General features: G+C 48.0%; 1 protein-coding gene across 3 annotated transcripts; it reads right to left on the reverse strand.

The window, feature by feature from the left end:
• Positions 1-6369: 6369 nt before the first annotated feature.
• On the reverse strand, positions 6370-104097 carry BICRA (BRD4 interacting chromatin remodeling complex associated protein). Of its 3 annotated transcripts, none has more exons than XM_049902507.1 (15): positions 103966-104097; positions 39145-39245; positions 36231-36276; positions 36057-36099; positions 33108-33173; positions 29380-31344; positions 28241-28417; positions 15462-16097; positions 15149-15275; positions 14739-14848; positions 13285-13346; positions 11080-11228; positions 10533-10627; positions 10217-10319; positions 6370-8275 (listed from the first exon to the last, which is right to left on the reverse strand). In XM_049902507.1, exons 3-15 carry the CDS (start codon positions 36269-36271, stop codon positions 7164-7166), a joined length of 4686 nt encoding a protein of 1561 aa, XP_049758464.1. In that variant the 5' UTR covers positions 36272-36276; positions 39145-39245; positions 103966-104097; the 3' UTR covers positions 6370-7163. The 3 variants fall into 3 exon arrangements, with proteins under 3 accessions (XP_049758464.1, XP_049758465.1, XP_049758466.1); XM_049902508.1 differs by lacking the exon at positions 103966-104097 and adding an exon at positions 40684-57584; XM_049902509.1 differs by lacking the exon at positions 39145-39245.
• Between the last annotated feature and the right edge of the window lie 26168 nt (positions 104098-130265).

Genomic DNA, 130265 nt, shown 5'->3' on the forward strand with positions numbered 1-130265 from the left:
GACCCCATAGAGATAGTTCTTCAAAAGAGCGCAGTGCTCAAGGCAGACTTTTTTTTTTTAAAACTAATTACGCTAATCTGTTGTTGGGTTTGGAAACCCTGGTGGTGTAGTGGTTAAGAGCTATGGCTGCTAACCAAAAGGTCAGGAGTTTGAATCCACCAGGTGCTCCTTGGAAAGCCTATGGGGCAGTTCTACTCTGTCTTATAGGGTCGCTATGAGTCAGAATCCACTCGACAGCAACGGGTTTGGGGTTTTTTTTGGGGGGGGGTTGTTGGGTTTAAAGATGACTTCAGGGGATATTTTTGGTTTAAGGTTTAAAGGTTATCTCAGGGTAACAGTTTTGGGAGTTCATCCAGCCACAATGGCTCCAAAAAGTCTGGATTCAGTGTGAACTGGAAATTCTGTTCTGCATTTTCTCCATTTTGATGAGGACTCTTCTTTAGAATCTTTGATCCAAACGTTCAGTAGTGGTTGCCAGGCACCAGCCAGTTCTTTTTCTTTTTTTTTCAATTGTGCTTTAGATGAAAATTTACAGAGCAATTAGTTTCTCATTAAACAATTAATTTGCATATTGTTTTGTGACATTGGTTGCCAACCCCATGACATGTCAACACTCCATTTCTCGACCTTGGGTTCCCCATTGCCAGCTTTCCTGTCCCCTCCTGCCTTCTCATCCTTGCCCCTGGGCTGGTGTGCCCACTTAGTCTCATTTTGTTTTATTGGCTTGTCTAATCTTTGGCCGGAAACCCTGGTGGCGTAGTGGTTGAGTGCTACGGGTGCTAACCAAGAGTATGGCAATCTGAATCTGCCAGGCGCTCTTTGGAAACTCTGTGGGGCAGTTCTACTCCGTCCTATAGGATTGCTATGAGTCGCAATCGACTCAACGGCAATGGGTTTTTTGTTTTAATCTTTGGCTGAAGGGCGAACCGCAGGAGTGACTTCATGACTGAGCTAAAACGGTGTTTTGGAGCCATCGTCTCCGGGTTTCTCCAGTCTCTATCAGATCAGTAAGTCTCATCTGTTTTTCTTTTTGGTGAGTTAGAATTTTGTTCTACGTTTTTCTCCAGTTTTGTCCGGGACCCTCTATTGTGATCCCTGTCAGAGCAGTTGGTGGTGGTAGCCGGACACCATCTAGCATTGCTCAACTCAGTCTGGTGGAGGCTGTGGTAGCTGTGGTCCATTAGTCCTCTGAACAAATCTTTCCCTTGTGTCTTTGGTTTTCTTTATTCTCCCTTGCTCCAGATGGGTTAGGACCAGTGGAGTATCTTAGATGGCCGCTCACAAGCTGTTAAGACCTCAGATGCTACTCACCAAAGTAGGATACAGGACATTTTCTTTATAAACTATGTTATGCCAATTGAGCTAGATGCCCCGAGATCATTGTCCCTGGCCCTCGGCCTGGTAATTCGGTTCCTCAGGGAGTTTGGATGTATCTTTGAAGCTTCCATGACCTCACCAGCCATTTCTTGTGGTCTCATTGCAAAGGATCAGTGTCTGTCTTCTAAAAATAATAATAATTTTAAAACTTAAGTGAGTTTGTGAAATTCCTCTGCTCATAACCCTCCTTGGCTCCTGTCTCATTTAAAGTAAAAGTAAAAGCATCCATTTTGCCCCTCTGCCATTATCTGACACCCTCCCCCCTAACTGACTCCTCTCTAGCCACTTAAGCCACAGCTGTTCCTCAAACACACAAACACTGTGACCCCAGGGCCTTTGCACTTGCTGTTCCTGCCGCTGTCTAGGATGTTCTCCTACTAGAAGTCTGCATGGTTCACTCCTTCGCCTCCTTTAGGTCTCTGATCAAATATCACCTCCTCAGTGAAGCCCTCCCTGATCCCCTGCCTAATGAGCATCCGCCATCTATCCCTTATCTCTGCTTTCCTTTTCTCCACAGTCCTATCACCACTCTACATATTATACATTTCTGTGTCTTAATCTTAGTGTCTGTCTTCCTCCTGAGAACAGCTGTCCCACAAGGGAAGGGATTTCTGACAGTGTTGTTCCCTGCTGAGTCCTCAAAACTCCATGCTGTTCCCTGCTGTATCCTCAGAGGCCAGCACGGTGCCAGGTCCACTGCAGGGGCTCAGTAAGTGTTTGTTGAATGAAAACCTAACATTTAATGAGCACTTCCTAGGAGCAAACCCAGGTCTAAGCATTTTACATGGATTATCCCATTGACTCCTCATAATATTCCAGAGAAGCAGGTGTTGTTATACCCACTTTACAGATGAGATAACTGAGTCCCAGAAAAGTGAATTCAGAAAACCCAGAGAGACTGTTCAGTGCTTAGTGCTTCACTTGGCCCATAGATAGATAGACAGATGGATGGATAGGTAGATAGGTAGATGACAGATTGTTAGATGGATGGATGTGGATGGATGGACAAATAGGTGGATAGGTGCATAGGCAGATAGGTAGATAGGTGATAGGTAGATAGGTAGGTAGATGGATGGGTAGCTGCCGTCGAGTCGACTCCCACTCAAAGCCACCTTATGCGCAACAGAATGAAATGTTGCCTGATCCTGTGTCATCCTCACAATTGCCAGCATGGTTCAGTCCATTGTTGCGGCTGTTGTGCTGATCCATCCCCACCAAGGGTCTCCCTCACCCTCGCTGGCCTTCTCCTTCACCAAACATGATGTCTTCCTGCAGCAACTAATTCCCCCTGATGACGTGTCCAAGGCAAGCACATCAGACAATATTCTGAAGATGGCTAGGCCTTTCTTCTTAGTTCATCTTAGTCTGGAAGCTTCACTGAAATTCGTTCAGCGTCATAACAACACGCAAGCCTCCACTGACAGATGAGTAAGAGCTGAGCTTGAGGTTCATCGACTGGGAATTGAACCTGGGTCTCCCGCATGGGAGATGAGAATTCTACCACTGAACCACTGGTGCCAGCTGTAATTAATATATTAATAAAGCAGCCCCTATGACTGTGTTGGGGAGTCCCCGGTTGGTGCAAAAGCTAAATGTGCTTGGCTGCTAATCAAAAGGTTGGAGGTTCAAGTCCACCCAGAGGTGCCTTGGAAGAAAGGCCTGGCGATTTACTTCAGAATAACCAGCCATTGAAAATCCTGTGGAGCACAGTTCTTGGCTGACACATGTAGGGTCGTCATGAGTCAGAAACGACTCTATGGCAACTGGGTGGATAACCTTGTTACAAATACTGATAACTGCATTTCAATATAATCAGTTCCCTTTGTCACCCCGCAGGCTTTATTTTAGAAGCCCCGGTGGCATAGTGGTTAAGAGCTACAGCTACTAACCAAAAGGTCAGCAGTTCAAATCTACCAGCTGCTCCTTGAAAGCCCTATGGGGGCACTTCTGTTTTATCCTACAGGATCACTAGGATTCAGAATTGACTCGATGGCAACGGTCTTGGTTTGGTTTGGTTTTAGTGGCACAATGGTTAAGCGCTCAGCTGCTAATAGGAATGTTGGCAGTTCAAATCTACCAGCTGCTCTGTAGGAGAAAGATGTGGTAGCCTGCTTCCATAAAGATGACAGCCTTGGAAACCCTATGGGGCAGTTCTATTCTGTCCTGTAGGATCGCTGTGAGTTGGAATCTACTTGACGACAATGGGTTTGGTTTTGTTTTTTTTTTTTTGAGGGGGGATTATTTTATGTATTTTAAAGACGTTATTCTAGGAAATCAAAGGCATGAAAAAGCCCCTTCTCACACTGCCCTGCCTCATTAAATAAGCTTTGAGAACGTAATAAATATGCAGTATTGTCTCTGCTTTCTGAACTGTTGAATCTGAGGTTTGTTGGGGCTTCTCTTCCAACTCCCCTCATTCTCCTGCAGCCCCAAGGGGCCCTGCTCCAAAGCACAATCTCAGGTTTTTTGTTGTGTTTTGTCTTCTAGTTTCCTCCTTCCTCATCTCTCAAAGACTGGCCGGAGAAGACAGGTAGTGAACCCAATGGTGAAGTGGATGAGGTTTGGACTGTCAGTCTTGGGTTTGAATCTTGCTCTGTGCCTTGGTGACTTGGGCTCTGAGTCAACCGCCCTGAGCCTCTCTCTTTTCCAGATGATACAGGTATGGAAAGGGGGACCCCACAGACTCTTCCTGTTATTGGATTGAATTGTGTCCCCTGCAAAATATATGTTGTAAATCCTAACCCCTAAAAATGTGTGTTGTACAAGTAATCTGACTTGGGGATAGAATTTTCTTTTGTTATGTTAATGAGACCACAATCGTTGTCTTTGGGATGATTTGATTCCAACTCAGTGATCCTATATATAGGACAGAGTAGAATTGTCCCAGGTTTCCAAGGCCATAGTCTTCACAGAAGCAGACTGCCACATCTTTCTCCCGTGGAGTAGCTGGTGGGTTCAAACTACTGACCTTTTGGTTAGCAGCCAAGTGCTTTAACCGCTGCGTCACTGGGTTCTCTAGAGTGTCTTCAGCTGATCACTTTTAAGATATAACAATAGATTAGGCACAGAAGCAAGAATCACAGAAGGGAGAAGATAGGTGCCATGTGGAGATCTCTAGGGAACGCTAGAGAAGTTGAGACAAAGATTTCCTTCAGAGCAGAGAGAGCGTTCCCCTAGAGCCAGTGCCCTGAACTGTGAGAAAATAAACTTGTGTGTTAAAGCTGCCCCCTTGTGGTATCTCTGTTACAGCAGCAGTAGGAAACTAAAACTCCCTGAGCTGCTGCTTGCATCTGGGAGCTGGTGTCTAAGAAGTTTGTAGGAGCTGAGCTCAGTTTTTGCCTCCTCCTGGAGGGGGGACTCTGATTCCCCCAGGTCTCACTTGCAAACGCCTTGCTGTTGGCCCCTTGGCTCACGGGAAGCAGGGTGTGCAGAAATAAAGAATGTAGGCTCATCCAGGATACAACAATTGGTTTCTAATTGCCTGGAGCAACAGAGGAAGGAGATAAGAGGTATCGGAAAAGGAAATGGTTTACGGGTCTATCTGCCTCCTCACTGTTCCTCAACCTTCCAGGCCTGCTCCTGCCTCAGGGCCTTTGCACAGGCTGTTCCGTCTACCGTGGCTGTTCTTCCTTCGGAGATCCCCATGGCTCTCTCATTTCAAAGGAGCTCTGGTGGCACAACAGTGAAGCACTCATCTGCTAACCAAAAGCTTGGTGGTTTGAACCCACCCAGTGGCTCCACAGGAGAAAGGGCTGGCGATCTGCTCCTGTAAAAAAAATTACAGCCTAGAAAACCTTATGGGGCGGTTCTGCTCTGTTACATGGGGTCGCTATGAGTCAGAATGGACTTGGTGGCACACAACAACCTTTGTTTCATGCATGTCTCTCTCTGCTCATGTTACCTCCTCAAAGAATCCTTCCCCTCCCACTCGGCCATGAGGGCCTTAGCGTGTAGTGGGGCAGGTTGTTCACTGCACAAGGCATCTGCTGGGTGGGCACGAGTGGCTGGGATCCAACTCATGCTCTGCTCTCTAAACTCCCCACCCAGGAGAAGGGGCACACCCAGGTGTCCTGTGGCCTAGCAGCTGCCTTGTCCATCGCTCACCCTGTTTGGCTTTTCTTCATGGGATGTGTCACTATCTGACACAGTACACATTTGTTTAGTTGTCCACTGTCTGCCATCCCCAGTAACAAGTCAGCAAGCAAGGGCAGGGACCTCTGGCTGCCATGTTCACCACTGCACCCCCCTGGGGCTATACAGGGCCTGGAGCACAACAGGGGCTGTTATGGACTGAGTTGTGTCCCCCCAAAAACAGATATGCTGAAGTGCTAATCCCTGTACCTGTGAATATGACCCTGTTTGGAAATAAGAGTCTTATCAGTTTGAGCCAACATCACTGAATTGTATATGTAGAAATTATTGAAATGGTGTGTACGTTCACAAAAAAAAAAAAAAGTGATCGGTTTGGTTAACATGAGGTCATACTGGAGGAGAGTGGGCCCAATCCTGTATGAATGATGTCCTTACAAAAGACGAGGAGACACAGGGACAGGGAGATAGAGGAAGGACGCTGTGTGACGCTGTTGCTTTAAGAAAGGTGAAAAAACACCTGGGGGCTACCAGAAGCTAGGAGAGAGGCCTGCAAGAGATTTTCCCACAAAGCCTCGGAAGGAATCAACACTGCTGACACCCCGATTTGGACTCCCAACCTCCAGACCTGAGACAATAAATTTCTGTTGTTTTAAGCCGCCCACCCCACTCTGTGGTATTTGGTTACGGTGGCCAAGGATACAAATGCAGGTGCTCAATGAATGTGTGGGATAAAGCCTCGCAGCCCCCACCCACATAGGTTTAGCCTCAACCCCAGGCTCCAAACACCCCCTCCCAAAATACCCAAAAGCAATGGGGCAGAGGGGCCAAAAATACAGTTTTAAAAAAAGGATCGGTTTTTAATTTACAAGAGTTCTAAATGTACAGAATTTTCCTTTAAAAAAATCGTTATACACAATAAATACAGTACAAAAAAATTTATCTTACAGTACTAGTTTTGTCTCCGAGATTTCAAAATCTGGCGGGGGCGGCTGGAGGCAGGAAGAACAGAGGGAAGACTGGCAGGGAGAGGAGTGGAACCCGGCTCCTGGTTTGGGCGGTGCTCAGCTATGAGTCGAGGGGTCGGAGGGCTCACACTTTCTCTCTCACTGGTGCAGACAAACAGGAAGACATGGGACGCAGCGCTGAGCAGGTGCACACACACACAGATGTGACACAGAGGCTGTGGGCCCAGCTCCCCCAGATGGGAGTTCTGTGTTGCCACCCCCCTTTCTGCACTTCCTATTACAACCTGCAGGGGCCCGCAGGAACGAGGGCGAGCTTAGCTCTGAGCGCCCTCTGGTGGCTCTGTGAAGCCACACACACCAAGACCAATACCTGCAGTGGAAACAACCAGGGTGCTCCTGTCCCCAGCAAACACCCTTCAGGTGGAGGGGCAGGGTGTGGCAGGAAGTGGAGAGAAACAGGAAATGACACACCAGGATCACCCCCTCCTTTTGTGGGGAGACATTTTACATTACAGCCCCCTCCCCGAAATCCACGCCGCCGCACCCTGCCACCACCCTGGCTGAGGCAGGAGGTGGCGGAGGCCTTTGTGACTTAATTAATAACTTAGGCAAGAAAGACTGTCAGGAATCCCCGGCATGTGTCCCCCAGGGGGCTGAGGTCAGGCAACCATGGCCCCTGGCAGCTTCTGCGTGGGGTGAGGGGACAGGGACAGGAGGTCCGGCCCGGTGTTATCTGTTCAACGTCCTGGTGCCGAGGCCGCCGTTATGACTGGAGGGCGGGTAGGCATCGGGCCTGTGGAGGGGTGCAGGGGCTGGGGCGGCGGGCGTGGTGGCTGCTGGGGCGGCATGGGGGTACGGGGGCGCGGGTGTCCGGCCGGGGGCCTGCTGGAGGTTCAGGATGCTGTCGATGGCACTCTGCAGGTGCTCCGTCAGCGTGTCATCCTGTGGGCTGTCGCTGGAGAAGCTGGCCTGGTCCACATCAGGTGACTCAGACTTGCGCCGCTTGGCAGGAGGTAGCGGGGGGACCTCCCAGCTGGGGTCCCCGCTGCCGCCACCCTGCCCAGCCCCAGCCGGGGGCTCGGGAGGTGGCCCTTTCAGCATGCGCTGGTACAGCTCGTCCTCCACCGCTGCCAGCTCACGGATGAGCCCGCTGGTGGCTTCATCCACCTTGGTGGCTGGTGGTGCCGGGCTGCTGCCCCGGGCCCGGCCTGCCCCCTCTGTGGCCCCACTGCCCAGGGCCTCCACATTCTCACGGTATGTCTTCCGCAGAGGCAGGCGGGGGCAGTGGGGTGCTGGGGCAGGTGGCTTGCGGTCAGGGGCGCCAGGTGGTGGATGGTCCATCGTGCCGTTCATCTGGCTGGTGCTGGGGGGTGGTGGTGGGGGCCGGGGTGGAGGGTCAGCTGCCTTGAGCACGGCGGGGGGCGGTGGTGGGGGCTGGTGCACGGGGTCCAGGGCTGTGTTGTGCACAACCTTGCTGAGCCCGGCCTCCTGCTTGATCTTGAGCTTGAGGCCAATGCGGCTGCGGGCTTCGTAGGTCTTGATGGGTGGGCGGTTTCGGGAGGGCATGGGGCCATCCTCATCGGCGTCCAGGGACGAGGCAGCCGAGGACGAAGAGGAAGATGAGGAGGACAAGGAGGAAGACGCCCGTGCCCAGGTCACCGAGGGGGAGCCACCAGCCCCACCGTGCCGGATCACGAGTTTGGTGGGCAGGTGCGGAGGGGGCTGGGCCGAGGCCCCGGGCACAGAGGAGGAAGGTGGACCGTGGCCCGGGAGCCGGTGACCCTCAGAAGAGGCGGCTGCAAAGGGGAGGCCGAGAGAGCGCGAGGAAGATACGTACTCATCTGCAGAGTCAGGAGACAAAGAACCCCGGGGTGAGGACAAGGATGAGCTGTGGAGAGCAGAGCTAACAGCAGCTGGTGTGCACTTAACACTTGCTGTGTACCAACCACTGGGCTAGCTCTCTACTCATCAAATTCTTATGACACACAGCTAGGCACAACCCCTTATCAGCAATTCCAAGATCCTCCAAACTCTAAAACCATATTGTCCCTATCGTGGCCACTAGCCACATGGAAGGGTGTCCCTGGGTAGTGTAAATGGCTAAGCACTCAACTAGTAGCTGAAAGGTTGGCGGTTCGATTACACCCAGAGACGCCTCTGAAGACAGGCCTGGCAATCTGCTTCCAAAAGGTCACAGCCTTGAAAACCCCATGGAACAGTTCTACCCTGCACATGTGGGGTCACCATGAGTCGGAATCGACCTGACAGCAACTAACAACAACAGCTGCATGGGGCCATTTAAATGTAAATTAAAAGTATCAAATAAAAAATTCAGTTCCTCATCACACTTGCCACAATCTAAATAAATGCTCAGTAGCCACATGTGGCTGGTGGCTCTTGTAATGGACAGCAGGTATATATACTCATCCCTGCAGAAAGTTCTATTGGACTCTGCTCTAAAAATCTAAAAAAAAAAAAGGTTTTGCATTTCACTCAATGTCAAAATCTGATCTGAAACATGTTGTTGTTGCTGCGGTGTGCCATTGAGTCAATTCTGACTCATAGAGGCCCCATGTGACAGGGCAGAACTGCCTCATAGGGTTTCTTAGGCTATAATCTTTACGGGAGCAGATCGTTAGGTCTTTTCTCTGGAGGACCTGCTGAGTGGGTTTGAACTACCAACTTTTTGGTTAACAGCTGAGCACTTAAACGTTGTGCCACCAGGGCTCCTTGATCTGAAATGACATGGTCTTGATGTATTCCATTTAGCTGAACATCCATTTCTTTCACTGCAGAAATACTGATGTGTTTGATCTGAAACTGCTCCCCTGACCCCACGTTCAATTAAAGACACAATCTAGGCACCTCATTACCCGTCTAAAATCAAAAAACTTAAAAAACACATCTGGACAAGGGTTTCAGATAAGGACTGTAAATTGGTATCATGAACCCCACTTTACAGAAAACAGAAGCACAGAAAGGTTAAGGAACTTGCCCAAGGTCACATAGCCAGTGAGTGGCAGAGCCGGCATCTGAATTCAGGTGGTCCGCCTCTGGGCCATGCCCTTAACCAGCATGCTATTCTACCTCCCCCAGCCTCAAGACTTCAGAACTGTTCACTGCCCCTCGTTTGCCACAGCCACCCCGTTTACACCAGTTTCTCCTTTAAGTATGAACGACTACTTAAAAAAAATTAAGGCCCAGTACTCAAGGACTACAGGACTGAAGGCTCGGGTTGGGGGAAGGAAAGAGGAAAAATGAACCTCCATTTAAAGGAGGCCAGGAGTTGGTCAGCATTAAACGTGGGTGAGGGCTTTCGGAATGTTCTGGAAAAACCAGCGGTTTGGAATCAACTGCACTCTCTCCTGCAGGGTGTGAGCCCCCTAAGGTGCCCAATTTAAACAGGTTCTCACTCTCAGGGTCATGTCAGTGCAGAATAGGCACCGCCTTAAATTTTGCAACCTGGTGTCTCACCTGCCTCACCCTCATCCTGGCCCTGCTCTGCCTTTCTACGCCCTGTGGGGGAAGGGAGGTGTTAGAATATTCCCGCCATCCCCGGGCCCAGGGGATAAAACGGACACACTGGGATGGAGGTAAATGAACTAAACCCTCACAGGTTTCAGAGCGGGTGGGTGAGCAGGAGAGGCCCAGCACAGCAGGAACGTGGGCTCGAGCGCCCCCTAGTGGTGGACTGAGGTAAGGCCACACACGCCCACTCCAGGCCCCGAATGGAATTCTGGGCACCCGTGGGGGTGGGGCACGTCTCCCTCCTCCCCTCTTACCGGGCTTCTCCTTGGCCAGCTGTTTATCCAAGGCAAGGGTGGTCTTCTCCTCCTGAATGAACATGCGGTCGATCATCACCATCTCCGCTGAGGGGCTGACCCTCTGAGTGGAGAGACCATAAGTGAGGAGGGGACGGGGACCGCGTGACAGGGACCCACAGCAGCAGCAGCTACAAAACTGCCCTTTTCGGGATCCAATAAGCAGTCTCCACCCCCACCCCGTCCCGAATGCCTAGATGAGTGGGAGGCCCCTCCCAGCCCAGAGGGTGCGGGGAAGGGCGGGGTCCTGGCGGGAATAGAGCGGCAGGGCCCTTACCCGCGACTCCTCCAGAAGCAGGAGGCGGTATTTGTTCAGCATGGCCTGGGTGCGTTTCAGCAGCTGCGTAGAGACCGTCTCAAACTCTTCGTCCACTGCAGGGGAAAAGAAGAGAGCCAGAGGCAGGATGTTGGAGGGGATGCAGCCCCACGTAGGCGCATGGAGCTGGCACACCGTAGCCACGGGCACTCCTGCAAGTCAACCATGCACACACAGTTGAACGTACACACAGAGCTGAGTGCACACACAGCTGAGCGTGTGTTAACATGGAGTTAAGCATGCACAGTTGAGCTCGCGCACACACGACTCAGGACATGCACACGGTTAAGTGTGCAGTGAGTTGAGGGTGCACACAGAGTTAAGCGTGCACAGAGGTGAGCTGGCACAGAGCTGAGTCCACGCACACGGCTGAGGGTGTGCACACGGCTTAGCATGTACATGCCCACCTCCACCCTCTGCTGAATACCAGCAAACACCCCGTACACCTGGGCTGGCTGCAGAGATGGGAGACCTTTGGAACCCTGTGGGAGTCCTGGGAAGACCTTACCTTTGTGGTAATCCTTGGGGGAGGGAAGGGCACCCTGGTAGACATGGTAGGGCAGGAGGCGATGCAGGGCGTCCTCGAAGGAGGGGAAGGCTGTCTTGTAGTCAGGGTGCAAGACGGAGCCTTGATGTTTGTGCAAATGCTCCAGGAAACTGGGGGTTGGGGGAAGAGACCACACACGTGTGCGCGCGCACACACACACACAGAGCCGATGGTGCGGCACGGGACAAACCCATCCCGGACCCTCAGCACTAGGCAACCATAACAGCAGCAACGAAAACAATAAAGAAAAGCTAGCACTTCTGAAGCATGTGTTTGAACAGTCTACTAAGCATGTCCGTTTTGTCTCATTGGACACCTGGTAACAACCACAAGAAGTAGGTGCTATCGTTATCCCCGTTTCACAGATGAGAAAACTGAAGCTCAGAAAAGTGCAGTCACTCCCTCCAAAGGGGGGAAAGCAAGGAAGGGGCAGAACTGGGAAACTCCAGAGTCTGAGAGCTCCTCCTTTGATGTCATACTGTCTCCCACCACCGGGGGTCAGTCTGTCCACACCCTGCCTCTGGCAGGAGGCAGAAGGGAAGAAGGGAGGGAGAGAGGGTGACGGAGGGAGATTGGTTGACTGGTAAGTCTTCTCTCACTGGGGTGTTTTTCTGCAATAGCATTTTCTGCAGTGGGTACTGTCTCTTTGTTGTGTAACTGTCCATCTCTCCTACCAGATGTGCTTGTCACCACCCTTTGCTGAAGACCAGCAGCTCCCGCACACCATGGGGGCAGAGGCAGGGTCTGTCTTGTTTAGTGCTATGTTCCCAGCAACTAGCACAGGACTGGGCACCAAGATGAGTACTTACTAAACACTTGTCGTGGAAGGAAGGCAGAAGAGCAGGAGGGAAGGCAGCTGAGCACCCGACATGTACCCATCCACTATCCAAACACCCATCTGTCCATCTATCCACTTACCCAGATGCCCATCCATCATCCACCATTCATCCATTCACCCAAACATCCATCCATCCACTCACCCAGACCCCCAACCATCCATCCAAATACCCTTCCATCAGCCAACCATCCACCCACCCATCCATCCAAACACCAATATATTTATTCACCTAACCGTCCATCCATCATCCTCCCAACACCCATCTATCCAATCAAACACCCATCCACCCAGGCACCTACCCAACAGGCCTCTATCTCTCCACCTACTTATTTTTACCCCTCAAAACATGCATCTATCCATTCACCTGGTCACCTAAACCCAAACCCATATCCACAAACACCCATCTGTATGTACATCTGCCCAATACCATTTTGTCCTCCCTCCACCCCCATCCAATAAAACTAAGTCCTGACTATGCCCCAGCCCTGTTTTAGATGCCTCTGAGGGTGCAGCAGCAACCAAGACACACCAAATACTGCCCTCTTGAAGCTGGCACCCTAGTGGGGTCACACCACTGCTCTTCACATAGTCTCCTTAGACCCTCACCTCCACCACCTTATTATCACTGCCATTACTGGCTCTTTTATTTTGTTGTTGTTGCTGAAAATACACACAGCAAAATATACACCAATTCAACCATTTCTATATATACAAGTCAGTGACACTGATTACATACTTTGAGTTGTGCAACCATTCTCACCCGCCTTTTCCAGATTATTCCTCCCCTGTTAACATAAACTCACCCCCTAAGCTTCCAATCAAAACTTTCGAGTTGCTGTTGTCAATTTGATTCCATACAGACAATTCTTTACAAGGCTCAAGGCAGACATTCTTTACTAATTAACTATTGTTTGATTTAAAAAAGACTTCAGGGGATATTTTTGGTTTAAGGTTTAAAGATTATCTCAGGGCAATAATTTTGGGGGTTCATTCAGCCTCAATGACTTCAGAAATTCTAGATTCCAAGAGAATTGGAAGTTCTGGTCTTCATTTCCCCCTCTTTTGATCAGGATTTTTCTATAAAATCTCTGATCAAAACATTCAGTAATCATCATCAGCCCATTTTCCAGAGAAGCAAACTAAGGGTCTCTGAGGGAAATAGTATTGACCCAAAGCACACAGCTAACAAGAGCTGCAGCTGGGACTGGTACGCAGACCTGTCTGACCGCACTTCTGAAGGGTGGTCCCTATGGCCCTCCCTGGCCACTGAGAAGGTGCTGGGGTGAGGGATGCACAGGACAGGGTACACTGTGGCAGGACCAACTCACCAGGCTTCCTTGCTGGGCTGAAGCGTGAGTGGTTTCTTCAGGCTGCTCAACTTGCTCTCATACTGGGGAGGAGAAAGAGGTGTTACAACAGGGAAGCTTTCCCTTGGTGCCCGGGCCCCCTTTCTCCCTGCAGCCTGGGACAAAGATGGGGAAGGGGATGACATCCCACCCAGGTGGGTCATAGCCCCAGGTGTGGGTGGGATCCTCCGCCCATCAAACCAAATCCACAGAGGAGACCTGGGCAGGGTCTGGGCTGGCAACACAGGGAGAAGAAGGGGACAAGCAGGCCTAGCCCATGGTTCCCTCCTCCTTGGTCCCTCTGTTCCCTTCCCCAGGGGTGGTCTCTTGCGTCTGCCTGACTTCTGATCTCTGATGCGTGTCCCTCTCCACCCACTGGTGGCCTGTCTTCTCCTCCGTGGTCCAACGGTGTCTGGCTCTCATTTGCACAGTCTCTCTCTCCCCACTCCAAATCTGTCTGGATTTCCCTCTCTCACCTCCAGTCTCCCCTCTTATCTCTGTTCTCTTGTCTCTGAGTCTCTCCCACCCTCTAAGGTCCTGCCCTGCTCTACTGTCCCTCTGATGGTCCCCACCCTTCTGATCCACCTCCACCTACTTCCCCTGATGTGCTCCCTTCTTCCCATTTCAGGTAGGTGGTCTCTGCCTTATCTCCCCTCTCTCTTGCCTCCCCAGTCTCCGTATGACCGCCCCTGGACCTTGCTGGACTCTCCTGTCTCTGTTGGACTCTCCAGGTCTCACCACCCCTGCCCCGGGAGGACTGTCTCACTGTCCAGAGTCTCATGCTGTCTCCTCGCTCTGGTGTCCCTGCCTGTCTGCCCTGAGCTGTCTTGTAGCTTGCCTTGCCCCTTCTCTGACTGTCTCGGTGTCTTGCTCTGCCCCATCTCACATGTCGTGGTCCTGTTGTCTTCGTGTCTCGCTGTCCGAAGGTTGCGGTCTCTCACATGCCCCCCCACTGAGACTGTCTTGGTATTTTGTCCACCACCTGGTTTTGTGTCTTCGACCCCCTCTGACAACTGTCTCTCGGTCTCTCCTGCTCCTCCTGTCTCTGTCTGCTGTACCAGAATGTCACCTGCCCCTCTCACTTCTCTCTGGCTGTGTCAGTATGTCACCTGACTTGTGTCTGATGGTTCCTGGCATTACACCTGTCCATCTTGTTGCCGTCTGGTTGTATCAGAATGTCACCTGACTTTGTCTGACTGTTGGCGGTACCTTACCTGCCTCTCCTGTCTCTGTCTGGCTGCATCAGAATACCACCTGACCTTATCCAGCAGTTCTCAGATGCTCTCTGCCCCTGCCATCTCCAACTGACTCTGCCGGTGTCTCATGTGCCTCTGTCCGACAGTCCCGGTCCCCTGCTCCTGATGGCCCCTTGTCCATCCTGGTTCCCTGAGGATGCCTCAGCCCTACCCTGGCGCCCTGCTCTGGGGACCTCTTACCTGCAGCCCAGAGGACTTCCCTGGTCCGGACGGGGCGGCCTTGGCCACACTCAGGGTCGGGATGTTGTTGGCAAAGGCTTTGCCTTCGGCAGGAAGCAGAGGAGGGAGGCCTGAGGGTGGGAAAGACAGGGCTCAGAGCTCACTGGTACGAAACCCCCCCAAAAACGTGACCCCAAAGTGCCTCTCCTTCTCTTCTTAGTTATCCGACTGTGGCGGCTGCACTGGCCCTGGAGCCCGCTTGGATCCAGGAGGCAGCCCTGCCAATGGCCTCCATCCCCCCGTCCCATGAGTTTGGGGTGACCCCTGGGCTCATGCACCCCATCACTCTGTCCCAGCCCATTCCATCTCTCAGCCCCCACCTGCCCACCTCAGGCCCCCCATCTCTCCTGTGTGGGCTACCTTTCCCCTACCTGTGGTGGCCATGGGTGCTGAGGCAGGGGCATGGCTGGGGCTGGTGAGGGGCCCCAGGCTGACGGAGGTCTGCGGGATGGCGGGGGTCCCCCCAGCCTTGTTCTGGAGAATGATTCCAGACGGCACCTGAGGAGGGGACAGGTAGTTGAGGGGTAGGGGGCACAGGCAAGGAGTGGGTGTAGTCAGGTGTACCGGGTGGGGACTGACACCAAGCCAGGAAGCAGGATGGGCTCTGGTCAGAAGGGGGCGGGGGGCAGGGTTCTGCGGAGGGTGCTTGCTGGGTGCTGGGCTGGTCCTGCCTCCTCCAATTACCTGGTGAAATCTCTCGAGAAGAGCCTTCTGCTGGGGCAGCGCCGGGAAGGGGGCGGTCACCATCTGGAAGGTCCGAGGAGGCGGTGGGGGAGGTACTGCGGGCTCAGGGACCAGGTGGAGGGTCACTGGGGGGCTGGGGGGCTTGTGTGGCCCCTGGCTAGGCGGGAACTGAAGCTGGAAGTCGGGTGGCGTGGGGGCTGGCAACCTGGCAGGGGTCTCAGAAGAGGAGGCCACAGCGGTGGAGGTGGAGGCTGGGGGCAGGTGGGGGGCTGGGGGCAGTGGCCCCTCAAGGGGCTGGGATGCGGGGCGCAGAGGGGGCTGGGGTGGGCCTGGGGCGGTGGGGGCCAGGGTACTGGCAGGCGGGGGGACGCCCAGCTGGTTCTGGATGACAAAGATGCCAGGCAGAGATGGAGGGGCTTGGGGTGGGGGGCAGGGGTGCAGGGCAGGCTCAGAGGGCGGGCGGGATAGGCTCTGGGGCTGGGAAGGTGGACGGGAGTGGGGGCGGGAGGGTGGACGGGAGGGGGGCCGAGCGGGGTGTGGAGAGGGCAAATGGGGGCTGTCCCCCAGGGGGGCTTGGTGAGGTAGTGACGGGGACGAGGAGGGGCCAGGGCCCTTCAGCGGAGCCGCTGCCGGGATCTGGGCGGGGTGGAGGGGAAGAGGGGAGGGCAGGTCAGAATCAGCACTGGCTCCCCATGCCCCAAGCTACTGGGGACCCCAGCCTCCCTTCTCTGCCACCCCGTCCTGAGAGAAAGGACCCCACCAGGCTCCACTTCCCTCCTCCCTTCCAGATTCCCCTTCACACACCTCCCCACACCTCTGCCCTATGTGTCCCCATCACAGCCCCTCCAATCTTTCTGTGCCTCCTCAACCCCTCCACCCCATCCCCCCACCTGCCCCCCACATCCATTTCCCACCTCTCTGCCTCCACCCCACCCCCCACATCTCTGCCCCAGACCATCCCCCACCTGTACCCCACCCCTCTGCCCTTCCCCCATCCCCCCTCTCCCCCCCGCCCATTCTCCCACTTGTCCCCCCATCCCATTCCCCATCTTTCTGGCCCTACCCGAATCCCATCTCTCGGCCCCCACCCCATCCTCCACCTCTCTGCTTCCACCCCATCCTAGAATTCTCTGCCCCCACCGGCTGCCAACTGTCTCCATCCCATCCCCCCCTTTCTGCTCCCACCCCACCCCACCCATCCCATCTTTCTGCCCCACCTGTCCCTTCACCTCATCCCCCACCTTTGTCTTCCACACCTCATCTCTTCTACCTCTGCCCCCCAACTTCATGCCTTCCATCTATCTGACCCCACACTTTATAATCTCACCTGTGTCTGTCCCCCTCACCCCTCCACCTGTCCCCTCACCTCAGTCCCTCCCTCACCCTCCACTCATCCCCCTGCCCCCGCATTTCTTTGCCCTCTGACCTCACCCTCTCTCCTGCCCTGTCTTTCCATCCTCCTCCCCATCCGCCCCATGAAGGCAGCCCTGTAGGGTGTGGGCAGTAGCGGGGAAGCAGCGGCAGCAGTGGCACAGTGGGGGGCCCTGCCAGCTGAGCAGGAGAAGGCAGGGGCTCAGGAGCGGCAGGGCAGCGTAGCAGCATGGGGGCGCGGAGGCCTGCAGGGCAGCGACCCAGCACCCGCCCTGCCTGAGTGTCCAGCTAACCTGAGGAAACCACGCCCAAGTGCAGACGGCATCCTGGGGTGTGGAACTACATGGCCACGGAGGCTGTGGGGACATGGTGTTCCTGGGGAGACAACTGAGGGGCAGGCCAGGCCAGGGCACATAGCCCCAAGGAGGCCTCTGGAGTCATGAGTCCCTTCTAAGTATTCCAGGGCCCCCACCTCCGAATCCCTGTGTGGCCATGTCCATGGTGTCACGTGAGCCTGCAGGTGTGCGCGTGTGCGGGCACGTGTGTGTACCAGATGCTGGCAAAGGCATGAGTTCTGTAACACATTCACACCTGGCTCAACCTCGCCTGAAGTGCCGAGCCCAGGGCCTTGCCCTTCAGGTGCTTCTCCCCCAGGGGTCACCTCCCCAAGAACCATCATCATGACATGTGATCGTGAGAGTATCAGACTTGTCTTGGACCAAATTGTATTCCCCCGAACCCCTGTACCTGCGAGCGTGACCTTGTTTGGAAATGGGGTTTCTGAAGATGTTATCAGTTAACATGAGGTCAAACGGGAGCAGAGTGGTCCTGATACCATCAGAGTGGTGTACTTATAAAAGGAGAGAACAGACACACAGACAGAATCACACGGGGGGGAAGGCGCCATGTGAAGATGCGTCTACAACCAAGGAACGCCAGCAGAAGCCTGGGGCTACCAGAAGCTGGAAGAGACAGGGAAGATCCTACCCTAGAGTGGACAGAGAGCGTGGTTCTGCCCACACCCTGAATTCAGACTCCCTGCCTCCAGAACTGTTGCAGCAACAAATTTCTGTTCTTAGAAGCCACCAAGTTTATGGTATTTTGTTATGGTAGCTCTAGGAATCTAAAAAAATTAAAGCCTTTTAAATGAATGGAAGGAAAAAATAAAAAGAGATGAAAAGAAACCTTCAGATGAAGATGTGACTAGCTGTTTTCCCACTGTGGTATTAACCAAAACCAACCAGCTGCTGTCGAGTCGTTTCAGACCCATGGCTTGGTATACAGCTGGTGCTCGCTGGTTATGTAGTTTAAAATGATTAGAAAAATAGTCACACGCTCATTTAATTTAGAAAATACAGAAAAGAACAAAGGAAAATTAACTGCCCATAATAATAAATACCTCTGTTAAAATCATTTTACAATAAATTTTTGTCTGAGAAACTAATTTGAGCTGTAAACTTTCACCTAAAGCACAATTAAAAAAAAAAATCGTTTTAAACAGCTGGTATCTTTATGCTGTCACCAAATCTACACCACAGTAACAGTTCACACCGATCCAGCACCTTCTGCCAGCCACCTGCACCGACTCATCTGGTCTCTCCATACCTCTGTGAGAACAGTGATATTATTGGGCCCATTTCACAGATAAGAAACTGAGGCTAGGGACCGGAAAGGATAGATCTGAGATCCCCACATAGGAAGAGGCAGAGCTGGGACCCAGCCCTGAGTCTGTGCCCATCATCTCCCTGCTCAATGCTGTTCAGTGACCCTGGAGCTGCTTCTCAAAGCTGACCGAGGGGCACTCAGGCTCTGGGGGCTCGGGGGACCTGCCCAAGGCCACCCAGCTTGAGACCACTCAAGGCTACCACACTCCAAAGCCAGGGCTCTTTGCTTTGAGCCTCCAAAATGGGCCAACTCATGATTTCAGAGTTACAAGTCCCTGAACGCTTCCGGCACTGCTTCCAAACTTGGCTTGAATAACTTGTAAGTTCTAGCAATTAAAAAATCAATCAATCAATCAATCTATCTATACATCCCCAAAGGTCTGCTACCTCTAAGAACTGTGGTGGTTTGTATGTGGCTGTGATGCTGAAAGCTACACCACCAGTATTTCACACACCAGCAGGGTGACCCACGGTGGATAGGTTTCAGAGGAGCTTCCAGACCAAAAGACTAGGAAGAAAGGCCTGGCGATCTGCTTCCAAAAATTATCCAATGAAAACCCTATGGATCACGATGGATTGTTCTCCGATGTAGTGCTGGAGGATGAGCCCCCTAGGTTGGAAGGCACTCAAAACACACAGTGGCCACGACAATGGACTCAAGCATGCCAACGATCGTGATGATGGCGCAGGACCGGGCAAGGGTTTGTTATGTTGTACGTGGGGTTACCATGAGTTGGAGCTGACTCAACAGCGACACAACAAGAATAGCAACGTACTGAGAGAGCGAGAAAGATAAACCACATGTAGCAAAGTGTTTACAAAATGAGGAAGTCTGGTTGGTAGGCAGCCTCCAAATGTCCCCAATGATCCCCACCTCTTGGCATTCAGTCCTCGTGAACCTGGTACCAGAACTGGGCTCTGTGACCAGCAGAATATGGCAGAAATGGTCACATGTCACTTTTGTGATTGTTGTTGTTGTTAGGTGCCACCAAGTCGATTTTAACTCATAGCGACCCTATGTGACAGAGTAGAATCGCCCCACAGGGCTTTCTAGGCTGTGATCTTTACAGGCGAAACCCTGGTGGTGTAGTGGTTAAGTGCTATGGCTGTTAACCAAGAGGTCCGCAGTTCGAATCCACCAGGTGCTCCTTGGAAATTCTATGGGGCAGTCCTACTCTGTCCTATAGGGTCGCTATGAGTCTGAGTTGACTTCATGGTTGTGGGTTTGTTTTTTGTTTAATCTTTACAGGAGCAGATTGTCAGGTCTTTCTCCTCTGGAGCCAGGGAGTGGGTTCAAACCACTAACCTTTTGGCTAATATCCAGCATTTACTGCTGCACCACCAGGACTCTCTCATCAACAGAAGACTGGTTCAATAAATTAAGGCATATCCATACAATGGAGTACGCAAGGACTAAAAGGGATGTGGGAGAGTGTACTGGCTGCCTTCTGTGGAAAGGGGGAGGGTGAGTACGCATTCATGTTATTCAGGGGATAGATGGGATCTAGGCTGGAGCCCTGGTGGCGCGGTGGTTAAGAGTTACAACTGCTGACCAAAAGGTTAGCAGTTCGAAGCCACCAGCTGCTCCTTGGAAACCCTATGGGGCAATTCTACTCTGTCCTATAGGGTTGCTATGAGTCGGAATTGACTCGATGGCAGTGGGTTTGGTTTTGTTTTTTTAGGCAAGAAGAGCGAGGCTCGAGCACTTTTTATGCATCTGTTCACACTCTATGATTTCTGAGCCATGTGAATCAATTATTTAAACTGAATGTTCAAGTTACTAAAACAATGGCTTTATATAGTTGTCTTCTTCCTGAATTGGGGTCTGAGTTGGGTCACCCTCAGCATGTTCCAGTCATACTTCTATTAACTAATCTCTTTGACACAGCAGAGCAGGCCTAACGTTTATAGAGACTGAAGCTGTGTGAATCCAGGACTTCATTACGCTAACTATACATGACTAGTAACTATATATATACCCATGGATATAGCCATTTTGTGAACTGACCACTTGCTCAAGCAGAGCATACCAGCGGCAGCCTGACCACACCAGGAGCGCCAACTGTACAACAGAAGACTTAGCTAAGGAAGGAAAAGCAGCAGGGCAAAAGGTATTTCAGTTACACATCTGCACAATACACTGCACCCTATTTAACTTCAACTGGTCCATACGAACAGTATAGGGCTATGTGCTCATTGCTCATAATCCTATGTTTTCGCTAGATTTACCTAGGTACGATATGGAGAAAGAAATCCTTCAAATTACCATTTTCACATTCATGGGTCTATCAAACAGCAGTTACCCATCTTAATGGTATAACCATAGATATCAGGTTATAAAAAAGCCTGTGGCTACCAGCCTGAGCACCCTCTTACTCTCTTTCTACTGGATCATTTGCTTTGGGGAAACCTAACCAGGAAGCATGTTGTAAGCCATCCTTTAGAGAGACCCACATGGGAGGAACTGAGGCCTCCAGCCAACAGCCACATGAGTGAGCTTGGAAGTAGATCCTCCAGCCCCAGTCAATCCTTCAGATGACTGCAGGCCCAGAAGACACCTTGACTGTAACCTCATGGGAGACCCTGAGACAGAACACCCTAGCTAAGCTTCATCCGTAGAAACTCCGTGAGATAAATTCATGTTTGTTTTTTAAGCTGCTTAATTTTTGGGCAATTTGTTACGCAGCAATAGATAATACACCTGGTTAAAAATATGGGATTAAGGGGTACTGGGTTTTTATTAAGGATGATGAGAAAATTGGAAACGGGTAGCGGCTGACAGTTGCCCCACATGGTGAACACAATCAATGTCACTGAATTGTAGGTGGAAAAACGGTTGAATTGGCAAATGCTTTGCTATATATATTACACCACACACACACACACACATACACACGGGAGTTCCTTGTACTATTCTTACAAATTTTCTACGTTTGAAGTTATTTTTAAAAAAAGTTTTAAAATACAAACAAAAAATTTTAAACCATTTTTTAAAATCTCATCCTCATTAAAAATGTAGAGAGAAAAACAAACTCAACAAAAAACATGAAATAGACCCAAAATAAAACAAAAGCATCTTTAAGCAAAAATGTCACCTTGAAGACTAAGGTGCGCCTGAACCGAGCCATGGTGTTTTCAATATCCTCAGATGCGTGCAAAAGCTAGACATTAAATACAAAGACCGAAGAAGAACTGACACCTTTGAATTATATGGGATTGGTGAAGAATATTGAATATACCATGGTCTGCTCAAAGAACGAACAAATCTGTTTTGGAAGAAGTACAGCCAGAATGCTCCTTAGAAGCAATGATGACAAGGCTACGTCTTACATACCTTGGATATGTTATCAGGAGGGATCAGTCCCTGGAGAAGGACATCATGCTTGGTAGAGTAGACAGTCAGTGGAAAAGAGGAAGACCCTCAATGATATGGATTGACACAGTGGCTGCAACAATGGGCTCAAGCATAACAACGACTGTGAGGATGGCCCAGGGCCAGGCAGTTTCATTCTGTTGTACACAGGGCCGCTTTGAGTTGGAATTGACTCAATGGCACCTAACAACTAAGTAAAAAACCAAGTCAAAAGTCAAAAGACAAACTGAGAAAAATGTGTGCAACTCATATTGCAGACAAAGAACTCACCTCTACAATATATAAAGAGTCTCTAGAAATCACTAAAAATAACAACCCAGAGGCTATGATCAGAAAGTGTACAGAATAGAAATACAACAGGCTCTAGGATTTCAAGAGATGCTCAACCTTACTTCAGGTTTTTTGGTTTTAATGTAATGTAGTGACCCTCCACAATGTAACCTAATATAATGTAACCAATCAGTTGAGGTCATACCAGTGGAGGGTGGATCCTAAATCTTCTAAATTATAAAAAGACCAGAACAGAAACACACACACTCACACACACACACACACACACAGAGACAGACACACGGGAAGAAAGACACCATGTGAGGATCAAGTACAAGCCAACGAACCAAGGATGGCCCCGAGCTAGTGATGCAGAAGAAACTGACAGGGCTGAGACCTTGACTGGGACTTTGAGCCTCCAGAACTGTGTGAAAATAAATTTCTGCTCTTTAAAGTCGACCACTTGTATGTGTATTACAGCAACAGTAGATAACTAAGCTACTACCCCTCTGTCAGTTGGTCCAACTATGGTGGCTTGCTTGTTGCTATGATGTTGAAAGCTATGCCACTGATATTTCAAAGACCAGCAGGGTCATCCATGGTGGACGGGTTTCAGTGGAGCTTCCAGGCTAACACCGTCTAGGAAGAAAGACCTGGTGATCTGCTTCTGAGAATCAGCCAGTGGAAGCCCTGTGGATCACAACAGAACACTGCCAGACGCGCTTGCTTTGGGCAAGTCATCAGGAAGGATCAGTCACTAAAGGAGGACATCGTGTTTGGTGGAGCAGAGGGCCAACAAGGGTGAGGGAGACCCTCAGTGAGACGAACTGCCGAAACAGCCACAACTGTCGATCACAAAGACGACGTGGGAGTGGACAATGTCTCGCCCTGCTGTACGTAAGGTCACCGTAAGTCAAGGGTCCACTCGACAGCAGCTAACAACTGTGGCTGTTGTCTGTAAAGGGCCATACGAGGGCAGAAGTAGTGGGCTAGGGACACAGCAACGGGGTGGGAGACTTTTCCCTCTACTTTCTGTATACTCTTTGATGATTGAACCACGTGAACATAACGCCTAATTTTTAAAAAAGGTTTTAAATGGATGGGGAAAAAAAATAAAACTAAACTAAAAGAAAACTTTATACCAAAATATTACAAGTTGCTTCTGACAGTGGAGTATGGATGATTAATTTTACTTCTTTGTTCTTTTCTGCATTTTCTAAATTCTCTAAATGAGCATGCGATTATTTTTATAATCATTCAAAAAAAAAAAAAAAAACTACTATATGAGGGGACTGTTTACCATGAAATTCCAATTGCCCCTGTGTAGATGACAAGATGGTCGGCTTCACCCACAATTAAAGGAAAGAGCAGGCAAATGACAACTTGTAGCCTGGCGAAGAGCAAGCCGTCTGGTGTTGGTAAAGCTGCTGGAGGAAGTCTTCAAGGGCACAACTTTTCTGGAAAAGTAACCAGTTTCCCACTTTCCATAAAATCTTTTGAACGCACACGCCCTCTGATCCAGCAAGTCTGTTTCGAGAAACTTCCATTTTTCTAGAAATCTACAGATATTTTCACACACATGTGCAAAGCCTGGGTACAAGAATATTTATAGGTGCATTGTTCGTTCAAGGGTCTCTGGGTGGCAAAAACAGCTTATGCTTCTCTACTAACAGAAAGGTAGGTGGTTCGAATCCACCCAGCAGTGCCATGGAAGAAAGGCCTGGTGATCTGCTTCTGAAAGGTCACGGCCAAGAAAACCCTTTGGAGCTCTGTTGCACTCTGTAACACATGGGGTTGCCATGAGTTGGCATCGACTCCACAGCAATGGGCTTTTTTTTTTTTTTTTTGCTTGTTCACAAATGACACAGGAAATCACTTTAAGTATTTGTGAATATTGTTAGCTACTGTCGTCAAGTCAGCCCCTGGCTTACGGCCACCCCATGTACAGCAGAACAAAACACTGCCCAGTCCTCTGCCATCCTGTGATTGGTTGCAGATTGGACTGTTGAGATCCACAGGGTTTTCACTAGCTGATTTTCGGAAGCAGATCGCCAGGCCTTTCCTTCTAGTCCCTTTTAGTCCAGAAGCTTTGCTGAAATCTGTTCAACATCACAGCAACATGCAAGCCTCCACTGGCAGACGGGTGGTGGCTCTACATGAGGTGCACTGGCTGGGATTCAAACCTGGGTCTCCCACATGGAAGGCGAGAATTCTACCACTGAACCACCACTGCCCCATTCATGAATAGGGGACTGCAAAAATAAGTCATGGCATGGCCATATTATCATACAGGAGAGAGGTGTTGTAAGAAGGAGGGAGGCACTCTGCATGCTGATAAGTACAGCTGCAGCCTACACCTCTGGGAGCCCTGGTAGCACAGTTAAGCACTAGGCTGCCAACCAAAAGGTTGGTGGTTTGGACCCACCCAGCAGCAATCTGTCTCCTTAAAGATTACAGCGAAGAAAACCCAAAGGGCAGTTCTACCCTATCACATGGAGTTGCTGTGAGTTGGAATCGATTTGATGGCACCCAACAACAACTACACCTCTGCTTCCAAAAAACCAGCCACTGAAAACCCTGTAGAGCACCAGTTCTACTCTGACACACCTGGGGTCGCTGTGAGTCAGAATTGATGGCAATGGGTTTAGCTTATACCAGGGAAGAGCAAACTACAGACTACAGGCCAAATCCTGTCCACCACCTGCCTGGCTTACCATTTTATATGGCCAACAAGGCCAGGAATGGTTTCTACATTTTTAAAATGATTGAAAAAATCAAAACGAGAATAATATTTTGTGACACGTGAAAACTGTATGCGTTTCAAATTTTAGTGTTCGTAAGTAAAGTTTTATTAGAACACAGCCACGCTAACCATTTGTGTATGACCTATAGCTGCTTTCCACTATAAAGCCACAAATATTTACTCTCTGGCTCTTAAATGAAAAAAGTTTGCAGGCCCCAGGCTTTTTTTACTTACACAGCATTTTCAACATTTCTGACCCTGTTCTAAGCACTTTCCATATATTAACTTTTTAAATCCTCCCAGCAACCTTGAGAAGTAGATGATATTATTGCCCTCATTTTACATGTAAGGAAACTGAGGCACAGAGAGGTCACAAAGCCTGTAAGAAGCAGAGCTGGGATTTGAACCTGAAAAGTTGGGCTCCAGGATCCATGTTCCGAACTACCACACCACACTGCCCAAGGAACAATTCTCCCAAGCAGTGGCTTTCAAACTATACATACTGACCCATCTGTAACAGCTCAAGATCATTTTAGTGGCTTGTGACCAGCATTTAAAAAGAAAAGTGAAACAAATATTGTACGAGACCACCATTATAAAAACACAGGAAAAGGTTTACACACAGAAAAAACAATCTTTGATGGTTACCAGGGAGAGGAGGGCTGGGGAAGGGAAATCACTAACTAGATAGCAGACAAGTGTTAACTTTGGTGAAAGGAAAGGCAACGCATGATGTAAGGGAAGTCAGTACAACTTGACCAAGGCAAAGTCATAGAAGCTTCCTAGACACATCCAAACACCTGGAGGGACACAGTTGCTGGGGCTGAGGGCTGGGGACCATGGTCCTGGGGGACATCTAGGTCAGTTGGCATAACATTGTTCATTAAGAAAATGTTATACATCCTAGTTTGATGAGTAGCATCTGGGGCCTTAAAAGCTTGAGAGCAGCCACCTAAGATACATCTACTGGTCGCATTCTGTTCAGAGCAAAGGAGAATGAAGAAAACCAAAGACATAGGAAAATATCAGTCCGAAGGACTCATGGACCACATGAACCACAGCCTCCACCAGCCTAAGCCCAGAAGAACTAGATGGTGCCCGGCTACCACCACCAACTGCTCTGATAGGGATCACAATAGAGGGTCCTGGACAGAGCTGAAGAAAAACATCAACAAAATTCAAATTCACACACAAAAAAAGACGAGACTTACTGGTCTGACAGAGACTGGAGGAATTTCTGAGATTATGGCCCCTGAACACCCTACTAACTCAGAACTGAAGCCACTCCTAAAGTCCTCCTTTCAACCAAAGATCAGACAGGTTTATAAAACAATAACCCACTTGTTGTGGAACCTGCTTCTTACTTCAATCAAGTATACGAGACCAAATGGGCAACACCTGCCCAAAAGCAAAGATGAGAAGGCAAGAAGGGACAGGAAAACTGGACAAATGGAGACAGGAACCTGGGGTGGAAAGGGGAAGAGAGCTCGCACATTGTGGGGACTGCAACCAATGTCACAGAACAATTTGTGTATAAATTTTGTAATGTCAACTTTCATCTAAAGCACAATAAAATTAAAAAAAGAAAAAGAAAAGTGGGACCCATACACCAGTGTTCATTGCAGCACTTTTCACAATAGCCAAAAGGTGGACACAAGTGAAACGTCCATGAACAGACAAACGGACCAACAAAACGTGGTCCATACACACAATGGAACACTTCTCAGCCAAGGGGAGAAATGAAGTCCTGACGCACACCACAACGAGGATGAACCCTGGGAACATCGTGCTGAGGGAAATCGGTCCATTGCAAAAGAGCAAATACTGTATGATCTCAGCTTATGAGAAACAGACAAACAGACACCAAAGACCATTAATGGTTACCAGCAGTGGGAGGGAGGGAAAGGTGGAGTTGTTGCTTACAGGCACGGAGTTCACGTTAATGATGGTGGAATATTTTGGAAAAGGACAGTGAGAAAGGCTGCATCACAGGAAGAACGTGTATATCTAACCTCGAACACACCCACAGTCGTGAAGATGATGCAGGGCTGGGCAACATTTCATACTGTTACATGTAAGGCCACCATGAGTTGGAGTCGACTCGACACCCATCTATCTACCTACCTACCTACCTATCTGATTTTTTCTACACATAGAAATTCTTCCATCCATGGAAGCAGCAGTCAAGAAATCAAAAGCCACATTGCATTGGGCAAATCTGCTGCAAAAGGCCTCTTTAAAGTGTTGAAAAGCAAAGATGTCGCCTTGAAGACTAAGGTGCACCTGACCCAAGCCACGGTATTTTCCATCGCGTCATATGTATGTGAAAGCTGGACAATGAATAAGGAAGACCGGAGAAGAACTGACGCCTTTGAATTGTGGTGTTGGCAAAGAACACTGAATATACCATGGACTGCCAAAAGAACAAACAAATCTGTCTTGGAAGAAGTACAAACAGAATGCTCCTTAGGAGCAAGGATGGCAAGACTATGTCTTACATACTTTTGACATGTTGTCAGGAGGGATCAGTCCCTGGAGAAGTACATCATGTTTGGTAAAGTACAGGATCAATGAAAAAGAGGAAGACACTCATAGAGATGGATTGACACAGTGGTTGCAACAATGGGCTCAAGCATAACGACGATTGTTGGCATGGCCAGGACCAGGCAGTGTTTCGTTCTGCTGTATACAGGAACCGACTCCTCAGCACCTAACAACAACAACATGCATAGAAAAGGAAGAGCCCTGGTGGTGCACCAGTTAAATGCTCAGCTGCTAATGGGAAGGTTGGTGGTTTGAACCCACCCAGCAGCTCTGTGGGAGAAAAGACCTGGTGATCTGCTCCCGTAAAGATTTCAGCCTAGAAAATCCTATGGGGCAGTTCTACCCTGTCACGTGGGGTTGCTGAGTCAGAATCGACTCCACAGCACCCAACAACATGTATGGGAAAAGAAACACAAGAAACCGCCCTGGGGAGCAAAGCCAGGAGGCTAAAAACGTTTGGAGGGGGTATCTTCAGTATATACCTTCTTGTATCTTTTGAAAAGTAAACTATCTGGATGTGTTACTTATCCAGATATCAAAGTATAATTTTAGGAAATAAGTGTCCCCTGGTGTGTTTTGTAACCTTGCCTAGAGTGTGAGCTCCCATGGGCTGGCCCTGGCCTCAAGCTCCCACATCCGTCAGGTAACACTCAAGAAATCTCTGAGGAGGGAGTGAAGTAGTACCCCTGTTCCCAAGTCAGCAAGACAGAGGAAGGCAGGGCAGCCAGAGCACAGGGAGGAGGGAGCCGGGGAGGCAGGTGTGAGGGGGCGAGGGTCGGCTGAGCTAAGGACAGAGGCTGCGGGGTGCGTCTACCTGGGGGGCCGGAGCCAGGGAGGCCTGGCTGTCGGGGCCCTGAGGGCCAAGACCAGCTCCTTTGGCGACGGGGGTGACCGGGGCTGGGTCTTGGGTGGGAGGCGGGGCGCTGACTATGACCGAGGCGGGAACGGAGAGGTGGGGGCCCTCCGCGGGGAGGGGTTGCTGGCTCCTCTCCTGCAAAGGGCACCCGCACACGGTCAGAAGGCCACCCCACACCCTCTTAGCCCCCCACAACAGCCCTGCCCCCACTGATGATGCCTGGGCTGCAGAGCAGGGGGTGGTCGGGCGGCCAAGAGGGAGGTGCCCCAAGAGGCCTAGGCTAGGATGGGCGTGCCGCTCAGAGGCCAGGGAGGCTGTGTCCCGGGCAGCGTGCTCCTCTCTGTCCATCAGTCTGTCCACCAGCCCCACCACGTCCTCAACCGCTCCTGCTCTGTCTGTCCGTGTCTTGCTAACTCTCTCCCTCTGATCCATCTCCAGTCCTCCAGCAGTGTATCAGTCAGCCACTCTCTCCTTGTGTGTCTGTCTATCGTCTGGCAGTCAGTCAGCCAGTCTTGTATGTCCGCCTGCCACTCAAGTCAGGTCCTCTACTTGTCTGTCTGTCCATTCATCCATCAGTCAGCCAGCCTCTCTTCTTGTCTTCTGCCTACCAGTCAGTCACTCTCCTTCTCCATCTGTCTGTCCATTTGTCAGTCAAGTCATTTTGTCAGCCAGTCCCTCTCCTTATCTGTGTGTCAGCCAGCCCACCTGTCAGTCTCTCTCTTTTTCTGTCTGTCTGTCTGTCAGCCAGTCTGTCAGTCTCTCTCCCCATCAGTCAGCCAGCCAGCCAAGTCTTCCATCAGCCACTCTGGCAGTTTTTCTGTCAGTCAATCAGCATCTCCCTGTCCATCAGTCTCTCTCAACCCTTGGGACATCTCTCAGGGATGCCCACATCTCCCTAACACAAAATACCCCCTTTACTGCCTCAGCTGCATCCGATTTCAGCTCCCCTGCCACCACACAGCCCACTCCCCCACCTCCCGTTGCTGCCACCTGCCAAGGCCCCCCAGCCCATCCCCACCCGTGGGCCTGGCCCCTCCTGTTATCCCTCCCCTGCCCACCCATCTCTCCCAGCCCTGCGTCATCCCCAGCCTGGTTACCTGGGGCAGGAACATCTGCATGGAGTCCTGAGTGAGGATGGCCGTGGGGGCGGCAGCAGACGGCTGCCCCAGGACGATCTTCTCGGGGCTGGACGCCAGGCCTGGGCTGGCCTGGGGGGTGGTGGCCTGAGGTGGAGCCGCGGCCTGTGGGGTTGGGGCCTGCGGGGGCTGCTGCTGCACCTGAGGCTGCTGGAGGCCCAGAGGAAGTGGCGTGCTGACGGTGGGGGCCACCTGGGGGGCTGTCTGCACTGCAAGGACGGATGCGGCCTCCCCAGGGGCGGCAGCAGGGGTGGCCGGCTGCACCAGGCCATCGGGGGTGTTGAGCATGGCCACGGCACTGGGCGGCAGGGTGACACCCTGGAGGACGGTGGTGGCAGCAGGGCCGGCAGGGGCAGGTTGGCTCTGGGTAGGCAGGCTGCCGGCGGCCAAGGACACGGGCATCTGGAAGAGTGCTGGTTGGCCCACCTGGATGGGGGCAGCTGAGAGGATGTGGGCGGCACTGTGGGCCCCAGAGTGGGGGGCCAGCACGGGGCCCAGGCTCAGGGGGCCAGCCAGGTTCTGGTTGGTGAGGATGGGATTGGCGATGAGCTGTCCGCCCGCATGGGGGGCTGCGGCTGCCAGGATCTGCCCACCCACATTGGCCGGCAGGGCGGAAAGAGGCTGGGGCAGCTGGACAGCCGACGTGCCAGGCAGCAGGAACTGGTTCTGGCCGGGCAGCATGTGCTGGGCGGGGATGACAATGCTGCTGCCTTGGTTCAGAAGGTGGACACTCATGGGCTTGCTCAAGGCCCCAGGCGGCTGGGGTGGGGCAGCCCCCGTCGTGGTGGCAGGGGGCTGCTTGAAGACATTTGCCTGCAAGGTGGGTGCTGGGAAGCCTGAAAGAACCACATTCTGGCCTGCTTTGCCTGCTGCCATGAAAGTCAGGTTCTGGGGGGCCTTGGGCTGCTGTGAGAGGCTCCCTGCCTCGCTCTGGATGGTAAGTGTGGCACCCGCTGGCGCGAAGGGCTTGGGTGTCAGCTGATAGAGCTTGGGGGGCAGCACACCAGCGGGCTTGGGCTGGATGGGCGTGGGTGTGCGGTGCAGGATCACATTGGGTGCTGGCACCAGCGGTGAAGCGCCCAGGCTGGGGGCCACCGCCAGCGGCTGCCCTGAGGGTGCCCCACCGGCTACGGCTGTGGCAGCCCCTGCCCCTCCAAACACAGAGTTCCCATTGAGTGTGGTGGCCACGGCGGCAGGCAGGTTCTTTTGGATCACCAGGCCAGCTCCCTGGGGTGAGACACCGGCTGATGCCAGGGTTACCGGCTCTGAGGGGCCAGCCGCCGAGGCCAGGTAGCCACTGACGGGCACCTGCTTGGCCAGGAGCTGGGAGGTGGGCGGGTTGAGTGCCATGACAGGCTGGCCCACCACCTGGATGGGTGCTAGGCCAAGTGTGGCTGCTGCAGCACCCCCAGGGCTGCCATTGGGTAGGCCCTGGAGGCCTGGGATGGGCTGCAGGGTCACGTTGCCCAGGCCCACGGGCTGCAGGAAGGGCTGTACGCTCAGGGCCTTGTTGACCACGTCCTGGGGTGGCACCAGGGCCTGGTGGGCCAGCACGGTGGGTGGTGCCTGCAGCCCCAGCAGGTCAGTGCCGCCTGGGAAGAGGGCCTGTGGTCCCGCAGCCACAGCAGCTGCCCCTCCCGTGCCTGCCGGGCCTGCCCCGCCGTCCGCTGGCTGTAAAGTGGGCAGTTGGAAGGGGCCCAGGTCCAGCTCGGCCTCAGCCTCGAGCGTCTGCTCAGTGATGTTGGCCTCCTGGAGACTCTGCTGGAGGATATCGCAGGGCTGGTCGGTGCCCCCGCTGCCCCCGCCACCGCCCCCTGCTGAGGGCGAGCCCAGAATGTCATCTTCTAGGAAGTCGAGGTCCACGCTGGGCGCTGGCTGGCTGGGCTCTGGGTTCAAGTGGTTGCCGGAAGCTTCTTGGACATGGAGCTGGAGGTCGGGTGGTGAGGTGGGAAGGAAAGAGCTGAGGTTAGCAAAGGGTCAGGCTGAGGTCCGGGCTGGAGTGATGGGCACTTGGGCTCTAGTGCAGCACGGTCAGATAGAACATTCTGTGTGTAAGTGGCTGGACCCAGATTTGAATCCCAACTCCACCACTAGTCAGCTGTACAACCTGGGACTAGCTTAATCTGGCCTCAGTTTCCCCATCTGTACACATCAGCAAACCAAAACCAAACCCATTGCTGCTGAGTTAGCTTCCAACTCATGGTGACCCCACGTGTTACAGAGTAGAACTGCCCTACATGGTTCTCTTGGCTGTAATCTTTACAAAAGCAGATTGCCAGGTCTTTCTTCTGCGGTGCTGCTGGGTGGGTTTGAACCATCAATCTTTTGGTTAGTGGCCAAGTGCAAACCGCTGGTGCTACCACGGCTGTTCTGTACCCATCAGTAACACGCAATTAAAATTGTTTTTTTCTTAAATAGAAATAAACCCACTGCCCTCGAGTCGATTCTGACTCATAGCAACCCTATAGGACAGAGCAGAACTGCCCCATACGGTTTCCAAGGCTGTAATCTTTACAGAAACAGACTGCCACATCTTTCTCCCATGGAGCGGTTGGTGGGTTCGAGCAGCCAACTTTTTGGTTAGCAGCTGAGTGCTTAAACACTGTGCCACCAGGGCTCCTTCATAAAGATTACAACCTAGGAAATCGTATGGGGCAGTTCTACTCTGTCATATGGGATCACTAGGAGTGAAAACTGACTTGACAGCACCTAACAACAACTGCTGAAGATGAGCTTTTTGGAGTATATTATTACACTTGTTGTGAGAATGAAACGAAAATGACTAGAAAAGGGCTGGGCAGATGAGTGTTCAATAAGTGGGAGTTATCATGATGAGGATGAAGAAGGGAGGAGGAAGGAGGGGGCAGAGAGGGTGGGGGGATGGAGAGAAGGGAGAGGAGGAAGAAGCAGTGGCAGAAGAGGGGCTAGAGGAACAGGAAGACGGACGGAGGAAGGTGACGCTATGTGGACAACTGGCATTTACTAATGGACCCAGAGTTGGGCACACAGTAAATCAAAACCAAACCTGGGGCTTTTGAGTTGATTCCAACTCATAGCGACCCTGCAGGACAGAGTAGAACTGCCCCGTAGGGTTTCCAAAGAGCGGCTGGTGGATTTGAACTGCTACCTTTTGGTTAGCAGCCAAGCTCTTAACCACTATGCAACCAGGGCCTCTCAATAAATGTTTCCTGCTCTGGCCTCTGCTTATCACCCCTGTCTTCACTTTACGGGTGGAAAATGGAGGTCTGGGCATGAGGTCCGATCTCTCTCTTCTCTCTCTCTCTCTCTCTTCTCTCTCTCTCTCTCTCACACACACACACACACACACACACACACACACACACACACACACACAGAGCCAAGCTGGAGCAGGACCCCAGCCCTGCGCTTATCTCCAGAGGAGCCTGGTAAACCTCCAAAACTGTTGTGACCCAGAGACCCAGAACCCTCACCTCCTGCTCCAAGGGGCATGTGGGGCACGGGCAGCCTCATCATGTCGGCCCCCAGAGCCTCACCCTTGCTCCCTCCGTGCAGCCTCAGTGGCCCCAGCAGCCTTGGTGCCACCTTCCCCGATGCTGCTCTCAGTGGTGGCCCCAGCCCTCTGCCATCCAAACCCAGCAGAGCAGGAGCCCAAACTCTCCCCTCTTGCTTCAGAGCCCTCCCCACCGGCCACAGCACAGCCCACTTACCCCAGGACCTTCGTAGAAGGCACTTTGGGCTTCCCCGGGGTTATCCAGGAGGTCATCACTGTCGAGCTGCAACAAGACCCGCCCACCCAAGGTCAAAGGTCAGCTGGGTAGCTGGCAAGCCAAAGCTCTAGAGCAGATATCAATTTTGGGTTTAGGAGAGGAAAAGACGAGGGGTGGGGAGGGTGTGGGATACAGGAATCTCTTCGTCTCCCAGAAGAGAGGTCCCAAAGAAAAGGGCTTGGCCACAAGCTTAAAGCCCAAGGTGTCTAGGTCTTAACCCCCGTGCCCGGAATGTGACCTCGTTTGGGGAAAAAGTGTTCTTTGGAGATGTTCTGAGTTATGTTAAAGAAATCATACCAGAGTAGTGCTAGTCCTAATCATAAAATTCTTCTGAGTGGTGTTTCATAAAATAGAAGAACAGACATGAGGCAGTATCATACACTGGGGGGGGGGGGGGGGGGGCCAGCAAGGGGACAGGATGGGACGGCATTATCAAGATACATCTACAAGCCAAGGAACGCCAAGAGACGCCTGGGGCTGCCAGAGGCTACAAGAGACAAGGAAGGATCTTCTAGAACAGACAGAGACAGATGGCCCTGCCGCCACCCTGAATTTAGACTTCCTAGCCTCCAGAAAATGGTTAAGCGCTCAGCTGCTAACCAAAAAGTCAGCAGTTCTAACCCACCAGTGGTTCCGTGGGAGAAAAGAACCAGTGATCTGCTCCCATAAAGATTACAGCCTAGGAAACCCTATGGGGCAGTTCTACTCTGTCCTATAGGGTTGCTATGAGTCACAATCGACTCAACGACACATAACAACAACAGCCTCCAGAAGTCTGAGACAATAAATTCCTGTTCTTAAAAACAACAACAACAAAAAAACAAGGTGTCCCTAACACTGAGTCCCCTAGTCTGGCCTCCGAGGACCTCCTAACATACTTGTCCTGAACTCTCGAGTCCTGACTCTATCCCTTCACCCAAGCTGTGCCTCCTGCCTTCCGCCCTGCGGCCTCTCTGGTCACACATCCTTTGGGGTCTGTCACCCATGCCACCTCCTGCCAACAACCCTCTTCTTACTAAGTCACTGCAAGTCCAGGTACAGGTCAAGTGCCTGGCCTATCCCACCATCAGGATCCCCAACATGCTGCCCTGGGCCTGTCTCTGCAAGGTGGGCACCTGCTCTGATCCGTGAGGGCACCTTCTGCACCCAGAACAGGGCCTGACAAGTGACCAATGAATGTTTGTCCACTGCTGAGGCCTCTCCAATCTCTCTCCCCATCTGGGAGATTTCTCTAGAATCCCAGACTCATATATCCAACAGCCTGTTCAACAACCCTACTTGGACATCCGGAACCTGCCCCAAATTCTTGATTGCAGAAGAGGGAACCACAATCCAAAATCCAGCAGTCATCCTAGACACCTCTTTCTTCCTCGACATCTGATCCCGGTGATTCTACCTACCAAACAGATCCCAAATTAAGGGCCTCACACCCACCCCACTGCCAGCACCGTGGTCCAGGCCACCATCATCGTATTGTGGTTGCTTTCTGTCCACAAATTATTTGATACTTGGAGCCCTGGTGGCCCAACAGTTACGCACTCGGCTGCTAACCAAGAGCTTAGAGGTTCAACCCCACCCAGCAGCTCTGTAGGAGAAAGACGTAGTAATCTGTTCCCATAAAGATTATAGCCTAGAAAACTGTATGGGGGCGGTTCTACTCTGTCACGTGGGGTCACTGTGAGATGGGATTGATTCAATGGCACCCAACAACAGTAACGGCAGCCTTTCAAGAAGTGAAGCTCAATTTCCCTCCTTTTAAGTGTGGGCTGGACTTAGGGACTTGCTTGTAATGAATACAATATGGCGGAGGTGATGGTGTGTGACCTCTAAATCTAGGTCATAAAAAGCACTGGGCTTCCTCTTTGCTCTCTCTCTCTCTCTCAGATTACTGGCTCTGGAGGAATTAGTAGCCATGTTGTGAGGACACTCAGGCAGCACTTTGGAGAGGCCCACAAGGTAAAGAACTGAGGCTCCAGCCAACAGCCATGGGAATGAGTCATTTTAGAAACACATCGTCCAACCCTGGACAAGCCTTAAGACAAATGCAGCCCTGGACAACATCTTGATCCCAACCCCACCAGAGACCTTGAGACAGAGCCACTCAGCTAAGCTGCCCCAAGATTCCTGACCCTCGGAAACTGTGAGAGATCACAAACATCGTTTTAAGCTACTAAGTGTTAGGATAATTTGTCACATAGTCATAGGTAGCTAATACAGTGCTTCATGGCTTCCCAGGTTTCCATTCTTTCCCACTTTGCTCCATTCTCCAGGGTGCAAGTTGGTTACAGCATTCTCCTGCTTAATAACTCATCTGTTTCCTGTCCTCTGTCCAGGCCTTGCATGACCTGTAATTACTGCCACTTGTCTCACCTCCTCTTAGTTTCCCCTTCAGTTTGACCCACCAGCTTTCTTTCTGTTCCTGAATGGGTCAAGCTCTTTCCTTCCTTTGTACCTGCTCTTCCCCACTTCCAAGTGTACCGTGGACACCCCCACTTTGATCCTTTGGGTCTCACCTTCAATGTCACCTCCTTAGAGTGACCCTCCCTGACCACACTAGCTGAAGAAGCCCCTGCCCCTCGTTCATTTTCTTTTAAACTTCTTTTTCTGTGCATGTGACATTATCATCATGTCTTATCATGCCCTGCAGGACACTTTCCACCACTGCCTTTATTAGTTATTGGTTTCTTTGCTTACCAAGGAGGTATATATGGTGCGAGGGCAGGGGTTTGACATCTGCTTTGTTTTGGCCATAACCCCAGGGCCTGGCTCACAGAAGGCAGGGGATCGATGTCTACTGAACTGAGGGTACATGCCTATCTCAGTCTCTCCAGCTCCCCATTCTACCAGCCCTCTACCCCAGGGAACATCTCTCCCTGCCCCAGCACTTACCTTCTCGGATCCATGTAAAAAATCATTGAGGGCCTGAGGGTCACTGAAAAAGAGAAGGGGAAGAAACACTGAGGAGGTGAGGAGTAGAAGGCAGGAGAATGACAGGGGAGGGGGAAAAGGGAGGAAGAAGAGGGTTTGTGACAGAGGCCCAAGGGTGGAGAGCCCATTACTCACCAAATCACGTCTAGTAAGCATCTCCCATCCTCATCATCCATCGCCACTGGATGGGTGGGGCCGGGAAGAGGGCGAGGGAGACAAGGTTAGATGGTGGCAGCTTGACTGGCCCCCTCCCTTCAAGGACAAGTCCCCAAGGCCAAGCCCCATTGGGGCTGGAGTTTCTGTTCCCTGGAGCCTATGGGAATAGGTGAGGGCAGGGAGCACCTCCCAAGTACCCACCCGGCTCGAACTGCCTGACCAGGGACAGCTTCCTTCCCTCTCCCTCCTCCTCCTCCCCCAAACTCCCCCATCTCTCTTTCCCCAGCACCTTATGGTGACAAGGCTTCTAACCAAGACTATCTGAGTCCTGATCATGTGCAGGCACTGTGCGAAGTGCTTCACACACATTTAATTAATTTAATCCTCACAGTATCCCGTGAGGTGGGTCCTGGCACCCCTACTTTGTAGACGGTCATTACCCGTCTCCCAGCCAGCAGAGCCAGGCCTTCTATGAGCTCTCAGAACACCAGGCGGTCCTGCTTCTCTGAACACAGGGCCTGGCTCAGAGAGAAGGTGTGTCCTACGTATGAATGGGTGAAAGAAGGAGTGAGGGGGGAGTAAAGGCAGCAAGAAGGGCCTATAGCCTAGGGTTCTCCTTGAAGATGTATGCAGTGTGGTTCGAGAAGGGTGAAGGGGAAACTGAGGCAGAAGAAAAGGAGAAGTATGCATGAGGATGGGTGCTCTGAGTAAGGGAAGTCATTGGAGGGAGGCTGACGCTCACCGTAAGACTGGGGAGGCTGTGGATGGCTAACGTCTGTCGAACGCTTGCCATGTGCCAGGCCCTGTCCTAAGTGCTTCACAAGCATTAGCTCGTTTGACCTCCATGAGGAAGAGACTATTGGTAGCCCCCCCATTTTACATATGAGGAGGTTGACATTTTATCAATCCATTCACTCTCCCTTCCTCCTTCCTTTCCACCCATCTGGCTTTCCATCCTTCCAAATCTCCAATCTGCCACCTTTTCAAGCATTCCTCCATCCTCTATCCTTCCAAACTTCCATCCATTCATCTTTCTAACCTCCAAACCTCCATCCACCCCTCCATCCTTCCAAACCTCTACCCATCCCTCCATCCTTCTAAATTTCTATCCTTCCAAGTCTCCAAACACCCATCCATCTCTTCAAACTTCCATCCATCCCTCCATCTTCCAAACATCCCTCCATCCACCCCTCCATCCTTTCAAACTTCCAAACATCCCTCCCTCCTTCCAAGCCTCCAAACATCCCTCTGTACGCCCACTTCTCACTTATTGACACCGTTAGGTTCCAAAGACCACACATACATGCACACAGTCTCTTCCTGAGCCCTGGGTTAACAAAGACCTGGCCGTTTTGTGAAAATCAGCGTTAGGCAAAGCTGAAGTGGAACCTGTCCATTAGATGGCAGCACGTCCTGTAAATGGGTCACCAGCAGCCCAGGATACCCATGAAGTCAAAAACTTAAGTGGGCCTTACATGTCCCGTCACAGCCAGTGTGTTACTCTCATTTCCCACCCTGGCATTCATTACTGCCAGACATTACGTTGTTAATGCACAAAATAGTCAAATAGTAGATATTTTACTATTGTCACAAATGCAAAATGTCGGATAAGATAGTCTAAAAGTGAGGAGTAGGTGTACTTTTAAACTTTCATCCTTCCACCCATTCTTCTAAATTTCCATTCATTCACTCATCCAAATATTCCTCTATCCCTCCAAGCCTCCATCCACCCTCCCATCATCCCAAACTTCCACGCTTCCATCCAATCATCCACCTTTCCCTTCTTCCAAACACCCAAACTGATGTATCTTTCCATCCATTCATCCCCATTGCCTCGATGTACCCTTCAGCCATCCTTCCCTCCCAGTAATGCAGACAGGATACAAGAAGAAATAACACAGGATTCTTGAATGCAGGGATTTACATACAGCCCAAGGCCATGGAGTTCTTAACTCTTTTTATTTTTTTGGTGGGGGGGGCAGAAGGGAGGTCCTAGACCTCACTGAGGATATAGTAACTGTCACGGACCCCCTCACCTCCTGAACCAGACACACATCTTAATGTGCCCTCAGGGTTCACAACCCTTCACCCCACAGCATTCTCTGATCTCTCCTAACAGTGACTTCCTAACCGCCACCTCCATCTCCCACTGTCCTCAACTGTTCTGTGGTACAACGAAGAGTGTCGGACAGGGACCTCCCAGAACTGGCAAGGGTCTTCTCTGAACAGTGCCTTGGAGAATCTGATGGCAACTAATGACCCTCTTGCTAGAAACACACATGTGGGCAAAAAATTGACTTGTGCTTTCCCGGGGTTCATGGACCCCCCCGCACCACAACACTCTTCATGGGCCCTGGGTTAACATACACGTATATCCAGAGCCTCTCACACACCTAACACTCTTCCTTTTAGCGCTGTCTGCGGGGGCTGGGGGTGATTCCCACGGAGCCCCTCCTGGCTCCTCTGAGTTCGAGAGTGTGACGACAGGCTCCCTCCTGCTCCACATCCCAGTCCCCCACCCACGCTGCCTTCTCCCCTTAGTGCCAGGTCCTTGGCCTACAAGCTCCTCCCCAGTCTGCACACAGGGTGGGGGGCGGTGGTCACACTAAGGCCCAGCCAGGGGACAAAAAGGTGAGAGGTCTGCAAAGAATCTGGAGAAAGGAGGAAAGACAAAAGGTGGGGACAAGAGCCTGCGTGCAGCTGTGTGGAGGCAGGGGAATGGCTCAATTGATCCAGGGGCCCACACTGGAGAGGCAGGAGCTAAAGGATGTGTCTGCACCAGCCTCTGCAAGGAAGAAAGGCTCCTTCCTTGTTCTGGGGTCACAGTAGCCCTGGGGAGGTGGGGTGACGGATGGCTGCCAGCCAGGAGTGGATTGGGGGTCTCCCCCATTACCTGCGCTACACACGAATCATGAAGGGAAGGAGGGTGTGTCCACTCCAGGTCTACACGGGGCCCCCGGCTGGGGACTTGGGGAGTATCCTCTTGGGGGCCAGCTGTGGATAGAGAAGGAGAGAGGCTGTGAGAGAGAAAGTCAGAGAAAAGGAGAAAGACGAAGAAAGAGAGTGGGGGTGTGGGGAGAGGAGGCTTGGTGATGGGGGATAGAAGAGAGGGAGAAAGGGTTGAAGGGATGGTGTCAAAGGGAAGAGAGCGAGGGAAGGACAAATATAAGTTTAAACAAAACAAAACACCACTATGACTCATTAGGGCGGCCCTGGTGGTGCAATGGTTAAGCACTTGGCTGCTAATCAAAAGGTCGGCACTTCAAACCCACCCAGCGGCTCCACAGGAGAAAGACCTGGAGATCTAATCCCGTAAAGATGACAGCCTAGAAAACCCTACGGGGCGGTTCTGCTCTGTCACGTCGGGTCGCTGTGAGTAGGAGTCGACTGGACTGCATTCAAAGATGCTTCCTTTATAGGCACTTCAATCTAATAAAATAATAATAACAATAAGTTGCATTGATTGCGGGTCAACTAGGCTCTGGGTGCTGGTTTAAACTGTCATTGTTGGTTGCTTTTGAGTCAGTCTTGATTCACGGCGACTCCATGGAACAAAACACTGCCTGGTCCTGTGCCATCCCCACAATCAGTTGTGGATCAGATCGCTGTGACCCATAGGGTTCTCACCAGCTCATTTTTGGATGCAGATCACCAGGCCTTTCTTCCTAGTCCCTCTTGGCCTGGAAGCTCTGCTGAAACCTGTTCAGCATCACAGCAACACAGAAGCCTCCACTGACGGGCGGGTGGCAGCTGGGCATGCAGTGCATTGGCTGAGAATTAAGTGTTCTACGCGAGACTCATTTCACCTTCTCTAAATCCCAGAGTTGGAATCGACTCGAGGGCACTGGGTTTTTTAAATCCCAGTGAGGCAGGTCCTTTTATATCCCTATTTTGGATGGAGAAACTGAGGCACAGAGAGGTTAGAATGTAGGCAAGGTCCCCACAGGTAGTAAGAGGCCATGGTGGGATTTGAGACAAGGCAGGCTAACTCCAGAGGCCCCGCCAGTAACCATTACCCCAAAGACAATCCCCTCATCAGGTTTGTTTCTTTCTTCAGAGCTGTAGCAAATATGGCAGAAATGTTAACATAAGACGAAGCTGGGTGGCAGGCATGCACATCTTTGATATTATTTTCTGAATGCTTGAAATATTTCAGATTTGAAAAAGTGATAAGGAGAGTGGCAGGGAAGAGAGAAGTGGATCAGGAGCGTGGAGCAGCTTCCCTAAGCCCCAGAAAGATCTAGAAAAATCTAGAAAACACCTGGCATAAAAACCTGGAAGATGGGGTCCCGTCCCATCTAGATTTTAAGCCGAAGATATTCACAGACAGCCCTACAAGGCAGCTTTGCGAGAGCAACCAGCTTCCCCTTCATTCTGCTTTCCCCCGCTTGGCCCTAGTTTGGGTGGGGCCCTCGCCCTGTAAAATTCCTACCAGCAGAACTGGAGGTGAACCTGGGGAGGGTCCAGAAGAAGGCTTCTCCAAATGGGCTCACGGGTGAATTCAGAGTTTGAGTGGGGAGGCCCGAAGTTCTCTATGATAATTTGCTTCTTTTTTATTGTGTTGAAAATATACACAATAAAACATTTGCCAATTCAACAGTTGCTACATGTATAATTCAGTGACACTGATTACATTCTTCATGTTGTGCAACTATTCTAGTTATTTTTTCCAAATTATTCCACCACCATTAACATAAACTCTATGTCCCTGATGCAAAGATCCCTCTCCCCCACCGGGTAACCACTAATAAACTTTGATTTCTTTATGTTTGGTTATTTCATGTAAGTGAGATCATACAGTATTTGTTCTTCTGCAACTGATTTATTTTGCTCAGCATGTTTTCAAGGTTCATCTTTGTGGCATGCATCAAGAATTAATCTGTCTTTATGGCTGAGTAGTATTTCATTGTAGGAATCCTAGTGGCACAACAGTTAAGCACTGGGCTACGAACTGAAAGGTCATTGGTTTGAACCCACCCAGCTGCTCCGTGGGAGAAAAGGCCAGGCAATCTGCTTCTGTAAAGATTCAGCCTTGGAAATCCTAGGGGCAGTTTCACCCTGTCCTATAGGGTCACTATGAGTCAGAATCGATTTGACAGCAACGCAATATTCCACTGTATGGATAGACCACATTTTGTATACCCATTCACCTGCTGATGGACATTTCCGTCGTTCCCACCTTTTGGTTACGTGAAAAGGGCTGCAGTGAACACTGTCGTAACTATGAGGGTTTTTCAGTCGTGTATTTTCATTTCAGTGATAATGTTGAAGAAATGAACGGGGAACTTTCTGGGAAGGGGAAAACGTTCTACACTGTGATAGGGGCGTGGGCTATGTGAATGCTCAAAACATAACAGCTAAGATTTGTGCATTTCAATGCATGTAAATATTGCCTTTAAAAAAAAATCTGTAAAAAATAATCATTGAGTAGGAGTGAGTGGGGCTGAGGATGAAAAGAAAGGCTGAATGTTGGTAACTCGAAGCTGGGTTGGACTCCTCTGAGACTGCCCCACATCTGGGTACCCAGGTTGGCATCTATGCCTCCCGCTGGGTTGACGCCAAGTGGTCCAGTGTGGGGTGATGGTAATGAGTACAGGTTCAGGGGTCAGTCAGAGTTGGGGGTTCAAAGCCCTACTCCCCCGCTAACTGGATGGGTGACCCTGGATAAGTGACTTTGCCTCTTGGGGCCTCAATGTTCTCATCTGTAAAATGGGCATAATCACAGTCCCTACCTCTCATATGGAGGTCAAGAGGCACTCAGAACAGAGGCTGACGTGAGGTATGCACGTAGAATATGTTGGTATGGATATTACTAGTACTGATATCATCATTTTGTGAGTATTATTAAATATCACTGGCCAATGAAGAAAGATCAGAGGTACTGAGGCCTCCGGTTTCCACGCTTGGCTCCTTTCCCCAGTCTTGTTTCCACACAGACCCACAATGATCCCCAGAACCGGCCCTGCATGTAAACAAAAGAAATCAGCCCAATTGCCATCGAGTTGATTCTGACTCATGGTGACCCCGTGTGTTACAGAGAAGAACTGCACTCCATAAGTTTTTAAGGGCTATGGTCTTTTGGAAGCAGATCGTGAGGGCTTACTTCCGAGGAATCTCTGGGTGGATTTGAACTGCCAACCTTTTGGTTAGTAGTCGAGTGCTTAACCTTTGTGCCACCCAGGGACTCCACCCTGCATCTAAACCAAAACCAAGCCTGTTTCTGTTGAGTTGATTCTGACTCATAGTGGCCTGGCCCTACAGGACAGAGTAGAACTGCCCCATAGGGTTTCTAAGGCAGTCATCTTTATGGACGCAGACTGCCATATCTTTCTCCTGTGGAGTGGCTGGCAGGGGGTTCGAACCAATGAACTTCTGGTTAGCAGCTGAGCACTTAACCACTGTACCACCAGGGCCCCTTACCCTGCATTTAAAACCAAAAAACCCAAACCTGTTGCCGTCGAGTCAATTCTGACTCATAGCAACCCTATAGGACAGAGTAGAACTGCCCCATAGGCTTTCCAAGGAGTGGCTGATGGATTTGAACTGGCGACCTTTTTTGGTTAGTAGCAGAACGCCTCACCACTGTACTGCCAGGGCTCCACCCTACATCTAAAAAAAAAAAAAAATTTTTTTTTTTTTCACCCTACATCTAGACAGTAGGAAATCAGGAGAAGGGCCAGGGTCGCTGCATTTTTAACAGCCTCCCCAAATTCCAGTGCAGCCGACATCTATGAAGCCACTGTGTGCCTGCAGGGTGGGAAGCAAGTGTCCTTTGACTAAGAGACTAAAGCACTTTCCCAGAGAAGAGAGACAGGGTGGTGTCGTGGTAAGGGCAGGGCTCTGCACCCAGGCAGACCAGGTTCCCATCCCATCATGGCTACTTCTGAGCTGTGTGCCCTACACAGTTACTTATCTCCCCTGTGCCTCAGTCTCCCCAGATGGAAAATGGGAATGATTAACAGTATGGTCTCCACAGGATGGTTATGGATTAACACCTTTTATGCTCATGTGTCCTAAAGCACTTGGTAAGTAATAAGTGGGTAGTGAGATCCTGGGTGATACAACACATTTGGTTGCTAACCTTAAGGTTGGAGGTTCAGTCCACCCAGAGGCACCTCAGAAAAAAGGCCTGGTGATCTCCTTCCGAAAAATCAGCCATTGAGAACCTATAGAGCACAGTTCCACTCTCATACACATGGGGTCGCCACAAGTCAAAGTTGACTTGATGGCCAGTATTTTTATAAGCAATAAATACTAGTTGTCATTATTTTAGTTACCATTGTTAATAGTATCTAGAGTGGCAACGCCCAAAGCTTTCTGGCCATGGCCCAATTAAGTTGAACAAAAGACCTCAAGCCCTAGCTTTTTCCACCTTTCTCACTAGCTGTGTGTTGCTCTTGAGTGGGTTTGGGAGCATCTGGAAGGGTTTATGCAGCATCTGCTTCAGCCAGGGGCTATGGACACAGTTCTCAAACCACCAGTCCCAGGGTTTCCTTGAATCCTTCCAAACCCTTATTATTATTATCCCATTTTCCAGATGGGGTAAATGAGGCTAAAAAGAGCAATTATAGGGAAGCTATGGGCTGTATAGGGAGTCCCTGAGTGGTGTAAACTGTTAACATGCTTGGTTGTTACCAAAAGGCTGACGGTTTAATCCCACCCAGAGGCACCTCAGAAGAAAGGCTTGGCAATCTGCTTCCAAAAAATCAGCCACTGAAAACCCTATGGGGCTCAGTTCCACTCTGACACACATGGGGCGGCCATGAGTCAGAGTCAATGCAATAGCAACTGGTGTGCCGGCCCTACACTGCTGATGCAAACGAGTCTGCCCACACATGCAAGGTTAACCAGGTGTCCCACCGCCAACCACGCCTGCCACCAGCTCTCCATCCAGCAAGCACAGGAAGCCTCTGAAACCACAAACGAACCCACCAACTGTAAAGAGAGACAGAATTTGAAGGCTGCCCGGATATTTGGCAATACTAAGGAACTGTGATTAAGTTTCTAGGTGTAATAATGGCAGTGTATGTGGGTTTTTTTTTTAAAGATATTTTTTGTTCCTTCTCGAGATACACCCCAATATATGAAGGGTGAAGCAACAGAATATCTTTGGTTTACTGTAAGATAACCCAGCTGTGTGTGGTGTTGTGGCTATTGTTGGGTGCTATCGAATTGATTCCAACTCATAGCAGCCCCAAGTGACAGAGTAGAGCTGCCCCATAGCGTTTCCTAGGCTGTAACCTTCATGGAAGCAGATCACCAGGTCCTTCCCCCATGGAGTGGCTGGTGGGTCCAAACCACTGACCTTTTGTTAACAGCCGAGTGCTCAACCGTTGCATCACCAGGGGCTCCTCTGCGTGTGTGTAGGGGGCATATAAAGCCATGCTGGCCAACATGGGAGTCTCTAGCTACATGTGGCTGTATATATTTAAATTCAAATTCATTAGAATGGGATTAAATTAAACATTCAGTTCCTCAGGTGTGCTGGCCACATTTCAAGCACTCAGTAGCCACATGAGGCTGGTGGCTGCCATATTGCACAGCACAGACAGATAACATTTCCATCACGGCAGAAACTCTATTGGAAGGCGCTGGTCTATATAAAATAAAAACTCAGTTGCCGTCTAGTTGACTCCGACTCATAGCGACCCCCAAGTGTGTCAGAGTAGAGCTGTGCTCCACAAGGTTTTCAATGGCTGATTTATTGGAAGTAGATTGCCAAGCCTGTCTTCCAAGGGACCTCTGGGTGGACTCGAACCTCCAACCTTTCCGTTAGCAGCTGAGTGAGTTAACCATTTGTACTGCCGAGAGACCAGAAATCTAAAGTTGGCAGAGTTGGTTGATGGTGACTTTGGGGGGGATATCCATGTTTTATTACTCTTGGTATACACTTGGTGTACATTTAAAATTTCCATAGAAATTTTTCATGAGTGGGAAACAAGCCTTTGTTGTAGGAAGCCTGCGATCTGGGGGGTCGCTTGTTATTCCAGCACCACATAGCCGATACTGACTGATGCACCTTGAAAAGCCCTCGCGACCTGAGTGCTTCCGTGGTGTCAGGCTGTGTTAACTCCACACCCATTGTGATAGTTAATGTTATGTGTCAGCTTGGTGAGGCTATGATTTCCAGTGGTTTGGCCAGACACCGGACCAGGTGCTGTTATGTATATAATATAGTATAGTGTAGTATAATGTAGGCAATATAATCTAATGTATATAGTGTAATATAGTATAAACCCAACCAAACCCATTGCCATGGAGTCGATTTCAACTCATAGCAACCCTATAGGACAGAGTAGAGCTGCCCTATAGGATCTCCAAAGAACAGCTGTTGGGTTCGAACTGCCGACCTTTTTGTCAGCAGCTACATTCTTAACCACTGAGCCAACAGGGCTCCAATGTAGTATAGTACAGTGTAATGTAATGTATATAATATAATGTACATAGTGTAACATTATTTTTATACTCTAATATAATGTAATGTAATGCATGTAATATAACGTTATGTATGTAGTGTAATATAATGTAACGTAATCACCTTCCATGGTGTGCTCTGACTTAATCAACTAATCAGCTAGAAGGGGAGTTTTCCTGGGGGTGTGACCTTCCTCCAAAATATAAATGGATGTTCTGGCAAAGCTCACCCTCTCTCTAGATCCCGTACTCTTCTTGTCACCTGACCTATGGATTTTGGGATGAAAGCCTACAGAGGTCTCCCGCCCGCTGCCTGACCTATGGATTTTGGAACTTCCGGCCTCACAATTGTGTGACCCAAGCCGTAGAAGTAAATCTCATTCACTCTCTATATATTATATGTATATGCATGTATGTATATACATGTCTCACTGCATTTGTTCCTCTAGAGAACCCAAACAAAGACATCCATTGATTACTGATCCCTTCTAGTCCCTAGTCAGGCAGGAGAATTAGGACCGACGTTTTACAGCTCAGGAAACAGACTGACAGAGTCCAGACACTTGCTTCAAATCACTTTGGGGCCAGAATTTGAATCCAGACCCTGTGATTCTAAAGCTCGCATTCTTAATCACCATGCTATAAAAGGCAGGAAAAGCAGGGCCCAAAAACCACAACCAGCTCCAGAGAACAGCAATGACGCAACAATGACAAAGTGTCCTTCCAGAAAATTATGTGAATTCCTCCCGCACTTGTAATGCCATTGGAGTTTTGCGTTGTCATCGAGAGTTGTGTAGAAGCCAGACGGCCTGGCAGGATATGGAATGACAAGTCCCCGCTAAGCTCCAGAAACGGGCTAATTTTAATTTACCCATACAGATTTTAGTAACCCTTAGCTTGCTTGCAAGCCATAAAAATGAAAGTCTATAGGGCTGTACCGCTTGCTGAGAAGAAGTGAAGAAGACGTGGCAAAGGTGATGGATGGCTTTCAAAGCTGCATTTCCCCACCCCTCCTCACTCCTTGCTCATGGAAGCCTGACGCTGCTCAGGGTAACACTTGCCAATGCCAAGATATAAACAAAGATGTTCGAAGTCAGTCTTTTTCAAACTATGGGTCGTGCCTTGAAGGGTTGTGAAATCGAATTTGCAGGCCGCGACCAACATTTTTTTATTTTTAATTAAATACCAGTACCAGCTGCTGCAAAGAGGTCTGGTGGCGCAGTGGTTAAGTGCTCGGTTGCTAACCAAAAGGTCAGCGGTTCAAATCCACCAGGGGCACCACAGAAGAAAGACCTGGCAATCTACTCCCATAAAGATTACAGCCTCGGAAACTCTACAGGGCAGCTCTGCTCTGTCACATGGTATCATTATAAGCTGGAATCTACTTGACAGCACCTAACAACGACAACAACAGCATATGTAGCCACTGGCACAACATCTATTTCAAAGCCAGAAAAGGAAAGAAGGGAAAAAATGCTGATTCCTCGCCCACTCCTTTTGTGGGAGAGAAAGAGCAATTTCAAGAGCAATTAAGATCCATACCATCTTTCTTTTCAGTGACCTTTAGAGTTCTAAAATCATTTAATTTGTTTCACAACATAAAAGCGTGCCCTATAAAACCCAGGTTGCTCATGAAGTGACTGGTACCTAGCTCCTAAAAACCTCCTGGATACAGGTACTTACATGCTCGGAATGTTTTCCTGTTTTTTTTTTTTTTTTTTCTTTCTTTCTTTTCCCTTTTTGCCACTTACAGCTGTTGTAAATGCCGCTATAAAGCTGTGGCTTGCTGACAAAATCAAGTATCTTGAAAGCTTTTGGATTTTCCTTGAATGCTAAGTCAATGAGAAACAGGGAAAACCCTGAGAAACAGAGTAGGGTGAGGAAAATGCAAAAGGGTAATGATGTTGACCAGACACAGGGCTGCCCACACACAGCACGAGGCAAAAGATGCAGCTTCAGTCTCAGGCAACAATGGCGCTGAGAAGCAGAGAGACGAAAGTCCCAGCAACACGCACAAGTGCTTCTGGACCACTGGTCCCCCGACCTGAGCCAGCACCGGAGTTACCAGGCATATATACTAGTTGCCGTGGACTTGACTCTAACTCACGGCGGCCCCATGTGTGTCAGAGTAGAACCACACTCCATAGGGTTTGCAATGGCTGGTTCTCTTGGAAGTAGATTTTCGGGCCTTTCTCTGGAGGTCACCGGGTGGCACAAACAATTTGCACTCGACTACTAACTTAAAGGCTGACGGCTCGGAGAATCTACCCAGTGGCTCTGTGGAAGAAAGGCCTGGCAATCTGCTTCTGTAAAGATTACAGGCCAGAAAACCCTATGGAGTGCAGTTCTACTCTGTCACACATGGGGTCGCCATGAGTTGGAATCAACTCCACGGCACTGGGCTTGGTTTGTTTGTTTGTTTCCTTTCATCTTTCTTTGGAGAGCCACCTGGATGGCTCTTAAACACAGGCTGAGTTTCAGAATCAGTAGGTCTGGGGTGGGGCCTTGCGAGCCCTGGTGGCACAGTGGTTAAGGGCTTGGCTGCTAACCGAAAGGTTGGTGGCTTGAACCCACCAGCTGCTCCATGGGAGAAAGACGTGGCAAACTGTTCCCGTAAAGATTATAGCCTTGGAAACACAATGGAGCAGGGCCACTATGAGTTGGAATCGACTTGATGGCAATGGCTTTGGTTTTCATGGGGTGGAGTCCAAGAATTTGCGTTTCTAATAGGTTCCCAGGTGACATAATGATGCTGTTACATGGACCACGCTTTGAGTCCACTGCTCTAGAAGCTTCTGTTTCTTTGGTTGTCCTTTGGGGCCTCTTGCTCTCAGCTCAAAGACAAGCCCGGGGTTCCTGGCCACTGTTCAGGCTCCTAAAAAAGTGGCCTCCAGGGTTCCTCTCCGAGGCTGGGAGGGCAAAAGAAGTTGCCCAGGGTCCAACAGCCACTACCAACCTCATCTTCCTAGTGGAGAGAACTCAGGTTTGGTTTCATTCAGCAATGTGCCCACCCAAGGCAACGAATCACTGTCAGTCTAGATTCTTGCCTCTTTGCCAGAAACTTCCTTTCCCAGTCTTCTTTGCAGCTAAATGTGGACATGGGGAAAATTTTCATATTTGGATGAAAACAGAATTTACACAACCCACATGCCTATGGACAGATGAATGGATAAACAAAATGTGCTCTATCCACAGAATGAAGTATTACCAGCCATAAAGAGAAATGAAGTCCTGGTACACTCTATGACATGGATGAACCTTGGAAACATTAAGCTTGAGTCCATTGTTGCAGTTACCGTGTCAATCCGTCTCGATTAGGGTCTTCCTCTTTTTTGCTGACTCTCTACTTTACCAAGCATGATGTCCTTCTCCAGGGACTGGTCCCTTCTGATAACATGTCCCAAGTATATGAGACGAAGTGCTCCTTGCTTCCGTTCTTCTGGCAGTCCATGATACATTCAATATTCTTCACCAATACCATAATTCAAACACATCAATTCTTCTCTGGTCTTCCTTATTCATTATCCTTATTCCTTATTCTCATGCATATGAGGTGATTGAAAATACCATGGCTTGAGTCAGGCACACCTTAGTCCTCAAGGTGACGTCTTTGTTTTTTAACACTTTAAAGAGGTCTTTTTTGCAGCAGATCTGCCCAGTGTAATACATCATTTGATTTCTCGATTGCTGCTTCCATGGGCATTGATAGTGGATCCAAGTAAAATGAAATCCTTGACATCTTCAACATTTTCCCCATTTATCATGATGTTGTTTATTGGTCCACGTCATGGATTGAACTGTGCCCCCCCCCAAATATGTAAATCAATTTGGTTAATCCACACTTCCCAGTATTGTGTGATTGTCCACCATTTTGTCATCTGATGTGATTTTCCTATGTGTTGTAATTCCTAATCTATGCCTGTGGTTAATGAGGCAAGATTAGATTATGTTACAGAGGATTACAGTAGGATATAACACCCTTGCTCAAGTCACATCCCTGACCCAATGTAAAGGGAGTTTCCCTTGGGTGTGGCCCGCACCATCTTTGCCTTTTATCTCACAAGAGATGAAAGGGAAGCAAGCAGACAGTAGGGACCTCATACCACCAAGAAAGAAGCACCTGGAGCATAGTATGTCTTTTAGACCTGGGGTCCCTGCACTGAGAAGTTCCTCGACCAGAGGAAGATAGAGAACAAGGACCTTCCTCCAGACCCGGCAAAGAAAGCCTTCCACTGGAGCTGACGCCCTGAATTTGGACTTCTAGCCTACTAGGCTGTGAGGGAATAAATTTCCCTTTGTTAAAACCATCCACTTGTGGTATTTCTGTTACAGCAGCACTAGATGACTCAGGCAGTCTAGTTGTGAGGATTTTTGCTTTCTCTATGTTAAGGCGTAATCCATATTGAAGGTTGTAGTCTTTAGTCTTCATCAGCAAGTGCTTCAAGTCCTCTTCACTTTCAGCAAGAAAGGATGTGTCATCTGCATAACGCAGGTTGTTAATGAGTCTTCCTCCAATCCTGATGCCGTGTTCTTCTTCATATAGTTCAGCTTCTCAAATTATATGCTCAGATACAGAATAAGTACGGTGAAAGGATACAACCCTGACACACACCTTTCCTGATTTTAAACCACACAGTATCCCCTGGTTCTGTTGGAATGAGTGCCTCTTGGTCTATGTACAGGTTCCACATGAGCACAATTTAGTGTTCTGGAATTCCCATTCTTTGCAGTGTTATCCATAATTTGTTATGATCCACACAGTTGAATAGGTAAATTCATAGAGACAAGAGTTTATTAGTGGTTACGAGGGGCTAGGAGGAGGGGGAACAGGAGAATTACTGCTGAAGGGGTATCGCATTTCTGTTTAGGGAGAAAAGGTTTTATTAACGGATAGTGGTGGTGGCTGCACAACACGGTGAATGCAATTAGTGTCATAAAAATGCCTAAAATGGCAATTTTTTCATAGACATAAAAATGGCTAAAACGGCAAATTTTTTGTTATATATATTTTTTGTTGTCGTTAGCTGCAGTTGAGTCAGTCCCCACTCTCGTGGTGACTCCGTGCAAAAGGAACCAAATGCTGCCTGGTCCTGCGCCAACCCGTGATCAGCTGCAGATCAGACTGTCGTGATTCATAAGGTTTTCACTGGCTGATTTTCAGAAGCAGATCACCAGGCCTTTCTTCCTAGTCTGCCTTAGTCTAGAAGCTCTGCTGTAACCTGTTCAGCATCACAGCAACACTCAAGCCCCTACTGACAGATGGTGGATGAGCACAAGGTGCATTGGCTGGGAATTGAACCCGGGTCTCCTGAACGGAATGCAAGAATTCTACCACTGAACCACCAATAAAAAAAAAAAAACATGGACCCTTGCAATGGGAAGATTGTTTGTCTCTGCTCCTTTCTTCCATCTGAAAGACTAACGTGAAACATGTTGATAATGACCGGTGCTGCAGCAACCACTTTGCACTCCGAAAGAGAGGCTCAATAGCATCAGAGACACAGACCCACCAGCTTAGCATTCTTGAGCTGCCAAACATCCCTGGGATGGCTTTCTATTAGACATCTTGTTCCAGAAGAGAATTAAAAGCCTGGATAAGCAAAGTTAAACATGAACCTACCCTATGACTACGATACAGCAGTTCTACTCCAAGATATTTACTCAGGAGACATGAAAGATACACCACAAAAGCACTTGTACAAGAGTTTTCACAGCAGCCATATTCAGAAAAGCCCCAAGCTGGTAACAGCTCAGATGTCCATCAATGGATAAATGGATAAACAAACTGTGACAGCCACACGAGGCAGCTTGATGATAAAAAGGAATGAACGACTGATACACACAAGAATGTGGATGAGTCTCAAATGCATTTTGCTGAGCAAAAGAAGCCAGAGGCAAATTACACACAGTGTGATTCCATTTATAGAAAAGTCAAGAACAGTCTAAACTAATCCATGATAGAAAAAAACCAGAGGTAGGGTCACCTCTGGTTGACCTGCGTAGCACACATGGTTAATGTGCTCAGCTACTAAAGGAAAGGTTGGCCATTCAAATCCACCTACCAAATCCCCAAAGCAAACTTGTTGCCGTTGAATTGATTCTGACTCATAGCAACCCTATAGGACAGTATAGAGCTGCCCCAGTTTCCAAGAAGAGCCTGGTGGATTTGAACTGCCAACCTCTTGGTTAGCAGCCGTAGCTCTTAACCACTATGCCATCTGGGTTTCCAATCCACCTACAGGTGCCTCAAAAGAAAGGCCTGGCAATCTACTTCCGAAAAATCAGCCATTAAAAAGCCTATGGAGAACAGTTCTATTCTGACACATATGGCATCGCCATGAGTTGGAGTCGACTCGACAGCCACTGGTCTATAGTCACCTCTAGGGGAAAGTGCTGACTGGAAAGGGACATGAGGGAACCTTCAGGGACGATGGAAATGTTCTGCACCTAGATCTGGGTGATGGTTACAGGTAACCCTGATCGCTTTCCAATATACCCACTGCCACCCCTGGACGCCTTTTAGCTCAGTACTGAAGTCAGTCCTGAGGTTCACCCATCAGTCAAAGATTAGACAGGTCTATAAGGCCAACAATAACACACGTGGGGGATGTCCTTCATAATTCATTCATGTATATGGGACTAATGGGCACACCGGCCCAAAAGCAAAGATGAGAGACCAGGAAGGGGCAGGAAAACTGGACAAATGGAAACAGGAAACCTGGGGTGGAGAAAGGGAGAGTGTTGACACTTTGCAGGTTGCCAACAAATGTCACAAAACAATCTGTGTATTAACTGTTTAATGAGAAACTAATTTGCTCTGTAAAGTTTCACCTAAAGCACACACACAAAGATTAAAGTCTAGATAAACCTCAGGGATAAGTTCTACTCTGTCACATGAGGTCAGAGGTGGGGGAAAAAAAAAAAAGGATACCCACTGTCTCACTTCCAATATCTACAAAAACTCTGAGTGGCAGTGGGGGTTCAGTGGTAGATTTCTCACCCTCCATGCGGGAGGCCTGGGTTCGAATCTCTGCCAATGCACCCCACGCACAGCCACCACCTATCTGTAAGGGGAGGCTTGCAGTTGTTGTGATGCTGAACAAGTTTCAGCGGAACTTCCAGACTAAGACGGACTAGGAAGAAAGGCCTGGTCCTCTACCTCCAACAACCCGCTGATGAAAACCTGTGGGTTACAGCGGTCCAACCTGCAACTGCTCATGGGGATGTCACAGCACCTGGCAGGGTTTTGTTGCACTGTGTGTGGGGTTGCCAGGAGTCAGTGAACAACTTGATGGCAGCTAACAACAACATAATAACTCTAGAAAACTGAGAACTGGCTGGCATTGAGACATCCTGCTCCCTCTCCACCCCTGCACGGTAGAAACCCTTTTCCTCCTGGGCTCAGCGGGAGCCTTTCTAACTACAGGCCAATTTCACTCACAGGCCACACAAGGCAGAAAAACCCAACAGTCCTGGGAGCAGGAACAGCCAGGGGTCCGCCCAGGAGCTGGCCGGGGACGGACGGGGCTGGCAGAAGCCCAGCCCTCGGTCTCTGAGCAAACACCTGAGGAGGCCAGGGCTGGTGCAGCTCACACATTCCTGTTCAAGGGCAGGTCCCCAGTGAGCCTGGGTTTGCAATCACTTCAGAGCCAGGCGAGGGGCTGGCTTCTAGAAGGAGCCAGTTCTGGTTGGCTGCAAGAGGCCACGCTTCCTCCTAGTTCTTAATAAGTCTTTTCCACCCCTCTTTAAGGAGTCCCTCGGTAGTGTAAACCGTTAAGCCCTGGACCACTGCCCAAAAGGCTGGCAGTTTGAACCCACTCAGAGGTGCCTCAGAAGATAGGCCTGGCAACTTGCTTCTGAAAGGTCACAGCCTTGAAAATACTATAGAGCATAGTTCTACTGTGCACACACGGGGTTGACATGAGTTGGAATAGACTCAACAGCAACTAACAACAACACTTTTGTGGTTCTGGCCGCCAGCAGCATCTGCCCACTCCTCTCTGTGCTCACTGCCTGGGAGACTGCAGGTACTGCCTACCTGGACTCTTGCTTCCTCTCCGGCCTCTTCTGTTTTATTTAAGGTCATGCCCAGTCCCCTTCTCAGGACCCTACACCGGCTCTTTAAACCTGGTGCTATCAATTCTGACTCATCATGACCCCATGTATTACAGAGTAGAACTGTTTCACAGGGTTTTCTTGGCTGTAATCTTTATAGGAGCAGATTGCCAGGCCTTTCTTCCATAGTACTGTTGGGTGGGTTTAAACTGCCAATCTTTAAGCTAGGGGTCGAGCACAATCCGTTTGTGCCACCCAGGGACCTGTTACACTGACTTCCTACGGCACCGATATTGAAAGCCAAACGCTGCTGGTGGAAGTCAAACCAAGAAAAAGAAATAAACAAACTGTGGTCTATCCATACAACGGAATATTGTTGTTGTGTGCTGTTGATTCTGACTCACAGCAACCCTATAGGACAAAGTAGAACTGCCCCATAGGGTTTCCAAAGAGTGGCTAGTGGATTTGAACTGCCAATCTTTTGGTTGGCAGCCTGAGCTCTTGGCCACTGCGCCACCAGGGCTTCAATGGAATATTATTCAGTTATAAAGAGAAATGAAGTTCTGATACATGCTATGACATGGATGAACCTTGGAAACATTATGGTGAGTGAAATAAATCAGTCACAAAAGGACAAATATTGTATGATCCCACTGATACAAAATGTCTAGAACAGGCAAATGCACAGTGACCGAAGTTTATTAGTGGTTACTGGGGGCGGGGGGAGTAAGGGAAGAAGGGGAAGACACTGCTTAGGTGGCACTGAGTTTCTGTTAAGGGTGAAGGAAAACTCTGGAAATGGATAGTGGTGATGGTTGTACAACACGATGAACAGAATTAAAGTCTCTGAATCGTACAAGTAAAAAATGTTGAGACAGCAAACGCTTTGTTATCTGTATTCCACCACAATAAAAATACACTGAAAATGAAAGAGAAGAACCAGCACCCCAAGCAAAGCAGGGAGGGCTGCTCAGACCCTCAGAGAAAAAGAGAAATTTCTGGAGTAGGGTGTACACACCCAGGTGACACGCAAGTCTTCCAAACCATCCCCGCGTTGCTAACACTTCGTGCCTTGTTTCAGAGTCTGTCCCTACCTCAAAGTCTGAGAAGAGACCACAAATCCATATTTGACTTGGAATCCTTAAGCTATCCAGAGGTGACTTTGGTATGTGTTGTGAGGTTCCCCTCGAGTGGATTCCGACTCTTGGAGATCCCATGTGTGTGGAGCAGAACTGCTCCAGACGGTTTTCAAGGGTGTGACCTCTCAGAAGCAGATCACCAGGCCTGTCTTCCGAGGCCCTTCTGGGTGGGTATGAACCGCCAACCTTTTGGCTAGTAGTTGAGGACTTAATTGTCTGTGCCGCCTGGGGACTCCTATGATGAGAGGTAGGGATCTGATTTCCTCTCTTTCCATACGGATGATTTTTTATTTTTTGTCCCCAGCTCCGTTTACTAAGAGCCTCATCTTTCCCCACCAATCACACACTGGACGTCCATACCTGCCTGGCTCTTATCCTGGGCCCTGTAATCTATCCCACAAGGAGAACATTTCTATTTACTTTCTAATCTCAGAGATACAACAAATTCAGCTGGACAGGGAATCAATACATGGACTCATGTTGGCCAGAAGGTGACAGGCTGGGCAGGAAGGTAAGGTATCCTAGAGAAAGGGCACGGGGTCCCCAACGCAGAGGCAGTGACACTCCTCTGACAACACGTTTCCATTTTTTGAGTGTTTGATTAAAAACTGGCCTATATATTATTATCAATTTTTAACTAAACAAATCCTCACAAAACGGATGGTTTTAAAAAGTGCTTACAAGGAAACCTAAATATAGGCACCCGCTAGATTATGAATGTCCAATTTACAGACAACTTGCACTTAAGGTCAGAGTACCATAAAGCCTATTTTATAGTCAGTTCCTGGGTTACAAATATCCCACTTCTGGACAACTTGTATTTGGAAACCCTGGGGGCTTAGTGGTTAAGAGCTACAGCTGCTGACTAAAAGGTCAGCAGTTCGAATCCACCAGGCATTCCTTGGAAACCCTATGGGGCAGTTCTACTCTGTCCTACAGAGCTGCAATGAGTTGGAATTAACTCAATGGCAACTTTTTTTTTTTTTTGTATTTAAAAACGGACTACCATAAAGCCTATTATAGTAAGTTCCCCGGTTACAAACATCTGACTTACGGATAACTCGTACTTAAGGGACTACCATAAAGCCTATTGTATTAAAAATTTGAGTTAAATACAGTGATTTGTAATAATGAACACACATACTACCTTGGGATACTCATGAAAACGATGCACGGTTTTGAAGTGTTAAAGTGTTTTAAATGCACAGGAAGGTAAAATAAAAAGAGCCATATGTACCTGTTCCTACTAACCTACAAATTCGATTTAAGGACATACTTGTTCGGAACCCAGGTACTGCCTGTATTAAAGTTAACAGTAATAATGTACAGACTCAAAAGGTCACATAGGATATGATTCCATTTAAATGAAATACACACAATGGGCAAATCCACCAAGTCAGAAGGTAGATTAGTGGTTGCCTGGGGATTGCAGTGGGGTGGGGAGCGACTGCTTAATGGGTACAGGGTTTCTTTCTGGAGTGATGAAAATGTTCCAAAACTAGGCAGTAATGGTGGCCGCACAACACCGTGAATGTACGAAATGCCATGAAGTTGAGATAGTTACCGTGAGAGGTGGACACTGAGGCACCAAGAGGTGAAGTAACTTGCCTGAGGTCATAGAGGTGGTTGGTATCAGAGCAAGGTCTGAACTCAGGCAGGCTAGGTGTGTGTAGCTGACTTTCTGTCTACATCAGAATAAACATTTTTCTTATTTATTTAGTAGGGGCCGCTGTAAGCCCATATGGCACTTTTATGGAACTAGGAACAGGTGCCCCTTTCTCGTGACCCATTACTGCCATCTGCTAGAAAATTGTGGTCATGCATATACAAAGTTACAGAGTCCTAAATTGGGAATGGCACACCTAGGATTGTGTAGTGTACACTTTAAAATGGTTAATTTGATGTTGTTGTTGGAAGAAGCCCGGGTGGCACGGTGGTTAAGCATTTGGCTGCTATCCAAAAGGTCAGTGGTTGCAACGCACCTGAGCTCCACAGGAGAAAGATGTGGTAGTCTGCTTCTGTAAAGATTACAGCCTTGGAAACCCTATGGGGCAGTTCTACCTGTCCTATAGGGTCACTATGAGTCAGAATCAACACGACTGCAATGGATTTGGTTGTTGCTGGTTGCTGTCAGTTCCGACTCATGATGACCCCATGTGTGCAGAGCAGAACTGCTCCATAGGGTTTTCAAGGTTGTGACTTTTTGGAAGCAGATTGCCAGGCCTTTCTTCTCCAGTGCCTCTGGATGAGTTCGAACCTCCAACCTTTCGGCCAGTAGTTGAGCACTTGCAGAAATTTTTGCGCCACCCAGGAACTCCAATTTGATGTTAAGAGGGTTAATTTTACGTTACATGAATTTTACCTCAATAAAAAGAAAAATATATATTAATAATGTAAGTAGAAAATAGACATAAAGCTAATGATTCTATTCCCCTATTATGAGTTCTATGAAACCACATTACAAAGTAAAAACAGTGATGACTTCAACAGAACTGGCAGAAAGTTGGCCAAAGGTTTTCTTTTTTTAGTACAAAGAGCATTACTCAAAAATATAAAACCAGTCGCCATTGAGTTGATATTGGTGATGATAGCACAACATGGTGAAAGTAATTAACATCACTGAACTGTCCATTGAAAGATAGTTAAAATGGCAAACTTTTCATTACCACAATAAAATTAAAGAAAAAAAGGTTTATTAACAAAATAAGTGTTGGTCTTCAACAACTTAATAAAAAAAAAGATGAATAACCCAATCATAATATAGGCAAAGGTCTTGAATAGACACTTCACCAAAGAAGACATTCAATTGGCCACCAAAAACATGACAAGATGCTTAACCCATTAGCCATAAGAGAGAAGAAAATCAAAACTACAATGAGATACCATTTCACTCACACTAGGATGGCTAAGATAAAAAACAGAAAATAACAAATGTTGGTGAGGATGTGGGGCAATCGGAACCCTTATCTGTTGCTGGTAGGGGTACGAAATGGTACGTACAGCCACTGTGGAAGACATTGTGGCAGGTCCTCAAAACACTAAAAATAGAACTACCATATGACCCTGCAATTCCACTCCTAGGTATATACCCAAAAGACTTGAAAGCAGAGACTCAGAGACTTGCAAGCCAATGTTCGTTGCAGCACTATTCACGATAGCCAAAAGGTAGAAACAACCTAAAAGCCCATCAACAGATGAATGCATAAGCAAAATGTGGTCCATACATACAATGGACTACTACTCAGCCAGTAGGAGAAATGAAGTACTGATGCGTGCTACAATATGGATGAAGCCTGAACACATTATGCTGAGCAAAGTAAGTTGGTCACAAAAGGACAAATATTATATGACTTCACTTACAAAAAAAGGCAAGAAGAGGCAAAAAACAATAACAACAACAACACAAGTGTTGGCTCAAATTCAGGGGGCATTTCTGCAGGACACTTGACAAGTACTCCTCTAAACTATTAAAACAAGAAAAGACTGAGAAACTGTCACAGAGCAGAAGAGACTAAGGAGACAAGACAACTAAATGTGATGTGGTGTCCTGGATGGGAGCCTGGGACAGAAAAAGCCATTGGAAAAGCTGAGGACATCTGAGTGAAGTATGGAGCTTGGCTGATAGTAACATAACGTGTGAGTTTCTTAGTTGGTGCAAATGTTCCATGGTAACTGTGATGGTTAACGTTATGAGTCAGCTTGGCTAGGCTACGATTCTCGGTGGTTTGGCAGACACTATGTAATCACCTCCCATTTTTTGATCTGATGTGAGCAGCCAGTCAATTAGAAGAGGAGTTTCTTTGCGGGTGTGGCTTGCATCCATGATATAAATGGATGTTCTGGCACAGTTCGATCTCTTTTTGATCCTGTAATCTTCTCGGCGTCTGACCCCAGTTCCTGGGACATAAGCCAGCAGCAGGGGCCTCCAGCCTGTCACCTGATATGCAGGTTTTCAGCTAGTCAGCCCCCGCGACCACCTGAGCCAGCAAGGGTCATCAGCCTATTGCCTGACCCACAGATTTGAGACTTGCCAGCCCCTACAACTGCATGAGCCATTTCCTTGAAGTAAATCTATATATACATCTACATATGTTTCACTGGTTTTGCTCCTCTAGAGAACCCAGACTAAGACAGTAATATATGGGGTCACCATGAGTCAGAATTGACTCAACGGCATCTAATGACAATAATATATGATGTGAACATTAGGGGAAGCTAGGTACGGGGTATACCAGAACACTGTGCTATCTTTGCAATATTTCTGGAAATCTAAAATGATTGCAAAATAAAAAAGTTTATTTTAAAAATAAAAACTCAGTAAGTCTTCAGGGAACCTAAAGAATAAAGTGTTGGAGATGCAGATTTGGCCTGCTGTCTCCTGAGAGGGGCTGTGAGGGTCTGGCTGGTGGAGTGGACATGTCTCAGGTACCTGTTTACAGATTGAATTGTGTCCCCCAAAAATATTCTTTGGAAATTCTAACCCCTATACCTGTGGTTGGAGCCCTGGTGGTGCAGTGGTTAAGTGCCCGGATGCTAACTGAAAGGTCAGAGGTTCAAACCCACCAGCTGCTCCATAGGAGAAAGATGTGGCAGTCTACTTCCATAAAGACGACAGCCTTGGAAACCCTATGGGGCAGTTCTACTTTGTCCTACAGGATCTATTTGAATAGGAATTCACTTGATGGCAAAGGGTTTTACACCTGTGGTTATAATCCCATTTGTGAACGAGTTTCCTTTGTTATGTTAATAAGGCAGTAATAGTGTAGGGAGTGTCTTGAGTCTATTTCTTTTGAGATATAAAAAGATCCCATTAGGCAAGCAGAGATGGGGGAAGACAGATGCCACAAGAAGATCACCAAGGAGCCAAAGCACAGAAGCTGAAGAGACAAGGACCAAAACCATCAGAGAGAGTCTTCTCCTCGAGCTGGTGCCCTAAATTAGGACTTGTAGCCTCCTTAACTGTGAGAAAATAAATTTGTTTATAAAAGCCACCCACTTGTGATATTTCTGTTATAGCAGCACTAGGAAACGAAGACAGGCCTGCCTGCCCCACAGGGCTCCAAAGCAGTGCAGTGTGGCCTTGGCTTTCCTGTGTGGTCCTACACAGATCTGTTCCTCCTGTCCCCGGGATTCTGTCCTCAGTCTCCTACAGTCTCGTCCCTACACAAGAGCCAGAGGAATCCTATCAACATCTGAGTCACCTCACACCTATTCTTGGTTCCAAGCTCTCCTGTGGCTCCCATCTCACTCAGAGTCTAAGCCAAAGCTCTCCCTAAGACCACCCCATTCCCTCCCTGTCTTCATCTCTACCCCCTCCCCCTTGCTCACTCCCCTCCAGCCACACTGCCTCCTGGCTTTTCCTCCAACACACCAGGCATGTGCCTGCCTCAGGACCTTTGTACGTACAGTTCCCTCTGCCTGGTTTGCTTTTGCCCTTACCTCCTTCTCTCAATTGTTACCAGGTCAAGGAGGCTTAACTCAATTCTGTCTACAACTACAAGGAGCCCTGGTGGTACAATGGTCAAGGGCTTGGCTGCTAACTGAAAGGCTGGCAGTTCGAACCCACTTAGTGGTTCTGGCAAAGAAAGACTTGGTGATCTGTTCCTGTAAAGATTAACTCGTTAACCTGTTGCCATTGAGTTTATTCTGACTCGATAGTGACCCTATAGGACAAGGAAAAATTGCCCCACAGGGCTTCCAAGGCTGTAATCTTTACCGAAACAGACTGCTACATCTTTCTTCCGTGGTGCAGATGGTGGGTTTGAACCTCTGATCTTTTGGTTAGCAGCCAAGCACTTAACCACTATGCTACCAGGGCTCCTTCTATGAAGATCACAGCCTAGAAAATCCTTTGGGGCAGTTCTACTCAGTCACGTGGGGTCACTATGAGTCTGAATTGACTTAAAGGCACCTAACAATAACAACATCTACAATTACAATCCCCCCCCCCACTTCTATCCCCCTCTCCTGCTTTGCTTTTCTTCAAAGCAGGGATCTCTATTTGACATGCCATAAATGGGCTTTATTTTGGCTACTGCCTGCCTTCCCCACAAGGAGGTATGCTCCAGGTTTCTATCTGTTTTATTCATGTGTAAACATTGGCTGGATGATTGAAGGGGACAGTTCTCAGGGGCTACTGTTGATGCTGAACAGGGATAGAGATTGATCCAATATTCATGGGTGGGTGGGGAGGAGGGAGGGTATGTGGGGACAATTCTATGGGGTGACCAGTGACACTTGGGGTCAGGCTCAGAACAGGCAAGCCTGCCACTCAAATGAGAGTGCGACTCAAGGGACTCAAACAGAACTTATCAGCTGGAGGCGGGAGCAGAGGTGAAAGGTCACTGGGGATGGGTCACAGCCAGATAAGCCCAATCTATGCGAGAGGGTGGTACCTCGATGGCGCAAATGCTTTGCACTCAACTACTAACCTAAAGGTTGGCTGTTCAAACCCACTCAGCAGCTCCATGGAAGAAAGGCCTGGTGATCTGTTTCTGTAAAGATTACAGCCAAGAAAACCCTAAAAGCAGTTCCACTCTTTAACACATGAGGTTGCCATGAATCAGCATCAACTTGATGGCAACTTTTTTTTTTTTTTAATGGGGGGAAGTGGTGAAGTTGGGCATCAGCACAGAAAGCTAGTTGGGAGAAAGGGGAACTGAGCACAGGTGCTGATAGGGGCAGAGATGCCAAGGGGAAAGAGCAGTTCAGAGAGAGACAGAGAAAAGACACAAAAGGAAGAGGGAGACAGAGAAACAGAAAAGCAGGGACATATAAGATAGAACTATTGGTCTCTACTCCTCAGGAGCAAAAGAGTAAGAAGATAACCCAAATCTCAGAGAAGAGACAAGTCTACAAGGCTGACGGCCTACACAAGCCACGACCTCAATTACCCAGAGGCCAGAAGAACTAGATGGTGCCCAGCTACCACCACTGACGAATCTGATCACAATAGATGATCCTGGATAGAATGGAAGAAAAAGGTAGAACAAAACTCAAATTCTTAAAAACAGCCAGACTAACTGGAACACCTTAGAGGAGAGGATTCCCTGAGATTATTGCCCTGAGACACTCTTTAAATCTTGAACCAAAACTATTCCCTGAGATCACCTTTTAGCAGAAAAGCTGAGTGACACCATAACAAAGGATATTACCTATTAGATCGGTGCTCTACTAAAAAACCATCTGTATGGGTTCAAAAGGGCAATATTTAATTTAAATCAAAGATGAGAAGATGAAGGGGCAGGGAAAGTAGAGTACTGAAAACGGAACAACCAGAACACAATTAAAGAGAATGGTGACACATTGTGAAAAATGTAACTAATGTCACTGAACAATTTGTATAGAAATTGTCAAGCCGTTGCCATCGAGTCAAATGGGGACCTAATTTGCTGTGTAAACTTTCACCAAAAACACAATAAAACGTTATTTAAAAAAAAAGAAAAGCAGGGACAGAGAGGGAAGATGGTAGCATCTGCCCAAGAACTTATCCGCCCTGCACACCAACCCAGGAGACAAATTAATTCGGTTAGTCTACACCCACTAAGGAAACCCTGGGGGTGCAGTGGCTAAGAGCTACGGCTGCTAACCAAAAGGCTGGCAGTTCAGACCCACCAGGCGCTCCTTGGAAATTCTGTGGGGCAGTTCCACTCTGCTCCGTAAGGCTGCTGAGTCAGAGTCAACTCCACGGCAATGAGTAGTATGTGGGGTAGTACACCCACTAAATGACAGGAGCACCGCCCAGTTACCAGCGACTCCAAACACCCAGACAAACGTGCAAAACACCCCCTAGGAAGTGACGCCAGCCCCTGGGAGCTATGGTCTTCAAGTCTGGACACTCAAGCCCAAGAGGACACTCCACACCGGGGACAGGGCCCCCAATCAGTGTGGACGAGGACATGTTATGGTGCGGCCACCTCCAGAGCTAGATTAACAGTATGGACGGCTCACGTGAGGGCACTGTGGAAGGGAGGATGTCTCAATTCAACAGAATAAGGGTGAAAGCAGCAGCAAAACCAGCCACACCGGCTGCCGTCAAACTGACTCCGGCCCATGGCACTCCCATGTGTGTCAGGGTAGAACTGTGCTCCACGGGGTTTTCAACGCTGATTTTTCAGAAGCAGATTGCAAGGCTTTTCTTCTGAGGCATCTCTGGGTGGGTTTGAACTGCCAACCTTTTGGTTAATGGTCGAGAGCTTAACTGTCTGTGCCACCCAGGGACTCCTAAAACAGCAGCAGGGACTGCGATAGTGGGTTTCAGTCTTCCCTCAGGAAGAAGAGCTCCAGAAAAACTCAGGATGTGGGGTGCACATAGGCCAAGAAAGGAGGGAAGTCTAAGTTGTGCCTAGAACCACACAGACCTAGAGTTACTCTCAGTATAATTCCACCCTTAAGAACAAGTGGGTGTATGTGGACCAAAAGACAAGTTCTAGAATGTTCACTTGTTTTTGTCGTTAGCTGCTGTCTAGTCTGTCCCCAACTCATGGCAACCCATGCACAATGGAATTTAACTGTTGTGATCCACTGGGTTTTCACTGGCTGATTATTGAAAACAGATTGCCAGGACTTTCTTCCTAGTCCATCTTAATCTGGAAACTCTGCTAAAACCTGTTTAGCATCACAACAAAACACAAGCCTTCTCTGACAGATGCGTGGTGGCTACACATGAAGTACACTGGCTGGGAGTTAAACCCAAGTCTCCTGTGTGGAAGGTAAGAATTCTACCACTAAACCAACCCTAAGCTTGAAACCATCCAGATGCTTATTGATGAGAGAATAAACTGTGGCACATCTGCAGAATGGAATACTACACCGCAATGAAAAAGGAACCAACCAAGGCAAACATTATGTTGCATGAAACAGCTGTCCTATTATGAATTTAACTTTTAAGTACAAGCATAAGTAAAATTAATCTACAGAGTTAGAACAGGATAACGGCTTCCTTGGAGTGGAGAGACTGGAAAGGGCGTGAGGGGTCTTTGGGGAGGAAGGTCATGCTCTGTTTTTCTATCTGGGAGCTAGTTACACGGATGTGTTCAATCTGAAAATTCATCAAGATACACTTATGTATTTTTTATGTTATAATTCAATAAAAAGTTGAAAACAACAAAAAACATTAACTGTGACTCTCATCTCATCCGTTGCTGGTGGGAATGTAAAATTGTACCGCTGCTGTGGAAAACAGTCTCACAGTTCCTCAAAAGGTTAAACAGAGTTACCACGCGATCCAGCAATTTCGCTCCTAGGTATATACCCAAGAGAAATAAAATCACATGTCCACACAAACACGTCTACACCAATGTTCACTGCAGCACTATTCACAGTAGCCAAAAGGCGGGAACAACTCAAGTGTCCATCCACAGATGAATGGATAAACCTAGCGTGGTCTATCCATACAGTGGAGTATTATTCAGCCACGAAAAGGAATGAAGTCCTGATGTATGCCACGACACGGATGAATCTAGAGAAATTATGCTGAGTGAAATTAGTCAGACACAAAAGAACAAATATTGTATGATGCCACTGATATGAAACGTCTAGAATTGGGAAAGGCATAGAGATCAAAGTTTATTGGTGGTTGCCAGGGAAGGGAGGAAGAAAGGGGGAGTCATTGTTTAGGAAGCAGTATCTGTTTGTGGTGATGGGAAACTTGACAACGGACACTGTTGATGGTTGCACAACATGACTGACGTAATTGGTGTCACTAAACTGTGCATGTAAAAAATGATGAATTGGCAAATGTTGTGTTATACTTACTTTTCACAATATAAAATTTAAAAAGAAAAGAAAGCCCTACGAAGCCCAGTTCTGCTCTGACACATGCGGTCACCATGAGTTGGCATCGATTCGAGGACAATTGGTTTTGGTTTTATTTTTCCTAAATCCTCAGGTCCAGGCTTCAAGAAGCCCAATGGTGCAACGGTTAAGCGCTGGGCTGTTAACCGAAACGTGGCAGTTCGAACCCACCCAGAGGTCCTGTGGGAGAAAGATCTAGTGATCTGCTTCCATAAAGACTGCTGTTGTCGTGTACCATCAAGTCGATTCTGACTCGGGATGACTCTATAGCACAGAGTACAACTCTTTATGGAAGCAGACTGCCACATCTTTCTCCCACGGAGCAGCTGGTGGGTTCGAACTACTGACCTTTCAGTTAACAGCTGAACACTTTACCATTTCAGCCAAGAAAACCCTATGGGGCAGTTCTATTCTGTCATATGGGTCACTATGAGTTAGAATCAACTCGACAGCATGCAACAACAGGCTTCAAAAAACAAAATGCAGGGGGGAAAATGAAACACTGTGCTCAGCCTGGTATGTGCTGGGCTGAGCTAACCCCACTGACCTGGATTCAGAGCCTCTGTCACCAGAGTCTGGTGATTCCTTGTAAGTGCTCTGGAGATCTGGGATGATTCCCGGAGGGACCCAGCCTTTTCACCCTGACGACCTAGTTTTCCGAGCCCCTCCTCAGGGACAGCGGGCAACTCCAGTGCTGTCCACACAGTGGCGTGGAAACCCCAGCTCCAGGACACAAACCATCAGTGGGCAGAAGAGTGTCTACTCACGATGCACTTGCCTGGCCAGTCCTGACTCAAAACGGCCCCAACTAAGCTTTAAACAATTGCTTTCAAGTCAATTCAGACTCATGGCAACCCTATGCGTATCAGAGTAGAACCGCGCTCCACAGGGTTTCCAGTGGGTGATTTTTTGGAAATAGATTGCCAGGTCCTTCTTCTGAGGCATCTCTGAGTGGACCCGAACCACCAACATTTCAGTTAGCAGTCAAGCACAGTAACTATTTGGACCACCCAGGGACTTCCAACCAAGCTTTACCTCCCCTGACTTTTTCTCTTATCTTCGGCTCCTCAGATATGTCTCCCCTGTCAACTGTGTAAATGATTGATTCATGCCCCGAGGGAAGGGGAAAGCAAACCAACCAGGAGGAATAAGCTGAAATGCTAGAAATGCTAATAAGGTGACATTACCCTGGGCTGATGGAATTGCAAGTCACATTTGTGTTCTCTGCATTTTTTCAACTTCATATACTCCAATTTTTTTAACCCCCTTTTCTTCTTTTGTTCCCTCTAATGATCTTGTATTACTTTTTTTATGTTAAGACACTGTTCTTCCTTAACTCTTTATTGAAATTACAAATGAAAAAGTGCATATATTGTCAGCTGAATGGATTGTCGCAGCTGTAACCAGCTGTCAGGATAAGAAACGACACAAGCAGCCCGTGAGTGTGTTTGTTCTGAAGGAAGAACCTCATTGTGGTTAAGAACATCAAAAACCATCACCAGTTGCCATGGAGTGGATTTCGACCCATGGTGACCCCTTGTGTGGCAGAGAAGAACCGTGCTCCATAAAGTTTTCAATGGCTGACTTTTCTGAAGTAAACAGCCAGGACTTTTTTCTGAGGTGCTTCTGGGTGGGTGCGTACTGCCAACTTTTCAGTCAGAAGCTGAGCACATGAATCATTTGCACCATGCAGGGACTGTGGTTAAGTACACAGGCTCTGAAAATTCTATCCAGGGATCCAAAACCAAACCAAACCCATTGCCATCGAGTCAATTCTGACTCATAGCAACTCTGCAGGACAGAGCAGAACTGCCCCATAGGGATTCCAAGGAACAAGCAGCTAGCGGATTTAACCGCTAACCTTTTGGTTGGCGGCCTGAGGTCTTAACCACTGCGCCACCAGGGCTCCTGGTCAGAGATATAGTACCTGAATCTCATCAAGAGGAAACATCAGAGAAACTCAAACTGAAGGATGTTCTACAAAACAACTGGTCCAGACGTTTCTAAAAAGGCAATGTCACAAAGAAAGCAATGTTACTAAAAGGCACTGTCACAAAAACACAGAGAAAGGCTGAGAAACACTCCAGGCTACAGGAGACTGAAGAGACAATTAAAGGTAAAGTGTGATTGTGAGCTGGGTCCTGTGTTGGGAGAAAATAGCTCTAAAGGACACTACTGGGAACAACTGACAAAGCTGGCATACAAACAGCAGATTAAATAATGGTATTGTGTTAGCGTGCAACGATGTACATTTGGTAACTATCCTGTGGTTACTGGAGAATAGCCTTGTTCTGAGGAAATACACACTGAAGTATCAAGGGGGTATGAAAGCATGATGGTGTCAGAAAAATGGAAACTAATAAATATTGGTGAGGGTGGGGAGAAATTGGAACCCTCGTGCATTGCTGGTGGGAACATAAAATGGGGCAGCAGCTGTGGCAAACAGTTTGGCAGTTCCTCAAATGGTTAAGCATAGAATTACCATAAACAAAAAAATCAAACCTATCGTAGTCAAGTTTATTCCGACTCAAAGCAACCGTACAGGACAGAAGAGAACTGCCCCATTGGGTTTCCGAGGCTATAATCTTTACAGAAGTAGGCTGTCACATCTTTCTCCCATGAAGCCACTGGTGGGCTCAAACTGCTGACCTTTCAATTAGCAGCCAAGCGCTTATCCACTGTGCCACCAGGGCTCCGTGTGTGTGTGTCTGTGTGTCTGTGTGTGTAGACAGAAAAAAGACAGACAGAATGAAAAACAAAAAGGCAAAAGGTTCAAAATAGGTGAATCCGGATACAGGGTTTGCCACATTATTCTTGCAACTTTTCTAAAAATTTGAAGTTATTTCAAAATACAAAGTTCAGCAGGCTTTAGGGCTACGCTGCCCAGGTGTGAACACACTCTGCACCCCCACTGATTTTTTGACCTCCCCTCCCTGTGCCTCAGTTTTTATATCCACAAAATGGGCATCAGAGGTGGGCAGTGTTCCATGCGGTCACATGGGTGTTGTGTTGCACAGCCAACCTGGGTTCTGACGGGTTCCTGGGTGGCTAGACAGTCTCCACATCACTCCTGCTTACAAGGCTGTTTCAAGATTTAATGAGTCCATAAGCCTGACAGGAAAACACTCAATCAATGTTAACTGTTATTGTCACCACGAGGAAAGCAAAACCATGAAAATTTATGCTTCGTTCTTCCAGCTAATGTGCAAGCTTCTCAAAGCCAAAGAATACAGCATTTGCCTGCTTGTCTGTCCACGGGCACCCTCTGGGGTCTGGTTCCTGAGGCTGGGAACCTCGGTGACACCACCGCGAGCAACCCCGGATTGAGGAGGGACAGACATGGATGGATGCTGGGGACACTGCAATGGGACCTGCTATGGATTAAACTGTGTCCCCCCAAAATATGTGTTGGCACCACCACAGCCTCCACCAGACTGAGTCCAGCACAACTAGAGGGTGCCCGGCTACCACCACCGACTGCTCTGATAGGGATCACAATAGAAGGTCATGGACAGAGCTGGAGAAAAATGTAGAACAAAATTCTAATTCACAAAAAAAGACCAGACTTACTGGTCTGACAGAGACTGGAGAAACCCTGAGAGTATGGCCCCTGGACACCCTTTTAATTCAGCACTGAAGACATTCCTGAGGTACACCATTCAGCCAAAGATTAGACAGGCCCATGAAACAAAATGAGACTAAATGGGCACACCAGCCCTGGGGCAAGGACGAGACGGCAGGAAGGGACAGGGAAGTTGGTAATGGGGAACGCAAGGTCAAGAAGGGGAGACTGTTGACATGTCGTGGGGTTGACAACCAATGTCACAAAGCAATATGTCTATTAAGTAATGAGAAACTAATTTGAGCTGTAAACCTGCATGTAAAGCACAATAGAAAAATATACATATGTGTTGGAATCCTAGCCCCTATACCTGCGGTGGAGCCCCTGGGTAGAGCAAACGGTTACGCACTGGAGTACTAACAGAAAGACTGGTGGTTCAAACCCACCTAGAGACGCCTCAGAAGAAAGGCCTGGCAATCTACCTCTGAAAGGTCACAGTTCTATTCTGCACACATGGGGTCACCACGTGTCAGAGTCAACTCGACATCAACTGGTTTTTGGTTTCCGTAGAGCTATTTTGAGGTTCACTGGTAGAATTCTCGCCTTCCATGCAGGAGACTCGGGATCGATTTTCAATCAATGCACCCCAAGAGCGTCACGCCTTATATGTCAGTGGAGGCTTGCATGTTGCTATGATGCTGAGCAGGTTTCAGCAGAGCTTCTAGCAAATATGGACTAGGAAGGAAAGCCGGTTGACTGACTTCCAAAAAGCAGACAATGAAAACCGTCTGGAGCACAACAGTCTGATCCCATTGTGCGTGGGATCACCATGAGTTGGGGGTGACAAGATAGCAGCTACTGATAATTACAACTGTTGTGGGCCAACTGTTAGAAACTGAGAGTTTTTTTTTTTTTCCTTTTATAAACAATCCAGGTTTCTAGCTTTTTTGGGGGGGGACAGGACTGCTGTTATAGATTGAATTGCGTCGCCTAAAAAAGATATGCTGAGAAGTCCTATCCCCTGTATCTGTGAACATGGCCTTGTCTGGGGAAACAGGGTCTTTCTTTGAAGATGTGATCAGATGAGTCAAGCTGGAGTAGCGTGTGTCCTTGTCCTAATCCCTTCTGAGTGGCCTCTTAAAACAGACCTGGAAAACGGGGCCACACATGGGGGAAGACAGCAGGTGAAGATCCCTCTCCCAGCCAAGGAGTGCCCTGGGCTGCCAGGGACTGCTAGACATGAAGGGGTCAGCAAGGATGTGGAGCCAGGCAGGTCCAGGGAACACCAGCTGGGGCCAAACAGAGGCTTTAGGGAAGTAGGGGGCTCTGGAGTCTATCACCCCAACACCCACCCACAGCCACATCATACTACGTGGTGACCTTGGGCCCACTACCGATACCCCGCCATATTAGTTTCCTATTGCTATTTGTCATTACGCCTTTATCAGTTCCAAAGGTCAAAAGTCCAAAATGGGTCTGTGGGATACATTCCTTTTGGAGGCTCCAAGGAAGAATCGGGGCGTCCCTGGGTGGTAACTAGTAACCGAAAGGTTGGCGGTTTGAAATCCACCTAGAGGCACCTCAGAAGAAAGGCCTGGAGATTAGCTTCCGAAAGGTCACAACCATGAAAACCCTGTGAAGCTCAGTTCTGCTCTGACCCACACGGGATTACCATGAGTTGGAGCCCAAGTCCACAGCAACTAACAACAACAACAGGAGAGAATCCATTTCTTTGTCTTTTTTCAGCTTCTAGAGGCCACCTGCACTCCTTGGCTTATGGCCCCTTCCTCCATCTTTAAAGCCAGCAATGTAGCATCTTCTTCCAAACGCGCTCTCTCTCTCTCCTGGCTGCGGCTTCCATTGTCACATTGCCTTTCCTTTGACCCTCCTGCCCTGCTCTTAAAAGGACCCTTTAGGTGGTAGGCTGAAAAATGATCCCCAAAAAGCAATCCATGTACAGATCCCTGGATTCCGTAAATGTTACCTTATAAGGCAAAGACTTTGCAGGTGTGATTAAATTAAGGATCCGGAGAAAGGGAACTATCCTGAGTTATCTGGGTGGGCCCAAAATGCCATCACAGTCCCCTTATAAAAGAGAGGCAGAGTCTGAATCAACTCAATGGCAACGGTTTTTTTTTTTTTAGGGCTCATAAGAAGGAGCCGTGGTGCACAGAGGTTAAGCACTTAGCTGCTAACAGAAAGGTCAGTAGTTTGAATCTACCAGCCGCTCCACAAGAGAAAGATGTGGCAGTCAGCTCCCATGAAGATTTACAGCCCTGGAAACCCTGTGAGACAGTTCTACTTTGTCCTACAGGGTTTGCTGTAAGTCAGAATTAACTTGATGGCAATGGATTTTAAGGATTCATAACACTTTCTTCTCTCTTGCTTTAGTGCTCTCAGCTCCTGGAGAACCAGGACGTGGCTTGGGGCCATCTCTGCCACACCTAAGTGACGTAACACAGGTCTTGGCCATACTTACCCAGCACAGGATCCAACTGATGAACTGGACTTCAACAAAAACAAAACCCTTGGCTCATATAAAGATAGTACAAGATAATAAACAGGCAAACCACAGATTGGGAGAAAACACACATAGCAGACAAAGAACATGTATCAGACCATACAAAGAAATCCTACAACTCAGTAAGACCTCCAACAACCCAATTTAAAAATGAAAAAAAGATTGGAACACTTCACAGAAGAAGATACACAAACAGCCAATCAGCCAATGAGATGTTCAACATCTTTAGTCACCAGAGAAATAGAAATTAAAACCGTAATGAGATACACTACATGCCTGTTGTGGTGGTGGTGGTTGTTAGCTGCTGTTGAGTCAGCCCCTAATTCATGGCGACCCCACATACAGCTGAACAAAATGTTGCCCAATCCTGTGCCATCCCCATGATCAGTTACAGATCAGGCCATTGTGATCCAGACAGTTTTCAGTGGCTGATTTTCGGAAGTAGATTGCCAGGTCTTTCTTCCTAGCCGGTCTTAGTTTGGGAGCTCTGCTGAAAGTCGTTCAGCATCACAGCAACACGCAAGCCTCCAGTGACAGATGAGTGGCTGCGCATGAGGTGCGTTGGCTGGGTGGGAATTGCACCTGAGTCTCCCACATGGAAGGTGAGAATTCTACCACTGAACCACCAAACCGGAACCAAACCTGTTGCCGGTGAGTCAATTCCAACGTATAGTGACCCTTCGGGACAAAGTAAAACTGCCCAACAGAGTTTCCAAAGAGCGGCTGGTGGTTTCGAACTGCCGACCTTTTGGTTAGCAGCCAAGCTCTTAACCACACCACCACCAGGGCTCTATACTGAACCACCACTGTCCTCTTATTCTGTCACTGTCGTTGTTGTTGTTGCTGTTTTTGGGTCCGGTCAAGTCAATTCCAACTCATAGCAACCCTATAGGAAAGAATAGAAGTGTCCCATAGGGTTTCCTAGGCTATAATCTTTACCAGAGGAGGTCGCCGAGTCTTTCTCCCCCAGAGCTTCTGGGTGGGTTCAAACCACCAAATGTCTGGTTAGCAGGTGAGTGCTTTACTGTTGTAACACCAGGGCTCCTTATTCTGCCATTAGTACCTTCAAAACAAGTGTGTATCTGTGTGTGAGATGCTCAGATATACATACAACATCTCTTTGGAAGGAGGTCCCAAAACTGTACCAGCGGTAGCCTCTAGGAAGAGGCTACGGGTAGAGACAGCTGGGAGTCAAAGAGGAAAATCACTGGTACCATTTGGGTTTTACACCTGCACTTCCATTCTCTATTCCGAGAGCATAAAATAAATGTGCGTTCTCAAAAGCCCCAAAGCAAAGCTAAGCATGGCCCTGTCCCCACATCTCCCCCGGGGCTGGATTAAAAGTGTCAGGCTGCCCCTTCTGCTCCCTCCCCTGGGGTTGGGGGTGGGGTGACAGGCTCAGGCTGAGGCCTCCCTGTGGAGAGGGCCTGGGAGAGCTCCCTGGAAATCACCTCTAGATTCACATTCCCTAGGGGACACCTGGGGAAGAGGAGGGTAGAGAGAGCTGAAGGGAGAGGGAGGGAGGGGGAGAGAGAGGAGGGATGGGGGAGAGAGAAGGGGAAGAAAGGAGGAGGTGGAAGTGGAGAAAAGGAGCAGGAATAAAGAGAGGGAGGAGACAGAGGAAGGAAAGAGGAAGGGAAGGGAGGTGGGTGGGGAAGGGAAAAGGGGAGGAAGGAAGAACAAAAAAACGGTGGAGGAGAGGGGGAGGAGGGGAGGGAGGAGACAGAAGGAGGAAGAAGGAGGGGGAGGGAGGACAGGGAGGAGCCGGCCACAGTGTCTCTGTGAGAACACAGTGGAAGAACTCAATGGCCCAATCCGAGCAGAGGGTGGCTGGCAACACCACCTTGTACCTGGGCCACCAAGCAGCATTCTTCACAACAGCCAAAGAGGGGAATCCACCCACATGTCCATAAACTGACAAATGGACATACAAAATGTGGCAGATCCATACTATGGAATATTACTCAGTCATAAAAAAAGGAATGAAGAACTGATTCCTGACGTAACTCGGATGAACCTTGAAAACATTATGCCCAGTGAAAGAAGCCAGCCACAAAAAGGCCACGTATTGTCTGACTGCATTTATCCAGAACAGGTAAATCTATAGACAGAAAGTAGATTAGAGGTTGTCTGGGGCTTGGGGGAGGAGGGAATGGGGAAAGGCTACGTGGGGGTACACAGTTGCTTTTTGGGGTGATGAAAATGTTCTAACATTAGACTGTCATGATGGTTGGACAACTCTGAATACACTAAAAACCATCGTCTTGTACACTTTAAATGTGTGAGCTGTATGGTATGTGAAGCATATCTCAACAAAGCTGTTAAAACTTTTAAGGAAAAACCAAAAAGAAACGATCCCATGGCTCACACACCACACCCACTCCAATACTTAATTCCAACCCACACTTTCCAGGCTGCAAATTCACTCAGAGCATCTCCCCTCATGAAGCAAGCCACAAGCCACCCTCTCCTTCAACACACACACACAGAGGCCTGGTCAGGACCGAAAGAACTGGGACCTTCAGGCTTCAGCCCTGGTTAGACCTGGGTATCCCTTACATGATTCAGGTAGGTCCCCCAGGCCACCCTTTGGTGGCCTCCCTTCTGCGTCTGCCACTGGTAGGGAAAGAGGTGTGACGAGCGGAGGGCCTCCTGTTCCGCCCACCTCCCTACCCAAAGCCAGAAACGGGCCCAGCAAGATGTCGAAACCACAGCAAAATGGGAGATGCGCTGGGTTTGCAGAATTTCTTACAATGCGTTGTCAAGTACTAATTGAGAAGCAGAGACTCCTTTATATTTCAATTAAAAAAAAAATTACAAATCATGGAAGCTTTACCGTTACTCAACGTTTTGATCAAATATCCAATAGAAGATAGGTCCGGGGGGGGAGGGGAGAATGTGGAACAGAATTTCAAATTCTCATGGAATCCAGACTCTCTGGAGGCATGGAGGATGGATGAACCTCTGAAATTCTTGCCCAGAAATAATCTTTTAAACCTGCAACCAAAAATATCCCCTGAAACCTTCCTTAAACCAAACAACAGTTTAGCTTAGTTAGTAAAGAATGTCTGCCTTGGGCACTGTATTCTTTTAAAGAACCGTCTATATGGGATCGAACTGACAACAGCAACTCGAAAGGCTGGATAGGAAGCTTAGGGGGCACAACTTTGGAAGATGTAATCAATGCCACTGAAATGTACAGGTAGAAATTGTTGAATTGGTGTATATTTTCAACAACAACAAAAATTTTTTTTTAATAAGAGGCAAAAAAAAAAAAAAAAAAACAACCCACCGAAGTCTTTACACTTCAATAAAAGGAAAACACAGACACACACAGAAAACCATACTTGAGGGAATTGAGGCAAAGGAAGCGAGAGGGGCCCCTGCCCTTTTCAGTCCCTCGGGAGGTTAAGTCGATCCAGCCATCACAAGGTGAGACTTGGGACCAGTATAAAGCAGGGAGGGGAGAAAAACCCACATTGTTCCTGAGCAATTCTTTTATGAGATCATAAATCTACAGGCACATGTTCTTGCTTCAAGCAACCAAGCTATTGATTCCAGAGGACTCCCAGGAATGGCCTTCTCCGCTCCAGTTTCTCTCCATCCTGCCCCCACCCACCCTGCCCCTCCAATTCAACACCTGGTGTACAATTCACATTCCCAAAAGGATGACATGAAACTGCTTTCTAGCTGGGCAAAAAAAAAAAAAAGCCACTCAACAAATCTTAGAGAGCACCTACCATGCACTGGAGGTTCAGTGGAGGAATTCCTGCCTTCCATGTGCGAGACCCAGGTTCAATTCCCAGCCAGTGCATCTCATGCATGACCACCACTCATCTGTCAATGGAGGCCCGCGCTTGCTATACGAGGAAAATGGGCCTATAAAAACCCCATGGATTACAATGGTCTGACCCCCAACTGGTCATGGGGATGGCGCAGGACGGAGCAGCATTTTGTTCTGTTGTGCATGGGGGCAACTAACAACAACAATACAGTGCCCAGGCACTGAGAAGACCCCTCATACAGCTGAATTCTAGCAGATAGAGCAAACCAGAAGTAAGTTACTCTAGAATGTCGTATAACCGAGTGACAAGTGGCTATGAGGAGAATACATACAGGATAAGGGGGCAGCAGGGAAGGGGAGGTTTCAATCTTGAAAAGGTTGGTCAGGGCGGGTATCTCTCCAGAGATGACATTTAAGCAGAGACGGGAATGAAGTGAGGAAGTTGTTGTTTTGTGCTGCAGAGCTGATTTCGACTCACAGCAACCCCGTGTGACGGAGTGGAGCTGCCCCATAGCGTTTCCTTGGCTGAAATCTTTACGGGAGCAGATCGCCAGGTCTTTCTCCTGTGCAGTTGCTAGGTGAGTTCCGACTGCCGACCTTTCGATTAGCAGCCAGGTGCTGGAAGTCAATTTAATGGGTTTCAACTATCATTTAAACACACACACACACACACAAATCACAACAGAATTTGAAAACTGTATTAATGAGCGACTCAGACGTTGACTCAAACGTAGGCTATAGGGATTGTTTCACAAAACTTCTGTTTCAGATGTTATGAATTGAATTGTTTCCCCCCAAAAATGTGTTGAACTCCTGGCCGTGGTAGTTATAGATGAGACCCTATTTGGAAACAGGGTTTTTCTTTTGTTAAAGGTCCTTGGGTGGCGAAAGCGGTTTATGTCTGACTACTAACCTAAAGGTTGGTGGTTCAAACCCACCCAGCAGCACCTCAGAAAAAAGGCCTGGCAATCTGCTTCTGTAAAGATTACAGCCAAGAAAAGTCTATGGAGCAGATCTACTCTGTAACACAGGGGGTTGCCGTGAGTCAGAATCGACTTGATAGCAACAGGTTTGGTGTGTTAATGAGGTCATGCCAGTACAGGATGGATCCTAAATCTAATCACCTCTGAGTTATAAAGAAACCAGAATAGACACAGAGACGCAAGTCACATACAGGGGAAGACGGACTCCATGTGAGGGTCATCTACAAGCAAAGGAACACCAAGAATCCCTGGCAGACACAGGAAACTAGGAGAAAGGTCCACAGAAGGAATGACATGGCCGAGACCCTGATTAGGGCTTTCAGCCTCCAGAACAGAGAAAAAATAAATTCCTGCTCTTTAAAGCCACCCACTTGCATTTCTATTATGGTAGCACTAGGAAATGAAGACAGAAATGTTATGTGTGTATGTTCTCGGTTATGTGTAAAATACATGTCTTACTGGGAGTTGCATGCCAAAAAGCTGGACAAACTGGGTCCAGATGCCTCCTGCAGAATTTCGAGCTTCCCCCAGGGCAGGGACTAGAAGGCAGGAGTGGACAGGAAAGCTGGTAATAGCCCAAGGTGGAGAAGAGGAAAACGCTGACATGTCGTGGGGTTGGTAACCACCGTCACAAAACAACGTGTAAAAAAAAAAAACCAAACCATGTGTACTGTTTAATGAAAAGCTAGTTTGTTCTGTAAATCTTCATCTAAAGTACAACAACAAAAAAAAAAAAAACAGAAGATGGAGATAAGACTCAGAATTTCAGATACCTCTTTTTGATAAAAATAAATAAAAGTACAATCCATAAAAGACAAAAACTGATATGCTGTACTTCATCAGAATTATAAATTTCTTCTTTTTGAAGGACACTATTAAGAGAATGAAAAAGATAAGCCACAGACAGGGAGAAAATAGCTGCAAAGCATTTATCTGACTAAGACTTGTATCCAGAATATATAAAGAACTCTCAAAACTCAATAATAATAATTAAAAAAAAAAAAAACACTTTTAAGAATGGCCAAAACACTTGGATGCTTCACCAAAGAAGCTACATAAGATGGTAAATAAGCACGAGAAGATGCTAAATATCACCAGTCATTAGGGAAAATACAAATTAAAACCACAATGTGATACTCCTACCAAAAAAAAAAAAAAAAAGAAATGAGAGCTTCCTATACAGTCCCCTGGCCATGCCAGCATTTACATGCCTACTGGATTATTAGCGCACTCTGCCGCTAACGGAAGGCTGGTAGTCCGAGTCTACCCAGAGGTGTCTCAGAAGAAAGGCCTGACAATCTTCTTCCACAGAAGCAGCCATTGAAAGCCCTGAAAGTCCTATGGAGCGCAGTTCCATTCTGACACACGAGGTCGCTCTGAGTCAGGGCTGACTTGATGGCAACCGGTATTGGTACTGAAATGCAGAGTCATTCAGACTTTGCAGAAGTGATGGAGTGTATGCTTGTCTATCACAGAATGCCCCCAGCAGGTTCTGATGCAGCACCCTGTAATCAAACATTAATGTTTCTGCAGCCAAACACATGAATATTCATGTGAAACCCGATAAAGAAAGACTAAAAATAGCTCCATGCCAGGCCAGGTCTTGCTGCCTGAGGAGTTACGGCAGGTGAGTTGCCATTATCATTATTAATGTTGGTGGTGGTATTGTTTTGTTTTGTTTTTTAATCACTTTTCTCTTTTTCTTAGTGCTGCTATTTTGATAACCCATCTTGCTCACTGACTGATGTAAGAGGACAGTCTTTGTTCGTCAAACCTGGAAGATCCCCAAAGGCATGGAATGGGAAGTCCAAGAGCCCTGGGTCTGACCAGTCTGGCTTCAAATCCCAGCTCTGCTATTTCCTGACCCTGAGTAACTGGCCTCACCTCCCGGGGGCCTCGGTCCTGGGGTTAAGGAAGGATCTGATCATTGCTTAAACCCATTGTTGTCGAGTCGATTCTGATTCATAGCGACCCTACAGGACAGAGTAGAACTGCCCCATAGTGCTTCCAAGGAGCAGCTGATGGATTTGAACCGCTGACCTTTCAGTTAGCAGCTGAAAGCTTTACCACTGTTGCCACCAGGGCTCCAATCATTGCCTAGATAACACTAAAAAAAAAAAAAAAATTGCCGTAGAGTGGATTCCAATTCATGGTAACCCCATGTATGTCACAGAAAAACTGCTCCACAGTTTTCAATCGTTGATTTTTCAAAGTAGATCACTGGGCTGTCTTCCAAGGCACTTCTAGGCAAACTCGAACTTCCAATCTTTCAGTTAGCAGTCCAGCATGTTAACTGTTTGTACCACCCAATAACTCATTGTTCTGTTTTATTCTTTTTTGGTTAGTTGCCATTGAGTGGACTCTGACTCATGGTGACACCATATGTGCAGAGTAGAACTGCTCCATGGGGTTTTCAAGACTGTGGCCTTTAAGAAGCAGACCACCAGGCTTTTCTTCTGAGGTACCTCTAGGTGGGTTCAAACTGCCAACCTTTTGGCAAGTAGTTGAGCACTTAACCATTTGGGCAACCCAGGGACTCACTAGAAAACCAAACCAAACCCACTGCTGTCAAGTTGATTCCGACTCATGTGACCCCATAGGTACTCACTAAACCAAAATCAAAAACCAAACCCGTTGCCATCTAGTTGATTCTGACTCACAGCAACCCTAGACGACAGAGTAGAACTAACTGCCCTGTAGGGTTTCCAAGGAGCGGCTGGTGAATTCAAACTGCTGACTTTTTGGTTAGCAACTGAGCTCTTAACCACTGCACCACCAGGGCTCCGCTAGAGACTCACTAGGGGCCCTAAATTAACAATAAAAACAACAATAACAGCAGTTAACTTTACAAAGCCTTACTACAGTCCAGGAGGGTGTCAAGCTCTTTGCCACCAACACCTCACTGAATTTACCCTTCATGACACGCCTGGGGGGCATATTCTTCTGTTATCTACCCCAGGTTAACAGAGGCCCAAAGTAACTTGCCTAAGGGAGGACAGGTCTGGGCTGGGCTCCAGCCCAAGTTTTTTTAACATAGGCCTTAAACCTTGCCCAAAACTTGGGCCAAGACTGTCTCTGGGTCAGGTTGCCCCTCCCACCACCATGACAGTCAAACAACCACTCCAGTTCCTGAAATTTTAACCACATACTCTTCACTCTGGTTGAATCCTCACAAACAAGCTCCATGTGGGAAGTACTACTATTTTACCTCTCAGCTGTAAAGTGCACCCCAGCGTGTATCACACTGATGGGGAGTTCACACATTTGCTCCCCAAACCAATACAGTCGGCCCTCTGTATCCACAGATTCCGTATCCCCGGGTTCCGCATCCACAGGTTCAACCAACCTGGGATTGAAAATATTTGAGAAAAAAAAAAAAGAGTTCCAAAAAGCAAAACTTGAATTTGCCACGGGAGCGCCAAGTATCAGCTGAATCCACACGAATGAAGTGATGTGCAGACACCCCCTGCTGTAGCCTCCCGCCATTTCACAGATCCTCTGTCTCGCTCCAGTACTCATTGCTTACCTTGTGTCTCGTTCATTCACTACTTGTGTTGTAGGCACCCTTTGTATCTGTGAAAAAATGGCTCCTAAAAAGCAATTAAGTGGTCAAAGCAAAGTCTGAGGGGGTTGAGGAGAAGAAAGGGTGCCAGGCTAGTAGGGGATGGCTGGCTGGCTCTGAAAAGCGCAACAGCCTCAAGAACTTCAAGGTCGTGGGGAAATCCTCATCGGCTGATGCCCAAGGAGCATCATCATTCCCAGAAGAGCTCAAGAAACTCAAAGAAAAGAAAGCAAGTCTTCAACTATGATGAAACAACTACTTACATGGCACTTACACCATCTGAGGTATTACAAGTATTCTAGAGGTGATTTAAGTACACAAGAAGATAATGCATAGGGTACATGTAAATACTATGCCATTTTATATAAAAGACTTGCGCATCCGTGGATTTTGGTGTCCACAGGGGGTCCTGGAAACAATCCCCCCCCCGCAGATAATGAGGGACAACTGTACAGTCCGCCCCTTTATCCCACTCCCTACAGTTATAGCATCAGATCTAGCCAGTTCTCATACCACCTCGTATGTGCCAGGCTACCTTTCATCGCTTAAAATATCTGTTTGCCTCGTCGTTTTTGATCCCTCTGAAATCCTCACGTCCTTTAGAGATCCAAAGCAGCTTCTGAGGCTGCTTTGGGTCTCGAGGACTGAGAGTTAATAAGCAGCCGCGACTCGGGCTCATTCCCACCAGTGTCGCCAGCATCCAGGATAAGCCTGGCACTGAGAGGACACTCAATAAATCCTGGCTGCTGTTTGCAAGGGGTGAGAATGGTGAAGCCTTTCTGGAATGCAATTTGGCAGGGCCTCCCAAAATCTAAATGTGCTCTCCTTTGTCTTAGCAATTCCACTTCCAGGAATCTGACCGGCAGAAACACTCTTGCCCAAGCGACCAAAAACGTGGATACAAATATGTCAAGTCAGGTCATTCCCCAGCTCAAAAGCTTCCCATGGTTCCCATCTCACTCAGAATCAAAACCAAAGTCCTAGTTAAAGATGCACAATGGAAACTCTAGAGCAACAAAGAGGTAGTGCCAATAGGCCAATGGTGGTGATAAAATGGAATGCTAAAATAATTAACTTAAAGGAGGCAGGAAACGAGAAAAAAGAAACAAAGAACATAGGAAATAAATAGGAAATACAACAAATAGGAAGATGGAAGATTGAAATCTGACCACACTGATAATTACATTAAACGTAAATGGTCTAAACCACATGACTACTTTCACATGACTGCTGAAAATTTTAAATGGAGTTGGTCCAAATTGAGATGTGCACTGACTGTAAAACACGCCCTGGATTTTGAAGACACTGTGAAAAAATAAAGATTGTAAAATATCTCATTAATCACTTTTATACTGAATATACGGTCGCAATGATAATGTTTTGGATATAATGATTTACATTAAATATATTAAAATTAATTTCTTGTTTCTTTTTACTGTGGCTACTAGAAAATTTAAAATAACATACGATAATGTGGTTCAAATTATATTTATATTGAACAGCACTGGTCTAAACTCTCTAGTCATAAGGTCATACATTGTCAGACTATACTTATCTACAAGGCTACATACTATCTACAAGAAACACACTTTCCATATAAACACACTTTAAATATAAAGACACATACATGGTAACAACAAAAAACTGGAACTAAGCCTAAATAAATATCCAAAGTTTGGTAGGGAAATACAATATTACACTCCTCAGCTGTTAAAAAAATAAGATTCTGAAGAAAAAAAAAAGATTCTAAAATATGGAACAGAGCCTCAAATTCTTAGAAATTCAGATTTCTTGGACCAGTTGAGACTGGAAGCCTCCACAAAACTATTGCCCTGATATACTCTTTAAACCCTGAACCGAAACTAGCCCCTGAGGTCACTTTTTAGCTAAATAACAAATTGGCTCACAAAATAATGAATATCGCCCATAAGTACTGCGCTTCTTTAAAAATCACCTATAGAGATCAAACAGTCAACAATTACTTCAGAACAAAGATGAGAAGGGAAGATGGTGGGGAAACTAGATTCAGGGAAATGGAACAACCAGAACGAAAATAATGAGAACGTTCCCACATTGTGAAGAAGGTAACCAGTGCCACTGAACAACCGGTGTAGAAATTGTTGAATGGGAACCTAAACTGCGGGGTAAAACTTTACCAAAAACACAGTAAATCATTAAAAATAATAATAATAAAGTTCTGGGTTACTGACATGGAAACAATTTTAAGACATTTGTTAAAAAAGTAAGATGTAGAATTCATACAGCAGGACTGTGTGGTCAAGAGGGGAAGATGTATACGAAAAAGGGGTGCTGAGTGAATGTACCCCAAAAGCTCATGGAGGTCACCTCTAGAGAGCAAAGGAAGAGAATACTAAAAAGACGCTCCTCGTGGTACAGGTTACTTGACATTTTTCTGTGCAGAGTAATTAACACTCAATTTGCACTTAAATTGGCAAACCCAAAAACTAAGAGTTAAGGGATCTTATTTTAGCCTCAGGACCGAGAGGTCTCCTTTCACTTGCAAAATGTTTAGAGCAACTTAGAAAGAGTCAGAAAACCAATCTACTGCCCTTGCTACTCAAAGCAAGGTCCCCTGGTGGCATCAGCCTCACCCGGGAACTTGTGAGAAATGCCCAACTGAAACAGAATCTGCATTTTAGCAGGATCCCCAAGGAATTTAACAGGCTCCGTAAGGAGTGTGTGCGCACATTGAAGTCTGACAAGCAGTGATGTACTGCACAGCCCAATCTGTCTGCCCCAGCTGTTGCCACTAGCTGCCTCGTCAAATCGGACTCATGGTGACCCTGCACACAACAGGATCCGGACCACTGTGACCCACAGGGTTTCCACTGCCTGATCATCAGAAAAAGATCACCAGGTCTTTCTTCCTAGTCCATCTTAGTCTGGAAGCTCCACTAAAACCTTTTCAGCATCACAGCAACATGCAAGCCTCCGCTGACAAATAGGTGGTGGCTGCACACAAGGTGCTTCAGCCAGGAATAGAACATGGGTCTCCCGTGTGGGAGGCAAGAATTCTAGCACTGAACCACCGCTGCTCTCTGTCTGTTCTAGGAGATGTGGACTAAAGACTGGTTAGTACTCTTCACAGCAGTAACAGCAACAATGGTTATAATAACTGCAATTAGCACTTATAAAGTGTTATTACCAACCAGTACCTGAGGATACATTATCTCAATTAAACTCCATAACAATTCTACCATGTAGGTATTTTAGGTCTAAGACCCTGACCTGCAATTCTGAACTCCAAAACTCTCCGAAAACCATACTCTTTCTTTCCTGACTCACTTGGGGGCAAGCGTGACCTGCACTGTCTGTCTTTATTTATCCGTCTTAGTGTCACAGCCACAGAACTATTAGCTGCAGAAATACTAGCATATTTGACAATGGGGAGCTGCCCCACCTTGCTAGAATGTTCAGATCATATGGTATAGACACTGGTCTGAAATATTTTGAATTTCTAAACACAATAATGGTAAGTGCCATAAATCCAGTACTTCAGTTCACATATGACAGCATGTTATTTATTTAAATCTCCAAGAAGAAGACATTCAGCCCCTTTTGCTCATGAGGAAACTGAAGCTGAGAGAGATGGGCGCCCTTGCTCCGAGGCCCACAGCTGGTTCCAAGCCAGATCTGCCTTTGGAATCCTAACCTTCCACTGCGTGCCGGCTTCTCTGACTCATCAACTATGCAAGTTCAGAAGCTCACAAACACATCCAGGAGCTGGGAGGAAGCTGTGGCTGCCACGGTTACGTTCATGAAGGAACGAAACCAGTTGCCCTTCCAGTAGGTTGTATGTAATCTTGATGGAAGCAGGCTGCCACATCTTTCTTCGGCGGAGCAGCTGGTGGGTTTGAACGACTGACCTTTCGGTTAGCAGCTGAGTGCTTTACCCACTGCGCCAACAGGGCTCCTTTGAAGACACAAACCCAACCCATTGCCATCGACTGGATTCCGACTCACAGTGACCCTGTAGGGTAGGGTAGAACTGACCCTTATGGTTTCCGAGGAGCAGCTGGTGGATTCCTACCCACGACCTTCTGGTTAGCAGCCAAGCTCTTCACCACTGCGCCACCAGGACTCCACACAAACCCACCAAACCCATGGCCGTCGAGTGGATTCTGACCCATAGTGACCCTACAGGACGGAGAACTGCCCCATGGTTTTCAAGGAGCACCTGGTGGATTCAAACTGCTGACCTCTTGGTTAGTAGCCGTAGCACCTAACCACTACGCCACCAGGGTTTCTGTCCACACAAAACTAAAACCTGTTGCTGTCAAGTCGATTCCGACTCACAGCAGAACTGCCCCACGGAGTTTCCAAGAAGCGCCTGGCGGATTTTATCCACCAGACCTTTTGGTTAAAGAAGGGGATAAAAAGGCAAACACGGAGGAGGCTGGGCACCCAGCTGAGCCCCGCCTCCCCTCACCTGACCTGCCTCCCAACTTCCGCGCCCCCCCCACCCCAGGCTTACTCCCAGGGCAATGAACAGGAAGAGCAGCAGCTTCTGAACTGTGGCCTTTCCTCTTGGCCTTAGTAAGGAGGAGGAAGCAAGGTCGGGTGGTTAAAAGTCTGGGCTCTGGGGCCAGGGTGCCCAGGTCAGATCCCTACTCTGCCACTTCGCAGCTCTGTAAGCCTGGAAAGTCATTTAGCCAAGCTGTGCCTAAGTTTCCTTATCTGTTAAATGGAGATGAAAGTCACTGTACCTACCTCCTACTTCCTTCTGTGAATAAATGAATTCACACTTGTAAGAGGTGGAGACCAGTTTCTGGCGCAGGGTAAGCCAACTTAAGTGCTGGCTGTTATTTTATTGTTGCTACTAACAGAATCTCTGCGAAGGTTCTTAAACTGATCCACCAGCCCCTGAAAATTCTTTGTGAAATTTTGGGGTATAGAGCCAAGGGTATGTTTTTCTGGGGGAAAGGCTCCTGGCCTCAGTGCAGGTTCCCAAAAGGACCTGAGAACTCCTCTTCCCCCAGATTAAAAACTGACCCATGCGTGTAAGACCTGAGGCAGAAAGACAAAAGGCCCCAGCTCCCAATGCCACTGCCACCCACACCCATCCATCCACAAGCCCCCTCCTTCTCCTGTTTCTCCAAGGTGCATGCTGAGCTCCTGAACACCTTTCCAATTGCACAAACATCTTCTCCCCTCACACCCCTCTCCTGAGCCCAGCTCAGTACTACTCCCTCCTGCCTCTTCTAGAAGCTTCCTTCTTCACTTTCTTTCCTTTTCTCTCCTAAATCTCAAATCCTGCTCAGATTCTAAAAACGATCCAATCTGTGTAAAGATCACCTGGCTCCTCATTTCTTCAATAAATACAGATTACGGGTTTATTCTGTGGCAAGTCCTAGGGGTGAATTCTAAAATGGAAATATACTGAGTAAGGTGAAAGAAGTTAGTCAGGATAGTCAAGGAGGGCTTCCCTGAGGAGGTGGCATTTAAGCAGAGACCGGTAAGGTGAGGAGCCCAGATATGGAGGGATCAGTCCAAGCTGAGGACACAGCAAAGGCAAAGGTGTGGAGGCAGGAACAAGCTTGGTGTGTGAGGAATGGCAAGGAGGCAGGTGAGAGGGTCAGAACTAAGATCAGGGAAATAAGCCCAGGCCAGACAACTTGATGCTTTGTAGGGGGAGGTGAGGGGTTAGATGTTTACCTGAGAGCCCTAGGGAGTCACAGAAGGGTGGCATGGTTGTTTCTTTTAAAAATTTCTGCCTGCCTAGGTCCTGGAAGCTCCATGGACACATACAAACTTCCTGAGGGAACAAATTGCTGGGCTGGGGGCTGTGGGGACCATGGTCTCAGGGAACATCTAGCGCAATTGGCGTAACATAGTTTATGAAGAAAACGTTCTACATCCTACTTCGGTGAGTAACGTCTAGAGTCTTAAAAGCCTGTGAGTGGCCATCTAAGCCACCCCACTGGTCTCACCCCTTTGGGAGCAAAGGAGAATGAAGAAAACTAAAGACACAAGGGAAACCTTAGTCCAAAGGACTAATGGATCACATCTACCACAGCCTCCACTAGTCTGAGTCTGGTACAACTAGATGGTGCCCGGCTACCACCACTGACTGCTCTGACAGGGATCACGATAGAAGGTTCCAGACAGAGCTGGAGAAAAATGTACAACAAAATTCTAACTCACAAAAAAAGACCAGACTTATGGCCTGACAGAGACTGGAGAAACTCTGAGAGTATCGCCCCGGCACCCCTTTAGCTCAGTAGAGAAGCCACTCCTGAGGTTCACCCTTCGGCCAAAGATTAGACAGGCCCGTAAAACAAAACGAGACTAAAAGGGCACACCAGCCCAGGGGCAAGGACTAGAAGGCAGGAGGGGACAGGAAAGCTGGTGATACGGAACCCAAGATCGAGAAGGGAGAGTGTTGACATGTCGTAGGGTTGTTAACCAATGTCATAAAATAATATGTGTACTGTTTAAAGACAAGCTAGTTTGTTCCGTAAACCTTCATCTAAAGTACAATTTAAAAAAAAAAAAAAAAAATTCTGGCTGCCTAACTGTTTTCAGCAGTTCCTCAAAAAGTTAAACATAGAGTTACCCCATGACCCAGCAATTCCACTCCTAGGTATATACTCAAGAGACGGGAAAGCAGAGACTCGAACACATACTGTACACTAATGCTCACGGCAGCACTATTTACAGCAGTCAAAAGGTGGAAATACAACCCAAGTGTCCATCAACAGACGAATGGCTCAACAAAAATGTGATGTATTCATACAACAGAATATTGTCCAGCCATAAAGCAAAATGAAGTTCTGATACGTGCTACGACATGGATGAACCTTGACACATTATGCTGAGTGAAATAAGTCAGACACAAAAGAACAAATATTGTCTCTGTTCCCACTTATATGAAATATCCAGAACAGGCAAATGCATAAAGACAGAAAGCAGTGGTTACCAGGGGCTAGAGGAAGGAGGGAATGGGGAGTTATTGCTTAATGGGTACAGAGTTTCTGTTTGGGGTGATGAAAAAGTTTGGAAACAGTGACGGTCGTTGCACAATACTCTGTCTATAATCAGTGTGCTGACTTGTGCACTTAAAAATAGTTAAAATGGCAAATTTTATATTATATATAATTTAGCATACTAAAAAAAAATTAGAATAAGATTGCTAGGTTAGATATAAAACTGGTTAATGTAAGGAAGGGCAATACAACAGTAACCGCTGAGGTTACCTTTTCTACAAACAAACCCACTGCCGTAGAGTCAATTCCGATTCATGGTGACCCCATCTGTTACAGAGCAGGATGGCTTCATTGGGTTTTCTTGGCTGTAATCTTTAGGAAGCAGATCTCCCGGCCTTTCTTCTGTGGTGCTGCTAACCAAAAAAACCAAACCCAGTGCCATCAAGTCGATTTCGACTCTTAGCGACCCTATAGGACAGAGTAGAACTGCCCCATAGAGTTTCCACGGAGTGCCTGGTGGATTCGAACTGCCGACCGTTTGGTTAGCAGCTGTCACACTTAACCACTATGCTACCAGGGTGCTGCTAGGTGGGTTCAAATTGCCAAACTTTAGTTTAGCAGCCGACAGCAAATCACTTACACTACCCAGGGACCAGCATCTTTCCTACAGGACAAGAAAAAAACTCTGTCTACCGAGAGCTTTCTCCTTCCCTCCTTCCTTCCATCCATGCAGCCCTCCTTCCCCTTCTCCAAGGCTCCTCACCACACTCCCATGCCTACTTGTCCATCTCCTGAAATCCTTACTTCCTGAACACCGCATCAAAACCAGGAAACCTGATCTCAAGTCCATCTAAAAAGCTAGGACTTTTTTGCCACATCACTCAACGACTTTTTGGGAACTGCCCCCTTTGCTCCTAAGACACTGACCTTGCCCCGTCCTCCTCCTCTTCCTCCTCCCCCCTTCTTCCTCTGTTTCAGCAGTCGCTCTTCTTCTTGCTTCTGCCCCTACACTTGGGTGGCCATCAAGATTGATTCTCAATCCTCTCGCGTCCTTTCTCTGGGAAATCTTCCTCCTCCCTGGGACTACGGTTATCACCCAGGTGCCACCGCCTCCTAAGAACTCATGACCCTTATGATTCATTCACTCATTCATTCTCTCTCCTCTCTTATCTTTCTACCAGCCAAGAAGGCGTTAGAGCTTTACTCTCTGGGCTCTGTGTTCCCCAAACCACAGGCATCTCTACCTCATCTCACCACGACCCGTGCGTGTTGCTGTGATGACAGAAGCTATGTCATCAGTATTTCAAAAACCAGCAGGGTCACCCATGGTGGAGAGGTTTCAGAAGATCTTTCAGATTAAGACAGACTGGGAAGAAAGGCCTGGTGACCTACTTCTGAAAATTAGCCAGTGAAAACCTTACAGGTCACAACAGTTGTCTGATAAAACGGTGCTAGAAGATGAGCTCCCTAGGTTGGAAGGCACTCAAGATACACAGTGGTCATAACAATGGACTCGAGCATAACAACAACCATGCAGGGCCGGGCGATGTTTCATTCCGTTGTACACGGGCTTGTCATGAGTCACAGCCTACTCGGCATCAACTAACAACAAGAACCCCAGCTCAGGGAAAGGCACCTCCATCTATGCAGTTGCTCAGGCCAATGACCTTGGATCAACCTGGACTCCCTCGTTCTCCCCCCACCCAACAAAACCAAGGCACCCCATATCCCAGCCCCAATGTCCCCCACAAAGCTCCAACTGGCCTTTGTGCAAAGCATCACAGATTCTACCGGCTGCTATGCTTTTTCTCTGGTAGGAATGGTCTCAAGCCCAGAGCCTCAGAAGCCCCTCCTCCAGGAAGCCTGCCCTGATGTCCCAACACACCCTGGCATTGATGCATCCTCTCCGGACCTCCATTAGCCCAGCTGGCACACCTAGACACTGATCTCAACTTGCATGAAGACCGGTGTGTACCTGGCCTCCTTCCCTCCCCTGCCTGGCCTCTCTCCAGTTCCTGAGGGCAAAGCTGTGGCTAGTTACACTCCCTGAGAGGGATCACAAGGCAGGCACCCAGGAGGCCCTCCTATGTGACTGAATTAACCAGTAGGGCATGGCTGGAACCAACTGCCTGGATTCAAATCCCAGCTCTGCCAGCAACTTTCTGTGCAACCTTGGGCAAGTTACTTCACCTCTCCTTGCCTCTGTGACAACCTGGGGATCCAGCCCTGGAGGAGGCTGGATTTTAAGTAAAATGTGACACCTGGGGATGTACATATATTCATATACGTAATAAAGCACATAGGGGCATAAACACCTCATGGGATTGGTTTCCTGGGTTTGAAGGATTACGACCATAGTCTCACGGAACACCTCGGTCAATTGGCACAATGTAGTTCATAACATTATCTTCTACATCCTAGTTTGGTGAATAGTGTCTGGGGTCTTAAAAGTTTACAAGTGGCCATCTGCAATACAACTGTTAGTATCTACTTGTATGAAGCAAAAGAGAAAGGAGGAAACAAAAGACTCAAAGAAAAAACTAGTTTACAGGACAAATAGTCTACATGAACCATGGCCTCATCTACCCTGAGACCAGAAGAACTAGATGGTGCCCAGCTACCAGTGCCAACTGTTCTAGTCAGAACAACAGGTGGACCCTAATAGAATGGGAGAAAAATATGGAACAGAACCTCAAATTCCTAAACAACAACAACAACAGAACAGACCTACATGAGCAGTTGAGACTGAAGGACTCCCTGAGACTATTGCCATGAGACATTCAAATCTGAACCAAAATTAACCCCTGAGGTCACCTTGTAGCTAAGTAACAGGTTGTCTCACGAAATAATGACTATCACCTGTAAGTACTGTGCTCCTTTAAAAAAAAATCATCTATATGAGACCAAATAGTCAACAAATTACTTTAAAACAAAGATGAGAACGTAAGGGGCAGGGAAAGTAGATAAAAGAAAATGGAACAACCAGAAAGGAAATAATGAAAACACTGACACATTGTAAAGGATGTAACCAACGTCAGTGAACAACTTCTGTAGAAATTATTGAGTGGGAACCTAAACCGCTTTATGAACCTTCACAGAAAACAAAATAAAATATTATTTTTAAAAAAATTCCAATAGAAGGGCATACTATAGTATAGGTGACAAGTCCTTCTGAAAACTGTCAAGCTCATTAAAAACAAGGAAAGTCTGAGAAACTGTTGCAGTGAACGAGACTTGACAACTAAACATAATGTGGTGTTCTGAATGAGATACAGAAACAGATAAAGGGCATTGGGTAAAAATTAGGAAATCTGAACAGCATTGGATTTAGTTAATGAAAAAAAAAAATGTGATACCTGCACCCATGAAACGAGTGACGAGAGTAGGGGTACAAGTAGCAACATGGGTGGCACCTATCATCAGAACATAACCCACCACTGCCGTCGAGTCGATTCCGACTCATAATGATCCTATAGGACAGAGTAGAACTGCCCTGTAGAGTTTCCAAGGAGCGCCTGGCGGATTCGAACTGCCGACCTTTTGGTTAGCAACCGTCGCACTTGACCACTACGCCCACCAGGGTTTCCTCATCAGAGCATACACAGATGAAAAGGAACGAGAAGGAGAAATGCAGCTGATTCTCCCTATTCATGCTTCTTGTTGCTGTTAGCTGCAAACTAGCTGCCATGGATCTGCCCCCCGACTCATGGCGACCCCAGGCAGAGTGAACAGATCAAAACCCTGCCCAGTACCATGCCATCCCCACGATCTGATGCAGATCGGACCCTGGTGAGCCATAGGGTTTTCGCTGGCTGATTTTCGGCAGTAGATCGCCAGGCCTTTCTTCCTAGTCCAGCTTAGTCTGGAAGCTCAGCTGAAACCTGTTCAGCATCCAGCAAAATGCAAGCCTTCCTTGGTAGACAGGTGGTGGCTGCGCGTGAGGTCATTCACAGCAGCTACGTTCTATGAAGTCGCAACAAATACTGAATTAGTAAAAACTGAGCCGTTGTTCCAGGGCAAGTACAGGCTTAGGTTCCCGTGAGCTTCTGGTCACAGCATTTCATCAACCAATCACTACATAACTTTGTTCTGTGTGTTTCTGTCCAAAGACACCCTCTTTAATCTACACTGTTGGTTCCTTAACACTGAACTTGCAGCCGGCAACACTATAACGCACGCCTAAATGAAGCTCATCTGACACACGTACTTTCTCCGTAAGCCACATCACAGCCTTCTTGAGCTTAGGAACACTAGACAGCACTTCAGCAGTGTGCTTGAGGCCATTTTAAATGGCGAAATCATCAACAAAAAGCATGAAAACGTGAAAAAACGTGGCACTAAACGGACCGCTCTGGTGGCGCAACCGTAACTACTCAGCTGCTCACCAAAAGGTAGGTAGTTTGAACCCATCAGCGGCTCCATGGGAGAAAGGCCCTGTGATCTGATTCCATAAAGTTTACAGCCTAGAAAACTCTACGCAGCAGCTCTGCTCTGTCACACGGGGTCCCCATGAGCTGGGATTGACTCGGTGGCAACTGATGACAACAACAAACAGACCGCGAAAAGGACACGTGTTTCCAATATAAGACTGAAACACGAAGGCAGAGCGTCGCCTCGTTCCACCTCGGCACTGGGCAACGCAGATTTTTCATCTCTGTGCCTGTCCGCAAATGACCTGAAAGTGCCGCGTGTACTGAATTGAGGGTTACAAATAAATTTCAGCAAGTAGATGAATTTGCAAATACGGAATCTGCAACTAATGCGGGTGAAGTGTATAAAAAACCCTGTTTACATAAAGTAAAAATCCACAACACAAAGCAAGCATTTTGCCACGGAACAAAAAGATACACATTAAATATTCTGGGAGACTGCGGATGGGGTGGGGGTGGGGGGAGAATGGGAATAAAAGGGGAATTTCATATTTTTGTTTTTAATTTTTATTGTGCTTTAAGTGAAAGTTTACAAGTTCAGTCTCTCACACAAAAACTTACAAACACCTTGCTACATACTCCCAGTTGCTCTCTGCCTAATGAGACAGCCCGCTCTCTCCCTCCACTCTCTCTTATTGTGTCCATTTTGCCAGCTTCTAACCCCCTCTACCCTCTCATTTCCCCTCCAGGCAGGAGTTGCCAACATAGTCTCAAGTGTCCACCTGATGCAAGAAGCTCACTCTTCACCAGCATCCCTCTCCAACCCACTGTCCAGTCCAATCCTGTCTGAAGAGTTGGCTTTGGGAATCATATATATTTTTATTACATTTATATGATATCATATAGTGCATACTATTGAGTCCTGGTGGAGCAGCGGTTAAAGCAATTGACTGCTAACCAAAAGGTCGGCAGTTCGAAACCACCGGCAGCATAGTGGAAGAAAGATGTGGCAGTCTGCTTTGGTAAAGATTTATAGCTTTGGAAACCCTATTGGGATGCTATGAGTCAGAATCGACTCAACGGCAGTGGGTTTGATTTATATAATATTAAAAACCCGCTGCCACCGAGTCGATTCCAACTCATGGTGACTCCATGAGTGTCAGTCAGTGTAGAACTGTGCTCCATACGGTTTTCAATGGCTGATTTTTCAGAAGTAGATCTCCAGGCCTTTCTACCAAGGCACCTCTGGGTAGACTTAAACCTCCAACTTTTCATTTAGGGGCCAAGAGCAAACCATTTGTGCCACCCATGACTTCATATGATATTATAAAATTTAAGTTAGCATTATATTAAAATTACTACATAGTATGTAATGATATTACATTACACACACATTTTTTTTTTCTTTAGGCAGGCGTACATTAGAAACTCTAAGCTAAATGAAACTCTAAGTTAAATAAAACTCCCAGTTCTGGTCTGAGTCTGTCTGTCAGGGGGCTCTTTAGGCTCAGTGTCTTTGACAAGTGCAGGCACAGTTTCCTGCTTCTTAAGATCTAAACACAAAAACAAGGCTGCAGAAGGGGACATGCTCAGGAAGGGGCAAAGAGCTGGGCAGATGTCAGGAATCCCTGTTCATTGAACTAAGCCAAAAAAAAAAAAACCCAAACCCATTGTCAACGAGTCGATTCCGACAGATAGCGATCCTATAAGACAGAGTAGAACGCCCTATAGTTTCCAAGGCTGTAATCCTTACAGAAGCAGACTGCCACATCTTTCTCCCTCGGAGCAGCTGGTGGGTTCAAACTGCTGACCTTTCCGTTAGCAGCTTCGTGCTTAACCAAGGCACCACCAAGGCTCTTTCTCAGTCAATTAAGGAGACAGATATTTGACACAAAAAACAGCCCCTCACAAAACCCGCATGAGACCTAAGTGTCAATCTGGAACCAAAACAAACAAAAAAAACAAACCCACTGCCATAGAGTCAATTCCAATTCATGGTGACCCTAAAGGACAGAGCAGAACTGTGCCATAGAGTTTCCAAGGAGCGCCTGGTGGATTTGAACTGGCAACCTTTTGGTTAGCAGCCGTGGCTCTCAGCCTGGAAACGACCTAGAAAACCCACAGAGGCCATTAGACCAGGAAGGCTGAGGGCTTCTACCACATTTTATCACCTCTCAAGACACACAATGCTTTTCACTGTATCATCTCAGAAAAGGCGAGGCGCATCTTACAACCATGACTGCTTAAACCAAAGAAACCAAGCCCATTGCCATCCAGTCGATTCCAATTCATGGAGATCCCATGTGCTGGAGTAGAATTTCTCCGTAGGGTTTCCTTGGCTGTAATCTTTACAGAAGCAGATCACCAGGCCTTTCTTCCACGGCACCCCTGAGTGGGTTCAAATCGCCAACCTTTAGCTTAGTAACCCCCATTGCCATCGAGTCGATTCTGACTTGTAGTGACCCTATAGGTCAGAGGAGAACTGCCCCATGGGGTTTCTAAGGTTGGAATCTTTATGGTAACAGACTGCCACATAAGTCTCCCATGGAGCAGCTGGTGGGTTCGACCTGCCAACCTGTCTGTTAGCAGCCAAACACTTTAATCACTGCGCCACCAGGACTCCTTCCTTATGTTAGTAATTTAATGTAAACCATTGTGTCATCCAGAGGCCCTAATGGCTGCTTAGATTTCACAACATACGGTATGCCTGGTTTCCAAACTGTGCCTGGTTCAACTGTGGGGGACTCACTGCGCCTTGGTTCACCCACTAAGGAGCAGGCCGGCTGAGGCTGACAACTCCAACCTACCTCAGAGGCTCCGATTCATTCTTTTTCAATAGCACTTCCAGAGCATAGCGTGTACTCTGGGCACAGACCTGGGCATGGGAGGTCAGGATGGACCAAGTCCACGGAGGAAGTGTTCCCTGCTCAAGGAATATTCACCGTTGTCTTTACGGGGTGAAGGGGTCAAGGGTGGAGCTTTGCTGCCACTAGGACTTTGATGAAGGAGGCCTGGTGGTACAATGGTGAAGTGTTCAGCTGCTAACCAAAACGCTGGAGGTTCAAGCCCACCAACGGCTCCACAGGATAAAAGGCCTGGCAATCTGCTCTCATAAAAATTATAGCCAAGAAAGCCCTATGGGGCAGTTCCACTGTCACATGGGATCACTATGAATTGGAATTGAGCGAATGGTACCTAACAAGGACAGGACTTTGACAGGGTGGACTCCTAGTGCAAGACTCTTTCAAGGGTGCACCCTCTGGGATTCCCAGGAGGTAGGCCTTGGCAGGGCCCAGGAATTAGCATTTTTCACAACATCCTCTGATGATTTGGAAGCAGCTAGGTGCCACAAATGATTTGTGCTCACTTACTAACCTAAAGCCCTGGTGACGCAGTGGTTAAAGCTACTGACTGCTAACTGAAAGGTCAGCGGTTCGAAACCACCAGCAGCTCCAAGAGAGAAAGATGTGGCAGTCTGCTTCCATAGAGATTTACAGCCTCGGAAACCCTGTTGGAGTCGCTACAAGTCAGAACCAACTTGATGGCAGTGGGTTACTGACCTAAAGGTTGGCATTTTGAAGCCACCCAGTGGTACCTTGGAAGAAAAGCCTGGTGACCAGCTTTCATTGAAGGTAACAGCCAAGAAAGCCCTATGGTGATCAGTTCTACCCTGTAACACATAAGGGTCACCACGAGTTGGAATCGACTCGATGGCAACTAACAGCAACAAACAATGGGTAAGTCGCCTGATGAAACTCCCCAGAATAAGGACTCTCTGCTTCCCTTTTTCCATCTCTATGACATGGCCATCACTCATTCATTCATTCCACAAGCATCTACACAGCTCCTACTACACACCAGGAGCTGAGAACACAGTGTCCTGGCCCAGACAACGCTTGTTCCTCATCTCCTGCTGTTTAGAGTCTAGTAAGGGACAGTGTTGGTTCCGGCTGTGGTGGTTCAATGATAGAATTCTCACCTTCCATGCAGGAGACCTGGGTTCGATTCCCAGCCAATGCACGTCATGTGCAGTCACCACCAGTCTTGTCAGTGGAGGCTTGCGTGTCATTATGATGCTGAACAGGCTTCAGCAGAGCCTCCAGACTAAGACAGACTAGCAAGGAAGGCCTGGCGATCTGCTTCTGAAAACCAGCCAATGAAAACCCTATGGATCACAATGGTTTGATCAGGGGATGATGCAGGACCAGGTAGTGTTTTATTCTGTTGTATGTGGCATCACCACGAGTCGGGGGCCAACTTGACGGAGCTAAGAATTCTTTCTTTTCTAAGTACCTACTATTGTGTATCAGAAATAATAATAAGAAGAAGATTAACAACAGCAGCTACTCAGCGCCTACTATGAGCACTGCCCACATTAGGCGTGGACATGGGGATGGAGTACAGGAGACTCAGACTGGCGGCGCTGGGTGTATAATGATGGATGAGGTGTCATGTGCCCCAGGTGAGGGGCAAGAGGGAGGGTACAGCCCAGCGAATTGTCACACCACCTGGTAAGACAGGGGCTGTGGGCAGCCACCTGCCCAGGGCCACAGATGCTGAGGTAGCATTGATCCTCTGGTATGTCCACTACGCTATTTGGGCATCCTGGGGGACTCGGCAGCCCTCCACCTTAAGCTTCCAGGCTTCAGAGGCCAACAGGGGCTCCCTCAGGGCCCCAGGACTCACTAACAAGGGTCCCACAACCACGAATATCCCCCCTCATTCTGCCCCCAGGGCTGTCAGAAACATGGGGAGGGAGGAGGGGTTGAGAAGGGGTCACCCAGAAGTCAACAAGCCACCTCCAGCCCCTCTGGGCACAGAAAGTGCTTCATAGGGGAAGTGTAGGGGATGGGGCAGGGGAGGGGAGAGGCTGAAGGCAACTGAGCCTGGCTAGGGGGGCTCCAGGGGTCTGATCCCTTCCTCTGACACCATGTGTGACAGAATAGAACTGTTCCACAGGGTTTTTTTGGTTCTCACCTTTACAGGAGCAGATCACCAGGTCTTTCTTCTGCGGTCTCTGGGTGGACTTGAACTACCAACTTCTCAGTTAGCAGCTGAGTATGTTAACTGTTTACACCACCCAGAGACTCCAACAATAATAATACGTGATGTCATACCTGAAATTTGCCTAAGAATATCCCAACAAAAAAAGAAAAAAGAGTATGTGGGGGAAGGGGAGGGGAGGGAAGGGAGGTAACACAAAAAAAGATCAACAGAAAACTGCTGAGCTGCTAATGGGTACACGGGGGTTGACTATGCTATTCTGTCAACTCTTGGTGTGTGCTTCAAAAGTGCCATGATAAAAAGTTAAAATAATAAGCAAAGTGAACCTTCACCATGCACTGTCTTTGAGCCAGGCCCTGTTCTAAACGTTTTCTGCACCTTCCCTCATTTATGCCACACAGTGACCCAGTGAGTAGGGTTCAGTCACAGGTGAGGAAACTGAGGCCCAAAGGGAATCTGATTGCCTTGGACAATACCCGCCATTTAAAATGTTAATATTGGGGGCTTAGCATTTTGGGTGCAGGCAACATGGATGTGGGACTCTGATCCCATGGGAGACTCTGCTTCTACACGTCATAATAATAATTATAATCACAGCTGCTAATGTTTTGCAAGCGACTGCTACATGCCAAGGTCCCTGGGCGGTGAAAATGGTCTGCGTTCAACTACTATAGTGCTGTAGGGTTGCTGTGAGCCGGAATCCACTCGACAGCAATGGGTTATGGTCTGGGTTACTAACTTAAACGTTGGTGTTTCAAGCCCACCTGGTGTTGCCACAGAAGAAAGGCCTGGCAATCTGCTTTTGAAAGGTCACAGCTTAGAAAACCCTATGGAATGCAGTTCCACTCTGCACACATGGGGTCACTGTAAGTCAGAATTGGCGTGACTGATTTGAGTTTTTTGGTATATACTCACACGTATATATACAAAACACAATCCATTGCTGTTGAGTCAATTCCGACTCACAGTGACCCTATAGGACAGAGCAGAACTGCCCCATGGCATTTCCAAGGAGCACCTGGTGAATCTGAACTGTCCGCCTTTTGGTTAGCAGCTGAGCTCTTAACCACTGCATCACCAGGGCTCCATGTATGTATATGTGCATATATGTTTGAACATACATGTATATATGCTTACATACATACATATATATACATACACACATATATACATGTACATATATATGCAGATATATACATGGAGCCCTAGCGCTGCAGTGGTTAAGAGCTCAGCTGCTAACCAAAAGGTCAGCAGTTCAGATTCATCTGCCACTCCTTGGAAACCCCGTGGGGCAGTTCTACTCTGTCTATAGGGTCGCTATGAGCTGGAATCAACTCGAGGGCAATATGTCTATATATACATACACATATATGTGTGTATGTACATATATACATACACAGAGAGGCATGTGTGTGTGTGTCCCTAAATGGCCCAAATAGTTTGTGCTCAACTACTAACCTAAACTTTGTCAGTTCTAATCCATCCAGCGGTACCATGGAAGAAAGGCCTGGCAATCTGCTACCATAAAGATGTCAGTCAAAAACATCCTATGGAGCAGTTCTCTGTAACATGCAGGGTGGCCATGAGTCGGAACTGACTCGACGGCAACAGGCTTGGTTTCGGTGTGGCTACACTGCCCCATGCCGTGTTAAGCACTGAACTTCTGTGAGCACGCCTGTGGTGGGTGTCCTGTTATTCCCATTCTTCCAGTTGGGGAAACTGAGGCACAGTGGGGCAGTCCTGTGTCCTGGGTCATGCCGCCATGCCTGATGCCAGAAAGGCCTGTTCCGTGCCCTCTGCTGCCATGCAGTTTAGAATGCCGACATTGTTCCTCATGTGCCGTATGGAAAGACAATGGGGACCTTTCAGAGCAGAGAAGTTAGCGTGGGACCCCTGGGAGAGTGGTAGCAATAGTGGAAATAACAGCAGAATCATTTGCTAGTTCCTGAAAGCCTCCTGATGCCCGGCTCTGTCGAGGGTAGGTGACACAGAGTTGCCTCATTCAGCCCTCGTGGCAGACCCTAGGGGAGGTATCATGGGCCCATTTTACAGAAAAGGACACTGAGAGCCAGAAAGGAAACCACCTGCCCAGGGTCACCCTGCAATTTGGGGGAAAAGCTAGGATTCCATCCCAGGTGTGGGCCCTACCATTAGCATGGGTTCATGGTCCAGGTGGGTGGAAAGGGCCTTCAGAAGAACGAACTGCCAAAGAATGTCAACTACCCCCATGACTGGCAAGGCTAAGTAAGCACTTTATGAGTGTTATTTAATTCTCACAATAACCTTACAAAGTAGGTACTGGGATGAACCCGTTTAACAGAGGGGAAGACTGAGGCCTAGAGCCAGCAAACCCCTTGCCCACAGCCATTCAGCCAGCCACTGGGTTCCAGAACCCACGCTCTTGACCTCCACACCAAGTGCATGTGCATGCCCAAAGGTAGGAGGATCAGGCAAGGAGGTCACCAAGAGCAAAGACTCCTGTGACCTCAAGATGCCGCCTGGCATACAGGTTGGATGAGACTGAGCAGGAGGGACAACTTCCTTCAAGACCCAGCTCCCAAGGGGCCTCCTAAGAGCTACCAAGACACAAATCACAGGCTCTTGATCCAGCAATCTCACTTCTAGGAATTTATCCCCTAGGCATGCCCATGTCTCATGATAAGACAAGTGGGACACATGCCTTCTAGTTCTGCATGGAAGCAAACACTTAGAAACACCCCCACCCCCCTCCCGGCCCGTCTGAAGATTCAGCTATACAGTAGAATACTATGCAGCCAAGAAAAAGATGGAGGCAGACTTATGGACACTGATAGGGTCAGATCTCCCAGGGAGATGAAGTGAGAAAATCAATGTGCAGAACAATGGGTAGAGCATGCTACCATTTGTGCAAAAAAAAAAAAAAAATTTTTTTTTAAAGATACAGTGGTGGTTCAGTGACAGAATGCTGGCCCTCCATGTGGGAGACCCAGGTTCGATTCTTGGCCAATGCGCTTCATTCATGGCCACCATCATCTGTCAGTGGAGGCCTGTGTGTTGCTAGGGTGTTAAACAGGTTGCATCGGAGCTTCTAGACTAAGACAGACTACGAGGAAAAGCCTGACAGTCTATTTCTGAAAATCAGCCAACGCAAACTCCATGGATCACAGTAACCTGATCCGCAACTGATCATGGGGCTGCTGCAGGACCAGGCAGCATTTTGTTCCTTTGTGCACCGGGTTGCTGGGAGTCAGGGGCAACTTCATGACAGCTAATGCATATAAACGTGCACAGAACATCAGAATCGAGGCGCTGCCTCTGGGGAGGAGAGCTGCAGGACCAGGCATGGGGGCAGTCTTATTTTCTCTGGTATTCTGAATTTGTCCCACATGTGTGCATCACTTAGGAAAAAAAGAGAGAGAGAAAGAAGTAGCTTCCTCCTTGGAGCCTTCGCAGACCACCTAGACAGAAATAATCAATCCCACAGCCCTTGATGACAATACTTATCTCTATCTTCATCCTTCTGGGCTGGGTGCCAGGAGCTCCTGGGTGGGGCAAATGGTTAAGCACTCCACTACTAAACCAAAAGGTTGGTGGTTTGAACCCACCCAGAGACACCTTGGAAGAAAGGCCTGGCAATCTGCTTCTAAAAGGTTGGAAACCATAGGGAACACAGTTCTACTCTGACAGATATGGGGTTGCCACGAGTTAGAGTCGACTCCTTGGCAAATGGCTTAGTTTGGGGCTGTATCCCAACCTCATCACCATCCCCCCAGGGCCCTGGCACACAGTAAGCCCTCAGGAAGTTTAATTGGGAACAATTAAAGAAACGAGCTTCCTCTGCCAACAGCTCCCCAACAAATACACACACTCCTCCACAAAACTAATTGTCACCAAAGTAGAAATGCCTCCAAAAACTCTCCCCACTGGGAGAACTTGCATTTCATGGAGACACAAAGGCATCAGTCCACTGGGACAAAACTCTAATGGTGGTACTTGAAGCAGGGGAGACTCCTAGGGAAAGAATGAAGGAGGACCCCTGGGGACAATTAACCCACCATTTCCCAGGTATCTCTGCTATACTGCATCCATGCTGGGAAGTTGACTCAGGCAAGTCCTCTGGCCCCAAAGAGAAGAGACAAACTTGGATATCATTGTGGGAACAAGTAGGGGGCAACTTATTCTGATGGGGGGACAGTTGACATATTGTACGTGAAGGTCAGGTAACTGTTGCTGTTTCCATTAAGACAGAGGGTGCCAGGTGGGTGGGGGGGAAGACCCAGAAGACATTACTAGGGCAAGATAACCATGTACCCGCCCCCGAGCCGCCCCTCACTGCTTTCCGAGCCCAGGCCGCCTGGAAAGGAATGCCATGTTTTCCTGTTTCCAATTAACTTCCCCCTACCAGCCCTCGGCATTCTTGAGACTAGGAGTCAAGGCAGCCCCGGGGGAGAGCTGGGAAGGCTGGCGGGAGCTCTACCAGGGGCTGGACCTGGGGCTCAAAGATAGCCCCCAGGAACCTGGGAGACCCCGTGCTCCCAGGACACCCCACAAAGATAATTGCACATTGAGGATGGAGGCTGGTGGGGCAGGGGCCCCTTCACAGCCCCTGGGATCAGAGCCCACAGGAGGTACTGTCTCCCTAGTTCTGCTGACAGATAGAGCTCCTGCCCCTTCTTGCTCCAGCCTCTATAGTCTGAGTTGAAGTCGCAGCTCAGCCATGGAACTTGACGAGGGACTCAGGGCTTCCCCTGGCCTCAGTTTCCGAATCTGTAAAATGGCACCACCACTGTTGAGTCGATTCCAACTTTTGGCAACCCCACGTGTTACAGAGCAGAACTGCTCCATAGAGTTTTCTTGGCTATAAGCTTTATGGAAGGAGACCTGGTAGCATAATGGTTAAGCACTCGACTGCTAACTGAAAGGTTGGTGGTTCAAACCCACCCAGCAGCTCCGAGGGAGAAAGACCAGGTGATTCACTCCCATGAAGATTACAGCCTAGGAAACCCTATAAAGAAAAACCCAAAGCTGTTGCCATTGAGTTGATTCCAACTCATAGTAACCCTGTAGGATAGAGTAGAACTGCCCCCTAGGGTTTCCAAGGCTGTAATCTTTACGAAAGCAGACTGCCACATCTTTCTCCCTTGGAGTGGTTGGTGGATTTGAACTGCCAACCTTTTGGTTAGCAGCCGAGCACTTAACCACTGCACCACCAGGGCTCCAGGGAACCCAATGGGACAGTTCTACTCTATCACATGGGGCCGCTATGAGTCGAAAATTGACTCGACGGCACCCAACAAAAACAATCTTTATAGGATCGCCAGGCCTTTCTTCTGTGGCACCACCGGGTGGGTTCAAACCCACAACCTTTAGGTTAGCAGCTGATCAAAAACTGCATGCACTATGAAGTGGCCAATGCAAAATGGCAAGGTCACCTGTATCACCTCCTTTGCTGGGTGAGTTGGGCCTCCCCAAGCACTCCCTTAGTCCCCACCCTGTCCTCACAGTGAAATGTTTATTCAATAAATACCCAGGGAACACCTGTAAGTACTGCAGAAGCAGGGTCCCTGTCTGGCAGGCACTGGATCGGGATTGTTTACTGACAGGCCATCTTCCCCGCTACAGGGAAATCCTCTAGGGAGGACGCCTTTGCCACTCAGCTTTACATGCCCCGCACCCAACATTCCTCCTCCACTCCTCCAGGCGCTCAATGTCCTATTCACTGAATGATAAATATAATTAACACGTTTGGATAATACTTTCACCCACCTTGAGAGGTCAGCTAAAGGAGTTATAATTATCCCCATTTTGCAGATGAGGAAACTGAGGACAGCAAGTTAAATTACGTGCCTAAGGTGACAGAGGAAGGAGCCCTCGTGGTGCAATGGTTAAAGCGCGCAGCTGCTAACAGAATGGTTGGCAGTTTGAACCCACCCCGTGCTCCACGGGAGAAATACCTGGCAATCTGTTCCTGTAAAGATCATAGCCTAGGAAATCCAATTGGACAGTTCTACTCTGCCACATACCCAGGAAAAAAAAAAAACCCAAGAGTCAAGAATTGATTCAACAGCACCAAACAACAACATCAACACTGGTACACAACAGAACAGGTTTCCAAGCTTTAGGTGTGACTAAGGTGACAGCAGGTTTGTGACCCAGGCAAAGGGGAGAATGGATGGGGAAAGTTTTCAGCCAGCTGTACCAGGGAGCCACAGGAGGTCACAGGGCAGGGCGGGTCACTGTGCAGAGTAGTGACAATAAAGACAAAGGTCCCAAACAACTCAGCTTCTGTCTCAGCAGAGTTGAGTGGTAGCAAGTGGGCCAAGCCCCAACCCAGGTAGTAAAGGGGGACGACAAGTGTGAGCCTGGCTCCCTGGTGTCTCCAAGCCCCCAGCTACCCATCCAGCCAGGCCTGGGGTTCCCCCTCCCCTGACTCACACCTCTCAGCTCCTGCTACAAGGGAAATGGCCCTCACCTCTGCCCAGCATCCAGGTGCTCTTCACCCGTCCCCGAACCAGCTGGCGGTGGTGGGGGGGGGGGCAAGGGAACCCAGACAATGGTTTAAGTGGTGGGGGCAGGGATATTAACTACATTTGAGACCCAGGGATATTATCTACATTTCAACTTAAGTCAAGGGGCCAAAGTGAAGGACAGGAATGCCTAACAGTTTTGAGCTGAGAAACTCTGGATACTGATGAGTTGTGGCTCTTTGTGACCCAGGGCTGTGTAACCCTGAGCAAGCCACTTAACGTCTCTGAGCCTCCATTAATCGGTCTGGAAAATGGAAATAAAAACTGTCCCTACTTCCTCCTGGGGTTAGGGCCAGGGTGTAATGCACTTAGCAGTAGTCAATCCATAATACTCCCTGGGTAGGGAGATGTTATTTCCAGCCTCTGGGAGTGGGGGAGCCATGTGGGAGGATGGGGTAAGTAAACAAGCCCCTAGGTCCCACTGGTGGGTACCTGGGAAGGGGGAGGGTTTCTGAGCTGTCTGGCTTCTCTGTTTTCCCAACACCAAGGGGTAGGTCAGAGCTGAGTCCCCCTCTGCTACCCACCCCTAGGTGAGAGGAGAGGTTGAAAGCACAAAGAGCTTATCCTACATCACAGGCCTGGGAGTCTTAGGTGCTTCCACCAACTGTCTCCCTGACAAGTCCTCAAAAAGGAGGCAGAAGAGAAACGCAACCACTCAACACATCCCCAGATTTTTATTACATTATTGGGGGGCAGGGGACCAAAGAGGGTGATTGCTGGACCCAGGGCTGGACATGGACTGCAGCCCACAGGCTGGCGATATCAGAAGGCTGGGACCTGTCACCCTGGCCTCCGGGTGAGAGCTGACACAGAGGCCTCTGACCCCACCTCCGGGGAAGTTCAGCTGCTCACAACCACAAAGCAAAACAAAGGGGCGCGGAGAGGAGGCAGCCGCCGAGTCTTCCAATCAGGGCCGGAGCCCGAACCCGCACCCTTCTCGGGCTCCCAAGCAAGGCCTGGGCAGCCCCTCAGCCCTTGTGTCCCCGCGGCCGCCCGTGACAGGACCCAGGGCGGCAGCCGAGGGACGGCCAGGGATGGAGAAACCAGATGGCTGCATCCCTCCGCCCTCTGGCTGCATCCCTCCCTCCGGGTGCCCGGGCCGGCCGCCCTCCGCAGGGGCCCGGCTCGGCCGGCTCACCCCAGGGAAAGAGCTGCCTTTGTCTAAAGGTCAACCCCCGAGCGCGGTGCCCGGGCTGGGCCTGGTGCCCCCCCCTTCCCAAGCAGAGGGGGTGGACATGGGGGGCCGCATCAGACTTCGGGAGGTGACAGGGGTAAGGCTCACGCCCTCCCCCCCTCCACCCGTGCCGGCCCCCTACAGAATCTGCCAGCTTAGAGGGGGTAAGGTTTGGAGAAGACAAGTCAACTCCTTCCATTGCTGGGGTGGGGGGCTCAGTCAACTCCTTTCATTGTCTAGGGGCGGTGGTGGCGGGGAGAGACCCAGTGGCCTCCTTGCCCATCCTTCCCTCCCCAGCTCGTCCCCGGCACCCCCGGGACCCCCGAGAGGGATTTCGGGGGACCGCGGGGGGACGGGGTAGAGGGGGAGTTGAAGGCTTGGGAAAGCACCACCCGCTGCCCCATTGCCCTCTTCCTCCCCGAAAGGCGGGGAGCAGCGAGAGGGGAAGGAGCCCCGGGGCGCGGGGGGGGGTCCCCCGCCCCTCCCCCCGTGGAACGTTAGCTCCCGTCTCTCGTCCGCCCCATTGTATCGGCGGCAGCCGGCGGGAGGGCCGGGGAGACAGCGGACGCCGGCCTGGGGCAGGGGCGCCGGGGGCGGGGGGGGTCCCCGCAGGATCGGGGCGGCGGTGCTGGTGGGAGCGGCGGGGGGGCCGGGCTGGCGGCGGCGGTGGGCGCCGCGCAGCGAAGGAGGCGGCGGGCGCTGCGCCCCGGCTGGGGGGCTGAGTGTGTGTGTGTCGGGGGGGTGGGTTCGGCCCCGGCTCCGGCTCCCCCCCCCACGTACACCCCCTCGCCGCCCAGCCCCACTCCCCCCTCGCTTCGGCGCCCTGTCACAGCCCCGACTCGCAGGTACAGAGAGTTAAGAGATTTAAAGAGAAATTGCTACATTGTGAGAAACTCACCCTGATGTTTGAGCAGCCGTCGGCGCGGGGTCTCCGGGACGGCCCCGCACGGGCTGCACAGGGAGGACCCAGAAGGGGCCGGCCGGCCGGGCCGGTCAGCGCACTGCCTGATCGCATGGCGGCCCGCGCGGCAGCGGCAGCCGGCCCGCCGCCCCGCGCCGCCGCCCGCCCGCCCGATCCGCGCCGCGCCGCCGAGGACCCCGCGGGTCGGCAAAAAAAAAAAAAAAAAATTTAATGAAATGCAAAAGGAAAAAAAAAACACCAGCCTTGCAGGTTTTATGTTCCGCCCCCCTCCTCCTTCCTCCTCCTCCTCCTCGTCCCTCCGCCCTCGCCGGGGGATGGGCTCCCGGGAGCCCCGCCCCCCGCCGAGCGGCGGGCCCGGCAGCCAATGGGGGGCCGCGCACGCCTTGCGTCTCGGCGCCAGCCCCGCCCCCAGCCCGGCCCCGGGTGGGGGAGGGAGTTAGTGCTTTCTTCCCAGGTTCCCGCAGAGTTTGCGGGCAACCTGGAGCCCTGGGCCGAGGACGGCTGCGGAAATCCGCAGCGGGCGGGAGGACCCTCCTTGTGGGATCCGTGGTGGCTCGGAAAGGTGGCAGGGGTCGAGGATAGGGGAGGAGGAGGCCCCGGAGGCGGGAGCGCCGAGGAGCAGGGAAACGGAGGCTGAAAGAGTGCGGACTTCGGGGCGACAGGCCGGGGTCCCGGACGCGCCCTGAGCACTCACTCCAGGGGTCTAGGCGCCGGGGACGCGAGTCGGTCTCGTCTCGCAATCTCCCGAGGCTTCTTGGCCGAGGCGATGAAATTCTCAGCAGCCCCGGGACGCCTCGGCTCTGGTGCGCCTTTTCCACCCCGCCAGGCCGCGAACGCCTCGCGGGCGGGATACCGGAATCCAGGGATTCACTCGGGGTAGCCTTGGTGGGGACCCAGAGGTGACATAGACAGCCCCCAGCTGCCCTCCCGGGGCGCGCACAGGCCAGGGGAACAGATACTCTGGTATCTTGTACTCTTCTGTCTCCCCAGTGTCCTCCATGCACACAGTAGGTGTTCAGTAAACGTGTGTTGCATAAATGAGTGGTTGAGACAAACGTGTTTTGTAAGCTTTAACATTTATGGTGATCCCATTAAAACCCATTGCCTTCGCGTCGATTCCGAGTAGCGACCTCATAGGAAGGGGTAGGATACGGTTTCCAAGAGGAGCCCTGGTATCACAGTGGTAAAGCGCTCGGCCGCTGACTGAAAGGTTGGTGGTTCGCCCATCAGCCTCTCCACGGTGGAAAGATGTGGCAGTCTCCTTCCGTAAAGATTACAGCCTTGGAAATCCTATGGGGCAGTTCTCTGTCCTATAGGGTCGCTGTGAGTTGGAATGGACTCCACAGTAACAGTTTCGGTTTGGTTTAATCTTACGGAAGCAAACTGCCACATCTTTCTCCTGCTAGGCGGCTTGTGGGTTCCAAATGACCTTTAGATTGGCAGCTACAGGCTTTAGTTGCTGCGGCACCACCTCATAATATTTACTTAAATACGTTTTTTGTTTTTCAATTTAAAATTCAATGAGTGGGCACAGAGGTTAAGGGCCATGATTTCAACCAGTATGCCCCAGAATTACATCCCGCCTCTGCCACTTCCTTGCTGTGTGACCTTGGGCAGATTACTTTACCTCTCTGTGCCTCCATTTCCTGGTCTCTAAAATGGGGGTGGTCCTAGGATCATTAGGAAATGAGTTATCAGAGCAGTACGTGACTGGAAGTGCCAGGTAAGTGTTGACTATTATTGATGATTAAAAAGGAAACTTTATTAGTTCCAGAAATGAACATATGACGGGTTTGTACCAGAGAGCAAGCAGTAAATCTAAGTTGTCATCCACAGCCCACTAAAGGCACATGGAACCGCACCGCGGGGAAGAGCGACAGACATTGGCATACATTTTGCCTTTGTGTAGCCTGCCCTTTCCAGACTGCACTTCCATTCCTCATGAGTGACTGAGCCACACCTTGACAGTTAACTGTGTGCTCAGCAGGATGTTTCTAACTCTCAGAGCTGCCACCAGGAAGAGACTTTTAGCTACTCCATCTTGTGTGCCCTCAAGTAAATTCTGACTCATAGCGGCCCCATGTGACGGTAGAACTGCCCCATAGGGTTTCCAAGACTAATTTTTACAGGAGCAGACTGCCACATCTTCTCCCGCAGAGCTGCTGGTGGGATCAAACTGTAGACCTTTTGGTTAGCAGCCAAGTGCTTAACCACTGTACCACCAGGGTTCCTACCCTCATCTTACAGGGTAGAAAACTAAATAGGCTCAGAGGGGAGTAGTGTTTTGTCAAGGTCACAAAACCAGAAAGTGGGATTCCACCCCAGTCTGAAGACTTCGATGGGCCCAACATAGGTGGTACTTTTGTGTCTGTTGTAGCTGCCAGCCCAGGGGACTCAGTCTGGGGTCTGACTGGATGAAAATTCAGAGACAAGGAATTGGGGGTGACTTTGTCTGAGTGTATTCATTCATACAGGAAGTTTTTTTTCAGTATGTAGTATATGACAATGAGCCTGGGTGGCATAAGCGGTTTTCAATCGGCTGCTAACCTAAAGGTTGGTGGTTTGAACGCACCCAGTGGTACTGTGGAAGAAAAGTCCTGGGAATCTGCTTCTGTTCAGTTCCAGCCAAGAAAGCCCTATGGAGCAATCCTACATTTGCATCACATGGGGTACCATGAGTCAGGGCTGACTGATGGCAGCTAACAACAACAAATACATGCCAGGGATAGTAGTGACCCAAGACCACTCTGGTTCTTATCCTTGGATGGAAATGCAGCTGACAACTGATTAGGGACACTCAGCCTCAGTTTCCCCCCTTAGCTGTAGCCACGTGGCAGGCCCCAACTCTGGTGCCTTATGCTGTTTGGCACTTGGTAGTCAAGAAAAGTTTGCTGAACAAGGAGATAAACAATGTCACAAACACACACCTGACCTATTTGGGAGATGGTCTTGAGGCCATGCTACTTGAGACAGGCCTGGCTGGGTGTGGAGGAGGGAAACAAAAGGCCAGCCCCAAACTTAGCCATGGCAGCCTCAGCAGAAGAGAGTCCTGAGAGACGGCACAAATGGCCTCCTGCTCTGGCACCTGGTATTCTTTAAGGCACCTCCAAGCTCCAGAATTTAACATCTGCACTCTCTGGAAGCAGTGGCTGAGGTCAGAGAAATGCCCCATGGTCAGAGGCAGCCAAGGCTCTTGCCAAAGGCCATTGGAGGAGTCAAAGATGGGCCTACCTGGGGAACACTTGCTATCCTTTGGGGATGACACACTCTAGGCGGTAATCTTTATAGAGAGACGTGACAGAAAGATGCAGTCGTCTTCCTTGGGCAGTTCTACTCTCTCCTATAAGGTTGCTATGAGTCAGAATCAGCTCAACAACAACGGGTTAATCCTTACAGAAGCAGACTGCCAAGTCTTTCTCCCACGCAGTGGCTGGTGGGTTCAAACCACCAACCTTTTGGTTAGCAGCCAAGCGCTTAACCACTACCCCACCAGGGCTCCTACAATGGGTGTGGACTAACCCAGTACACCCAGGTGTCCCGTCACTAGCTGCTGAGTCACAGATGAACCGAACCAGGAACAAGTCACTTCCCCTGCAGCTCCTACTTTCTCATCTGTTCAATAGGAGCATATAAACCTATTGCCATGAGTTGATTCCAACTCATAGCAACTCTATAGGACAGAGTAGAACTGCCCCATAGAGTTTCCAAGGAGCGCCTGGCAGATTCGAACTGCTGACCCTTTGGTTAGCAGCCGTAACACTTAACCACTACGTCACCAGGGTTTCCATAGGAGTGTATAGTCTTACCAAAATCCACCCCCTCCCCGCACAACATTTTATCATGAGAATTTTCAGACTTGGAAAAGTAGAAGAAATAGTGAACAATACTCTAAGTTTGCTAAAGGGCTAAAGCACTCAGCTGATAACCAAAAGGTTACGGTTTGAGTCCACCTAGAGGAAGCTCAGAAGAAAGGCTTGGCAATCTACTTTCAAAAAGTCACCCACTGAAAACCCTGTGGAGCACAGTTCTACTCTGACACACATGGGGTCATCAGGAATGGAAATCGACTTGATGGCAACTGGTACTGGTCAATATAGTATCTTAAATACTCCGCCGATAACCAAAAGGTTGTCGGTTAAACCAATCTGGTGGCTCCACAGGAGGAAGACCTGGTGATCTGCTCACGTAAAGATTTGTTAGGTTGTTGTTGTTAGGTGCCGTAGAGTCGGTTCCAATTCATAGCGACCCCTGCGTACAACAGAACGAAACACTGCCTGATCCAAAGATCACAGCCTAGAAAACCCTATGGGGCAATTCTACCCTGTCACATGGGGTCTCTATGAGTCAGAATCGGAACCCAACAACAACAACACCCCACCATCTAGATTTGACTGTCAACACATTACTTACTGCATTGAGCATCTGTCCGTCAGTCCATCTTATTTTTTGAGGCATTTCAAAGTTGCAGACACCTACCGCCCCCTGCACGTATCTGCGCACACACAGCAACTACCAGGTGATCATAACTCCCTGCTCTGTTAAATGCTCCGACAACTGTAATAACACCCCCCGTGCCAGGCATGCTTCTCATTTAAACCTCATTCTATTTTTGTTCCCATTTGGTGAAGGAGGAAACTGGGGTTCAGAGAGGTTAAGGAACTGGATCAAGGTTACACAGCCAGACATGAGAACCACTGAGAGGATGAATTGGGACAATTTGGTACAGGGACGAAGCGTGCAAAGGTAGGAAATTAGGACCCGAGAAGATGCACCCGCCCTTCTTCCAGGAGCAAATGATGCTGTACCCTTGTATACTGCCAGGCTCTCGTTACGGGGTCATCACTTTGCAATTTGGTACACGGAACGCCATATGAGACTACGTAGCTAGACTACGTTTCACATACTTTGGACATGTCAGAAGGGATCAGTCTTTGGAGAGGGACATTGTGCTTGACAAAATAGAGGGTCAGGGAAAGAGAGGAAGACACTCAGCAAGGTGGACTGACACGGTGGCTGCAACAACGGGCGGTTGTGAGGATGGCGCACGACCAGGCAGTGTTTCGTTCTGTTGTACATAGGGTCTGTATGAGTCAGAATCAACTCGATGGCACCTAACAACAACAATCCCATACAGGTCACTGTATTTCCTCTCTCCTAACACAAGACTGGGCAGATGGAGGACACCTCATAAATGTTTGCTGAGTGAATAAACAAACAAACCATTGCCGTCAAGTCTGATCCAAATCCTGGTGAACCCGTGTGTTTACTCAGTAGAACTGCTCCACAGAGGTTTCGATGGCTATGACTTTTTGGATGTAAATCACCAGGACTTTCTTCCAAAGAGCTTCTGGGTGGATTCAAACTGCCACCAAACTTTCGGTTAGTAGCCAAGCACTTAACCATTTGTGCCGCCCAGGGGCTCCTTGAATGAATGCTTTTGGTTTTGGGTGCTGTCCAGTCGTTTCTGACTCATAGCAACCCTACGGGACAGAGTAGAACTGCCCCACAGGGTTTTCTAGGCTGTGATCTTGACCAGAGCAGATCGTCAGGTCTTCTGCAGACCTGATGAGTGGGTCCCAACCGCTGTTCTCTCAGTTAGCAGCTGATCTCTTAACCACCTAGCCACTGGGGCTCCTCCTCGAATGAATACCCACCCAAAACCCTGCCGTGGAGTTGATTCTGACTCATAGCGACCCTATAGGAGAGAATAGAACTGCCCCAAAGGGTCAAGGCCGTAATCTTTCCAGAGTCAGACTGTCACATCTTTCTCCAGAGGAGAGGCTGGTGGGTTCGAACCACCAATCTTTTGGTTAGCAGCAGAGCTCTTTAACCGTGGCTCCACCAGGGCTCCTTCCTTGAATGAATAAAGGGGGCTCAAAAATGTTTGCCACAAGGCAAGCGGTTTCTCCCATAGGTCCCTGCAGTCACTCAGCACCAGGCAGGGTTCAGGACACCGGACCTGGAGATACGAAAATCCCTTGGCCCCAACATGAGCTTGGACTTCTAGACCTGTCATCTCAACGTTTAATGAATTAATCTCAGCCACAGGGCTGTAAAGGAGCTGCAAGAAAATCCCGTTTGCTGTGGAAGGGCCCAGTACATCGTAGGCTAACTTTTCCACCTCCAGGCCACCTGTCCAAGTCCCCTTGCTCTCCCAACCCTTCAGCCTGGGAATCTCCACTCCTGCCCCCAAGTGCGGCAGCATTTTCTGTCACATCCATTCACATTTCTGATCCTTTTCAGTGCTTTCCAAACCCGGACTTAATCCCTTTCAGCCTTAACTGGTCTCTGCCCTTCCTACCCACCCAGCAGCCCAGTTCCTATCCAGTAAAAAAAAAAAAAAAATTTTTTTTTTTTTCAGTAAGCCCCCGATAAATATCTTGCTGGTTGCCTGATCACCATCTAGCTACAGAATCTGTTTCTTTCTTTCTTTCTTTTTTAAGTAATTTTGTGCATCAGAAAGTCAAAACAATGCCCTTCACAACTCCTTCCTCCCACTGGCAGTTGCAAAGTTGAGGAACTTTGCCAACCCAAGTTCTTCTGTTTCTTGGTCTGGGAGGACACTGGTGCCACAGGCGACTTTAGTTTTCAGTTGAGCAACATACTTGTGATTCGTGCACTTGTCTGAATGTATGTAACGCTTCAATGTTGTTGTTCTGTGCAGTAGAGTCAGTCAATTCTGACTCATAGAGACCTCACGTGACAGAGCAGAATTGCTCCATAGGGTTTTCTAAGCTATGACCTTTAGAGGAACAGATCACTAGGCCCTTCTGCCGCGCCATGGAGGTGGGGCATTTAACCGCAGTCCTTTAAGTTAGCAGCCCAGCGCTTAACCAGAGCGCCACCAGCGCTCCTTAACATTTCAGTAACAAGGGCAAGACAAAAACAAAAAGCTTTGCCCAATTCTGAAACGCCCCCTGCAGCCCCTCCAGGTTTCCCTCAAGTGGTGGAGTTCAAAGAAGAAAGTTTTCATCAGAGACTTTCCCAGGATCAAGGTTTCAGCCGCCAAGATTCCAGGGCGACCTCCGCCTTACTGACCGCGCCCTTTAAATATGGCTCGTTCTTGGCGGCCCGGAACGCCGAGATCGCAGTGATCAAATCAGGCAGCTGCGAGCCCAGCCCGGCCTCGGGTCCTCAGCGCGGCAAGTGCTGGGGGCGGAGCCTGGAAGTCCATTGGTCCAACTGGGGGGCGGGGCCAAGGCTCCATCCCACCCCCAGCCCCCGCCGGGTTAAATGGGCTTCGCGCCGGCTGGGGGAATTATTCATCGAGGGGCGTGGCCTGGGTTTGTTTACACGCTGCCATTGGCTGGATTTGAATCGGCCCGACTGCCGGCCGGCCGCGGGGCGGGGCTCTAGAAGGCCCCCAGCCCAGCGTCTGACAGCTTCGGGGAAGCAGGGCCAGCGGGGAGCGCGCGAACCCGGGCGCTGCGAACCCCGGAGCTTGGGGGGTTCCCCGGGCGGATGCCCGGAGCGAGGACAGGTTGGGGCTTCCGCCCATTACCTGATAAACGCTAACCAAGGAGTGGGAGGTGGGGCATTGTTTTCATAAAAATGCATAAGGAGAAGCAAAAAGGCCTGAAGCAACCTAGATGTCCATTTGTGAGGGACTCATTAAATATGCTGTGTCCCAGGTCACAATAGGACACTACGAAGTAACCATAAAATGAGGAAGTGATACATGAACGTACACGGAAAGAGCTCTTACGGATACAGTCAAATGAAAAAAAAGCAAAGAAGGGAGCAGAGTGTAAAAATTAGAAGCAAAAACCAAACCCTTTGCCTTCCATTCGTTTCCGACTCATGGTAACCCCACGCGTTACAAAGCACAACTACTCCTTAGGGTTTTCTTGGATTTAATCTTTACAGAAGCAAGTTGCTAGGACGTTTTTTCTCAGCACAGCTGGGTGGCTTCGAACAGTTCAGCAGTCTAGTGCGAACTGCGACGCCCAGGGACCTATAACAATTACAAAGGGAGGGAAGGGTTAAAAAAAAAATACAAGCTTTTGTTTGTTAAAAGCCACTGCCGTCGAGGAGATTCCGACTCATTGCGTCCCTATAGGACAGGGTGGAACTGCCCCGTACAGTTTCCAAGGGGCACCTGGCGGATTCAAACTGCCAACCTCTTGGTTAGCAGCCATAGCACTTAACCACTACACCACCAGGGTTTCCTTTGCGTGTTAAAGACACAGATTATCTTTTAGTGGCGGTTGCCTGTTAGGAGGGGAAAGGGGGTAAAGCGTTTTTCTACCTTTGTAAAATTTGACCTTGTATTGCCTATTCAAAGAAATAAATACAATGTAAATGAAAACATTAAGTTCTCAGAGCTCTCCTTTGGCATCTCCTGTGCCTGGCCTCTGCTTCCTCTAGGAAAACCGACTTCTCTAAAGAGGTCATGGATCCCTGACCTGCGGGCCCCTGCATCCCCACAATGGTATGGGGCCTGGGACACACGGGGAAAGAGTTCCTTCGTCTACAAGGTATTATTCCCTTCTTACAACCATTCGATTCAGACTCATGGTGACCCCTTGTGTGTCAGAGGAGAACTGTGCCCCATAGGGTTTCCGATGGCTGATTTTTCAGAAGTAGATCGCCAGGCCTTTTTTCAGAGGCACCTCTGGGTGGACTTGAACAGCAGAGCATGTTAACTATTTGCACTACCCAGGGACTCTTGCACCACCAGATACCCAGACCCAAAGAAGAGAGTGGCTTTATGTTTTGTTTTAATTGACTTCATAATCACTATCAGGCTTAACATCCCAGCTAGGTGGGAGGGGCCTCTTCCTTGGAGATGCTTGGGGAGGATGTGGAGAAGAAACGTGCCAGGCCCTCCTTGGAAAAAGCAGAGAAAGTTAGAACTAGGAGACGCTCCTTTAAAAAGGGAAGCTGGCTTCCTCTGGATAAGTCTTGCAGCTATGGGAGCTGAAGGGCCAAGAAGAGAGTTGACTGGGTTTTGATTTTTATTATTACTCTCTATCCCCTGAGATCTCGAGAAGAAGATGAGAATGACTTTCCAGGGCCAAAGAAAGTAGTTGGGATTTTTGGTCTGTGATGAATGTCACTTTAAACACACACACCCACACCCACAAACACACACACACACCCCTCTATTTGAGTTTGCTACAGGGTTTGTGAAACATTGCTTAGATAGCTATAAAAGTCAGTGATAAGATAAACCGAAAATTATCAAGGATACAAGATGATGTAATTATATTGTAAAAACTAGTTGCCTTTCAGTCCCTTCTGGCTCATGGTGGCCCCATGTATTTCAGAATAGAACTATGTTCCATAGAGTATTCAGTAACTGATTTTTCAGAAGTAGATCTCCAGGCCTTTCTTCCAAGGTGCCTCTGGGTGGACTTGAACCTCCAACATTTCAGTTAGCAGCTGAGCTCGTTAACCATTTGCATCACCCAGTTACATCACAAAAAAACGATTGCTGTCAAATTGATTCTGACTCAGGGCAACCCCATGTGTTTCAAAGTAGAACTGCCTTCCATAGGGCTTTCAAGATTGTGACCTTTCTGGAACTGATTACCAGGTCTTTCTTCCAAGGTACCTCTGACTGTGTTCAAACCTGCAACCTTTTGCTAGCAGTGGAGTGCTTAACCTTTGGCACCACCTTGAGCTAACGCATCTGAAGGGTTTAAAACAGTGCCTGACATACAGTAAGTACCAGGTGTTTAATGGTAGGAGCACCAAGGACAAAACTTTTCCTTTGTGAAAGATACTTAAAGGTTTTTTTAATGTTTGCCCTGGTAGAGAATTTGAGGAGAACCCATCAGAAATCTATTAGGCAAAAAATATATATCTACTGCGGAAAGTGGATGAGAAATTTTTCACCTTAACTATGAATCTGCATTAAACTTCTTATAGTTTTTAAAACAATGTGTCGAACCATGGAAGTTTTTAGGGGCAGTATGATGTGATGGTGGCTTATGGTTAAGTGCTACGGCTGCTAAACAAAGGGTCAGCAGTTCAAATCCGCCAAGCGCTCCTTGGAAACTCTAAGGGGCAGTTCTGCTCTGTCCTATAGGGTCGCTATGAGTTGGAATTGACTCAACAGCACTGGGATTGGTTTGGTTTTGGTTATAGTGTGATTGGAACCCTGGTGGTGGAGTGGTTGAGTTTGGCTTCTAACCAAAAATGTCGGCAGTTCGAATCTACCAGCCACTCCTTGGAAACCCTATGGGGCAGTTCTACTCTGTCCTGTAGGGTTGCTATGAGTTGGAACCAATTCAACGGCAATGGGTTTGGTTTGTTTTCGTTTTATAATATGGTTATGGGAGAAAGATGTAACAGTCTGCTTCTATAAAGATTTATAGCCTTGGAAACCCTGTGAGGCAGTTCTACTCTGTCCTACAGGGTTGCTATGAGTGAGAATCGACTCGGTGGCAGTGGGTTTTGGATAATGCAGTTAAAGGAGCCCTGGTGGCATGGTGGTTAACCTCTCGGCTGCTACCGAAAGGTTGGCGGTCCAAACCCACCAGCCGTTCTGTGGGAGAAAAGATTTGGCGATCTGCTCCCGTAAAGATTTCAGCCTCGGAAACCCTGTGAGGCAGTTCTACTCTGTCCTGTAGGGTTAGGTTACTATGAGTCAAAGAGTTGATGGCAACAGGTTTTGTTTTTGGTTATAATGTGGTTAAGAGTACAAACTTTGGAGCTGAGATGCCTGGGTTCGAATTCCTATGACACTTGACTTTTGCAGTTTTGTAGCCCCTGTGTGCCTCAGTTTCCTGTATACCGGGGATGACGTTAGCACTTACCTGCTCGGATTGTTGGGGACATTCGATGAATTCATCCATGTAATTGGCTCACAGCTCCAGCTTCATTAAGAGTTACTTATGATGTAACCGGAAACCCTGGTGGCGTAGTGGTTAAGTGCTATGGTTGCTAACCAAAAGGTCGGCAGTTCAAAACCACCAGGGGCTCCTTGGGAACTCTATGGGGCAGTTCTACTCTGACTTGTAGGGTTGCTATGAGTCAAAATTGGCTTGATGGCAACAGGTTTGGTTTTTTTTTTTTTTTTTTTTAAATGATGTAGCTGGAGTCCCTGGGTAGCCCAAACCATTAAGACCTACTAACAGAAAAGTTGGCGGTTCAAACCTACCCAGAGGTGCCTCAGAAGAAAGGCCTGGTAATCTGTTTTTCAGAAAGTTAACAGTCTTGAAAACCCTATGGAACACAGTTCTACTCTGCACACATGGGGTTGCCATCGTGGCAACGAATAACTAACCTAGAGGCTGGTGATTCTAACCCACCCAGAATCGCCATGGAAGAAAGGCCTAGCGGTCTGCTTCCATAAAGATTACAGTCAAGAAAACCCTATGGAGCACAGTTCTACTCTGTAACACATGGGGTCTTCATGAGTCAGAGTTGATTCAACAACTACTGGGCTTTTTGTTTGTTTTTATCCATTAACTCATTGAATCACCACAATAACCTTGAACCAGGTACTGTTGTCATTCCCATTTCACAGGTGAAGAACCTGGGGCACAAAGAAGTTTAATAACTGGCCCAAGGTCCCACCTCCCTTTCTAGAAAAGGAAGAGGAGTACCAAGGCTGGGCAAGTTAGGGCTAACCAAAACCAAACCCATTGCCATCGAGTCTAGTCGACGCCAACTCATAGCAACCCTACAGAACAGAGAAGAGCTGCCCCAAAGGGTTTCCAAGGCTGTAATTTTTTTTTTTTTTTTTTTTGTGCTTTAGGTGAAAGTTTACAGTGCAAATTAGTTTCTGATTCAAAAATGTACACACAAATTATTTTCTGACACTGGTTGCAATCCCCTCAATGTGCCAGCACTCTCCCCCTTTCCCTTTCCACCCCAGGTTCTCCATGTACGTTTGTCCAGTTTTCCTGTCCCTTCCTGCCTTCTTGTCTTTGCTTTTGGGCAGGTGTTGCCCACTTGGTCTCATATACTTGAGTGAACTAAGAAGCACATTCCTCACGTGTGTTATTGTTTGCTTTACAGGCCTGTCTAATCTTTGGCTGGAAAGTGGGCTTCGGGAGTGGCTTCAGTCATGAGTTAGCAGCTTCCTCCTGTCAGAACAGTAAGTCTTGTGTTTTACTTTGTGAATTTGAATTTTGTTCTACATTTTTCTCCCACTCTGTCCAGGACCCTCTATTGTGATCCCTGTCAGAGTGGTAGGTAGTGGTAGCCAGGCACCATCTAGTTCTGGTCTTAGGCTGGTGGAGGCTGTAGTTCATTAATCCTTTGGACTAATATTTTTCAAGGTTGTAAAATTTACAGAAGTAGACTGCCACATCTTTCTCCCGTGGAGTAACTGGTGGGTTCGAACCACCAACCTTTGGGTTAGCAGCCAAGCTCTTAACCTCTGTGCCACCAGGGCTCCTTAGGTCAGGGCTAGACAGGGATAGAGGGACCAATGATGTCCAAAGTTGCAGAGGGAAGAGAGTGGGAATTAAGATAACCCATTGGACAAGTGGATAGGAGAAAATGGCTTCAGGGAAGTGACAGATGCTGAGTTCAGCTTGCAAGAGGTGGTGAGAAAATGGCCAACAAGCACATGAAAAGATGTTCAACATCATTAGTCATCAAGGGAATTGCAAATGGAAACCACAATGAGACACCACGTCAGATCCACCAGGATGGCTAACAGAAAGAAGAGAGGAGGTAAGAGGAAGGAGAGGAGGGGAGGGGAGAGTGGGAAGGGGAGAGGAAAGATGAAAAACACCAAGTGTTATTGGCAAGGATACGGAGAAACTGGAATCCTCATCCATTGCTGGTGGGGATGTAAAATGGTACAGCCACTGTGGAGATCAGTTTGATGGTTCCTCAAAAAGGTAAACATTGAGCTGTGGAGAGATTGGAACACTTCTACACTGCTGGTGGGAATGTCAAATGGTACAACCACTTTGGAAATTGATTTGGCGCTTCCTTAGAAAGTTAAAAATAGAACTACCATATGATCCAGCAATCTCACTCCTTGGAATATATCCTAGAGAAGTAAGAGCCTTTACAGGAACAGATATATGCACACCCATGTTTATTGCAGCACTGTTTACAATAGCAAAAACATGGAAGCAACCTAGGTGCCCATCAACGGATGAATGGATAAATAAATTAGGGTATATTCACACAATGGAATACTACGCATTGATAAAGAACAGTGAGGAATCTGTGAAACATTTCACAACATGGAGGAACCTGGAAGGCATTATGCTGAGTGAAATTAGTCAGTTGCAAAAGGACAAATATTGTATAAGACCACTATTACAAGAACTTGAGAAATAGTTTAAACTGAGAAGAAAACATTCTTTCGTGGTTACGAGAGGGGGCGGGAGGGAGGGTGGGAGAGGGGTATTCACTAATTAGATAGTAGATAAGAACTACTTTAGGTGAAGGGAAAGACAGCATACAATACAGGGGAGGTCAGCACAATTGGATTAAACCAAAAGCAAAGAAGTTTCCTGAAAAAACTGAATGCTTCGAAGGCCAGCGTAGCAGGGACAACGGTCTGGGGACCATGGTTTCAGGGGACATCTAAGTCAATTGGCATAATAAAATCTATTAAACAAAACATTCTGCATCCCACTTTGAAGAGTGGCGTCTGGGGTCTTAAACGCTAGCAAGCAGCCATCTAAGATGCATCAATTGGTCTCAACCCACCTGGATCAAAGGAGAGTGAAGGACACCAAGAACACAAGGTGATTATGAGCCCAAGAGACAGAAAAGGCCACGTGAACCAGCGACTACATCATCCTGAGACCAGGAGAACTAGATGGTGCCCGGCCACAACCGATGACTGCCCTGACAGGGAACACAACAGAGAACCCCTGAGGGAGCAGGAGAGCAGTGGGATGCAGACCCCAAATTCTCATAAGACCAGACTTAATGGTCTGACTGAGATTAGAAGGACCCCTGTGGTCATGGCCCCCAGACCTTCTGTTGCCCCAGGACAGGAACCATTCCCGAAGCCAACTCTTCAGACATGGATTGGACTGGACAATGGGTTGGAGAGGGATGCTGGTGAGGTGGACACTTGAGACTATGTTGGCATCTCCCCCCTAGAGGGGAGATGAGAGGGTGGAGGGGGTTAGAAGCTGGTGAAAAGGACACAAAAAGAGAGAGTGGAGGGAGAGAGCAGGCTGTCTCATTAGGGGGAGAGTAATTGGGAGTGTGTTTTTTTTTTTTTTTACCAAGGTGTATATGGGTTTTTGTGTGAGAGACTGACTTGATTTGTAAACGTTCACTTAAAGCACAATAAAAATTATTTAAAAAAAAAGTTAAACATTGAGTTATCCTATAGGAAAGAACAAAACAAAAACAGATGCCATAGAGTTGACTCTGACTCATGGTGACCCCATGTGCTTCAGAGTAAAACTGTGCTCCATGGGATTTTCATGGCTGTGACATTTGGAGGCAGACTGCCAGGCCTTTCTTCCTAGGCACCTCTGGGTGAATGCGAACCACCCATCTTTTGTTTAATAACCAAGCACTTAACTATTTGCACCACATACGGGATCCTTGAGTTACCCTATGACCCTTGACCCAGGGATTCCACTCCTGGGTATGTACTCAAAAGAATTGAAAGCATGTCTTCAAACAAAAACTTGTACCAAAAAAAAAAAAAAGTTCGTAGCAACGCTATACATAATAGCCAAAAGGTGGCAACAACCCAAACGGACGTCAACAGATGATAAACAAAACCGCCAACCTTTAGGTTAGTAGATGAGCACAAACCATTTGCGCCACACAGGGACCTAAAATCTAACGACAAATGTTCTTATAGGAGACAGAAGAGGAGAGACACAGAGACACGCAGAGGAGAAGACCATGTGAAGATGGAGCCAGAGATTACAAAGATGCAGCCACAAGCCAAGGAATGCCAGGAACCCCCAGAAGCTGGAATAAGCAAGGAACAATCTCCCCTAGAGTCTTCAGAGGGAGCACAGCCCTGCGGTTACTTTGATTTCAGACTTCTGGCCTCCAGAACTGGGAGAGAATACATTTCTGTTGTTTGAAGCTACCCCTAGTTGCTGTCGAGTCAACTCCGACTCATGGAGACCCCATCTGTGTCAGGGTAGAACTATGCTCCATAGGGTTTTCAAGGGCCAATTTTTGGGAAGTCAATTGCCAGACCTTTCTTTTGAGGCACCTCTGGGTGTTCTCCAACCTCCAACCTTTTGGTTAGCAGCCAGATTGTTACGACAGCCCTAGGACACTAATGGAGCCCTGGTGGTGCAGTGGTTAAGAGCTCCAGCTGCTAACCAAAAGGTTGGCAGTTCGAATCCACCAGTCGCTCCTTGGAAACCCTATGGGGCAGTTCAACTCTGTCCTATAGGGTAGCTATGAGTTGGAATTCACTCAACGGCACACAACAATAAGGATACCAATACAAGTAGTGTAGGGAAGTGATGTTGGGTGTCCAGACAGAGTGGAGAGGGAGCCCAGGGTTTCTAAAGCACAGCTCAACCTTGACACTTCCCTGATTAAAGCCCTTCCATGATTTTTTTTTATGGCTCCAGGCCGCTATGAGTCAGAATCAACTCCATCGCACTGGGTTTGTTTTTTTTTATGGCTCTAGGTGCCCTCAGGGGAAAGTCCAAACTTTTTTTTTTTTAATTGTGCTTTAGGTCAAAGTTTACAGAGCAAATTAGTTTCTCACTCAACAATTTATACACAAATTGTTTTTCAATATTGATGGCAATCCCTGCGACGTGCCAAATCTCTCCCCTTCTCCACCCTGGGTTCTCCATTTCCATTTGTCTAGTTTTCCTGTCTCTTCCTTCTTGTCTTTGCTTTTTAGCAGGTGCTGCCATTTGGTCTTGTTTACGTGGTTGAGCTAAGAAGCACTTTCCTCATGTGTGTTATTGTTTGTTTTATAGACCTGTGTAATCTTTGACTGGGGGGTGAACTTTGGGAGTGACTTTGGTACTGAGTTAAAAGGGTGTCTCAGGGCCATAGTCTCGGGGTTCATCTAGTCACTGTCAGACCAGTAAGTCTGGTCTGTGTTTGTGAATTTGAACTTTGCTCTTTTTTTTGTTTTTCTGCATTCCGCCCCTCCCCCCGTCCTGGACTCTTGGTTGTGATCCCTGTCAGAGCGATCGGTGGTGGTAGCTGGGGACCGTCTAGTTCTTCTGGTCTCAGGCTGGTGGAGGTTGTGGTTCATGCGGTCCATTAGCCCTTTGGTGTAACATTTCCCTTGAGCCTTTGGTTTTCTTCATTCTCCTTTGCTCCAGAAGGGATGGGACCCAGTAGATGTATCTTGGTTGTCTGCTCGCAAGCTTTTAAGACCCCAGACGCTTCTCACCAAAGTCGGAAGTAGAACATTTTCTTTACGAACTCTGTTATGCTTATTGACCTAGATGTCCCCCAGAAAGTCCAAACTTCTTTGCTTGGAGTCTGTTCACCCGGCACACACTCCCTGAGCACCTACTCTGTGCCACTCTGGGTAGGGCAGTGCTGGGGACACAGTGGTGACTGGGATAGCCCCAGTCCTGCCCTCCTTGGGCTAACACCCCAGTCGAGGACACAGACATAACACAAATCAATACTCACGTGACAGATACTAGCCTGGTGGCTGCTCTGAGGGCTCAGGTGGAGTTGACCCAGCCCTGAGTTTTCCTATTATAATAGTTTTTCTATTATTCTGGGTGGTGTGAACGGTTAATGTGCTTGGCTGCTAACCTAAAGGTTGAATGTTTGAGTCCACCCAGAGGCACCTCAGAAGAAAGGCTTAGTGGTCTACTTCAGAAAAATCAGCCACTGAAAACCCTATGGAGCACAGCTCTACTCTGACACACTTGAGGTCACATGAGTTAGAATCAACTCGATGGCAGCTAGTTTTATTATTCCCAAAGGAGCGCTGGTGGCACAATGGGAAAGCGCTAGGCTTCTAACCGTAAGGTGGGGAGTTTTAACCCACCCAGTGGCTCTGCAGGACGAAGTCCTGGCTCTCTACTCCCGTAACCATCACACCCTAGAAAACCCTATGGGACACTTCTCCTCTGTCTCATCGGGGGTTAACTAGGAGTCGAAAATTCACTGGGTGGCACCTAACAACAACAAAGAGCCAATGCACCAGTTTTCGTAGATACTCCTTCTCTTGTTAGTTACTTAAATTTATTTTTTAACCCAACTTATTATTTTTTTTCCTTAAGTGGTTTCTCACAGAGCTGACCCTAAGCAGCAATAGCCATGGAATCTTAGGTGTAACAGGTTACTTACATTTGTATATCCAGTAAAAAAAAGTTATTGTGGTAAAATATAACTAGTTGCCACCAAATCAATTCTGACTCAGGGTGACCACATGTGTTTCACAGCAGAACTGTGCTTCACAGGGTTTTCAGTAACTGATTTTTCAGAAGTAGATCACCAGGTCTGTCTTCTAAGGCACCTCTGTAAAATATATCTATAACAGCAAGCTTGCTGTTTTAACCATTTTTAGGTGTACAACTCAGTGACATTAACTACACTCACCATGTGGAGCTTCCATTGTCTCTGTCCATTTCCAGATGCCTTCGTCACCCCAAGGAGAAACTGAATATCCTTTAAGCAATAACTCTCCCCTCCCCTTAGCCTCTAGTAACCACTAATAAACATTCGTCTCTACGCATTTGCTTATTCTAGATAATTCATATGAGTGTTGCTGTTGGGTGCCACTGAGTCGGTTCTGACTCATGGCGACCCTTATGTACAACAGAACAAAACATTGCCTGCTCCCGTGCCATCCTCACAATCATTGTTACGCCTGAACCCATTATTGTAGCTACTGTGTCAACCCATGTCGATGAGGGTCTTCCTCCTTTTTGCTGACCCTCTACTGTACCAAGCATAACGTTCTGATTTCTCCTGATAACATGTCCAAAGCATGTGAGACGTAGTCTCACCATCTTTGTTTCTAAGAAGCATTCTGGTTGTGCTTCTTGCAAGACAGATTTGTTCATTCTTTTCACAGTACGTGGTATATTCAATAAGGAAACACTGGTAGCGTAGTGGTTAAGACCTCCGGCTGCTAACTAAAAGGTCAGCAGTTCAAATCCACCAGGCACTCCTTGGAAACACTATGGGGCAGTTCTACTCTGTCCTATATGGTCACCATGAGTCAGAATCAACTCAATGGCAGCAGGTTTGGTTTGGTTTTTGGTACCTTCAATATTCTTCACCAGCACCACAATTCAAAGGCGTCGGTTCTTCTTCCGCCTTCCTTATTCATTGTCCAGCTTTCGCATGCATATAAGGCAATTGAAAACACCATGGCTTGGGTCAGGCACACCTTACTATTCAAGTTGACATTTTTGCTTTTTACCACGTTAAAGAGGTCTTTTGCAGCAAATTTTCCCAATGCAATGTTATTGTTGTTCGGTGCCATCGAGTTGGTTCCGACTCACAGGACCCTATGAACCACAGAACAAAACACTGCCCGGTCCTGGGCAATCGTTGCAATCATTGTTATGCTTGAGCCCATGGTTGCAGCCACTGTGTCAATCCATCTCATTGAGGGTCTTACTCTTTTTCGTTGACCCTGTACTTTACCAAGCATGATGTCCTTCTCCAGGGACTGATCCCTCCTGACAACATGTCCAAAGTATGTAAGACTCAGTCTCGCCATCCTTGCTTCTAAGGAGTATCCTGGTTGCACTTCTTCCAAGACGGATTTGTTCGTTATTTTGGCAGTCCACGGTATATTCAATATTCTTCGCCAACACCACAATTCAGAGGCATCAACTCTTCTTCGGTCTTCCTTATTCGTTGTCCAGCTTTCACATGCATATGATGCTATTGAAAACACCATGGCTTGGGTCAGGCGCACCTTAGTCTTCAAGGTGACACCTTTGCTTTTCAACACTTTAGAGAGGTCCTTTGCAGCAGATTTGCCCATTGCAATGGGTCTTTTGATTTCTTGACTGCTGCTTCCATGGCTGTTGATTGTGGATCCAAGTAAAATGAAATCGTTGACAACTTCAGTCTTTCCTCCGTTTATCATGATGTTGCTTAACAGTCCAGTTGTAAGGATTTTTGTTTGCTTTATGTTGACGTGTAATCCATAGTGTAGGCTGTGGGTTTTGACCTTCATCAGTAAATGCTTCAAGTCATCTTCACTTTCAGCAAGCAAGGTCATGTCATCTGAATAACGCAGGGTGTTAATGAGTCCTCCTCCAATCCTGGTGCCTTGTTCTTCATACAGTCCAGCTTCTTGTATTATTTGCTCAGCCTACAGATTGAGTAAGTATGGTGAAAGGATATAACCTTGATGCACACTTGTTCTGACTTTGAACCATTCAGTATCCCCTTGTCCTGTTAGAGCGATTGTCTCTTGGTCTATGTACAGGTCACTCATGAGCACAGTTAAGTGTTTTGGAATTCCCATTCTTCGAAATGTTATCCGTAATTTGTAAAAATGATCCACACAGTTGAATCCCTTTGCATAGTCAATAAAACACACGTAAGCATCTTTCTGGTATTCTCTGGTTTTAGCCAAGGTCCATCTGACATCAGCAATGATATCCCTTGTTCCATGTCCTCTTCTGAATCTAGCTTGAATTTCCGGCAGTTCCCTGTCATTGTATTGCTGCAGCCACTTTTGAATGATCTTCAGCAAAATTTTACTTGTGTGTGATATTAGTGATACTGTTTGATACTTTCTGCATTTGGTTGGATCGCCTTTCTTTGGAATACCAGTTGGTTGGCCAGATAGCAGTTTTCCGAATTTCTTGGCATAGATGAGTGAGCACTTCCAGTGCTGCATCCGTTTGTTGAGACGTCTCCATCGGTATTCCGTCAGTTCCTGGAGCCTTGTTTTTCGCCAGGGCTTTCAGTGCAGCTGGAACCTCTTCCTTCAGTACATCTGTTTCTGATCATTCGCTACCTCCTGAAATGGTAGAACGTCGATCAATTCTTTTTGGTATAGTGACTCTGTGTATTCCTTCCATCTTCTTTTGATGCTTCCTGCATCATTTAATATATTCCCTGTAGAATCCTTCGATATTGCAACTAGAGGATTGAATTTTTTTATTCAGCTCTTTCAGTTTGAGAAATTCTGAGTGTATTCTTCCCTTTTGGTTTTCTATCTCCAGGTCTTTGCACATGTCACTGTAGTGTTTTACTTTGTCTTCTTGAGTTGCCCTTTAAAATCTTCTGTTCAGCTCTTTTACTTTCATCATTTCTTCCATTTGCTTTGGCTACTTGACGTTCAAGAGCAAGTTTCAGAGTCTCTTGTGACATCCATTTTGGTCTTTTCTTTTTTTCCTGTCTTTTTAATGACCTCTTGCTTTTCTTCAGGTGTGATGTCATTCCACGACTCGTCCTGCCTTCAGTCGTTAGTATTCAAAGCATTAAATCTATTCTTGAGATGGTCTCTAGATTCAGGTGGAATATGTTGAAGGTCATACTTCGGCTCTCCTGGGCTTGTTCTAATTTTCTTTAGTTTCAACTTGAACTTGCATATGAGCAACTGATGGTCTTTTCCGCAGTTGGCCCCTGGTCTTGTTCTGACTGATGATACTGAGCTTTTCATATGAGTGGGATCGTACAATATGTGGCCTTTTGTGTCTGACTAATTCACTCAGCATTATGTTTTCAAAGTTCACTCATGTCATTGCATGTATCAGAACTTCATGTCTCTTTATGACTGAATAATATTCCATTGTATGTATGCAGAATATTCTGTTTATCCATTTATCTGTTAATGGACGTTTAGATTGATTCCACCGTCTGGCTCTTGGGAATAGTGCTGCAGTGAACACTGGTGTGTAAGTATCTGTTTGAATTCCTGTTTTTCAAGTGTTTTGGGTATATAGGCTAGGAGAGGAATTGCTGGGTCGCATGGTAACTCTACCTTTAACGGACTAGTTACTTTTTTCCTAACATACATTAAAATAGATACATCACCATTAAAATAAGTCACCAGAAAATTATCTCAAATATTCTTTGGGAATCCACTACTTAAACTCTGGGGGTTAGGGGAGACCTTCCTGAAGGAAGTCACTTCTAAGCTAAGACTTTCCAGATGAATAGAGACAGACAACGGCAGAGGGCCAGTGTGTTCCCAGTGCAGGGAAGCTCAGATGCAAAGGCCCAGAGGTGACAGGATCAGGGAATGAAAGAAGACCGGGGCTGGAACGTGGGGAGCTTGGCTGAGAGCTGCTGAGGTATCAGACCAGAGATTCGGGATTGATCCCAAAGGCAATACACAGCCGTTGAAGGGTTTGTTCTCATTGCTCTTTAATTGAGATATAATTCACATAACATAAAACTCATCATTTAAAAGTATATGATTCAGTGGTTTTTCATATATTCACAAGGTCATGCAACCATCACCACTACCTAGTTTCAAAACATTTGCATCACCGCAAAAAGAAACCCTGTACCCATTAAGCAGTCACTCCCCGTTCCTCCATCCCTCCAGCCCCTGGCAACCACTAATCTTTCTGTCTCTATAGATTTGCTTATTCTGGGCATTTCATATAAATGGGATCATACAGTATGTGGCTGTGTCTGGACTCTTTCACTTGCCATAATGTTTTGAATGCTAACCCTTGCTGTTGCACACATCAGTAGGCCACATTTTTAAAAATTTTGTCATTGATCAACTTTTCGGTTGTTTTCATTGCTTGTCTATGATGAATAACGCTGCTGTGTTTGTGTATAAGGGTGTGAATGTATGTTTTCATCTCTCTAGAGGTGGAATGAAGGAGCCCTCGTGCCGCAACAGTTAAGCACTTCACTGATAACCGAAACATTAGTGGTTTGAACCCATCCAGTGGCTCAGTGGGAGAAAGATCTCAGGATCTGCTTCTGTAAAGATTACAGCCTAGAAAACCCTGTGGGGTTGCCATGAGTCTAAATCAACTCGACGAGATGGCACCTAAGAAGAAGATGAACAAGGAGTGAAGTGTTTCTTTTTGTTGTTTTGTTTTTTACTTACAACTATTTCAAACATACAGAAAACTACCAGGAATGATTTTTTAAAAACCTCTTTCCAGATTCACCAATCACCAATAACATTTTTTTAAACATTTTATTGTGCTTTAGGTGAAAGTTTATATAGCAAATTACTTTCCAACCAATGATTCTTATGCAAATCGTTCCATGGCATTGGTTGCAATCTCGGCAATGTGTCAGCTCTCTCCCCATTTCCTCCCTGGGTTCATTTCCATTAGTCCGGTGTCCCTGTTCCTCTCTTGCTTCTTATCTTTGGTTTTGGGCAAATGTTGCCTTTCTAGTCTCATATAGTTGATTTTTCTAAGGTACGTGTTCTTTATGAGTGTTATTGTTTATTTTATAGGCCCGTCTATCATTTGGCTGGAAGGTGGTCTCCTGCGGTGTCAAGTTGATTCTGGTAAAACCAGAATTGATGAAACCAGAATCAACTCCACGGCAGAGGTTTGGTTTGTGTAGGTCTTCATCTGTTGATACCCATTGCTGTCAAGTCTATTCTGACTCATAGTGACCCTACAGGACAGAGTAGAACTGCCCCATAGGGCTTCCAAAGAGTGGCTGGTGGATACCAACTGCTGACCTTTTGGTTAGCAGCCATAGCTCTTAACCACTGTGCCACCAGGGCTCCAACAGATGAATAAACAAAATGTGATATATCCATACCATACCCACTGCATCGATTCTGACTCATAGACACCCTATAGGAGAGAGGAGAACTGCCTCATAGGGTTTCCAAGGAGTGGCTGGTGGATTCGAACGGCTGACCTTTTGGGTAGCAGTCATAGCTCTTAACCACCATGGAGTATTATTCAGCCATAAAGAGAAATGAAGTTCTGATGCATGCCACAACATGGATGAACCTTGAAAACATTAAGATGAGTGAAGTAGGTCACTCACAGAAGGGCAAATACTGTTTGATCCCACTTATATGAAATATCTTGAATAGGTAAATGCATAGAGACCAAAGTTTATTAGTCATTACCAGAGGCAGGGTGGAGCACCGGTGGCACAGTGCTTAAGTGCTCAGCTGCTAACTGAAAGGTTGGCGGTTAGAACCCATCCGTGGCTCCATGGGAGAAAGATGTGGCAGTCTGCTTCTGTAAAGATTACAGCCTTGGAAACTCTACGGGGCAGTTCTACCCTGTCCTATAGGGTCACTATGAGTAGGAATTTACTTGAAGGCAGTGGGTTTACTACAGGTAGGAGGGAGGGTGAAAAAGGGGAGTCATTGTTTAAGAAGCATTGAGTAATCTGTTTATAGTGATGGAAAACATGGCAACTGATACTGGTAATGGTGGCTGAATGAATAATTTATTTTATAAAGATCGGCACAAAGTTGGTTCCTATAAGGTGGAGGTTAAAGATGTCCAGTTTTTCCAAACTGCTGTCCCACTTCATTATCTCTAATATCAACTCCTCCTCCTCTGCTCAGTACTCTCCCTCCCATCTTTGGGTTCCGTAATTCACTGCAGTGTCTCACAGAATTCATGAACTGTCAAGGAAATGGCTCACGCGGTTGTGGAGGCTGGAAAGTCCCAAACCCAGGGGTCAAGAATCAGGCTGGAGGCTTCTCCAGAATCTCATGGTTGCAGGGGTTGACGAACCCAAATCAGCAGGTCAGACGACAGACTGCTGGCTCACAAGACTGTGGAAGGTGGGGAAACAAGTCAGATGATAGGCTGTTGGCTTGAGCTCTAACTAGAGGTTAGGTGATAATAAGCTGGGTACAGGATCTAGAGCGAGTGCGAGAGCTTTGCCAGACCATTCATATACATTGGATGCAGACCATGCCCTTCAGGAAACATTCCTTACTTGAGCAAGGGTGTGACTTGAATAAGAGAGGTAAGGGTGGGGTAAGGGTGATGACTTGAGTCATATCCTTTAGTAAGGCAGTGACTCAAGACAGATCCCACCCTAATCATGCCTCATTAACATAACAGACAACTCGCTCCCAAATGGGACTATAACCATAGGCATAGAGTGTAGGATTTACAACACATAACAAAATGGAAGAAAATTACATCAGACCACAACGTGGAGAATGACTACATCGTTACATAACTGCCAAATTACATCATTACATAACTGCCAATCCTCTGAAAATCATGACCCAGCCAAGTTGACACATAACCTTAACATCACAGGTTGCATACACCTTATTTACATTAGCAGCAAGCCATCCAATCCCCTTGGTGGGCCACAAGAATCTGTTTCCATAATCCTACCCAATCACTGTGTGGGAGTCACAAAGATTATGGCTACAAGGGCTATGTTGAGTAATTCACAGCACCAAAGTTGCACGACATGATTAATGTAATAGGTGTCACTGAATTGTACACATAAAAAATGTTCAATTGGTAAATGTTGGGCTATTAAAAAAAAAAAAGTGGGACTAACCCCTAGGGTTGCTATAAGGACCAGTGATATACTGAACATAGACTTAGCCAAAGATTGTTTACTTTCGCCTGGTTTTTGAAACTTTATAAGTAAATGGAAGCACATTTGTATATGTGGTTAACTGCAGTGGGCTTGATTTTATCGCCGTATTAATGTTCCATTCAGCAAAGATACCACAACTTATCCAGTCACCTGTGGGTGGACATTTTCTTTTTTTTCACTGAAGTTTTCATTTTAGAATAATTTTAGATTTACAGGAAAGTTGCAAAGATAGTACAGAAAGTTCCTGTAAACCTCTCACCTAGTTCCTCCTAATGCTTGTTGTTGTTAGTTGCTGTTGAGTCGATTCAGACAGATGGCGACCACATGTGTGCAGAGTAGAACTGCTCCATAGAGCCTTCAAGGTTGTGAACTTTTGGAAGCAGATGACCAGGCCTGTCTTCCAAGGCACCTCTGGTTAGGTTTGAACGACCAGCTTTTGGCTGGCCGTTGAGCACTTAACCGTTTGCACCACCTAAGGACTCCTTCCCTAATGTTAACATCTCATATTACCATGATACATCTGTTGAAACTAAGAAACCAGCATTGTTGTTGTGGTTAGGTGTGGTAGAGTCAATTCTGACTCACAGCAACCTTATGACTCTCTGTGATAGAGTAGAACCACCCCACAGAGTTTCCCAGGCTATAATCTTTACAAAAGCAGGTCGCCAGGTCTTTCTACTGGAGAGCCGCTGGTGGGTTTGAATCGCCAACCTTTTGGTTGGCAGCCAAGTGCTTAACATTTGCTCCACCAGGGCTCCTAAGAACCCAACAGTGATACAGTGCTGTTAACTAAATTCCAGACTTTATTGAGGTTTCACTAGTCTTTCCACTAATGTCATTCTCCTGTTCCAGGATCCAATTCAAGATTTCCTTTTTCTTTCCTTCTCTTAACAACATGGTTGCTTATGACTATTCTTGGGTACATCTGGGGCACACAGGCAAGAGTTTCACTAGACTCAACCCCTGGGTGTGGGATTTGCAGGGGCATGGGGCATGTTTAAAAAGTCTTTAATTTTGTTCTCGCAGGCAAAAATTGCTCTTCAATGTGCCTGTACCAATTTTACCCGTTACCACTACCCTAAGAGTTTTCCCTGCTGCACTTGATTTAAAAAAAAAAAAAGTAAATTTACATTTGGCCAAACTGGTGGGTGTGTCATGGTCTCTGTGGTTTTAATTTGCATTCCCTTGCCTCTTTTCATATGTGTCCTCATGTATGAAGCACCTCTTCATATCTTTTATTCATTTTTCTATTGCTTTGTTTCAATAATTTGCAAACCTTAAAAAAAAATTCTGAATGCTAATCTTTTATGTGGAGCCCTGGTGGTGGGGTGGTTAAGAGCTATGGCTGCTAACCGAAAAAGTTGGCAGTTTGAATCCACTAGCAGATCATTGAAAACCCTATGGGGCAGTTCTGTTCTGTCATAGGGTTGCTATGAGTGATCTTTTATGTGAGTTACGTGTTGCAGGTATCGTCTGTCTCCATTTATAGGTGTTTAATGTTTATCAAAGGACAGAAAAGTGCCTATAGTACTTGTTTTAGGATCCTAAATCCTGCCCTTTAACTTTCATTTATCTAGTGGTCAGGGTCCTTGCTCCCTCCATCAAGGGGATGGATTACCCAGCTGACACTCAGTATTTTTCAATGTTCGCTAAATCAATGAAGATTCCCTATTAAATTGTTTCTAGGTTTTTAATTTCTCCTTTACCATGACCCAAAGTTCCTGGGTGGTGCAAACTCTTAACATGCTTGGCTGCTAACTGAAAGGCTGGTGGTACGAGTCCATTCAGAGGCACCTGAGAAAAAAGGACTGGTGATTTACTTCTGAAAACTCAGCCATTGAAAACCCTTGGGAGCACAGTTGTGTGACACACATGGGTTGCCGTCAGAATCAACTTGATGACAGCTGGTTTTAGCATAACCTACAACGCCCTTC

The sequence above is a fragment of the Elephas maximus genome, chromosome 11 (genome assembly GCF_024166365.1).
Source record: "Elephas maximus indicus isolate mEleMax1 chromosome 11, mEleMax1 primary haplotype, whole genome shotgun sequence".
Lineage (NCBI taxonomy): Eukaryota > Metazoa > Chordata > Mammalia > Proboscidea > Elephantidae > Elephas > Elephas maximus.

Bases quoted from the DNA above. Each gene is read 5' to 3' on its own strand.
- BICRA (XM_049902509.1), bottom strand. From the start codon at position 36,271: ATGGATGATGAGGATGGGAGATGCTTACTAGACGTGATTTG. The intron at 36,100-36,230 runs GTGAGTAATGGG...TCTCTTTTTCAG, and splicing joins TGCTTACTAGACGTGATTTG to TGACCCTCAGGCCCTCAATG. The intron at 8,276-10,216 runs GTAAGAGGGGAG...CTGACTCTGCAG, and splicing joins GCTGGCCAAGGAGAAGCCCG to ATGAGTACGTATCTTCCTCG.